At 42.7% G+C, this 144179-nt stretch overlaps 6 protein-coding genes and 1 non-coding gene across 13 annotated transcripts in view; 5 read left to right on the top strand and 2 right to left on the bottom strand.

Moving 5' to 3' along the window:
- Positions 1–17209, bottom strand: part of ccdc85ca (coiled-coil domain containing 85C, a) — a 57595-nt gene extending 40386 nt beyond the window's left edge. For 2 of the 3 annotated variants that reach the window (XM_029729682.1, XM_029729681.1), the window contains exon 1: positions 16026–17208. In XM_029729682.1, coding sequence (XP_029585542.1) covers positions 16026–16737 — 712 coding nt within the window. In that variant the 5' untranslated portion in view covers positions 16738–17208. Of the gene's footprint in view, positions 1–16025 lie in introns of all 3 variants that reach the window. The other variant, XM_029729683.1, reaches the window with a different exon arrangement.
- Positions 17210–28196: 10987 nt separating this feature from the next.
- On the top strand, positions 28197–36461 carry LOC115172327 (HHIP-like protein 1). Its single transcript, XM_029729684.1, has 11 exons — positions 28197–28823; positions 29242–29628; positions 29877–30136; positions 30620–30763; positions 30958–31104; positions 31306–31487; positions 31894–32020; positions 33767–33912; positions 34137–34218; positions 35080–35162; positions 35481–36461. The coding sequence occupies exons 1-11, from the start codon at positions 28533–28535 to the stop codon at positions 36098–36100; spliced, it is 2469 nt and encodes an 822-aa protein (XP_029585544.1). The 5' UTR covers positions 28197–28532; the 3' UTR covers positions 36101–36461.
- Positions 36462–40913: 4452 nt separating this feature from the next.
- haus2 (HAUS augmin like complex subunit 2) lies at positions 40914–51243 on the bottom strand. Of its 4 annotated transcripts, XM_029729686.1 has the most exons (8): positions 51098–51243; positions 50694–50818; positions 45626–45721; positions 45331–45400; positions 45022–45154; positions 44743–44851; positions 44301–44424; positions 40914–41236 (listed from the first exon to the last, which is right to left on the bottom strand). In XM_029729686.1, the coding sequence occupies exons 2-7, from the start codon at positions 50778–50780 to the stop codon at positions 44308–44310; spliced, it is 612 nt and encodes a 203-aa protein (XP_029585546.1). In that variant the 5' UTR covers positions 50781–50818; positions 51098–51243; the 3' UTR covers positions 40914–41236; positions 44301–44307. The 4 variants fall into 4 exon arrangements, with proteins under 4 accessions (XP_029585546.1, XP_029585545.1, XP_029585547.1 ...); XM_029729685.1 differs by lacking the exon at positions 40914–41236 and having other exon boundaries at positions 43913–44424; XM_029729687.1 differs by lacking the exon at positions 40914–41236 and having other exon boundaries at positions 43913–44424; positions 50694–50802; positions 51098–51192.
- Positions 41167–41238, top strand: trnat-ugu (transfer RNA threonine (anticodon UGU)). Its single transcript has one exon. It is a non-coding gene; the product is annotated as a tRNA-Thr (tRNA).
- Positions 51244–55901: 4658 nt separating the features above from the next.
- LOC115172329 (leucine-rich repeat-containing protein 57) lies at positions 55902–64846 on the top strand. Its single transcript, XM_029729690.1, has 6 exons — positions 55902–56288; positions 56625–56858; positions 57022–57157; positions 57360–57628; positions 63719–63904; positions 64410–64846. Exons 2-6 carry the CDS (start codon positions 56775–56777, stop codon positions 64449–64451), a joined length of 717 nt encoding a protein of 238 aa, XP_029585550.1. The 5' UTR covers positions 55902–56288; positions 56625–56774; the 3' UTR covers positions 64452–64846.
- Positions 64847–67976: 3130 nt separating this feature from the next.
- On the top strand, positions 67977–99379 carry LOC115172331 (tyrosine-protein kinase receptor TYRO3). Its single transcript, XM_029729693.1, has 19 exons — positions 67977–68454; positions 73292–73475; positions 77917–78017; positions 79123–79293; positions 87043–87129; positions 87340–87455; positions 87998–88178; positions 90805–90947; positions 93625–93763; positions 93911–94037; positions 94585–94679; positions 94814–94909; positions 95207–95287; positions 96147–96239; positions 96467–96588; positions 97424–97533; positions 97756–97915; positions 98292–98428; positions 98692–99379. The coding sequence occupies exons 1-19, from the start codon at positions 68397–68399 to the stop codon at positions 99110–99112; spliced, it is 2622 nt and encodes an 873-aa protein (XP_029585553.1). The 5' UTR covers positions 67977–68396; the 3' UTR covers positions 99113–99379.
- Positions 99380–105415: 6036 nt separating this feature from the next.
- Positions 105416–144179, top strand: part of mgaa (MAX dimerization protein MGA a) — a 40969-nt gene continuing 2205 nt past the window's right edge. The window contains exons 1-21 of one of the 2 annotated variants that reach the window (XM_029729692.1): positions 105416–105555; positions 111468–113605; positions 113690–115580; positions 116614–116701; positions 116780–116884; positions 117094–117219; positions 117365–117478; positions 119034–119782; positions 119992–120268; positions 120496–120647; positions 120758–120872; positions 121044–121606; positions 123757–124063; positions 133779–134078; positions 138945–139918; positions 140085–140213; positions 142009–142120; positions 142307–142683; positions 142791–142880; positions 142981–143106; positions 144133–144179. The exon at positions 144133–144179 is cut by the window's right edge and continues 65 nt beyond it. In XM_029729692.1, the coding sequence (XP_029585552.1) occupies positions 111540–113605; positions 113690–115580; positions 116614–116701; positions 116780–116884; positions 117094–117219; positions 117365–117478; positions 119034–119782; positions 119992–120268; positions 120496–120647; positions 120758–120872; positions 121044–121606; positions 123757–124063; positions 133779–134078; positions 138945–139918; positions 140085–140213; positions 142009–142120; positions 142307–142683; positions 142791–142880; positions 142981–143106; positions 144133–144179 (8708 nt within the window). In that variant the 5' untranslated portion in view covers positions 105416–105555; positions 111468–111539. Of the gene's footprint in view, positions 105654–111467; positions 113606–113689; positions 115581–116613; positions 116702–116779; positions 116885–117093; positions 117220–117364; positions 117479–119033; positions 119783–119991; positions 120269–120495; positions 120648–120757; positions 120873–121043; positions 121607–123756; positions 124064–133778; positions 134079–138944; positions 139919–140084; positions 140214–142008; positions 142121–142306; positions 142684–142790; positions 142881–142980; positions 143107–144132 lie in introns of both variants that reach the window. The other variant, XM_029729691.1, reaches the window with a different exon arrangement.

Consider the following 144179-nt stretch of genomic DNA (forward strand, 5'->3'; position numbering starts at 1 on the left):
GCTTCTCAATCACAGAAGCCAAAGAATGATGATTAGCTAACAGAACACAGATTCTCTAGACCGAATACTAGCATTTCTACATTTCTATTCGGATACCACACACACCTTTCAGGGAGGGTGTGACCGCGGCAGGTAGCCTTGCAGTTAAGAGCGTTGGGCAAGTTACCGAAAAGTCACTGGTTCGAATCACCGAGCCGACTAGGTGAAAATTCTGTGGATGTGCCCTTGAGCAAGGCACTTGCACCCTAAATGCTCCAGTAAATCTCTCATTCAGCAGACACTGGATAAGAGTGTCTGCTGAATGACTCAAATGTAAAATAGCTGGTCTTCAGGTGAGACAGCGAGAAAAGGGGAGGGAGCGATAGAGAAAGAGAGGATGAGACAGAGCCGGTGGGATTAAGAGATTGGTCAGATTAAACCAAGAGGCCAACTGCAGGCTCAGGAGGAGAAGCCAATCTGTTTTTTATTGCTTTTGACTTCCTTCATATTTCACACCAGACACATGGAATTATCCTAACAAAACTGGGGTTGACCCTAGGAAAACGGGGATTGACCCTAGCAAAACTGGGGTTGACCCTAGGAAAACGGGGATTGACCCTAGCAAAACTAGGGTTGACCCTAGCAAAACTGGGGTTGACCCTAGCAAAAGGTCACTTCTAGCCCCATATTTATGCCCTGCTATACCTGATTCATGAATGAATTGGTCCTCTTTTTCTCACTCTCTCAAAAACACGTCACTGTCTTCCATTAGCCACAAGTGGAATGCTTGGCAACTGATGTGAATCAGAATGACCTAAAACAAATATATAAATAATCCCGTAACAGACAGTCTGTCACATCTAAATGGAGGATTTGGCCCTGGTAACTGCATGGTGAGGTTATTCAACTCATTGACCCTGGCGAGGTTGCTCATCCATCCACATGCTTACATAACAGGCCCTGACATCCTGTCTGGCTGCAGCGTCTTGTGGAAAGGCCACTCTGAATCAGCCACACCCTCTGGGGTTAAAAGGCAGCAACGCCCTCTATAGTACGGTCTATACCATTCACACTTACAAACTCAAACATACACACATACCTCTCATTCATTCACCCTAGCCCTTACTCTCACCTCTCTTACCTCCTCTCTCCCTCTTTTGTTCTACCGGTCCTCTGGGATCAATCAACCGGCAGATAATCGTTGGTTGCTATGGCATTCCCACGACTACCACCTCCTGGCCGTGAGAGACCAGCCAATCCCAGCCTCCCGCTCCCCTTTGACCCCCTTTTCCCTCCAATGAGGTCACTCTCTCCCCATGAGAGAGAGAGAGAGAGAGAGAGAGAGAGAGAGAAATGATAGAATGGACGGGAGACCAAGGGAGAGAGAGAAAGAGATTTTGAATGTGGAAAAGAGGTAGAGAAAGAGAGGGATAGGGAAAGATGATGAAAACAAAATGTCCCCCATGAAATTCTATGCCTCCATATGACTAGCTAGCTAATTAATTCAATCTGAGCAGCCCACATTCTACTGCTAGAGAGTGGAAAGTTCCATAACATCCATATATTTCTTTACTTAACGCTGACTTCATATTTTCTATAGGCCCTCTACAGTGCTGTGGCTGCTCTAATAAAGTGAACTATTTCCTAGCTGCCTCACTCTACAGGTGTGTGTTCATGTCACGGAACGCTTGGGAATTTGAGAACACACACCGCTTCCTGTTGTAGTGTGACACTAATGAGCGCTGTTGAGAAGAGCCTATGTTGTCACAATGTTTTTTGTAGGGTTTCCTGGGTGTGTCCCGTTCACACAGTGACAGCCAGTGAAATCCAACTTCCTCTATGGTCTGCGGAGGAACGTGGTGGATCCTGACACGGCAGCGTTTTTTGAACACACACAGATCTAAGATCAGAATAGCACCGCGCCACTATCTGTTTCACCAACTTTCTGGTGTTATTACTCTGCTAAACTTTTCTTGTGGCTCCCACAATCAATAAAGCAACGTTTCCTGCCACAGACCAGAACGGTCTTACAAATAAAGTTGAAATTGTCCAACCTACAATTAGGAAAAACATTGCTATAAATGAGCCATCCTGAAAGTATAGAGCGCTCCTGAGAATTGCGATATGAAAAGCAATTGTGATATTCATATAGTTTCCATCTCAAGAGTCGTGTTTGGATTTAATGGGTTTCAAAATGATAAAAATCAATTTCAATATATTTATATTGCTCTCTCCACTTCCACTGTGAGACAGATGGAAATGAGAAGAGATTCAGTTTCCTGAGTTTGACAGCTCTGGGAAAATGCATGAAGCGATATTAAAACAATATTGAAGTCATCAAATAAATGATTGTGACTCCTGGCAAGGCTCTGATATGAATCTATTATGAAAGTCTTTCAAAACCAAATGTTGTTTAGCTTAGTAAAGGAAGAGTTCCTCTGGAATGGTCTCCAGCGATGCACACACACACGTGCACACATGCAGAGACTCACACACACACACACGTGTGTGGGTAGATAGAGAGGGAGGTGGGTCCGACCAACTAGCTACTTTACGAGCTGATCAGGTCCTGTTCTGTCAATAAGACAGTAAGTGATGACCACAACCCTAACAAGCCCTCAGCGTTACTGCACCGAATCATGGATCATGGAGAGAGATAGACAGTAGGAGTTTGAGGAAATAGAGACAGGGGCTTCCTGATCCTTTCTGCCATTTGCACGTCACGGTAAGTCTCACATTGAATGAAATTATCATTGCCAAGTCGCTTTTCTCTGATTCTTGATCAACACTCCTATTCTGAGATACTTTATGAATACAGATCCTGATGATCTATCACTGTCTCACTGAGCCTGCCCAAGTCTCAGTGTCTGGTCTGGGTCCACAAGACGCCAACTAAAGGCAAAAACACCCCAGTAATCTGCAACCCAAGCCTTCAGCCTCCCCGTTGGCTCTCACTCCATGTCCATCTGTCCAACCCAGACCTTCAACATACAGACACTGTGGGCTGAGACCAGCGTGTGTGTGTGTGTGTGTGTGTGTGTGTGTGTGTGTGTGTGTGTGTGTGTGTGTGTGTGTGTGTGTGTCCAATTACTGGCCTAGGGAAAACCATAGAGTGGCCCTCTACAATCAATCATTCAATATACACCTTGTTTTCTCAATCTGCATGGTTTAAATAAAAGAGGTTACTCACCCTTCAGAGGGTAAACATTCCTACCCTGTCTTTCATTGGCTCATACACTCCCACAAAGGTCTTCCTTATGCAGTGTCATTATCACAACAACAGAGACAAGCGCTTTCACTTCTCTCCCTGGGCTATAAATCATTCTAAGCCGACTGAGCACTAACCATGCTAACAGTAACAATAACACATGCATGCATGCACAGGGCCAAGAGGCAGTTCGTTCACATAAACAAGAAGTAGAATCTCGGGGGAGTAGAACTGAAACTGATCCCTTCATCCATCCATTCATCCATCCATCCATTCATCCATCCATCCACTGGGACGGGAAACCCAAGCTCCTCCGTCAACAAATACACAGCCTTCCTCAATGTAAACAAATAACCCCGCTTTGTCTGTGGAATAACAAGCTATATTTGGACCGGACAGACAAATAACATCCTTATCACACTTCAATTACCAAACTGAAAATAAACTAAATGAAACTTTTATTCAGATAGTCTTATATAGTAAATATATGTTGACAAATGTTGACAAACTCCCCCCCCCATCTAGGTCCTCTGCCCCAGAAAATGTTCTGGACATTGTCTTTCAATTGTTTACAAAACTCTCCAAGAAAACTCTATAACCATCTAAGATGTGTATGTCTCCCTCTACAAGTGTTCACAAGGTTGCAGTCCCCAGTCTATTGTTCGTGGCTGTCTGACCTGGGAATGGACAGGTCAATTACAGGCTGTTGTAGCAGTCAACACCAGACCAGCCAGGCTGTTTCTGCATCCCAAATGTCACCCTAGTCCCTTTATATTGCACTACTTTTAACCAGGGCTCATATGGCTCTGGTCAAAAGCAGTGCACTATCTAGGGAAGAAAGTGACATTTGGAATGGCCCACTGTGTGTGTGCGAGGGAGTGAAAACAGACAGTGTAAGGAGTGCGCTGAGAGTCGGGAAGCAAGTTCAGGAAGTGAGTGTTTTGATATATAAAATAAACAATAACCACGAAACAAAACGCACCGACATGAAACAGAGTCATTAACACCTGAGGAAAGAACCAAGGGGAGGGACAGATACAGGGAAGATAATCAAGTAGGTGATGGAGTCCAGGTGAGGGTCATGAGGCGCAGGTGCATGAGACGATGGTGACAGGTGTGCGGGATAATCAGCAGCCTGATGACCTAGAGGACGGAGAGGGAGTAGACGTGACAGACAGATTATTGTGTTCTTTATACGGCGAGGTCTGAACAGCAGGGAGTCAGCTAGAACTCTGAGAACCTCGGACTCAGCGAAAAACCCAAAACGAAACACTGAGGCAAAGCATGGCTACAATAAGACAGGGTTGGTTGACTCCTATTCTTCACTGCGTGTCTCTTCAACTAGAGCTTGTGAGGGTCTGCTGGTCTACAGTGCGTTACAATGAAAGAAAAATCATGTTGTTTTTTAAATGTTTGTTTCCATCGTCTTTTTCGCGTGCACATAGCAGCCATTATGGACACCTAGGACACGCATACTGTACCCGTAGATATAGAACTGTGTACCCACATTGCTACACTCAGGACAACCAGTTCACAACCTCAGCAGTTCTGATTAATTTATTCCGGAATCAGAATTCTGGGAAAACAACATCTGCTTTTGGTTTGTTCTGTTGGTTCCAGAAAGTTCCATAGATGTTTGGCAGCCGGATTAGCTTTGATCTCCGTCGCAGTTTCATGTTACTGACCCAAAAACGCATGACTAAACAGGTAGTGACATGGTGTATTATACAACACAGACAGACATAGCTGTGACCTGGGTACGGATGACCTGGTGAGTATTGGGGCATAAATTATCCCAGAAGGCCATTCTCTCACTGAGGCGTGGGGATTACATGGTCACACGAGATATATGGCTTCCTGAAAGAGGGACATGGGATTCAATGGAGGCATCCCAAATTACACCCTATTCAGCGCACTACTTTTGACCAGAGCTGGAGCACTATATAGGGAATAGGGTGCCATTTGGGACGCAGAGACAATGACTCCTCTAGATCTCATGGGGGATCTTAAAAGGACCCCAACAACCAGGAATGAGCAACATGACCAACAAACACTCTAAAGGCTTCATACTCATTTGAGATCTGTGCTCATACTTTTCGTGTGTAAATAATGCATTGATGTCAACGGGAGATTTGAATGAAAATGTCAGATATGTGCATGGTTCTTAAATAAGGATTCAGCCCGAAGACCCCAACTCCTGTACCAGTCAAAAGGCTGAGAAGCTAAGCCAAGCTAACAGTTTCCAGATCCTCAGCCTCTATAATAGTCATCTGGTTTAATGGCATGTTAGAAAATATCTTGTCTGGAGATGCTCTTTCTAAGCCCTCGAAGTGTGCCCTAACCCCTCGTAAACAGGGATCAAGTGGTCGGCGGGCTGGAGACCTGGACCTCTCTCTACCGCTGCTGGGGAATCCAGGACATCCCATACACAGGGCTGACGGGGCGGCCCTGTCCCGAGGGGCAACCCGACTCTCTCTCTCTCGCTCCCTCTCTCTCTCTAGCAATGGGGACAGGGGGCTGAAACGTAATCTGAAAGTTGAAATAGGACCCAAACCCCAATACGACCCCAAATTGGATGGCAGATTGAGCACCCTCCATCCCTAGGTGGGCTGGCTGGGAGGTCTGAATGTTCTCATTTCTAGCCACCTTTTTTCTGGAACGTTCTCCTGTTTGAAATGTTCATGCCTGTAACTGCCAATTCATTCCACAATGACTTACAAAAAAATTGACTGTCGTAAAACAATAACAGACACACCTTGGGCCTGCAGTGTGCACATAAACACAAACACACACACACATCAAAGAGGGCTGCCACTGTAATAGCATTTTTTACACTAGGCTGGCTGGGTGGATAGTGCGACAGATTTGAAAAGCTTTTAATTTTATTGCTGCGTCTGGATGTGTATTGACTTTCCCACTAAGCCTAATCGCTGTGGGTTTTCGAGTTATTTACGGTGCTAAGTGCTAAGGTGGGCTAAGTGAGTCCTGAGAAAAACACACTCAAATTCCAAAAATCAATAATTCTGTTCAGAACCAATAATGACATATACAGAAATAAATGTGTTAGATCAATCCACACATACTGTATGTAAGTTCTGCGCACACGTACCCACACACAAACACACACACACACTATTTTGAGTCTGCCATGTTAATCAGTGTGACCATGTTCACATAGAGGATCACAATTCAACATCACGATGAATATCATTTGGCTGGACAACAAAATCTGATTTAGGATAAATACTTCTACTGTAGATGAGGTCCATAAATAGACATCCATCCACATATGTTTCATAGAAATCCAAAAATGGTTTATTCTAAAGGATTGACAGGATTAGCAGTGCCATGTTTCACAAGAAAACATACAGTATTTACTGTTGATCGTTCAAGCCAGGACTTGGTCAAATACATTATGTACGAGAAAGGATTTGAGTTGCCATGGATTAAACCCTCTCCTTCGCCATCCCAGCCAGCCAGAGAGAGACAGTCACCACTCAGGCCTGAGTTACATCCAAGCCCCTCTCAATCAGGCCTTTTGCTCTCTCTCTCTCTCTCTCTCTCTCTCTCTCTCTCTCTCTCTCTCTCTCCAATTCTGCAGCGTCCAGGCTGTGGGAACCAAAGAAAGGGTGGGGGGAGAAGGGGAGGGGCACTGAGTGCAACAGGCAGAGAAAGGGGGTTCAGGGTTTGGACGGAGAGTGCGAACAAGTGCAACAGGAGGAGTGAGGAAAAGTAAAAGAGAAAGAGGGGGGGTGAGAGAGCGGGAGTGAGAGCCTGACAGGGAGTGAGAAGAAGAGCGCGAGAAGAGAGAGAATAAATGACAGTAAATAAATGAGTGAGTGAGTGAGTGAGAGAAAGAAAGAACCATTGATCAAAGTTTGGGGGTGGGGGGGTGGTGGTGGAGGAGGAGGAGGAGGGTAGCTGGGAAGCAGGACACAGAAGCTGAACACAACAGAGACGGCTGAACAAAGACCTCCACAGCCCCATACAGCCCCATCCACAGAACTACACACACAGCACCACACACAGCCCCCGAGCCTGCCTCTACACTACCTGATCAAACACTGTCATCATCCAGGGAGTGAGCCAAGGCCCGAGACAGGGTAAAACCAATCACACAGAGCCGTACCACAGAGCGCACAGCTTTGCACCACAAACTATTTAGACTGTCTAATCACCTCAAAGCAGTGTGAAGTATACAGAGTTATCCAGTTATCCATTAGTTGGACCGCACCCATTCCTGACAGGCATTCTTAAGTTTACTATACCTGATTATCATTATGAAATTATTAAAACAACTTGTATAGAACCTAAAATAAGTGTGTATATACCTTATAGCAACAATAGAACAAAAAAAAAGTGGATGAAGTGAATTTCCAATACTGTTGAGGCAACAAAAAAAGCAAGATGGTGGGAGAAAAAAACATTTTTCAGAGAGAACCTTGTTCAGTCTCACATGAGACTCCAGTGATATACTTAAATAAACATAGAAGCGGTGTCTTTGCTGATTGACTAGCACCTTGGGGCTGTACAGTAGATTGTAAATAATAGGTGGTGGGCCGTAGCAAGCTATCTACTTTAGTTCTCGAGAGGATCGATCTCTGTCGAGGGAGGAGCTGGTTTTTACATATTGTGTATATTTATTTATTCTTAACACATTTCTGTTTGTTGGAAATATCAATTCTTGCAACATTTTTGCAGAATACTTACTTTTATGTTCGCTAGCTGGACAGGCAAACACAACTTGTGTACTATCCATGGTACTATCTCTGCTGATCACGTCTGCCAATCCCGTTATCCGTATCTAAGGTAGTAGACAGCTGGTGACAGCTCGAGAGAGATCTCCGTCTGACAATCTGCTATTAGGTCAAGTATTATACATTTTTTTGTCATCTAACTATTTAGTTATACCATCAATGCAAGCTCCCAATTTAGAACACAGCAACCTCAGTAATGTAGCTAGCTTCTAGTTACAACAAGTTGATGTGTTACTAGCTAGCAGGAGCAGATAGCTTTATCGTTAGCTAGCATGTCTTTCCAGGACAAGGAGCGTTTTTAGCTAGCAGTTTATTCCAAGTCATAATTTAAAAGTATAAAAATCTATAGGACAGGTAGTGTAAAGCTAATATAGTCATCAAGGCAGGGCCCACTCATTTCAGTCATGCTGACGAAATGCCACATAATCCAGCTCACAAACTACATTATCGTGCTGTGATGATGTATTGTATTCATTCTTGTCTCTCGCTTTTGTCTCACATGATCTATTCGGCTCTCCTGTGTCCTGCTCCCAGAGATCAACCAAGTGCTATTCACCAAGCATGAGCTGATTCACTCACCTGTGATGAGAACCATGCTACTGCAGTTTGAACTAGCCCTGCCGTCACTATTCAGACATTAAGACAACATACGCATTTGCCTGTTTTCTTTGTGGGTTTTGTCTGACACAGTCTCATGCATTTTAGAGTTGAAGAACTCCCAACTACAGATACACGTGCTTGTTTGAGCATGTTGAAGACTAAATTCAACTAAATTCAATCTATTTCCCTGCATACTCTATTTCAGGTTGATTTGTCTTTCTTGTTTGTTTCAATATCTCTGTTTTTACATGTACATTGATTGATTAATTAATCTTATGCTACTCACATATTTAAAAAACCCTGATTTTTCTAAACTAATTCAATTTGTTACTTGGACATATTGCACCCGTTACTGAAATGGTTGTTCCAGTTTAGATAGTTTAGGTAATATCCTACTTTAGACTTCCCAGCCAGGCAGTCATTCTGAATACAAATTATAAGTGAATAAAAATTTGAAATGTTGGCTAGCCAACTCTGGCTGGATCCCAATAGGAATTACACATCACTTTGCAAGCCAGCATAATGTGACTTGCAGGTAAACCAAGAATCTCAAAATAAGGCCCTATTAAATAATTGTAATGTGTTTGAATAATTACATTTTAATGAAAGCTATTTGTTTAGGATCTCACTTGGAGATGGCTACAAGACAACAACAAAAAAGACGGCAACCATATATCTGTCACTGACAACTACAGTCATGGGTGGTAACTCTACAATTCACCAGAAAGGCAAAGCACTCTGGGAAATACAAAAATAAGGCTTTACACTAAAGCAGCGTGTTCATTTAACACTGAAAAGTGTGGATCTGTATAGACACAGGACCATAGTTCAATTTTATGAAAATGAATAATTTAAACCATCACATTCACTGAATATGTAGTATTTGAAACCCAAACATTCATTTCCCAACTGCTTTTTCTATAATCCTACAGGCTCTTTATCATTCTCCATACCTTTATATTCCAATGCATCCAACATTATGCATGCCCACCATGATATTGGGAAGCTGCTATTTGAGATCTCATCTGGTATTGGCTAATATGCATATGCAGCTGTCGCTTTTAAACCTCCATTCTAACGTACATGACACACAGCTTTTTATAGACATGCTTTTTTGGGGTGTTCTATGCAAATTATATGATCAAATGTTTCTTTAAACCTGCAGCTAGTTACTTGAAATGATACAATCTGTCACGCCCTGACTTTGGAGATCCTTCTTGTTCTCTATGTTTGGTAGGTCAAGGTGTGACTCGGGTGGGGAAGTCTATTTTGTCTGTTTCTTTGTTTTTGGGCCAGTGTGGTTCCCAATCAGAGGCAGTTGTCTATCGTTGTCTCTGATTGGGAATCATACTTAGGCAGCCGGTTTTCCACCTGTGTTTGTGGGATGTTATTTTCTGTTTAGTGTCTGCGCCTGATGGAACGGTTCGCTTTCGTTTTGTTATTTTTGGTTATTCTTGTTTGAGTGTTTCTTGAAATAAATTATCATGAACACTTACCACGCTGCGCTTTGGTCCACTTCTCCTTCTAATGACGAGCATTACACAATCATGCCAAAACATAATTCAAAATTTAATTCACTGACAGAGCGATGGCTCATGAAACACTAGCTTCATGAGCAGGCACAACGACATTTACAGTATTAGCTGGCTGGCTAGGCTAGTCAACTGTAACAGCAATGTTCCACATTAAAATGGAGTTGGACCCCCCTTTGCTGCTATAACAGCCACCACTCTTCTGGGAAGGCTTTCCACTAGATGTTGGAACATTGCTGCGGGGACTTGCTTCCATTCAGCCACAAGAGCATTACTGAGGTCTGGCACTGATGTTGGGTGATTAGGCCTGGCTTGCAGTCAGCGTTCCAATCATCCCAAAGGTGTTCGAAAGGATTGTGGTCAGGGCTCTGTGCAGGCCAGTCTAGTTCTTCCACACCGATCTCAACAAACTATTTCTGTAATGACCTCACTTTGTGCACGGGGGCATTGTCATGCTGAAACAGGAAAGGGCCATGGGAGCACAGAATCGTCTCAAATGTCATTGTATGTTGTAGCGTTAAGATTTCCCTTCACTGGAACTAAGGGGCCTAGCCCAAACCATGGAAAACAGCCCCAGACCATTATTCCTCATCCACCAAACTTTACAGTTGGCCCTATGCATTGGGGCAGATAGCGTCCTCCTGGCATCCGCCAAACACAGATTCGTCCGTCGGACTGCCAGATGGTGAAGCGTGATTCATCACTCCAGAGAACGCATTTCCACTGCTCCAGTCCAATGGCGGCAAGCTTTACACCACTCCAGCCGACACTTGGCATTGCACATAGTATTCTTAGGCTGCTCGGCCATGGAAACCATTTCATGAAGCTCCCGACTAACAGTTATTGTGCTGACGTTGTTTCCAGCGGCCGTTTGGAACTTGGTAGTGAGTGTTGCAACCGAGGACAGATCATTTTTACGCGGTACTCACTTTAGCACTCGGAGGTCCCCTTCTCTGAGCTTGTGTGGCCTACCACTGCGCGGCTGAGCCGTTGTTGCTCCTAGACGTTTCTACTTCACAATAACAGCACTTACAGTTGACTAGGGCAGCTCTAGCAGGGTAGAAATTTGACAAACTGACTTGTTGGAAAGGTGGCATCCTATGACGGTGCCACATTGAAATTCACTGAGCTCTTCAGTAAGGCCAGTCTACTACCAATTTTTGTCTATGGAGATTGCATGGCGGTGTGCTCGATGTTATACACCTGTCAGCAATGGGTGTGGCTGAAATAGCAGAATCCACTAATTTGAAGGGGTGTCCACATACTTTTGATTTATAATCTTATTTCAGTCTTTGGGAGAAAGCATTAATTCATCTTAACACACTGGCAGCAGATCAGAGGCTATTTTTACATCTTAGAAGCAGGCCATTGGCTGCCTTCATCACAAGGGGTATCTACAGAAGTTCTAATTGATTCCAAGTTTATTCAGTTTGCAAATTTGCCTGTGCAGACAGTGTTGAAATATACTTTTTCTGAGAAAAGGTGCATGAATTAAAGGTGCAACAAATTTGACAATAAACATAAGAATATTTCATTGTCATATGCAAAAAGATGACCGATTAGCTTCACTGTTTTCGGCATCTGCCCAGAGACCTATATTTAATCTTTATTTAACTAGGCAAGTCAGTTAAGAACAAATTCTTATTTACAATGACAGCCTAGGAACAGTGGGCTAACTGCCTTGTTCAGCGGCAGAACAATAGATTTGTACCTTGTCAGCTCAGGGATTCGAACTAGCAACCTTTCGGTTACCGGCCCAACACTCTAACCACTAGGCTACCTGCCACACCTATATGATAAACTCGCACATAGGCACACACACAAACACAAACGGCGTGCCAGATAAGTGGGATGTACATTATTTCACAGACACATACACAACTGTAAGAGGACCGGCTGCCACTTTAAGATGATAATGGTGTATATCACACACACACACAGCTGTGAGAAAGCATCTGTTGCCCGGGCCTTTTCCTCTGAGGCAGCGGTGGAATTATTCTTGGGAATTTACAGTCAGGACTAATCGCAACAAGTGGGCTCTCTCATCTTACATATCCCCACGCACGCACACGCACACACACACACACGCAAATAAGAGAGGCTAATATTGCAACTGAAACAGCCCTCCCACATGGTCCGGCTAGTAAATAAAAGCAGCGGGTAAAACTGACAGCGACACAGTAGCACCTCCTTCCCCTCAGCCTCAGCGGCTGATTTAATAGGCCAGAGAGCACAGGGAACCAATAAACAGGCTATAACTCTTTGATTGACAGCCACAGGCCATCCCACAAGGACCTCTGCATCACAGAGAGAGAATGCTGGAGGTGAAGCATCAGCTTTGGTCGGGATAGAAGGTCAACAGCATATGAGTGAGAAGGACTGACTGACGCTTGACCAGCAGAGAAAGAAAACAATTAGGTTAATACAAGTTATGACATGGTTAATTAAATATCTAACCATGTAATAACGCAATAATAACTAGGTAAATAGCTTAGTTGAACATTAAATGTTAATTACTGTCTATACATGTTTGACAGGTAGGGCGAGCCATACCAAATAGGTTTGGACTCTGTGACAATGAACCAATCAGAATTCACCAGCCAGCCAGGAGGTGAGCAGCTTGTGCCAAAACCAGACCACATTATTACTCACGCAACAGTGGCACTATGATCAATACAGTTTGTCCGTCAGAGTATTCAGTAGCAAAGGCCCCATGCAGGGCTGTATGCCCACACTAACAATTGCTTTGTCACAGCGACCACCAGCCATTTCACACATCGGATGCGTCCCAAATGGCACCCTATTCTCGATGGGAGCAGGCTGCCGTTTTGGACACATTGGGCTCTGGGCAAAAGTAGTGCACTATGTAGGGAATAGGGTGCTATTTGGGACGCCACACATTGATTAGCCTTAACCGCATGGACAAAAGAGCCACACATAAGGGCATACTGCTTCAGTATTGTCTGTACTGTAGCTGTATTGATGTGATGCATTGTCCAGCCAACTGTCCTCACTGTAGCATATGAGTTTATCATCTGGTGAAAAGGGGGGTTTTGAGGGAGTAGGGACTCGGGAGTAGGGACTCGGGAGTAGGAGTATTGGACAGATAGGATAGAGGTAGTTTAGGACGAGGGAGTGGAAGGTGAGTGGATAGTGTTAAGTGCATATCTAAGATAAGATAAAGACTTTAGCTGGTTGATAGGAAGGGTCCATTAGTAGACTGGGTCATTTCAACTCGTCAACAAAGAGCTAGATTTCTATGAAGTTTAACAGGGCTTGTCTAAAAGTTAAACACAGTTTGACTGCTTTGAGGCCTGGCCTGGGTCCTACTTAAAATGTCAGCAGATGGACAGTTTGCAGAGCTCAGTCAGTGGGTTCTGTATTGATTTGAACAAGGTGACTTACTGAGGCGACTTAGCACCCTGTCGCCCTTGCCGTGCTGCTCGCTGTGAGGAGGGCGTCAGTTAGAGCGCATCCCAAATGGCACCCTATTCTCTATATAGTGCATAACATTTGATCAGAGCCTTATGGATCCTGGTCAAAGGTAGTGCACTATAAAGGGAATAGGGTCCAACTTGAGACACAAACTTAGTTAAATAATCCTCATTAGGTCTGCCATACAGCACAGAGTTTAGGTAATTAGAGACGCCATCTGTCCAGGACAAGGACCGTTACCGTCAACACTGTCACCATCAACACTGTCAACATGACGGTGGCCATCTTAGTCTCGAGGAACCAAACACCATGGCTGTGTCCCTGATGGATACATTTGTGACACCATCTGTGACTCCTCTCAGTAACACCATCACGTGACCCCATAACCACAAAAGTCAATTGACAAAAACAATCAACCAAGTCCATATGGATACACTATGAAGTGTAGCTTCAGTGTAACTACCGGTTTCGTTATGAAACTACCTTCTTCAAATATGTATTATATATTGCAGGCATTAGTGTTTTATTGTATGTTTCCTGGTACCTACTCACTACTTAGCTAGCACGAATGTGTTCAAAATTTGTGTCTTCTGCTTATCTCTCTCTAGTGTGTAGGGCCCTCCAGACTGAAAAAGAGAGACAGCAGTGTGTGTGTGTGTGTGTGTGTGTGTGTGTGTGTGTGTGTGTGTGTGTGTGTGTGTGTGTGTGTGTGTGTGTGTGTGTGTGTGTGTGTATCTGGTAACCCACAGTACAGGAGAACTGCTATGCTGGCATTTCACACCGTGACCATGTGTTTAATGGTTTCCCTACAAACCGGAGAGCAAACATCCCCTCGAGCCGTGCAGCAAGGGGTGTGTGTGTGTGTGTGTGTGTGTGTGTGTGTGTGTGTGTGTGTGTGTGTGCGTGTGTGTGTGTGTGCTTGCGTGCGTGCGTGCGTGCGTGGGTGCGTGCGTGCGTGCGTGCGTGGGTGTGTGCGTGTGTGTTTCTTCGCTTCCTCAATGTGAACATGATGACTGAAGTATCAGTCTATTCTCAGTCTACTTTCAGGCTTTTCAGTCAATAATGTACTGACACCTCTAAACCAACTCTGCAGAGGTAGCTGAACCTGACCCATCATCCACCTATCCATCAACATCCATCACGTTCAACACACTCTCAAACACTCTTGTGAATACTAGCTGCAACTATGAAAGTGATGCTCCAGAGCTTTTATATAGTTTCAGCCAGTAGTTTTGAAAGTAGTGCTTACAAGCCAAAACGGGTCCTCGAAAATTGTGCACAATTGTGTACTACTACTATGTTAAGTCCTGCAAAGAATATATAGGCATATATATATAGAATTTACATTTTTTTGTGCAATTCGGATGATATGTTACGAATTCCAATGAATACAGTATGTTACGAATTTGGAAGTGCTTAAGATCCCGGAATGCATGTTTAACTTCTTCTAGTGAGTAAAATGATATAGGAACCTCAATAATACCCATTTTATTTCCGCTCTCTACTAATCATGACTTGTCAAGCATTTTCCTTGAAGTACCTTCGTGGACAGGATGTGTGGAAAGGTGTGAGGATGAGGAAATCCACAGGAATTACCCACATCCACATCCACATAGTTTTACATCCCTTATCTACCACTCATCACTATCAGCACTGTAAAATTCCTCTGGACCCGGTCAGACCAGTGTTATTACTATGTAACAGGGCATGACAGGCAGGCCTAGTTAACTTTTCAAGGAGATGTTTAAGTATAGTATACTAGCTGACAATGAACAGACAAAATAAGCATCTTACACATTTTACATTAGGTTGCACTGCACATGAGTGTATTGTGACAGAGGACACGGGGCAACATTTGGTTCGGGGTGCCTGCCGAGATTAGATTGAAATGCTAAGCACAATCAAAGGCGGGGAGGGACATTGTTTTAAAGACTTTTCGGGTTTTGTGTTGTTTTCTGACTCACAGGCCAGAAGGTCATGCATGGCCTGGGCGTGTCCCTGGCCTGACTCCTTTCTGAAAGGACTGCTATTATCATGTCACTGGAACACTGATGTCAGACAGCTGTGAGTGAAGGGCATCAGTATGACAAGTGGTGTGGTCAAATTATATTCCCTTATCCCTATATAGTGCACTACAAGGCTCTGGTCAAAAGTAGCCCCAATGTATCGTTTTTGGATAGGGCTTCAATTCACACCTCCAAGTAACTTGTGTTCTTGGCTATAGGCATAGTAAACTCTCATTCACTTTCTCTACTCACACACCCAGCTAGGGTAGATTCCTAATGGCTCATGTCTCATATGTAGGCTATACATTCAACAAATATATCATCTCAACCATTTATGCATGTATACCTATAACAAACTAAGGATGAAGCCTATGAAATGAAAATCCTCATCATCATCAATATTAAGGGGAACATTGGGGATCTTGTGGCACTCTGTAGATAGAATCACCCACAGATATCCTAGAATTCATAGGATTCTATATGTACAGTCATTATTCTATGGACTCACCATTCAGTCCATTACGGATGCGCAGGTGGATGTGTGACGCCAGCGATAGGTCGTCCATAGACCTCCGCAGGGATGCTATTTTTCCCTCGTTTGGCTTGTGTATGTGGTTGTGGTGGTGGTCAGGACTACCGGCGCTGCCGGTGCTGGAGGTACTGCTCCCGTCCCCGACGTCCCTAACGGTTCCCGTGCCCCCGTTCAGGTTGGTCAGGCTGGACTGGGAATCTATGGAGCTCCGTGACCCGGCTACGTTCCTCTCCTCATCCAGCATCAGAATGATCTCCTTCAGTTCCAGGTTCTCCCGCACCACAGAGTCCTGGTTGGCTTCCAGATCCTTCAGCTTCTGATGGTACACCCCGACATCCTTCCACATCGATCCAGAGGTGTAGCGGCCGAAGCGTTGCCACTCCCGGGACAGCTTCTTGCCCTTCTGTCGGTCGTCGTCCAGGAAACAGCAGAGCTCCCGGAGCTCGTGGTTATCATCCTGAAGCTTCTGGTTGATCTCTTTGAGGCTGCGGATCTCGTGGAGATGGACCTGTAGTCTCCGGTTCACATCTTTCATCATGTTCCCGTGCTCCACCATTAAGTACATTTTCTCGTTATCCGTTTTCCGTAGCCTCCTGATCAGCTCGTCTTTGCCGAGCCTGGAGAGCTCCTCGCCGGAGAGCTTGCTCAAGTCATCCCGCAACGGTCCGCCCGGGGCATTTTTGGCCATGTTCCCCTGCTGATGTTGCGCTATATGGGTGAGTTCGATGGTAGTTTACAGTGTTCGAATCTATAGGATGTCTAACCGAGCCTCAACGGTGACTTTGTAAAAGAAAATCAAATCCATGATAGATGAAATTATTCCAATGCGACATGAAGGCTAAAGATTGATTCAACACTGGGCAGGAATGTGGAGCCTAATAAAAGCGCCTTGGAGCTAAGCAGGTGACCCAAATTGGCAGGCAAGCAGGCAGGCAACAGAACAGTGGACAATCCCCTTGTAAAATTCAGCAAAATCGCAAAAAGCTGTTTTTCGTTTTCCTCCCGGTAACTCCTCTCTGAGACGCCTTACACGCTTTTACGCACTGGACAGACGCGGAGAGAGAGAGGCGGTCTTCTTGGACACCGTATTCACCAACCACAGAGTGACTGGGAAGGATCTCCCACAGCCTCGCTGATCGTCAACAAGCGCTGCGTAAATCCGTGATGTCAGAGGTTGTGTGTCCACAGCACTGTCTTGCTTCCAGCCAGGCAATATTCAAAAGAAAGTTCTAGAAATTTTCCAATTAAGCAGTCCTGCGGACGAGCTCGTATTTAAATTCCTCCTTTTCGAGTAAGCCGAAAGTGCACTATAGGGATATATTAAAGTATTCTCATTAAATGTTGTCCATTAAATGTTGTCCTCCATCATGGCAGTCAGGTTGGAATCTGATGGATTAAACTCGCCCTCTTCTCTCCTCATCCTGTAGCAGCTTCAAGCTTAACGCCTCGATCACACCGAGAGTGCACGACATTTCGGTACACCAGAAGGACATTCATTTCCAATGGAACGCTGCGTTTTCCTTGCAGCATTGCGTTGCAGAGGCAGTTGCATTGCGTTCTGTGAGGTGAACACATTACGCTTACCAATCAAACACACCGACAGCGTCATTGCGCAAAATAGTACTCTGCATCATCTAGATGCATGCAAAAAAAGTTCAACATTCACCTTCTGCTACCATTTCTGTCAAGCCTTTCTCATACAGTTTGACGCATATGTTCGATAAATCCTATTTATGTACCTCACTGAACGCAGTGCAAATGTCTCTGCAACGCAATGCTGCAAGGCAAACACAGCATTTCATTGGAAATTAATTTAATTCTGGTGTCCCAAATGCAATTTTGCTGTCGGTGTGTTCAAAGTGTTAGATTTATCAAATGTATGTGACAAACTGTATGCAAAGACAGCTTGACAGAAATGGTAGCAGAAGGTGAGTGTTGAATTTGTCTTGCACACATCTAGATGATGCTGAGAACTATCATTGCGATCAAGGCATAACGCCTAGATCACACCAACAGTTTCTTTGCACAAAATGGTATGCAGCATCATCTGGATATGTGTGCAACAAAAGTTCAACATTCACCTTCTGCTACCATTTCTATCAAGCCGTTTACTCATTCAGTTTGACTCATATGTTCTGTTTTATTTACTTAAAAAAATATATATGTTTTGGCCTAAAGTGAATTTTCTGGCCGCCTCTCTTTTTCAAATGATTGATCTGTGGAAATTCGCCATATGTCTAATCACATATAATTTATCAGTAAGGAGAAGTCTTTTGATTGGTATAGCTTAGTTGATGACAATAATTATTGTTGTATTTTCTCACAAGACTCCAATTTCACTCAAATGAATGATACAATATAACATTTCACTTCTTTACATCAAGTTTCTCAGTACAACTAAGATTATACTGTAGAAAAAGTAAAAGTCATACTTTTGAATGCTAATATAAAATATATACATTTTGTCAACTTTTTGTCAATTTTGTTTATTTTCATCCAAATATCAGTTTCAAATCATAACATTTTTCAATTGCCCTTCATTTTTACCACTGATGACAATGTTACATTTAACCCTTCAGCCTGTTAGAGTTAACCCTGCCTACGGGGTCAATTGTAACATTTCACTTCCAACACTCTCGGTTGAATTGTAAACGACTGGTATGTCCTATGAAGCTAGCGACTTCTAGCTATTCGCTGGTGCAGGTGAGGACACTTCAGGCTGAGGAGTAAGCTTCACGCATCCCCATGTGCTACACTTGTCCTGATTGTTATACAGTTGTCAGTGGGAGTTGGAATTCATCGTTTTTTATTTAAAAAACATAATTCTATGCATCCCTAGCCAAAATGATTAAATCTGCCATGCAATCTGCTCTTTCTCCATGAACAAACAACGGCTCCCTTGGCGGAGGTCACGTAAAATGCACATTTTACAAAAAACTGCGGATTGCGGCACCTAAAGAAAACAACACAGTTACAGAGGACAAACATATGTGCAAGGTACGCATTAAAGAATGGACATTTTTACAAGTAACAACTGATATCGAACTCTACCTACATGTACATACTACCTGAACTAACCGGTGCCCCCGCACATTGACTCTGTATCGGTACCCCCCCTGTTTATAGTCTCGCTACTGTTATTTTACTGCTGCTCTTTAATTACTTTTTACTTTTATCTCTTATTCTTATCCGTATTTTTTTTTAAACTGCATTGTTGGTTATCGGCTTGGAAGTAAGCATTTCGCTGTAAGGTTTTCACGTGACTAATAAAATTTGATTTTATATATATATATATATATATTTATATATATACTGCTCAAAAAAATAAAGGGAACACTTAAACAACACAATGTAACTCCAAGTCAATCACACTTCTGTGAAATCAAACTGTCCACTTAGGAAGCAACACTGATTGACAATACATTTCACATGCTGTTGTGCAAATGGAATAGACAACAGGTGGAAATTATAGGCAATTAGCAAGACACCCCCAATAAAGGAGTGGTTCTGCAGGTGGTAACCACAGACCACTTCTCAGTTCCTATGCTTCCTGGCTGATGTTTTGGTCACTTTTGAATGCTGGCGGTGCTTTCACTCTAGTGGTAGCATGAGACGGAGTCTACAACCCACACAAGTGGCTCAGGTAGTGCAGCTCATCCAGGATGGCACATCAATGCGAGCTGTGGCAAGAAGGTTTGCTGTCTCTGTCAGCGTAGTGTCCAGAGCATGGAGGCGCTACCAGGAGACAGCCCAGTACATCAGGAGACGTGGAGGAGGCCGTAGGAGGGCAACAACCCAGCAGCAGGACCGCTACCTCCGCCTTTGTGCAAGGAGGAGCAGGAGGAGCACTGCCAGAGCCCTGCAAAATGTGCTCCAGCAGGCCACAAATGTGCATGTGTCTGCTCAAACGGTCAGAAACAGACTCAATGAGGGTGGTATGAGGGCCCGACGTTCACAGGTGGGGGTTGTGCTTACAGCCCAACACCGGGCAGGACGTTTGGCATTTGCCAGAGAACACCAAGATTGGCAAATTCGCCACTGGCGCCCTGTGCTCTTCACAGATGAAAGCAGGTTCACACTGAGCACATGTGAAAGACGTGACAGTCTGGAGACGCCGTGGAGAACATTCTGCTGCCTGCAACATCCTCCAGCATGGCCGGTTTGGCGGTGGGTCAGTCATGGTGTGGGGTGGCATTTCTTTGGGGGGCCGCACAGCCCTCCATGTGCTCGCCAGAGGTAGCCTGACTGCCATTAGGTACCGAGATGAGATCCTCAGACCCCTTGTGAGACCATATGCTGGTGCGGTTGGCCCTGGGTTCCTCCTAATGCAAGACAATGCTAGACCTCATGTGGCTGGAGTGTGTCAGCAGTTCCTGCAAGAGGAAGGCATTGATGCTATGGACTGGTCCGCCCGTTCCCCAGACCTGAATCCAATTGAGCACATCTGGGACATCATGTCTCGCTCCATCCACCAACGCAACGTTGCACCACAGACTGTCCAGGAGTTGGCGGATGCTTTAGTCCAGGTCTGGGAGGAGATCCCTCAGGAGACCATCCGCAACCTCATCAGGAGCATGCCCAGGCGTTGTAGGGAGGTCATACAGGCACGTGGAGGCCACACACACTACTGAGCCTCATTTTGACGTGTTTTAAGGACATTACATCAAAGTTGGATCAGCCTGTAGTGTGGTTTTCCACTTTAATTTTGAGTGTGACTCCAAATCCAGACCTCCATGGGTTGATAAATTGGATTTCCATTGATTATTTTTGTGTGATTTTGTTGTCAGCACATTCAACTATGTAAAGATAAAAGTATTTAATAAGATTATTTCATTCATTCAGATCTAGGATGTGTTATTTTAGTGTTCCCTTTATTTTTTTGAGCATTGTATATAGTTGCCATTTATATATATATATATATATATATATATATATATATATATATATATAAACTCTGGCAACTCTTTAGGCTACTGGCTGGTAGGCCTAATATTAGAGTTATAACAGTAGGCCTAACTTTGATGCTGTGTATGGGAGTATTTTGTGGAATGTGACAAATAGGTGTGTAATGAGCAAATAAAACATATTCTAGTATAGCATAATTCATTATTGGCTATGACTGTAGATACAGATGTCGTGCTTGGTGGTCCTCTCATTATTTGCCTGGGAGTTTGATGCATGGTATTATGCATATAGGCCTATGATCAATATATTCTTCCTCCTTCACCCTGATCTAAATTAGCACAAGAGTTGACTGTCAGGCTTTGCAGGGGGGTGAGGCCATGGAGAACTATATGATATTGATTCTAAAGCTTAAAAGATGATAATCAAGATTATGATCAATAATAATATTATGATAACATTACTTGAAAGTGGTTGATAGTTTACTAAAGTTCAATAAATTGTGGGTCCATGGGATTGGGGCATGATGGGATCTTGTGCGACAAAACAATATTTCAAGAATATTGTGTGAACAGGTTGCCATCTAGTGGCAAAGGCAGCAATACACCAAAAACTGCAACACTGTTGCAACAAGGCAATTGTAGAAACGTTTCAATTCCATCATGCCACTATAGGATATATTGTTGCAAAACCCCATCATGCAATGCAGAAACAAAGACATTCCTAAGAATATCTAGACCAAAAACATATAATTATAGAAAAAAATTGTTCTGTCAAAGAACGAAGACTTTTATTTTTGTTGTGTGGAATTAGACATATCTATTATTTCCATTCATGTGGAACATAATAACATATTACCTCATTTATATATAAAAAACGAATTAATAAGAGTGTATTTATTTGACTGACAGATAATAATAATAATAGCTAGGGGGAATGACAACAGCCTTTATTAAGTCATATTTAGCTTGTCCTCGAGAGACAAGCAGACACCAATGGAAGTCCCTCACTAAAGTGTCAACTTCCCTTGTGTTTCTTTGCTTCTTCTTGCATTAGGCCTCTTCCCAATGTCATGATGCTTGTCTGAAAACACTGAACTACTACCATGACTTCCTCTCCTATTATTGTGTTTTGTGCGGGTCTTAAGGCATATACAGTATCAGTCAAAAGTTTGGACACACCTACTCATTCCAGGGTTTTTCTTTATTTTTACTATTTTCTATGTTGCCAAGAGTGTGCAAATCTGTCATCAACGTGAAGGGTGGCTACTTTGAAGAATCTCATCTTGTTTAACACTTTTTTGGTTACTACATGATTCCATATTTGTTTTTCATCGTTTGATGTCTTCACTAATATTCTACATTGTAGAAAATAGTACAAATAAAGAAAACCCCTTGAATGAGTAGGTGTGTCCAAACTTTTGACTGGTACTGTAGGGGATATGAATAGTGGTGAAAAGATGACTTAGTTACGTCTGTGGTCAAGCATAACTACATAACAGATGAAAGAGCAAAAGAAGCCATGGCATTTCTCCAGACGGGACAGGACAGGTACACAGCAAATTGGCCGGTGTTACCTAGTGTTGATTTTTCAGTGTAACATTTCTAGTGTTAATTCAGGTGTTAAATTCAATCTGTAAGTGTTAAATTAGCACTCATTGGTGTTTAAAAATATATTTTTTTAAATATATTTTTTTCGTGGGTAGATCAGCTTTAATACTGCTGATAGATTGTAGCTTCCATCAATGTAATTGTCTGCATAATTTCCAATCCCTCATATATTTTTTTGTAAATATATACATACACACCGCTCTGGAAAAAATTAAGAGACCACTACAAAATGATCAGTTTCTCTGGTTTAACTATTTATAGGTATGTGTTTGAGTAAAATTACATTTTTTGTTTTATTCGATAAACTACCGACAACATTTATCCCAAATTCCAAATCAAAATATTGTAATTTAGAGCATTTATTTGTAGAAAATGACAATTGGTCAAAATAACAAAAAAGATGCAGTGTTGTCAGACCTCGATTAATGCAAAGAAAATACGTTTCTATTCAACACAATACTAATGTTTTAAGTTAGGAAGAGTTCAGAAATCAATATTTGGTGGAGTAACCCTGATTTTCAATCACAGCTTTCATGCATCTTGGAATGCCCTCCACCAGTCTTTCACATTGATGTTTGGTGACTTTATGCCACTCCTGGCGCAAAAATTCAAGCAGCTCAGCTTTGTTTGATGGCTTGTGACCATCCATCTTCCTCTTGATCACATTCCAGAGGTTTTCAATGGGGTTCAGGTCTGGAGATTGGGCTGGCCATGACAGGGTCTTGATACGGTGGTCCTCCATCCACACCTTGACTGACCTGGCTGTGTGACATGGAGCATTGTCCTGTTGGAAAAACCAATCCTCAGAGTTGGGGAACGTTGTCAGAGCAGAAGGAAGCAAGTTTTCTTCCAGGACAACCTTGTACGTGGCTTGATTCATGCGTCCTTCACAAAGACAAATCTGCCCGATTCCAGCCTCTCTGAAGCACCCCCAGATCATCACCAATCCTCCACCAAATTTCAAAGTGAGTGCGAGACATTGTGGCTTGTAGGCCTCTCCAGGTCTCGCACCCACTGTGAAATTTGGTGGAGGATCGGTGATGATCTGGGGGTCGTCTTTAACCAATTTTGGTCTTTAAATGCAGGACCAACAGACAAGTTATTTACTTTTCCCCCCTTCCACTTGCCTCTTCCATTTTTGCGGTAATGCTGCAATTAGTTGGTTGTAATTTTGGGTAGAGCAGACATTTCCATATATTTTTGTTAGCTGCATGTGTGACATAACTCCACCAGTCCTATTTATGATATAATTTACTGTCACGTCCTGACCAGTAAAAGGGGTTGTTAGTTATTGTAGTTTGGTCAGGGCGTGGCAGGGGGTGTTTGTTTTATGTGTTTCGTTTTTTGGGGGTTAATGTTCTATGTTAGTATATTTCTATGTTCGTTCTAGTTTTTCTATTTCTATGCTTAGTTTATTGGGTTGACCTTCAATTGGAGGCAGCTGTTCCTCGTTGCCTCTAATTGAAGGTCCTATTTAGTAGGGGTGTTTTTCTATGGGTTTTTGTGGGTAGTTGTTCCGTATGTAAGCTGTGTGCCTTACAGGATTGTTTTTTCATCGTTGTTTTTGTTTAAGTGTTTATTTTGGTTTTCTTCACAATAAAGAAGATGAGTATACACATTCCCGCTGCGCCTTGGTCCCATCTTTACGACGAACGTGACATTTACAAAGATTATACTTATTTTTTTTCCATTTTTATAATGCTTTTTTTAATCAATTAGTATATTTGAGTTTAACCACAATATTTGTTGTATTATTTGTTTTGTCTTTTCTGGTGGATTAAACTGAAATTGCAACCAACTTTTTCTATGGCTTGTTTTACAATTATAGCGATATTTTGGAGATTATTTCATTTTCTAATAACTGAAAGTGAAAGGTTGTAATCTGAATATAGGGAAAAAGGCCCTTCTTGAACATGGGGTGAGACATTCTTACTAATCTGCTAGAGAACCAGTTCGGATATAAGAATAACTTTTGTATGACTGACGCCTTTATTGAGAAGTCTAATGCTTTAATATTTAATAATTTCTGCCTTCCCGAATTCATATTCATTATATAAATAGGCCTGTTTAATTTTGTCTGGCTTGCTGTTCCAAATAAAATTGAATATTTTTTTCTCATATAATTTAAACAGGACGCTAGGTGTAGGTAAGACCATAAGGAAATAGGTCAACTGGGATATGACTAAAGAGTTAATCAGGGTGATTTTTCCACGAATAGACAGGTATTTTCCTTTCCATGGTAGCAAAATTATATATATTTTTGCTAACTTTCTATTCAAATGTTTTGTAGTGAGATCATTTCTTTCTTTCGGGATATGTATACCGAGTATGTCCTCATCACGTCAGACCATTTTATTGGTAAATTACACAGTAATGTAAAAGTAAAAAAAATAATTGTGATCCAATACGTAATATAGTACACGTATAACAATTTGGTTTTAATCCAGAGAGGTTAGAAAAAGTATCTAGATCCTCCATGAGGCTGTGGAGGGATCCAAATTATGGATTTAAAAGAAAGTAGGAATCATCAGCATACAATGACACCTTTGTTTTTAAGCCCTTGATTTCTAACCACTTGATATTATTGTTCGATCTGACTTTAACAGCTAATATTTCGATGGCCATATTAAATAAATATGCCAATAGTGGACAACCTTGTTTTACTCTTCTTGACAGTTTAATACTTTCTGAGCAGTAGCCATTATTTACTATTTTACACCTAGGGCTACAATGCATAACTTTAACTCATTTTATAAGAGATTCTCCAAAATTGAAATATAAAGTCAGCTATGAATACCAGAACTGGTTTCCCAAATTTTTCATAGGGTTCTATTGTTTCCAGTTTATATTATCTGCAATGTATTGTCCATGTAAAAAACCTGTCTGATTAGGATGAATAATATCCGACATCACCTTTTTAAGCAATGCATTTTTTAAAAATTGTGGCATCCCTACACTGAAGTGTAAGGGTCTCAAATTTTTTAAATGCACCAGATCTTCATATTTACCACTTGGATCCTGTTTCAGTAATAATTAAATCAGACCTTCTTCTTGAGTATCTGATAATCTACCATTTTTGTAGGAGTGGTTAAAACATGCTAATAACGGTCCTCTGAGTATATCAAAAAAGGTTTGGTATACAGTGCATTCGGAAAGTATTCAGACCCCTTGATTTTTTCCACTTTGTTACGTTACAGCCTTGTTCTAAAATGGATTACATTCATTTTTTTCCTCATCAATCTACACACAATACCCCATAATGACAAAGCAAAAACAGGTTTTTAGAAATTTTTGCAACTTGATTGGAGTCCACCTGTGGTAAATTGAATTGATTGAACATGATTTGGAAAGGCACACACCTGCCTATAGTACCTCCACTGGTACGCCATCCAACCCTGGAGTTTTCGCAGACTTAAAGGCTTTAATTGCATGAAGATGTTCCTCCTCTGTAATTTGGCCTTCACATGAGTCTTTCTGTACAGCTGTTAATTTTACATTAATAATAGAAAAAAAAATACATATAATTATCAACGGTTAGTGGAGATGGAGGAGACTAAAATGAAAACATATGCTTAAAGTACTTTGCATTCTCTTTTTTTTTATTATAGTTTGGTGAATCATGGGGGACTCCATCATTTGTTACAAGTTTTAGTAAATTATTATTTTTGGTAGCATTTCTATGTCGAAGATTAAAAAATTATTTGGTGCATTTTCCCCCATTTTCCATCCAGTTCGCTTTATTTTTTATAATATATTACTCTTGATCTTTCTTGAAGAAGTTCCTCGATTTCTTTTTGTTTTTCCTCTTTGGTACAGTTTTTATTGCTATCTATCTGTACTATTAGTCTTTCCATTGTTAATATAGACTCTTTTGACCAAAATTGCTTTTGTTTTAGAGATAAGTACTGAATTGCATGGCCTCTAAAGGCATATTTAAAAGTGACCAATACAATAAAGGGATCTGCTGTACCTATGTTATGTCGGAAAATGTCTATTATAAATTCTTCTGTCCTAGTTAAAAACAAGTTATCATCCAATAGGCTTTGATTAAATGTCCAGTATCCTCGCCCACATGAAAATTCTGTAAGAGTAATATGCCAATTATTTGATGGTCCGACCGCGTTCTGTCCCCTATCAACAATTCTTACATTTTTGGTGCCAGTGAAAATGACATAAGATTGAGCCTCCACCATGTATATCTCACTAGGTCAGGATATTTAAGCCTCCATATATCCACTAGCTCCAATATATCCATGACATTTGTGATGGACATATTGGAACTAGTGGATAACCGAAAGGTTGCTGGATCAAATCCCCGAGCTGACAAGGTAAAAATCGGTCGTTCTGCCCCTGAGCAAGACAGTTAACCCACTGTTCCCCGGGTGCCAATGAGGTGGATGTCGATTAAAGGCAGTCCCAAGACACATTTCAGTTGAATGCATTCAATTGTACAACTGACTAGGTATCACCCTTTCCCTTTATATATATATATCACCAAGTGTTGATTTTTCAGTATAACATGACTAGTGTTGATTGTGTTAAATTAACAATCATTGGTGTAAAATAACCTGTGTTGGTGTTAATACAACCAGTGTTAAACCAAAACCACATCCACCATTATCATGTTTCCCAACATGCTCTATTGCAGGTAGATTTTTAAAAATTGTTTACTTCAATATCTATGTTTTGCATATACAATTATTGATTCATTAATCTTATTCTACTCAAATATAAATAACATACATTTTTCTAAACGAATCCAATCTGTTACACCCGTTACTGAAATGGTTGTTCCAGTTAAGATGGTTTAGGTAGTCTCATGAACTAGTCTTCCCAATTTGGCAGTCATTCTGAATGCAGGTGAATAAAAATAGGATAGCCCTATTCTGGCTGGATTCTGACAGGAATTAGATGTCATTTTCAAGCCATCATAGTGGTACTTTGCAGGCCTGATGTGGCCTGTAAACCATTAGTCTAAGTCTAAGCCCTATCTAAACTGGGGGAGGGGAGGGCCATTCTAAACTAACATATGGAATTGTTTTAAGATGGGCAAACCAAGGATCATTTAGCTGTTTGAATTTTAAGTCACCTTAAGGTATCAAAAAATATGTACATTTTTTTGGGGGGGATGAAACATTGAATTTGGCATTACTGCTATTAGACAATAGAAATTTATTGAATAACAGATTCACTACATGGTACAACAGATAGTCTAGCTTTGCCACCTTTTACCGCAGATGCGGGAAGGTGATATCTGCGAAGGCGATATCTGCGGATTGAGACGCAGCCCATGCAAAAAAAAAACACATATCTCTGTTTAAACAGACGGATTTTGATGGGGATTTTTAAAATTATTTTAATCAGAGTTCTGCGGGGGCGCAATCATTGTAGGCCAAGGGTTAACCAAGGCCCTCAAGGTAATGCCTTATGAAATATTTAGTGGATGTGTTAAATAGTTTTATTTGAAGAATAACATAGTTGGTTAGGATCTCACTTGGTGAAGACCAAAAAATGTAACTATGATGAATGCAACAACAATGTCTCTGTCACTACAACTACAGTAATGGGTGGTAACTCTACATTTCACTCGAAATACAAGGCACTCTGGGAAATATGCAAATAAGGCTTTAAACTGAGCAGTGTGTTAATTTAACACTGAAAAGTGTGGACCCATATAGATTCTGGACCAATTCTAAATGTAACTCTGTCAGTGTTGATTTAACACTGGATAATTTGCGGTGTAGCATGTGGACAACAAAGTAGCCTTTAAGACAGATATTTTGCGTGGTGTAATAGCAAATAAAACGGACTGCAACCCGTCGAACGTTGATGATTAAAGCTTCAGAGCAAAGTTCAGTGAACCAACCACACACGAGACAAAGCGTCCACAGGACAGTCGAACCGGAGGCTGTGTCGTTTTTCGCTGGTTTGCATAACTTTCTGATGGCACCGGGTGACCCATAACGGCAGAATGTGGTATTTCTGTGATATCCTCGGCCGTGTCAGGCATTCGCCGTTCATTGGGTTATATTTGTTGGGATTTTGGATAGCACCTGTGTCCTTACACCCACAATGCTTGGATTTCAAGCCCCCCTTCAAGCCTCAAGAGGACCTCCAGTTCTGCGCAATGTACAGGAACTTCGGGTGCTGCGACTCAGCGAAGGACCAGGAATTGATGGCAAAATTCTATAAGATTGTGGACAATTTCGACAATTATGCATACGCAAACTGTGCTGGGTACGTGCAGGACCTTCTCTGCCAGGTAAGCAAAGCGCGGGTAAAGGTCGATACATGGTTTTGTTTTCAGAATTACATCATCCAGCTATTATTGGCTAGCACAGGCATGTTTGTAAAGGCATATGCTTGTTATACACCCGCACATTCATCCAATGAGATAAAATAGTCCGATCTGACGTGCATTATTACAGTGCATAATTGCGTAATAGAATGCATAATAACAAATTAACAATGTATGTCCTGTAGCGCTGTTTGTCAATCACTGCATGATAAAAATGCATGTTGTCATAACAAGCGTATCTCCTCAAATCGAAAGTGTATGTTCTTCACAGAACAAGGCGATTGTCTAACAGGATATAGGGGCTGCACAAATGGAAGAGTTTGTTTGGTCCCTCACTCCTCACATTTCTCTCCTCCTTTTACTTCTTTCTCCCCTCCTTCAGGAATGCTCTCCATATGCAGCTCACCTCTTTGATGCAGAGGACCCCAGTACTCCCATTAGAACCCTCCCTGGCCTCTGCCCTGACTACTGCTCTCAGTTCTGGCTCAAATGCCGTTCCACCATCACCTTGCTCTCTGACGACCTGCAGCTAGCCCAAGCCAAGCCGGACCAGGTCCATTTCTGCCAGCACCTGGAGCTGGAGGACCCAGACTACTGCTACCCACACCTCCTCAGCAACCAGCAGCTGACGCAGAATCTGGGCCACGTTCGGGCCGACCCCGAGGGCTGCCTGCAGCTCTGTCTGGAGGAAGTAGCCAACGGGCTGCGGAACCCCCTGGCCATGGTGCACGCCAACGATGGCACGCACCGCTTCTTTATAGCCGAACAGGTGTGTTTGTGCTCACTTTCCAGAGTTGTTGTATTGCATTGTGGTATTATAGTGCCGGTTTCCCAGACACAGATTAAGTCTAGTCCTGGACTAAAAAGTTATTTCAATAGAGAATAGAGACTAGTCGTAATCTATGTTTGGGAAACCGGCCAATAGTGTATAGATTTTGGGCTTTTTTTTATGTGTATGCTGACCTCACAAAATGTATTTCCATGTAAATGGACAATAAAGGTATTATCATATCGTAGGTGGGCCTGGTGTGGACGTACCTGCCTGACCGCTCCAAGCTGGAGAAGCCCTTCCTGAACATCACCAAGGCTGTTCTGACGTCACCTTGGGAGGGGGACGAGAGGGGCTTCCTCGGCCTGACCTTTCACCCCAACTATAAGTACAATGGGAAGCTGTACGTGTACTACTCCGTGGAGATCGGCTTCGACGAGAGGATCAGGGTCAGCGAGTTCCGCGTCTCCCCCGGCGACATGAACGTGGTGGACCACGCATCTGAGAGGTACAGCTATCGATGACTCCCAAATGGCACCCTATTCCTTATATATGTAGAGCACTACTTTCGACCAAAGGCCGGCTCTGGTCAAAAGTAGTACACTATATAGGGGAAAAGGTGCCATTTGGGGTTGAAACCCGTGTTGTGCTCTTGCCCCATAATAGCTGCTGTGGTGTCCATCAAGGTAGTTGGGCTTTGCTGTTGTCATGACGACTCAAGGGGTGCGGAATGGATTTACAGTACAATAGGTTTTGCATACAGCTGGACATATATCTACACCAATGTGTAGTAGTAGGCCTAAAATGATTGCGGTTGTGCATAACACACGGTAGATATTACACATTAGAGGTGGATAAGATGAGTTCCCGCCACCCACTAAGTGCTTGGATAAGCAGTATTCTTTCCATAATTATTGTACCTCAGAGAGATGGGCGCTACCGTACTGAATTCCCTGTCTCGTATCTGTCTCTGTCTCAAACACCTTCTCAGAATCATTCTGGAGGTTGATGAGCCTGCTTCCAATCACAACGGAGGAATGGTGATGTTTGCTGATGATGGATACCTGTACATTTTCACTGGAGACGGGGGCATGGCTGGAGACCCCTTTGGGAAATATGGAAACGCTCAAAACAAGTGAGAAAAGGGGAAAAGATGTGGAACTCTGATTCATGCTGTCATCTTATGGCATCGACTCATATAACTTTTTAACAATTAGTTACAGCTGTTCCATTAACACAGTTGCTAATAATAAGTTACTAGGTCAACCGCAAAGACAATAATCATACTCACAGAAAGATGTTCCAAGTTTATACTCCTCTCTTCTGCAGGTCAGCCCTGTTAGGCAAAGTGCTCCGTATCAATGTTGATGACAATGATAGGGGTCCCCTGTACAGGATCCCTTCTGACAACCCGTTTGTGCGTGAGCACGGGGCGCGCCCTGAGGTCTACGCTTACGGGGTGCGCAACATGTGGAGGTGCCCCCTTTTTTTCGACATCTTCATGATATGCTTACTTCATGAAACATTACACTTCCTTGCACTTTATATACCTTGACAAAAAAGTGTGGTGAGACTTTACATTACTGCATTGAATAAAGGAGTAATTATGAAGTGTAATCTAGTTGTTGTTACTTAAGTAGTTTTGTTGGTCGACTTGTTCTTGTTTCTCCCATGGAGGTGTTCTGTGGACCGTGGGGACCCTCTGACGAAGGAGGGGAAGGGCCGTATCTTCTGCGGGGACGTGGGCCAGAATAAGTTTGAGGAGATCGACATCATAGAGAAGGGAAGGAACTACGGCTGGAGGGCCAAAGAGGGCTTCTCTTGTTATGACAAGAAGCTGTGCGCCAACAGCTCTCTAGGTGGGAATCCTGTAGCCTGATCCAAGATCAGTTTGTGCTGCATAACCAACTCCAATGCTCATTGTCATGCCTTCATCCTGTGGGTCACTGGGAGATGAAGGTCTCAGTGTGTTTTGTTCTGTGACTTCCTTCAGTTTTTTTCCCCCCCGTTTTTTTTTATCTTGAATACTGTACTTTATTTATCCTTAGACAGTGATGGAACCAGAGTGGGAAGAGATTGGAAGGGTGGATGTAGGGATTGAACGCCATTCTCCAGGGTCATAATGTGCTTAGAAGGGAAGTGCTCAGGAGGGAATAAGCAGGGAATCCGTGAATTTAACCAGGATTTCTGGAAAACCACAGGCTCAGCACAATTTCCTTCATTTTAAAAATACGTCTTTTATCTCTTCCTCCTGTTCTTTTCCAGATGATGTACTCCCCATTTATGCCTACCCTCACAAGATGGGCAAGTCTGTGACTGGCGGATATGTGTACAGAGGGTGTGAATACCCCAATCTGAACGGCATGTACATATTTGGAGACTTCATGAGCGGGTAAGGCTCCTTACTGTACGTGTTCACCGTTTTAAATCCAATCCTAAAAGTGTTTATAGATGTTTGAGTCCATATACAGTGCCTTCGGAAAGTATTCAGACCCCTTGTCTTTTTCCAAATTTTATTACGGTATAGCCTTATTCTAAAATAGATTACATTTTAAAAATCCTTAGCAATCTACACACAATACCCCATATTGACAAAGCGAAAACAGGTTTTTCGAAAATTTGGCACATTTATTACATCTAAAAACCTGAAATTATTTAAATACATTTTCAGACCCTTTACTATGAGACTTAAAATTGAGCTCAGGTGCTTCCTGTTTCCATTGATCATCCTTGAGCTGTTTCTACAAATTGATTGGAGTCCACCTGTGGTAAATTAAATTGATTGGACATGATTTTGAAAGGCACACCCGTCTATATAAGGTCCCACAGTTGACAGTGCATGTCAGAGCAAAAACCAAGCCATGAGGTTGAAGGAATTGTCCGTAGAGCTCTGAGACAGGATTGTGTCGAGGCACAGATCTGGGGAAGGGTACCAAAAAATGTGTGCAGCATTGTCCCCAAGAACACAGTGGCCTCCATCATTCTTAAATGGAAGAAGTTTGGAACCACCAAGACTCTTCCTAGACTCTTCCTAAACTGAGCAAATGGGGGAGAAGTGCCTTGGTTAGGTAGGTGACCAAGAACCCAATGGTCACTCTGACAGAGCTCTAGAGTTCCTCTGTGGAGATAGGAGAACCTTCCAGAAGGACAACCATCTCTGCAGCACTCCACCAATTAGGCTTTTATGGTAGAGTGGCCAGACGGAAGCCACTCCTCAGTAAAAGGCACATGACAGCCCACTTGGAGTTTGCAAAAAGGCACCTAAAGGACTCTCAGACCATGAGAAAGAAGATTCTCTGGTCTGATGAAACCAAGATTGAAATCTTTGGTCTGAATGCTAAGCATCACGTCTGGAGGAAACCTGGCAGCATCCCTACGGTAAAACATGGTGGTGGCAGCATCGTGCTATGGGGATGTTTTTAAGCAGCAGGGACTGTGAGACTAGTCAGGATCGAGGCAAAGATGAACGGAGCAAAGTACAGGAAGATCCTTAATGAAAACCTGCTCCAGAGCGCTTAGGACCTCAGACTGAGGGCGAAGGTTCACCTTCCAACAGGACAACGACCCAAAGCACACAGCCAAGATAATACAGGAGTGGCTTCGGGACAAGTCTCTGAATGTCCTTGAGTGGCCCAGCCAGAGCCCGGACTTGAACCCGATCAAACATCTCTGGAGAGACCTGAAAATAGCTGTGCAACAACACTCCCCATCCACCCTGACAGAGCTTGAGAGGATCTGCAGAGAAGAATGACGCTTTTAGCGTCATACCCAAGAAGACTCGAGGCTGTAATCGCTGCCAAAGGTGCTTCAACAGAGTACTGAGTTAAGAGTCTGAATAATGTTTTTTATACATTTGCAAAAATGGCTAAAAATCTGTTTTTGCTTTGTCATTATGGGGTATTGTGTGTAGATTGATGAGGGGGGAAAACTATTGAAGACATTTTAGAATAAGGCTGTAACATACCAAAATGTGGGAAAAGTCAAGGGGTCCGAATACTTTCCGGATGCACTGTAGCAGGTGTATTTTCTTATGTTTCGAAAGTTGTGTTTTATGTTTTGATATATAGGCTATAAGGAAAGCATACTGCAAATGAAAGAAATTCAAAATAACATTTAATGTAGTGTCTCCTCCCTATAGACGTATGATGAGCCTCCAGGAGAATAAGAACACGGGTCAGTGGAACTATCATGAGATCTGTATGGGCATTGGTCTGACCTGTGCCTTTCCTGGCCTCATAAACAACTACTACCAATACATTATCTCCTTCGCTGAGGACGAGGCAGGTAGGAGGAGTCACATTAAACCTCTTTTTGTTTGCCCATGGTCACACAGGCAATGGAAAAGGTTTTTTAAGCATCAGATCTCTAGGCTGCACACATTTAAGGCCAGTTTCCCAAACCAAGACTAAGTTTAGTCCTGAACTAAAAAGCAGGCTCAATGGAGAATCGCCACTGAAACCAGCTAGATTGCCAAATTATGTGAAATGTTCGTTTTTCTGTCTGAACAGGAGAACTGTACTTCATGTCGACTGGAGTGCCCAGTGCCACATCTCCCACCGGTGTTGTTTACAAACTGGTGGATCCCTCAAGGTAAGGATTTAAAGCCACAATCTGTATTTTCAACAGCCTGACCCTGCCACAATGTCTGGTAAGGTGAGGGTTAAACAAAGTGTCGTGGCCTTCTGCTTTTCTCTTGAAGATGGCAGAAGCCTAGCATTACCGTCATAGACACACTTTTAAAAAGAGATAAAGACAAAATCAGTAAAACATGTTAAGCATCTGTTCATGATTACTGATCTATTTTAAGTCAGAAGAATGTGCCGCATCATAATCTTTCTGTCGTAGTTCTTAATCTGGTTTACATTGTACATTCTGTTTCTCTGTGTGTTCTTTGTTCTTATAGCATAACTGCTGATGAACGGCATTCTATTTCTGTTTTGGTGATCATTGAGGTTTTCTTACCCTCTGTCGGGGTCAGCTCACTCTCCCTTTCTCCAGATTTCTAGGTGAAAGAAGAGAAAGAACGAACAGAAAAGAAAATAAAGGGTGTTGGAGCAGTGTGAATGCCCTTTTATCGAAATCTCTCTCTCACTGACTTAGGTCTAAACAGTCTTGGCCGCAAGATCTCTCTCTCTTTCTTGCATACCCTCTCTTTTGCTCTCTTGTTGGCTGCAGCACTATACTGTTGTGTCAAGTTATTTGTTTCTCACTCGCTCATGAAGCTGATTTTAATTACTCTCTACCACAGCAATGTTTGGAAAAATGGTAGAGAAGAGTAGGCCTTCAGCCTCATTCTGGGAGGGAGACCAGCTGAAAGCGAATCAAATACATCTAAAGAGCTCAAGTCTCAACAGAGGCTGATGAAACTGGGGTGAAACTTTGACTTCTCACCCTCTGATTTAGTTTTCTTCCCTGCTGAGCTGAGAACTTTTGGTATTGTCTCTGTTTTAGACGGGCACCGCCAAGAAAATGTCACTATGACCCACTGCCTGTCAGAGTGAAGAGCAAGCTCATCAAGTTCAGGCCAAAAGAAAGTGAGTATGCTGGCTTTCAATATTAATCTCAGTCTGTTTTTATTTTGTAAATATATTTGTAAATATATTAGCCCCTTTGCTCAATCAAACACTTACAGTATGTCACTAGATCTCGCTGCTTCGATTAGACTATTCACTTCATCATCAATTCCCAGATTATGTCATTTGAGAGACATTTTAGGCACAAGGCCTCTGAGATTGCCAGATTCATATTACACTGTGGATAGGCCTACATGCTAATTATAACCTCATCTCCCTGATCTATTCATTAGGACAGTCCATGTAGTTATCCTAAATCTGACCTGTTCTATTCCACAGCATTAACAGGAGTTGAACTACCGACAAAGCATCAAAAGCTCTCCCCGCCAGAAGAGCCCGTCAGACCCCATCCCACTGAGTCCGCAGTAAGCGAGTCCGACAAGGACTGGCTTCAGGAGCTCATGGACATACTGAAGGAGCAAGAGGCTGCCGTCGTCACCACCACACTGCCTCAAACTACAACCAAACCGCCCAGGCACACACGACGGAAAAACCGGCGAAAGAAGGGCAAGCACCGGTCGGAGAGCGGGTCGGCGCCAGCAGCCGTGCCTCAGAGCGGGGCGGTGAGACTGGCGGGGGATGAGCAGGGGCGGGACGACCGGGGGAGGGTGGAGATCTTCGCCAACGGTGAATGGGGTACGGTGTGCGACGACCTGTGGAATACGAAGAATGCGGCAGTGGTATGTCGGCAGCTGGGGTTCCGGTTCGCCCTGAAGGCATCCAAGCACTCTGAGTTTGGAGAAGGGAAGAGTCTCCGGATTCTTCTGGACGATGTGCAGTGTGAGGGCACAGAGGAGAGCCTGCTGGACTGTCAACACACAGACATTGGAATGCATAACTGTGCCCATTACGAGGACGCAGGGGTGATTTGCGGGAACTCAGACTACGTTGATGCCTAGAAATGAGAATGAGAGTCGATTGAGAGGTGATTGAATTTATTTGTGACTGTGGCCTAAGTGATTGTAACTAAAACCAAGGAATATTGCTGTCTCACTTTTGTCTAATTGTTGTCGATGTTGGCACTTATAGGTCTACCTCTTTTCATTAAGGTAATGTAATGCTGATTTAATTGCTGTTTTAAAGTCTTAAAGGTTTTATATTTCAAATGTAAGACTTTGCTAATGTAAGACAATGCTATCTCTAAAGGAAATTAATCTAAAACAGTAAATGAATTAATATACTGTATAAGGAGAATGAATACCAGGTTATTTAATATTCTCTCATGATCACATACTGAAATAAATGCTCCATACAGACTCACAAGTCATGTGCTCATTTGACATTGTAACGGGTTTCGTCTGAATGAGTAGGGGACCAAAGCACAGCGTGGTAAGTGTTCATGATAATATTTATTTATCACCGAAACTAACAAAGGGAAACCCAAACACGCACAGTTCTGTCATGCAAAGAAAGCTAAACAGAAAATAACTACCCACAAACACAGGTGGGAAAAGGCTGCCTAAGTATGATTCCTAATCAGAGACAACGATAGACAGCTGCCTCTGATTAGGAACCACACCCGGCCAAAACAAAGAAACACATGACATAGAATGCCCACCCCACACCCAACCAAAAAGAGAAATAACACAGCTCTCTAAGGTCAGGGTGTGACAGACATGGAAAGAACATACTGAGAAAGGGGAAGAGGGAATAGGGTGGAATGACAGGAGAGGATTAACAGGGAAAGTCACATGCAAAGGAAATACTGCCAATTTGAAGCCTGGAATCCAAACGGAATATCGCTCCATTTCTCTATTCGGTGTGGACTGGCTCCACACTTCAGGCTAGCCTATTTGTCCAAGTCACCTGGCTTGGATCTGGTGTTTGAAACATTGAGGACTGATGTCATGACTAGGCAGGAAATATGTCTGAATTAATTAGATGACTGGGATAAAAATATGCTCATAACGACATTTGTCCAACAACATCATCATAACCTATTGGCAGTGCTTGACTTGGACTGAAATAGGTGCCGGTACTCATTTTGGGATGCAGTAATCTCGGTTACCCAGAAGTAAGCATGAATCTGTCCACAAAAGATTATGGGTGCAGGGACTGTTTATATTTAGGTGCAGGAACTCCACAATACTTTTGAGATAATATTCTATAAGAGGTGCAGGAACTCAAGCAGTTGAAAATTCGAGGTGCTCGTACTCAGCTTTGGTGAACTCCTGCCAAAGTCAAGCACTGTGTCACGACTTCTGCCGAAGTTGGTGCCTCTCCTTGTTCGGCGGTCGACGTCACCGGCTTTCTAGTGTAACAGTGTAGGTTCCGTCCCTCTCTTCGCCCCAACCCGGGCTCGAACCAGGGACCCTTGCACACATCAACAACTGACACCCCACGAAGCAACGTTACCCATCGCGCCACAAAAGCCGCGGCCCTTGCGACGCAAGGGGAAACCCTACTTCAAGTCTCAGAGCGAGTGACGTCACCGATTGAAACGCTATTAGCGCGCACCACCGCTAACTAACTAGCCATTTCACATCGGTTACACTAGCTACCACCGATCTATGTTTCTTTTTCCATTTGTTTTGTCTTGATTGTACACACCTGGTTCCCATTACGTTATAATTTATTCCTATTTAACCCTCTGGTTCCCACATGGTTTTGTGCGTGTTTGTTCTTTGTTTAGTGTTCTAGACTTCTGTGCGCTGGTGTGTTTTTCCCTGCGTGGAAATTCTTGTTTCTTTTCGAGTAAAGTACGTCTTTTAAATTTACATTTTACTCAGTTCTGTGTCCTGCGCCTGACTCCGTCCTACCGCTGCACACTGACACCTGACAGGTGCCTCTTGGCAAAGCTAGGGCAAAATCACACTTCATCACACGCTTTGCAAACCATCAAACCAAGTTCTCTTTTTATTGTCTGGATATTTGGTTTGCCAACTACCATGAGCACATTCAATGATGGGACTCCCTAAAAACACACCCCTCGATAGAGGTTAGGTGAGCATTTCTGCTAAGCCTAACCCTTTACTTAACCTAATTCTCCTAACCTACCACGTTAATTCTTCTAACCTGCTACGGAAAAGTCACAGCTGTATCGAAGTGGCGTGTTTTTAGGGAATCTCTTAAAGGAAAGTTTTATCCCACTTTGTATACAGAGAAGACTGAAGTGAGAGTGGGCGCGTTCGAGCTGATCACTTTTGTCAAGTAAATAACCACCATTGGTCACTGCCTTTCAAAGTGTGTGGCATTATGGAGATAAAGATTGTCAGACTTGCACCGACAAGTAGACTGCATAAACGTTCATAAATCATGTGATCTTGTTTCTGCAGTTGCGCTTCACCAACTTCATCCTGCAGCCATCACCTGCATTGTGGGAGGCTCTATAGTCAACCAATCATTAAGGTGTTTTTGTTTGACCCATGTGAACGTGACCAAAGACGTGACTAAAACAGGAACAAACTTTTCTGGGATTCATGTATACAGTGGATATGAGGCTCTCTCTCTCACTCTCTAAATTGATTGTACAATGTACACCAGTGGTGGTCGGTGCCGTTTAAAATGAAGGAGGACGACTATTGTTTTTATGAGCATGGCCTTATTTCTATTACACCATATTGGATGACTGCCATTCATATTTCATTCACTCAGCTCAATGTAGGATCGATAGGTTTAGGCTACTACGTGATACTCTAATTTTCCCTTACCCATCATAAGGTTGCTACAACCTGGCTTATGAATGAACGTCTACAACATAGGTGCCAGGTCGAGAGACATTTTAGTAATAAAGGTGACAGACATTGACACATTCAAGACCGCCTTTCACAATCTTGCCTGCATCTAGCTGATCTAGGATGTAATCATTAGTCCAACAGTTAAAAACAGGATTTTCTATTGGACAAATTTAGGTATGTTTATCCCTGTTTCGTTCTGTTTGCTTCTGTTTAAGAAATGTTTTTCAACAGAATCGGCAGAATGAATACACCATTGATCACACCCAAACACAGTTCACTTTGAAAAGCAGCCACATACAAACAGCATGAGCCCTTAGATCATTGGATAATTATTTCTCGCATCTACGCGCTCACCTCCTCTCACCTTTTCCCTTCGCTTGTGGACTTCAGTGCACAACACACAGCTGTCTGTGACCTGGAGAAAAAAACTTTACAAGCCAAATCTTCATATCATAACCACTAACTGCTACACACAGCCTACACTGTTGTCACCATATTAGCTAACATCTAGGCAACATAGCTACTAGAACTAACACTTTGGTAAACTCGCTACAATCACACAGTACAGTGTACAGTTAGCAAGCAGATTAGCAGTTACACCGGTAGGCCCCGGTGGAAATAAATTAATAAAACCAAAAGCTTACCTTGACTTGGAAGAGTTGCACTGTTGGAGAGCCATAGCCAGTTAGGTAACATAGCATCCCTCTCTGTTTGAGCCGGGTGTTTGAGTAGGCTAAACAAGCTAGCTGCATTCACTAGCTAAGTAAGTGAAATCATTTGTATTTTTTTTAAGAAATCTCTCTCTCGCTCCTCAATTTTTGAAGAAATGAATTTGTAAAAATACATTTCAACTATTGTCTTTCTCTCTCTTTGAGTCAACTACTCACCACATTTTATGCACTGCAGTGCTAGCTAGCTGTAGCTTATGTTTCAGTACTAGATTCATTCTCTGATCCTTTAATTCGGTGGACAAGAGCTCTGATAGGTTGGAGGACATCCCTCAGAAGTTGTCAGAATTACTGTGTAAGTCTATGGAAGAGGGGGAGAACCACGAGCCTCCTAGGTTTTGTATTTAAGTCAATGTACCCAGAGGAGGACAGAAACTAGCTGTCCTCCGGCTACACCATGGTGCTACCCTAGAGTGCTGCGAAGCTACTGTGTTTTAATAAATTATTTGGTGACGTGAATATATTTAGTATAGTTTTATCTAAAAAGTATAACTTTAATGTTTATGAAATTCACTGAGAATGGTCCTCCCCTTCCACCTCTGAGGAGCCTCCACTGATGTACACACAATTATGATTCAAGTACATGAGTGTGTGATATATTATGAATATTATTTGACATTATAAAGAAAAACTTTCATAAACAATGGCATGTTGCAGAGAAATACACTTTGGATGCACCTCCTGAGTAGCACAGCATCTCAGTGCTAGGGGAACCATTGCAGACCTTGGTTCAATTCCAGGCTGTATCACAACCAGCCATTATTGGAAGTCCCATAGGGTAGTGCACAATTGGTCCAGTGTCATCTGGGTTTTATTTATTTAACTTGGCAAGTCAGTTAAGAACAAATTCTTATTTACAATGACGGCATACACCAACCAAACCTGGACAACACTGGGAAAATTATGCACCACCCTATGGGACTCACAATCACAGCCAGATGTGATACAGACTGGATTTGAACCTGATACTCTTGCGACACCTCTTACATTGACGTGCAGCGCCTTAGACCTCTGCACCACTCGGGTTAGAGATATGGCAGGTCATCATTGTAGATAAGAATATGTTTTTTACTGACTTGCCTAGTTAAATTAAAATAACAGTCGGTTGCTTTAGCGCGGTAAATGTAGAAAAACTAGTGGATTGGCTCTCCCATTGCAAATTTGCATAGCATTCTACAGCAAGTTAACAACAACCTCTGAACCATATGGTTGTACACATGGCAATAAGATGGCTGCTACGTGATTTTAGAATAAAATATAGAGGGAAATGTTTGCAAATTATGTCTTAAAATGAGACAAATATTAGATTTTTTTTTATATATAAACATTTGTAATTAGTTTGCTAGCCAATACACGACGGAGGTGGCAAAATTGGACTGAACAGCGACAGTGTCCGACGCTGGCACGCAGCTTTCGTTTCCACAATATAGCCTTGCTAGCTGAATATGTGCGGGGAAGTTAGACAGGAAGTGTTGGTTATTTTGAATTTGAAGTAAATTAACTCGAATGGCGCTATTACATCACGTGATCAAATGCCAATACATTCTTACCTCAACAACCGGCTCCATAGCTCAGTGGTAGAGCACTGGTCTTGTAAACCAGGGGTCGCGAGTTCGAACCTCGCTGGGGCCTGAAAGGAAATTATAGCTTTTAGGTATGGGTCAAGAAAGGTTTTCTAGCCATCCACCCTTATCGCGAATTTGTTGTTCACTGCATGTTATGTTTCAAAGTTGCCACATTTGATCTGCCATTTGCAACAGTTTCCAAAATTGCAGTTTGGGGAACAGTCCCCCGACATAGCTCAAAGCTGACAACTTGTGGTATGCAGCAGAATAACACATGCGTGAACGCCAACCTCCGTTTTTACCATAACCACACGTTAAATAAGTTGTAGGTCTAAGTACTGTAAAATGCTAAATTACACAATAAACACAGTTCAATCATAATTTCAGACTGCACAGAGTTTTTCCTAACCACCGTGCTTCTACATCTGCATTGCTTGCTGTTTGGGGTTTTAGGCTGGGTTTCTGCACAGCACTTTGTGACAGCAGGTGATGTAAAAAGGGCTTTATAAATACATTTGATTGAATTACAACACCAATACTAACAATGCTATATTTTATTTAACTAGGCAAGTCGGTTACGAACAAATCCTTACACATAGCAAAAGCTGTGGTTATTGTACAGAATTCAATTATGCTAAAGAAAAGTCTAAAATAGCCCAAGTGTCCCACTTTTCAAATTCTTCAGTCGATGACACCCTGCTCATATGAATCAGCCTGTCTTTGTGAGAAGGAGCCCTCAACTGCTTTGACCAGGTTCATTGATATGCCAAGCATTAAATCACATCTAGTGCCAGGCCAATGGTGTGTGTGTGCATATATTATATATACATGCATACACACACAGTGCCTTCAGAAAGTCTTCAGACCCTTGACTTTTCCCACATTTTGTTACAACCTCATTCTAAAATGTAACGTATTAAGTTTTTCTACACACAATACCAGATAATGACAAAGCAAAAATTGTTTATTTTTTTTCTCTCAAATATATAAAAAATAAAATAAATGAAATATCACATTTACAAAAATATTCAGACCCTTTTCTCAGTACTTTGTTGAAGCACCTTTGGCAGCAATTACAGCATTGAGTCTTCTTGAGTATGACGCTAAAAGCTTAGCACACCTGTAGTTGAGGAGTTTCTCACACTCTTCTCTGCAGAACCTCTCAAGCTCTGTCAGGTTGGATGGGGAGCATGGCTGCACATCTATTTTCAGGTCTCTCCAGAGATGTTCGATCGGGTTGAAGTCCGGGCTCTGGCTGGGCCACTCAAGGACATTCAGAGACTTGTCTCGAAGCCACTCCTGCATTGTCTTGGCTGTGTGCTTCGGGTCATTGTCCTGTTGGGAGGGGGAAAACTTCACCCCAGTCTGAGGTCCTGAGCAGGATTTCATTAAGGATCTCGCTGTACTTTGCTCCGTTCATCTTTGCCTCGATGCTGACTGGTCTCCCAGTCCCTGCCGCTGAAAAACATCCCCACAGCATGCTGCCACCACCATGCTTCATTGTAGGGATGGTGCCAGGTTTCTTCCAGAATTGACGCTTGGTATTCAAGCCAAAAAGTTACATCTTGGTTTCATTAGACCAGAGAATCTTGTTTCTCATAGTCTGAGTCTTTTAGGCAAACTCCAAGCAGGCTGTCATATGCCTTTTACTGAGGAGTGGCTTCCGTCTGGCCAATCTACCATAGAGGCCTGGTTGGTGGAGTGCTGCGGAGATGGTTGTCCATCTCCACAGAGGTGGTCTCCCTTGTTCGCTCAGTTTGGCCAGCTCTAGGAAGAGCCTTGGTGGTTTCAAACTTGGTGGAGGCCACGGTGTTCTTGGGGACCTTCAATGCTGCGCCTCGACACAATCCTGTCTCGGAGCTCTACAGACATCTCCATTGACTTCATGGCTTGGTTTTTGCTCCGACATGCATGGTCAACTGTGGGACAGTTGAGGAAAAAGTCAAGGGGTCTGAAAACTTTCCGAAGGCACTGTACATAGTGAACAGCAAGGAAACAGATTGTTACATTCACTTTTTTGCTTTTGGCCCTTACTCTACAGCTCTCACAGTCACAGACTGTAGTCATGTTATGATAGATGGGAAGTTTAAATAATGTTTTGATGTGCATTGTACAAGTGTGTCTGTCTGAATTTATGGATATTTTTCCAACTCTGCTTTAGTCTATTTGTGTGTTACAGTTGTGTCTACAAAGTCTTGGCATTAAAGTAGGCTCTTCACCAGTATTTTCCCTCTTTTGTCCTCATTCTCATCTCATAAACACCCATCAACAATGGAATTGTGTGTGTGTTTGATAGTTAGAGAGAGTAAAGTGTAATTCAGTGTCCACAGATGAGATAGCCCCATAGTGATTTTTGTTGTTGTTGTACTTTTACCCCTCTTTCTCCCCAATTTTGTGATATCCAATCGGTAGTTACAGTCTTGTCCCATCGCTGCAATTCCCCTAAGTACCAACGTCAGCTTGCAGACACCTGGCCCACAACAAGGAGTCGCTAGAGCGCGATGGGACAAGGAAATCCCGGCCAGCCAAACCCTCCCCTAACCCAGATGACGCTGAACCAATTGTGTGCCGCCTCATGGGTCTCCCGGTCACGGCCGGCTGTGACACAGCCTGGGATCAAACACGGGTCTGTGACGCCTCAAGCAAAGCGATACAGTGCCTTAGATCGCTGCGCCAATCAGGAGGTCTCATTGTGACATAGCTACTCGGCTCCATCGTCCGCAGGGTACGCACAGTCCAAATATTAACAAGATAGATTTATTTACAAAGATACCATTAGTTAGAATCAAAACTAACAAAGATTTTAAAAAAGCACATTAAGGGGAATGTTGTAAAGTAACACAACACCCATTCTCTCTGAATGAGACATTTGTCAAACATTTTCAGAAAACATAATCCTCATCATGTATAAATGACAAAATGTCCATTGAAGGGTTCTGAAAGGTTTGACTTGGGTTGCGCCCCGATTTTCCACCCTTCTCCCAAAGTGTTTACTTGCACACAATTTAAAATAATGGATTTGAAAGCGGTGGATTCGTGTAAACATTGGCTGTAGGGAGTTTCCACCCTTGTTGAATCCATGACAGGCAAGTGCACACTTCAGGAAAAAGGTGGAGAATTGGGACTCACCTTGCTCTCAGGCAGTGATGTCATTGATGGAAGTGCTGCTGTTTTGTCTTCTCCACTGTAGAATCTGTTTGGAGAGTCTTTCCACCTCTGTCACCTGGGCTAGGAGCTGAGCTACGCCATTGTTCTGAGAAAGAGAGTACAACGCATAAAATTAACATGAACAATCACAGTACAGTATTAACAATAATATGGGCCATTCTGGCTCAGACAATGCTTACTACCATTAGCTACGATAAATTCAACAACCTGAAAAGTGTGTTATTATTCTAGGGTAAGGGGTAGGCTTGTAAAATAGAGGATAAAAAGGGGTCAAGAGGAAGATAATAGGTTTTCGACTGTACAAAACGTAGCTACATGTATTCTACTGAACACAAGCCATGGCAGAGTTTAGGACTTGCAATACATCTGGCCTGGGGATAGGGTTTTGACTGAAAGAACTCACCAGATTGCTCATGGAATCATCAATGGTGGGAATAGAACGAACAGTGCTTATCTTTGCCTCCAAGTTCTCAATGAAGTCCACCACCATCCTCATGACCTCCACCACATATCTATAAAACAGGACCATCATTCCTCTCAGTTAACTGGGAGAATACAATTCAAAAAGGTATACTCAGCAATAAACATCATCGTACAAATCAGGACATCTTCCTGTATACAGAATTCAAGAATATTGTAAACACAGTGTTGTCAGTGCATGCAAAAATAAAAGGTAGCTCACCTGTGAAGATCTGCCTCTACGGGCAGGTTAGTCTGACACAGTGGTTTCATCAGTCTTCGGCGCAGGCTTGCCTGTTCTCTCAGCACATCTTGCAGATGGGAGGTGAATTGCTGCAATGATGTAAACCTTTGACCTATAAGAAACAAATTAAATTATTAATTTATGACCAGAAAATTACATCCAAGTCTGGCTGTGTCCCTCTAAATAGAGTACGCATTAAACATGTTTGTATCTGACAATGTTGCTACATACTACCTACCTTTTGAATCTCAACAAGCCACAATGCAAAAGTACAACATCCCCACTTACTCAAATAAAAATTGTGAGTGACATCTGCGCTTTCTTTTTCCAACTTCAACAACTCCATTTCTAGATTGATCTAAAACAAATAGAACTAAGTTAGGTAAATGCATATCTCTGCATCAAACAGGACAGGTGTCTGGCACCAAACCAGGATTGTAGTCACTAGGCAACAAATGGAAGAAAACGGACTGGAACAGGGAGGTACTACCTGAACATGTCCAATAAAAATATATATTTTCTTGTTAAACGTTTTGCTATTATGTGCACTAATTAATACAAGAATACCTGTTTGTAACGTTACCTTGTCAAGCTCCCGTTCCATAGTGATGAGCTGTTGAGCTTCCAGGAGATGTGGAGAAAAGACATGGGGTTCTCTAGGGACAGAATCAACATCCTCCTGTAAGGAAAGAGACTCTGCTTAGTGTGGTGGTCTAGGATATCAGTAGAAAAGCAACTACAGTGCATTCGGAAAGTATTCAGACCCCTTCACATTTTCCACATTTTGTTGCGTGGATTACATTGATGAGGGGGAAAAAACAATCTACACGCAATACCCCACCCATGACAAAGCATTACGTTTTTTTTTCGTACAAATATATTTACATGAATATTCAGACCCTTTACTCAGTACTTTGTTGAAGCACCTTTGGTAGCGATTACAGCCTTGAGTCTTCTTGGGTATGACGCTACAAGCTTGGTACACCTGTATTTGGGGAGTTTTTCCCCATTCTTCTCTGCAGATCCTCTCAAGCTCTGTCAGGTTAGATGGGGAATGTCGCTGCACAGCTATTTTCAGGTCTCTCCAGAGATGTTTGATCGAGTTCAAGTCCGGGCTCTGACGGGGCCACTTAAGGGCATTCAGAGACTTGTCCCGAAGCCACTCCTGTATTGTCTTGGCTGTGTGCTTCGGGTCATTGTCCTGTTGGAAAGTGAACCTTCGCCCCCAGTCTGAGGTCCTGAGCGCTCTGGAGCAGGTTTTCATCAAGTAGCGCTCTGTACTTTGCTCCATTCATCTCGATCCTGACTAGTCTCTCAGTCCTTGCCGCTGAAAAACATCCCCACAGCATGATGCTGCCACCACCATGCTTCACCTTAGGGATGATATTGGCCAGGTGATGAGCGGTGCCTGGTTTCCTCCAGATGTGAGGCTTGGCATTCAGGCCAAAGAGTCTTAGTTTCATTAGACCAGAGAATCTTGTTTCTCAAATCAAACTTTATTTGTCACATGTGCCGAACACAACTTTACTGTGAAAATGGTCTGAGAGTGCTTTAGGTGTCTTTTGGCAAACTCCAAGTGGGCTGTCATGGGCCTTTTACTGAGGAGTGGCTTCCATCTGGCAATTCTACCATAAAGGCTTGATTGGTGGAGTGCTGCAGAGATGGTTGTCTGGAAGGTTCTCCCTTCTCCACAGAGGAACTCTGGAGCTCTGTCAGAGTGACCATACCCAGATCTGTGCCTCGACACCATCCTGTCTCAGAGCTCTACGGGCAATTTTTGCTCTGTCATGCACTGTCAACTGTGGGACCTTATATAGACAGGAGTGTGCCTTTCCTAATCATGTCCAATCAATTGAATTTACCACAGCTGCACTCCAATCAAGTTGTAGAAACATCTCAAGGATAATAAATGAAAACAGGATGCACTTGAGCTCAATATCGAGTCTCATAGCAAAGGGTCTGAATACTTCTATAAATAAGGTAATAAAATGTGAGGAAAAAAAAATCTACAAACCATTTTCGCTTTGTCATTATGGCGTAGTGTGTGTAGATTGATGAGGAAAAATAAGGCTGTTACGTAACAAAATGTGGAAAAAGTGAAGAGGTCTGAATACTTTCCAAATGCACTGCATACACTCTTCAAGGGTACCCAAACAACCCTCCTAGAGATGGCAACCTTCTTGCATACTTCTGCTCCAAAAATATTATCTAATTAAGTTACAGTGAGCACCATAATTCATTGGACAGTGACCATTTTTTTGTTATTTTGGTTCTGTACTCTAGCACTGAGTTTGAAAGGATCCAGTGCCAACGAGGGTGAAGTGCAGACTGTCAGCTTTAATTTGAGGGTATTTTCATACATATCAGATAAACCGTTTAGAAATTATAGAAGCTTTTGTACATAGTCCCCCCATTTTCGGGCATCAAAAAACACAGTTTAACATAATGTAGAATAAAGTAATCATTGTTAATATTTGGTCGCATATCCTTTGCATGCAATGACTGCTTGAAGTCAGACGCTGTGTATCTTCCCTGGTGATGCTCTGCCAGGCCTGTACTGCAGCCATCTTCAGTTCCTGCTTGTTTCGGGGACTTATTGCCTTCAGTCTCCTCTTCAGCATGTAAAATGCATGTTCAATTGGATTCAGATCCGGTGATTGACTCGGCCAGTCAAGGATTTTCCACTTTTTGGGCATCAAAAACCCCTTCGTTGCTCTAGCAGTATGTTTAGGGTCATTGTCTTGTTGCATGATGAAATGCCGTCCAATGAGTTGAGGCATTTGGTTTTATCTGAGCAGATAAAATATTTCTGTAGACTTCAGAATTCATTGTTCTACTTCTGTCTGCAGTCACATCATCGATGAAGACAAGTGAGCCTGTTCCACTGGCAGCTATACAGGCCCAAGCCATAACACCCCCTCCACCATGTTTCACGGATGAGGTGGTATGCTTTGGATCATGGGCATGTCTTTCTGTTCTCCACACTTTCCATCACTCTGGTACATGTTAATCTTGGTCTCATCTGTCCACAATACTTTTTTCCCAGAACTCTTCGGGCTCTTTTAGGTGCTTTTTAGTGAACTGTAATCTCACCTTTCTGTTCTTCAGGCTTATCAGTGGTTTGCATCTTGTAGTGTACCCTCTGTAGTCCTGCTGGTGTAGTCTTATACGTATGGTAGACTTTGACACATCGACACCTGCATCCAGGAGAGTGTTTTTGATCTGTTGGGCTGTTGTCAGGGGGGGTTTTCTTCACCATAGAGAGTATTCTCCGGTCATCCACTACAGTGGTCTTCCTCAGTCTACCGGGTCTTTTGACATAATTGAGTTCACCGGTTGTTTTTTTCTTGTTAATGATGAACCAAACTGTTGACTTGGGCATGCCCAGGGTTTTTGCAATGTTCCTGATTGATTGATTGATTGATTGATTGATTTATTTTCATTTCTGAGCCTTATGACGGCCAGCTTCATTTGCATCGACACTGCTGTCTTCCTCATGTTGTCACACCCCAACAACAACCTCCAAAGGCAATAGCAAAGTCTAGAATCAATACTATTCATCAACAGCTCTCCTGCATTCACTAACGATACAAATGAATACACCTGCATAATGACACACATCTATGAAGCCAATTCAACAAATACTTGTAGTATCTTAAAATGGGGGGAACATGTACAAAAGGTGCTGTCATTTCTAAACGGTTCATCCGACATGTATGAAAATACCCTCAAATTAAAGCTGACAGTCTGCACTTCACCCTCATTGTCATTGTATCCTTTCAAACTCAGTGCTAGAGTACAGACCCAACATTTTTAAAAATGGTCACTGTCCAATGAATTACGATGCTCACTGTATAAGGCCCGAGGTGGTGTTGGTCTATGGCCAATATACCACAGCCAAGGGCTGTTCTTATGTATGATGCAACGCGGAGTGCCTGGATACAGCCCTTAGCCATGGTATATTGGCCATATACCACAAAACCCTGAGGTGCCTTATCACTATTATAAACTGGTTACCAACACAATATGAACAGTAAACAAGTAGTTTTGTGTCATATCCGTGGTATATTTAGGCAATAAGGCAAGAGGTGTGGTATATGGCCAAAATACCACGGCTAAGGGCTGTTCTTATGTACGACAACACGGAATGCCTGGATCCAGCCCTCAGGGGTTTGTGGTATATGGCCAATATACCCCGGCTGAGGGCTGTTCTTAGGCAAGACTCATCGCGGAGTGCCTGGACACAACCCTTAGCCATGGTATATTGGCCATATACCACAAAACCCTGAGGTGCCTTAACACTACTATAAACTGATTACCAACTTAGAGCAGTAAAAATAAAATGTGTCATACACGTGGTATACGGTCTGATATACCACTGCTGTCAGCCAATCAGCATTCAGGGCTCGAACCACCCAGTTTATAATCTTTGTTATACCACGGAGTAGGTGTGTTTTGCACCAGGTGAAAGTTGATTGCATTAATTTTGGAACCGGGCTGCTTTCCGGGCGTGAGCCAAGTGACCTGTTCAAAGACCACGGCGAAGTCAGCTCAAAACAAAAGTGACTTTGGAGCACGTGGAGTAATGAGTAGGATTCTGTGGGCGGAGCATGCATACTTTTGCTCCAGCCCTGTTGAAACTCAAACTGAATCAGTTAATCAAGGTCCTGGTGAGCTACTGTACTAGCTAGTTGAAGGATGTTTTCGATTATAAACCCCGGTAGTTTGGGTCCTGGTAGTACGTGATGGGAAGTTCGGATCTTTTCTCCTGACTCTGATCTTTTCGACTCATTCAGTCAAAAGAACAAATCTTTAGACTAATTTCGTTCATTTGAGTCAGTTATGCCCAGAGCACGCATGACCCCCTGCCCATGAACGATGAACTTAAAACTCAAGAGGCATGATTCTACAAGCCTCTCGTTTACGTCTGTCAACAAAGGTGTCTTACTGGAGCTGTCATTTGTGACAGACTTGTAAACGTGTTTAAATAATGCGCATTTGTTGATTGCTAGGCATACAAATAAGATTATCTTGATACATTTGAAACGAGGTCTAGTTGGGAGTGGGTATAATTTGTGGAACGTTCTAACAGGAATCTGTTCCAAAAACGTAAAGTACAAGGTTGCCAACAAACAACGCATACAAAGTAGCATGATCAATTCACCTAGCTAACTAGCTGCCAAATAGGCATCAACTCACCACGTAGCTTATTCTTAATGTCTGTCCATAGGCAACCAGAGTGAGGACACACATTTTTCGGAATAAACGTGGTGAGTGAAACACTTTGAAATAGCACACTTCCTACCCGGTATTTTATTCTGCCGCTATACAACTTTGTATGCGTTGTTTGTTGGCAACCTTGTTATTTACGAAGTTTTTGGAACAGATTCCTCTTGGAACGTTTCACAAATTATACCCATCTGTCTAGCTGTGGCCGCAACCAGACTAGATTGTGAACGACTTTGCGGAATGCATTTGTTGACTGCAGTGAGGATAAGCAGCGCAATGTCTTTCGCGAACTGCAGGCCACCAACGATTAGTTCTCGAGTTTGAAGCTGTGTCCATAACATTCAATAATAAATTAATTGCATTCACTCTTGCACCATGCCCGATCAATTAGTTAAAAACACTCCTGCTCGGCATCCACTCACCTGGGAAAGAACACCCGAGGCGACACACCTGGTCAAAAGACTTGCAACTGGTGTCACTGAATATTGAGCAAAGTCCCACGGATTCATTCGTAAGAGTGGTGGGGTCAACCTTGGAAAATATGTAGCTGTAAAAACGCAAAGACTTGTACTCAATATAACAAGCGAATCTTAGTATAACGTTAGCTAGCTAACTATCTAGTTAGTGTCCATTAACGTTACACACTCGGATTCGCAGAGGCTAACAATGTTGTGCTAGCTAACGTTACTGTTAGCTAACTGAGAAAGCAACGTTTGTCTACGTTAAGATAGAAAACTTATTTTTACCACATTCCCACAACTACTAGTTTATTATATAGCTACCCATATACAACAACATTTTACAGTGTAAGTCAATTTTGTCTTACCAATTTTCGACAAATAATCTTTTCAAATTTAGCCCGCCGATGTTGTTCCTTTGAAGAAATGACTTCCGGACTTCCCGCTCTAACGTTGCTGTGATGATGTGCAGTTCACAAACGATTCGTTATTTTTGAACGACTCCTTTTACTGACTCGGATCATGATTCATTTTCCTGAGTGACTCGTTCATTTTAGTCGTTCGTTTGACCTGAGTTTGCTAGATGATACGCTCCTCCGGCAGTGGCTACAGAGATGGTCTCCGACTCTGTCATTTGCGCGCAGGAAAATGGATCATGAGCATAGAAAATAAAAATGCATGTTTTGAACTAATTGATCAGGCATGATCCAAGAGTGAATGTAATTAATGTATTATTGAATGTTATGGACACAGCCTCGAACTCGAGAACTAATCGTTGTGGGCCTGCAGTTCGCGAAAGCCATTACGCTGCTCATCACCCTCACCACGGTCAAGCAATGCTTTCCGCCAAGAGTCGTTCACAATCTAGTCTGGTTGCGGCCTCAACTAGACGTTTCAAATGTATGAAGACAATCTTATCTGTATGCCTAGCAATCAAAAATATGCATTACTTAAACACGTTTACAAGTCTCAGTCACAAATGACAGCGCCACCTATGCTGAAAGACGTAAACGAGAGGTTTGTAGAAGCATGCCTCTCGAGTTTTAAGTTCATCGTTCGCGGACAGGGGGTCATGCGTGCTATGGGCATAACTGACTCATATGAACGAAATTAGTCGAAAGATTAATTATTTTTGACTGAATGAGTCGAAAAGATACGAACTTCCCATCACATTACTGCCAATACACACAGCCGGCAAATGTGGGTCCGTTCGCGTAAAAGAGCCGGCTCATTTGGCTCCCAAAAGGCTCTTTGTTCAAAATGCTTAACAATTAGTGTTGAGCGATTAACCAATATTTCGCTTTTTTAGGTTATTAAACAACTCATTTACCGACTTCGGTTCAATTACTTGAATTCCATTTAGTTTGTGATATGTGAACTTGAATTCCATTAAGTTTGTGATATGTGATCCCGACGTGCCGTTTCTCTAAAGAGAAATCAAGTCAAGAACTATGTGGGACGCTGGACTGAAGGGAGTTCCAGTGTCCATTAAACAAATATTCAACCTATTTCAGCGCAGAAATCTGGTAATTAAGCACTATGACATAATCCATTGCGCCATTTTTTTCCAGAGGTTTTACTCTTGCCAAAATAAGCCCAATGCGTTTCTATGGGTTTATTTTGGACCTGAGCTTGTCGCCTGCCTTCCGCTTTTGGGACACCGACTCCCATTGTTAGACATGATCGTCTCGTCATTGTTCACAGATCTCTGGACGGATACACATTTACGCCTGCTAAATTCTGTAAAATACACACAGACCACATGAGAGGTGAATTTAGCCTACACAACACAACGACGAAAGGGACAGACAGTTCGTGAAAGTATACCTTATCTACTTTGAAGAACTAGTACAATTATTTCGTCAGACAGCTCTGCAGTACAATAGGCAGGCTAGCTAAATAAGATGACTAAAGACAGTATTTCTATGTTTTATTTAACAGTTTAACTAGGCAAGTCAATTAAGAACAAATTCTTATTTACAATGACGGCCTATCAAAAGGCCTCCTGTGGGGATGGGGGCTGGAATTAAAATATATATATGACAAAACGCACATCAAGACAAGAGACAACACTACATAAAGAGAGACCTAAGACAACACTACATAAATAAAGACCTAAGACAACATTACATAAAGAGAGATCTGAGACAACACTACAGAGACCTAAGACAACAACATAGCAAGGCAGCAACACATAACACAACATGGCAGCAGCACAACATGGTAGCAGCACAAAACATGGTACAAACATTATTGGGCACAGACAACAGCAAGAAGGTAGAGACAACAATACATCACGCAAAGCAGCCAAAACTGTCAGTAAGAGTGTCCATGATTGAGTCTTTGAATGAAAAGACTGTCCAGTTTGAGTGTTTGTTGCAGCTCATTCCAGTTGCTAGCTGCAGCAAACTGAAAAGACAAGTGACCCAGGGATGTGTGTGCTTTGGGGACCTTTAACAGAATGTGACTGGCAGAACGGGTGTTGTATGTGGAGGATGAGGGCTGCAGTAGATATCTCAGATAGGGGGGAGTGAGGCCATAAGAGGGTTTTTATAAATAAGCATCAACCAGTGGGTTTTGCGACGTGTATACAGAGATGACCAGTTTACAGAGGAGTATAGTGCAGTGATGTGTCCTATAAGAAGCATTGGTGGCAAATCTGATGGCCAAATGGTAAAGAACATCTAGCCGCTCGAGAGCACCCTTACCTGCCAATCTATAAATGACATCTACGTAATCTAGCATGGGTAGGATGGTCATCTGAATCAGGGTTAGTTTGTCTGAATCAGGGTTCGTTTTGCAGCTGGGGTGAAAGAGTAGCGATTACGATAGAGGAAACCAAGTCTAGATTTAACTTTAGCCTGCACTTTGATATGTGCTGAGAGAAGGACAGTGTACCGTCTAGCCATACTCCAAAGTACTTTTATGAAGTGACTACCTCAAGCTCTAAACCTTCAGAGGTAGTATTCACACCTGTAGGGAGAGGGGCATTCTTCTTACCAAACCACATGACCTTTCTTTTGGAGGTGTTCAGAACAAGGTTAATGGCAGAGATAGCTTGTTGGACACTAAGAAAGCTTTGTTGTAGAGCGTTTAACACAAAATCCAGGGAGGGGCCAACTGAGTATAAGACTATCATCTGCATATAAATGGATGAGAGAGCTTCCTACTGCCTGAGCTATGTTGTTGATGTAAATTGAGAAGAGCGTGGGGCCTAGGATTGAGCCTTGGGGTACTCCCTTGGTGACAGGCAGTGGCTGAGACAGCAGATGTTCTGACTTTATCAGGGATGCAAACTAGTCACCTTTCGGCGAAATTCGCCATTTTGAATCGAAAATAAGTTACCTACATGAGAATCAGGTGAAAATGAGGCATTGCTTGTTAAACAAGTGGATTCAGGGATGAAATGTAACGTTAGCTGGAACTGGGCCTAGTTTAAACTGAATGCCGCTACAAGCATTTCACTACACTCACAATAACATCTGCTAACTATGTGTTTTTGACCAATACAATTTTTATTTGAGGTGAAAGGAACACCACACACTTTTCCTCTTTCTCACTTTTTCAATACAGTGGATAAAATGGGGTATGCCTGGTGTACTCTGCCTGAAAGAGATCAATTATGCCAACAACGGGTCTCATGCTCTGCTGCTGACACATTGTAGAACAGATGTCCACAGGCAGAAAGTGTACAATGTAATAAGACATTGCTTTTGTTGTGTTGAACTTGACATAGAGTAACACTTGTGTGTGAGTGAGGGAGATTACATTTTTTACTCAGTGAGCATAATTTTTTTTGGTTCACTTGATCGATGTCTACTATAGTGGCCACTATAATAGGGCACAAATAGAATGCCTGTTTCATTCTATTTCTACTTTAAGATGTTTTTATCCCAAGTGTAATATTTAGATGTGTGTGGTCACAAGCGTTCTATTATATTTTCATTTAACCAAGTCAGTTAAGAACAAATTCTTATTTACAATGACAGCCTTGTTCAGGAGCAGAACGACAGATTTTTACCTTGTCAGCTCCGGGATTTGATCCATGGCAGCTCAGGGATTCGATCCAGCAAACTTTCGGTTACTGGCCCAATGCTCTAACCACTAGCCTACTTGACGCCCCTATTATAAAGGCTGTCATGGCTAACTGTAATATTAGTGTATTGTTTTTTCTCTGGACTTGTGCCATTTGCAGTAAAGTCTAGGCACCAAATAACATTGGATTGCTTTCCTTATATTTTTTAGCTGCGAGCTAGGTTCACATGAACCACTTTCTATTTTACACACAGACTGATCATGTAGATCATATTCTTTGTTATTTAATTAGTTAAAACCTGCATTTCAAGAAAGGATCCAGCCTAAGTCATAAGAAATTAGCATTTTAAAGCTGATATTTTTTTATTTTTTTTAATCCACCATAGCAGGGATATTTTTTGCATGTTTCAGTGTAAAAAAGTATCACCTTTTTGGGCCCTCACCAGTTTGAATCCATGCTTTATACACTGCACTCTTTGAGAGAGGTAGTTAGCAAACCAGGCCAAAGACTCCTTCAGAGACACCAATACTCTGCCGGCCCACAAGAATGGAATGGTTTGCCGTATCAAAAGCTTTGGCTAGTCAATAAAAATAGCATCACAACATTGCTTAGAATCAAGGGCAATAGCGACATAATTGAGGACCTTTAAGGTTACAGTGACACATCCATAACCTGAGTATTGGGTATTACAGTATGGGGAGCATATAACGTTAGATTGCCTGGCTGGCTGACTGCTACTGCCTGAGCAGAGATGATTACTTTAAGGAATTAAAAATAATTAATCAAATATAAGTAATATACCCAACTGATATTTTAATTATTTCATATTTTTCTATTGATGTCTACCCAATATGTACCTGACAGAGACAATGGAATATTTTCAATGCTTTGGCAATGAATGTTCACTATTTCTAGTTTAGGAATTCCTATTAAAAAAGCTATAAAATCATTGTAACGTCATTATTTCATTAAATAATCAAACTGAAATCGGATTATTTTTTAATAGTCAAATACAAACCGACATCAAAAAACAATAATCCCTCTGCAATATTAAACATCGACCTAGAAGTTCTAGACCCATGAAGAAAATGCAAATATCCAATGTAAAGCCCAAAAGGTAGGCTACCATTATGTCAAATCGTGAAATTCGCGTTCAAATACTTTTTTTACTGACCAAATTATTCGATTTTTTTTACGCAATACAACAACAACAAAAAATCTGCATAAACCAGATGGACGCTCAAAAAGCAGTAGTACCAGTATGCAAATCTGAGAGCCAAATGAACGGCTTTTTTACTGATGCATCCAAAAGATCCGTTCGCCAACGACCCATCACTACAAGCTTCCCAGCGACATGTTTGTTGTTGTTCGAGAAGCAGGATTAGCTACAGTACGTCCTAGGCGACTAGCTAATTGTTTAGCTTTGACAAGTCCAACAATCCCCATAGTTATATGTTCCTAATATGTTAGTTACCATTTGCAGACACGTATTGCACGAGAAGGACTTCAAATCAGCTCGCAAGGTAAGTGACGTTAACAGTTAGCAAACTACTGTAAACAAATCCCAGTTGGTCTTACTCGCTAGCTATGCTAACATTATCCTCTTAATATTTATCATAATTTGGGAAAATTGTATTTGAAAGTACAGACCTATATATTACCCTTTGCTGCTAATAGACAGAGCACTTCTAAAGTCAATCATTTGCATGAATGTCTCAAAGTTTGCCTCAGACAGTAGTAAGATAGCTAGCAGCCGTGGCTAACCAACTTCGGACCTCATGATCCTTCTCTCCTTGCTTGTCAGCTAATGCCTAGAGGCCTACAGCCGTGATTGATTTTGTATTAATGGTCTCTTTCAGAGGCTACACTGAAAACCAAGTAGCAGGCAGACCCACATTATCTGGCACCACCATCATAATAATAGGCTAGATAATTACAAGTTTGTGACTTACTGTCGAGTTGAAGACCATCACTTAGGAGGACTGCATCACCGGGTAACTACAACAAAGATGGGGAACAATGCAATCAAAGCCCATCTGGAGAATTCACGGAAAACTGGGATCTTTCAGCTGACAGGGAAAGGTCTTCCCGAGGTAACAGTCATACACACACACACACACAGTGCCCATCCTATAGTCTGCCTGTTAAAATGTCCACACAACTGGTGCTTTGTTTATTTAGCTGAATTCCATTCAGTTGTGGTTTTTGTCTTGGACGGTTTGAATGTATGTATTTTTTGCCACTAATGTATTTCAGTTCCCCGAGGAGCTCCAGAGGTTGACTGGAAACCTACGGACTGTAGATCTGTCCTCCAACAAGATCGAAGTGCTACCTGCTGCCATAGGAAACTTCCTTCAGATGAAGAGTCTGACTTTAAACTGTAATAAACTCAGTAAGTGGTTGTTGCATCCTCAATGTTACCGTCTGTCATACGACAGCATCCGTTGACAAATTTTCTAAACTTTGCTTTCACTGAATAATGAATGACCATTATGCACATTGATTATTGTGTGTTCATCTGCTTCAATCAATCTCTTTAGCTAGGCTATATATTAAGTGTGTGTGTGTGTGTTGTGTGTTTTGTGTATACACAGCAAGTCTCCCAGATGAAATTGGAAAGCTGAAGAAACTAGAGACTCTTTTGCTGAACGGGAACCACCTGACGCAGCTCCCTAGCACTGTAGGACAGTTGAAAGCGTTGCGCACCCTCAGCCTGTCAGGGAACAAATTCCGGGAGTTTCCTGCTGGCCTTGGCTCCCTACGACACCTGGACGTTCTGGACCTGTCCAAGAACCACATCCAGGCGGTGCCTGCTGAGGTGGCGGCCTTGCAGGCCATTGAGATCAATCTCAACCAGAACCAGGTAATCAGGTGTTTATTGGTGCATCTCAAATGGCACCATATTTATTCAATCAATCAAATGTATTTATAAAGCCCTTTTTACATCAGCCGATGTCACAAAGTGCTGTACAGAAACCCAGCCTAAAACCCCAAACAGCAAGCAATGCAGATGTAGAAGCACAGTGGCTAGGAAAAACTCCCTAGAAAGTCCAGAACCTAGGAAGAAACCAAGAGAGGAACCAGGCTCTGAGGGGTGGCCAGTGCTCTTCTGGCTGTGCCGGGTGGAGATTATAACAGAAATGGCCAAGATGTTCAAACGTTCATAGATGACCAGCCGGGTCAGATAATAATAATCACAGTGGTTGTAGAGGGTGCAACTGGTCAGAACCTCAGAAGTAAATGTCAGTTGGCTTTTCATAGCCGGTCATTCAGAGTTAGAGACAGCAGGTGCGGTAGAGAGAGAGTCCAAAACAGCAGGTCCGGGACAAGGTAGCATGTCCAGTGAACAGGTCAGGGTTCCATAGCCGCAGGCAGAACAGTTGAAACTGGAGAAGCAGCATGACCAGGTGGACTGGGGACAGCAAGGAGTCATCAGGCCAGGTAGTCCTGAGGCATGGTCCTAGGGCTTAGGTCCTCAGAGAGAGAGAGAGAATTAGAGGGAGCATACTTAAATTCACACAGGACACCGGATGAGACCGGAGAAATACTCCAGATATAACAGACTGACCCTAGCCCCCCAACAAACTATTGCAGCGTAAATACTGGAGGCTGAGACAGGAGGGGTCGGGAGACACTGTGGCCCTGTCCAACGATACCCCCGGACCAGGCCAAACAGGCAACATATAACCCCACCCACTCTGCCAAAGCACAGCCCCCACACCACTAGAGGGATATCTTCAACCACCAACCTTACTACCCTGAGACAAGGCAGAGTGTAGCCCATGAAGATCTCCCCCACGGCATGAACCCGAGGGGGGCGCCAACCCAGACAGGAAGATCACTTCAGTGGCTCAACCCACTCAAGTGATGCACCCCTCCTAGGGACAGCATGGAAGAGCACCAGTAAGCCAGTGACTCAGCCCCCGTAATAGGGTTAGAGGCAGAGAATCCCAGTGGAGAGAGGGGAACCGGCCAGGCAGAGACAGCAAGGGCAGTTCGTCGCTCCAGTGCCTTTCCGTTCACCTTCACACCCCTGGGCCAGACTACACTCAAATCATACTGAAGAGATGAGTCTTCAATAAAGACTTAAAGGTCAAGACTGAGTCCGCATCTCTCACATGGATAGGCAGACCATTCCGTAAAAATGGAGCTCTATAGGAGAAAGCCCTGCCTCCAGCTGTTTGCTTAGAAATTCTAGGGACAGTAAGGAGGCCTGCATCTTGTGACTGTAGCGTACGTGTAGGTATGTACGGCAGGACCAAATCGGACAGATAGGTAGGAGCCCATGTAATGCTTTGTAGGTTAGCAGTAAAACCTTGAAATCAGCCCTTGCCTTAACAGGAAGCCAGTGTAGAGGCTAGCACTGGAGTAATATGATCACATTTTTTCGTTCTAGTCAAGATTCTAGCAGCCGTATTTAGCACTAACTGAAGTTTATTTTGTGCTTTATCCGGGTAGCCGGAAAGTAGAGCATTGCAGTAGTCTAATCTAGAAGTGACAAAAGCATGGATTAATCTTTCTTCATCATTTTTGGATAGAAAGTTTCTGATTTTTTTTTGCTATGTTACAAAGATGGAAAAAAGCTTTACTTGAAATATTCTTGATATGTTCGTCTAAAGAGAGATCAGGGTCCAGAGTAATGCCGAGGTCTTAAACAGTTTTATTTGAGATGACTGTACAACCATCAAGATTAATTGTCAGATTTAACTGAAGATCTTTGTTTCTTGGGACCTAGAACTAGCATCTCTGTTTTTTCCGAGTTTAAAAAAATCCGCCATCCACTTCCTTATGTCTGAAACACAGGCTTCCAAGGAGGGCAATTTTGGGGCTTCACCATGTTTCATCGAAATGTAGAGCTGTGTATTCCCTACATTTACATTTTAGTCATTTATCAGACACTCTTATCCAGAGCGTCTTATAGTTAGTGTATTTATCTTAAGACAACCAAATATCCCAGTCATAGTAAGTACATTTTTCCTCAATTAACTAGCTATCAGCAAAGTCAGTGCTAGTACGGGGGGAAAAAGTCAGGTGCGAGTGTAAGTTCACAAAAGGAGATGAGGGGTGCTGTGAGATTATTTAAGGCAGTCTTTGAAGAGGTAGGGTTTCACATGTTTTCAGAAGATGGGCAGTGACTCTGCTGTCCTAGCTTCCGGAAGTTGGTTCCACCATTGGTGTGCCAGGACAGTGAAGAGCTTTGGCTGAGCAGGAGCTGCCCTCCCGTAGGGGTTGTGGGGCCAAGGTATCGGAGGTGGCAGAACGGAGTACTCTGGTTGGGGTATAGGGTTTGAGCATAGCCTGAAGGTAGGGAGGGGCTGTTCCTCTTGCTGCTCCTTAGGCAATTAACATGGTCTTGTAGTGGATGTGCGCTTCGACTGGAAGCCAGTGGAGTATGCGGAGGAGCGGGGTGATATGGGAGAACTTGGGAAGGTTGAACACCAGGTGGGTTGCGGCGTTCTGGATAAGTTGCAGGGCTTAGATGGCACAAGCAGGGAGCCCAGCCAACAGCGAGTTGCCGTAGTCCAGACGGGAGATAACAAGTGCCTGGAATAGGACCTGCACGACTTCCTGTGTGAGGTAGGGTTATACTCTATGGATGTTGTAGAGCATGAACCTGCAGATACGATTTACTGCTTTGATGTTTGCAGAGAATGACAGGGTGTTGTCCAGGGTCACGCCAAGGTTCTTTGCATTCTGGGAGGGGGACAGCGTGGAGTTGTCAACCGTGATGGTGAAATCTTGGGCAGGCCTTCCACCGGGGGGAAGAGCAGCAGCTCTGTCTTGTTGGGGTGGAAGGGCCAACATCCAAGCTAAAATATCTGCCAGGCACGCAGAGATGCGTGTCACCACTTGGGTGTCAGAAGGGGGAAGGAGAAAAGTAGTTGAGTGTCATCTGCATAGCAATGATAAGAAGGACCATGTGAGGATTTGACGGAGCCGACTGACTTGGTGTATAGAGAGAAGAGGAGAGTGCCTAGAACCGAGCCCTGGGGGATACCAGTAGTGAGAGTACGTTGTGCAGACACAGCTCCTCTCCATGTCATCTGGTAGAAGCGGCCTGCCAGGTAGGATGCAATCCGAGAGTGTGCAGAGCCTGAGACGCCCAGCCCTGAGAGGGTGGAGATGAGGATCTGATAGTTCAGTGTTAAAGGCACTGTGAACCATCAGACAGAGAGAGTCCACTTTGGCAGTGTGGAGAGCCTCTGTGACCTGGAGAAGAGCAGTCTTGGTTGATTTACCCATTTTGAAGCCTGACTGGTTAAGGTCAAGAAGATCGTTCTGAGAGAGATAACGAGAGAGTTTATCAGAGATGGCACGCTCAAGTTTTTTTGAAAAATAAGAAAGTGATTCCGGTCTGTAGTATTTGATGTCAGAGGGGTCGAGTGTTAGTTTCTTGAGGAAGGGAGGGATTTTGAAGTCAGAGGGGACGCAGCCAGTAGTCAGGGATGAGGAATGGGAGAAGGTCTCTAGAGATGGTCTGGAGGAGGGGATAGGGCCAAGTGGGCAGGTTGTCAGGCTGCCAGACTTCACTAGTTGCAGGATTTCATCTGGAGAGAGGGGAGAGAGATCAAGGTATAAGGTTCTGTGTGAGTGGGACCGGTGGACTCAATAGGCTGAGTGAATGAGGAGCGGATGTCGCCTACCTACTTTTCAAAGTGGTTGACAAAGTTGTCCGCAGAGAAGGAGGGGGTGGATGATTAAGGAGTGGGGAGAAGGTGGAAAAAAGTTTCCTAGGGTTAGGCAGAAGCTTGACATTTTGAGTGATATAAAGTGGCTTTAGCAGCTAATAGATATAGTGCGCCAATTTTAACCAGGTACCTAATCTAATCTACAGTACCAGTCAAAAGTTTGGACATACCTACTCATTCCAGGGTTTTTCTTAATTTGTACTATTTTCTACATTGTGGAATTTGTCGGATGTGGCAGGTCCTGCAAACTATTACAGACTGCAAAGGGAAGCACAGCCGTGAGCTGCCCAGTGACACGAGCCTACCAGACAAGCTGAAATCACTTCTATGCTCGCTTCAAGGCAAGAAACACTGAGGCATGCATGAAAGCATCAGCTGTTCCGGACGACTGTGTGATCAGCCGGCGTGAGTAAGACCTTTAAACAGGTAAACATTCACAAGGCCGCTGGGCCAGACGGATTACCAGGACGTGTGCTCCGGGCATGTGCTGACCAACTGGCAGGTGTCTTTACTGACATTTTCAACGTGTCCCTGATTGAGTCTGTAACACCAACATGCTTCAAGCAGACCACCATAGTCCCTGTGCCCAAGAGCACTAAGGTAACCTGCCTAAATGACTACAGACCCGTAGCACTCTCGTCTGTAGCCATAAAGTGTTTTGAAAGGCTGGTAATGGCTCACATCAACACCATTATCCCAGAAACGCTAGACCCACTCTAATTTGCATACAGCTCAAACAGATCCACAGATGATGCAATCTCTATTGCACTCCACACTGCCCTTTCCCACCTGGACAAAAGGAACACCTACGTGAGAATGCTATTCATTGGCTACAGCTCAGCTTTCAACACCATAGTGCCCTCAAAGCTCATCACTAAGCTAAGGATCCTGGGACTGAACACCTCCCTCTGCAACTGGATCCTGGACTTCCTGATGGGCTGCCCCCAGGTGGTAAGGGTAGGTAACAACACATCTGCCACTCTGATCCTCAACACGTGGGCACCTCGGGTGCGTGCTCAGTCCCTGTTCACCCAGGACTACATGGCCAGGCACGACTCCAACACCATCATTAAGTTTGCAGAAGACACAACAGTGGTAGGCCTGATCACCGACAACGACGAGACAGCCTATAGGGAGGAGGTCAGAGACCTGGCCGGGTGGTGCCAGGGCAATAACTTATCTCTCAACGCAATCAAGACAAAGGAGTTGATTGTGGACTACAGGAAAAGGAGGACCGAGCTCGCCCCAATGCTCATCGACGGGGCTATAGTGGAGCAGGTTGAGAGCTTCAAATTCCTTGGTGTCCACATCACCAACAAACTAGAATGGTCCAAACACACCAAGACAGTCGAAGAGGGCACGACAAAACCTATCCTCCCTCGGGAGACTGAAGAGATTTGGCATGGGTCCTCAGATCCTCAAAAGGTTCTACAGCTGCACGATAGAGAGCATCCTGACTGGTTGCATCACTGCCTGGTACGGCAACTGCTCGGCCTCTGACCGCAAGGCACTACAGGGGATTGTGCGAACGGCCCAGCACATTACTGGGGCTAAGCTGCCCGCCATCCAGGACCTCTACACCAGGTGGTGTCAGAGGAAGGCCCTAAAAATTGTTAAAGACTCCAGCCACCCCAGTCATAGTCTGCTACCGCATGGCAAGCGGTACCGGAGCACCATGTCGAGGACCAAAACGCTTTCCAACAGCTTTTACCCTCAAGCCATAAAACTCCTGAACAGATAATCAATTGGCTACCCGGACTATTTGCATTGTGTCCCGCCCCCCTCGCCAACTCCTCTTTTAGGCTGCTGCTACTCTCTGTTTATCATCTATGCTTAGTCACTTTAAGTATACATTCACATACATATTACCTCAATTAGCCTGACTAATCGGTGCCCCCGCAAATTGACTCTGTACCTGTACCACCTGTTTATAGCCTCACTACTGTTATTGTCACTGTCATTTTACTTTTATTTTTATTTTGTATTTCTTTACTTATCTATTGTTTACCTAATACCTATTTTTTTACTTAAAAATTGCACTGTTGGTTAGGGCTTGTAAGTATGCATTTCACTGTAAGATCTAAACCGGTTGTATTCGGCGCACGTGACAAACTTTGATTTGATTTGTAAACCAAATTTGAGAGAAGTAAGCTTTTTGTGCATATGGAACATTTCTGCAATCTTTTATTTCAACTCATGAAACATGGGGCCAACACATGTTGCGTTTTATGTTTTTGTTCTGTGTATATAAATGATGATCCCAGATTTCAGTGGTGTCTGCAGAGGTGTCCACCTGCCAGAGGCTGAAGGTGCTGAGACTGGAGGAGAATTGTCTGGAGCTCACCTCCATCCCTGTGTCCATCCTCACCACCTCCCAGGTGTCCCTGCTCTCTGTGGAGGGCAACCTGTTTGAGGTGAAGAATATGCGTGACCTGGAAGGGTATGAGAAGGTGAGTCGTGAAACAGATGCTTGTTTCTTTGACATTCAGCCCGCTGCTAAATGAATGATCAAGGTTAAAGCAAGAAACAGTCAAGCTACTGCTCTATGCTGTCATTAATATCTATTGTAAACAAAACAGCTCATGCGTTTTCAAACTTGACTGTTTTAAATATCTTTCCTCCCCATGGTTGACGTAATGTTGACGTACTGTTTCTGAAGAGTGGTGGTCTAGCTAAACAATAATGTGATTTCCTGTTCAGTGTTGAGGAGGATCAACTGAAGAAAGTTGTGGTTCAGACTGCTATTCTTTTTCAGTCATAATCCCTGCACTTGACATAATCTGTAGTCAAATATAGCCCCAACCATTAAATATGACCACCTGCCTATTATCATACTCAAATTAGACCACCATTCAGTTCTTACTCAAAGGGTGTATCTCATAGTTCTCATTTTATCCGTGGTGTCGCAGCCTCAGATGTGCCTATTGTTAATCTAATTTGTTGTTTACCCCACAGTACATGGAGCGCTTCACTGCAACCAAAAAGAAATTTGCCTGAACAATAGAAAGAGGGCATCCCCCTGAGTCCAGCTTGTGATCTACCTTCAAGCACCCTCTCTAAATGGTTGTGGCGTACTACAGTAAATATGGCTTCTGCACTGCTGCGGCAACAGGTTACAACGGAGAAGGACCACTGTAGAGAAGGACTGATCGAGAGCATGCTACAGGACTGCGTATGAAAACAACAGGTCACCATTGATGGTTACAGAGAACTATGTGAACGATGGACAGTGCACTCACTTTAATGATATTCATACATTGCATATTGAATACTTAGCTACTAATTTCTGACTGAAATGTTGTCTTTAGTTATTTAACCAAAGCAGGTTATGCTTATAGTACAGTCGTGGCCAAATTTTTGAGAATGACACAAATATAAATTTTTACAAAGTCTGCTGCCTCAGTGTCTTTAGATATTTTTGTCAGATGTTACTGTGGAATACTGAAGTATAATTGCAAGCATTTCATAAGTGTCAAAGGCTTCTATTGACAATTACATGAAGTTGATGCAAAGAGTCAATATTTGCAGTGTTGACACTTCTGTTTCAAGACCTCTGCAATCCGCCCTGGCATGCTGTCAATTAACTTCTGGGCCACATCCTGACTGATGACAGCCCATTCTTGCATAATCAATGCTTGGAGTTTGTCAGAATTTGTGGGTTTTTGTTTGTCCACCTGCCTCTTGAGGATTGACCACAAGTTCTCAGTGGGATTAAGGTCTGGGGAGTTTCCTGGCCATGGAGCCAAAATATCAATGTTTTGTTCCCCGAGCCACTTAGTTTTCACTTTTGCCTTATGGCAAGGTGCTCCATCATGCTGGAAAAGGCATTGTTCGTCAACAAACTGTTCCTGGATGGTTGGGAGAAGTTGCTCTCGGAGGATGTGTTGGTGCCATTCTTTATTCATGGCTGTGTTCTTAGGCAAAATTGAGTGAGCTGATGGTAGCGCTCACCTTGTCTTCTCCGGACAAGCTTTTTTCCGGATGCCCCAAACAATCGGAAAGGGGATTCATCAGAGAAAATGACTTTACCCCAGTCCTCAGCAGTCTAATCCCTTTACCTTTTGCAGAATATCAGTCTGTCCCTGATGTTTTTCCTGGAGAGAAGTGGCTTCTTTGCCGCCCTTCTTGACACCAGGCCATCCTCCAAAAGTATTTGCCTCACTGTGCGTGCAGATGCACTCACACCTGCCTGTTGCCATTCCTGAGCAAGCTCTGTACTGGTGGTGCCCCGATCCTGCATCTGAATCAACTTTAGGAGACGGTCCTGGCGCTTGCTGGACTTTCTTGGGCACCCTGAAGCCTTCTTCACAACAATTGAACTGCTCTTCTTGATGATCTGATAAATGGTTGATTTAGGTGCAATCTTACTGGCAGAAATATCCTTGCCTGTGAAGCTCTTTTTGTGCAAAGCAATGATGACGGCACGTGTTTCCTTCCAGGTAACCGTGGTTGACAGAGGAAGAACAATGATTCCAAGCACCACCCTCCTTTTGAAGCTTCCAGTCTGTTATTTGAACTCAATCAGCACGTCAGAGTGATCTCCAGGCTTGTCCTCGTCAACACTCACACCTGTGTTAACGAGAGAATCACTGACAGGATGTCAGCTGGTCCTTTTGTGGCAGGGCTGAAATGCAGTGGAAATGTTTTTTGGGGATTCAGTTCATTTGCATGGCAAAGAGGGACTTTGCAATTAATTGCAATTCATCTGATCACTCTACATAACATTCTGGAGTATATGCAAATTGCTAACATACAAACTGAGGCAGCAGACTTTGTGAAAATTAATATTTGTGTCATTCTCAAATTTTGGCCACGACTGTACATTGGGCTAAAATGGTCTCTACTGGCGCAGCGGTCTAAGGCACTGCATCTCAATACTAGAGGTGTTCCTACAGACCCTGGTTCGAACACGGGCTGTTATCACAACCGGCCATGATCGGGAGTACAATAGGGCGGTGCACAATTGGTCCAGCGTCGTCCGGGTTCGTCCGGGTTAAGGGGAGGGTTTGGCTGGGGTAAATTGCAGTGTAGATTGCCTAAGTGTTACTTTTTTGCCTGTAAGAGATAGTACCCGTGGCGGTGGGCAGCAAGTGAATGAAAGCTGTAGTACAGAGTAACAGAATGTCAAACTAGTGCACTACATAGACCCAGAATGAGAGAACTCCTTTATGCACAGAGGCTTGCTTATTCTGTGGATCTGGAATGGGCAGTCCAATTCTTCTGGTGCTAGGGTCCTGGTCATTTATTTTCCGTTGAAGAAGGTTCCGCATTTGCAAGCCGCACATAACACGCGGGACCAGAGCTTATTTTTTGCGATGCTGGGAAAGAATGAAGAAAAGCACAGCGTTAATGTAAACCAATCCATTCGACTCTTAGCAAGCAAACTCTTATATTATTATGAAATTATTGGTAGTCTTATTATTTGGACTTGATTTGTATTTATTATCTTCAGTTGATCTGTTGAACACATCCTCACAATTTTCCTAATTTAACTCTTAACTCGTTTGTCAAAATTGTTTTTTGAAAGTGTGATTATATCAGATAAACAGAAAATATTACCACCTCCACTTTTCTCATTTTGACCCGCAAACATGTGTTAATGGGTCCTCTTCATTTCATCTGGCTAAGGCCTCTGCATCTCAACCTGTATTACTAGATTGACGACAACCTCACAGAGGACCATATCCGTTTCCTAATCAGTGTTGCTGATCAGAGCTGCAACCGGCTGTCATTAACAAGAAATATAACTTCACATCAAGTGTATGTATGTAAGTGAATTGTAACAGAATACTCTCCATGAGTTATGTCAATATACAGTACTAACAAATGTATGTACAATTACCCAACTTTAATGTTTTATTTTACTGCGTTTATTATTTAATGTTTCTATTTAATGTTTCAATTGAGTTTTTTTCTCCCTTAAATCGGATCCGATTTTGTTGCCATCCTAGCTTTGTGTGAGTGTACAGTATTCAGACCACTTCACATCAGATTGTCACAACCTTATTTTTGTGTACAACATGCAGTAACCTAATATACCCTGCAACTCATTACAAATTCTCCCATGAAATATAATAAATGCAAATGCCTATACAATTGCCTGTGTCGCTGTAGGTTCAATAGGTGTTACACGAACAGATTTTGATACTTTGTTTAATCCATTCGACTCTTAGCAAGCATACTCTTTTATATTATTATGAAATTATTGGTAGTCTTATTATTTCGACTTGATTTGTATTATTTATTATCTTCAGTTGATCTGTTGAACACATCCTCACCATTTTCCTAATTTAACTCAAACTCATTTGTGAAAATGTTTTTTGAAAGTGTGATTATATCACATTACTGAGAATCGTATTTCTCGAGCTCTCTCCCTAGGCGGCGGTCATGCACGTTGACATTCCTCAGGACATTGAGCGTTTTGTCCAGAGGCTTATTCACTACGATAATTCTGTTGCAAAACGTTTTTTCTAACGGAAGCAAACGGGGGACCTAACTCAATTTGTCCAATGGAAACTCGTTTTCGTTAAACGTTTTCCGTTTGGAGTAAAGGATTTATGTTGCAATTCAACCGACGTAATGAATACACCCCTGATGTGGTAGGAGGCTAGAAAAACAACGTGTAAATCACCCTAGACGGAGTCCACGTCAACGTATCGAAAGAAGTGTGGTCGGTTACTTAATGAGGGGAAAGAAAACAACATATACTTTGTTTATCATCCCGGACAGGAATTTACTGGTATTTCGGTCTTGGTGAATTGTATCATCGCGCCTGGGTGAATTGTTCCCTATAAATCTCAAAGTAGTGACTTTCTGGTGCGGAAACCTACTTTGGAGCCACTGCCCGAAGGGACATGTAGCGCAGGGCTTCGACTGTTCAAAACTTCGGAATTCGTATATTTGTGAAAAAGAGGCTCAAACTGTGAACCAGATGTTGAAAAGATGACCATTTATCTTTGGATCATACTCTTCTTGGCACAAAGTAGTAGAGCAATCCATGGTAAGTTTGAATAATTATCCCTTGACTGCACGACTACTTCTCAGGAATTTCTAATTAGGTTATACTTTGATTAGTCTGTTGAACTCGGTTTAGCGTGTTTGTCAACAACGATCGATGTTATTTCATGGGTTGATAGTCCAAAACAAGGGACCAAGTCCACCGCTTAGTTGTTCTGCACACAATTGAGTGCTAGTGTGGGGTTTTCGCTCTCCAAAAGTTACAGTATGACTTGTAACAACGTTTTTTAATAGGGCATAATGACAAGGGAAGAGTGATCATAGCCAGGGATGGGCACACATTTCTTCCTAAAATTAGGTAATTTGCTTATTCCCCATCCAGACCTGGGTCCAAAACATTCGGAGAAATACTCAAGTATTTCAGATGTTTAATTGATTTTTCGGCTTTGCTGTTTTGGGACTATTACATTGGCTCCAAATATTTAAAAGGGGACTATTTTTACATAGGCCTTGTAGGGATCATCAACTAGACTCAGTCGCGGTGTCGATTTGATTTCTGGAGTGGATGGTCGACACAATTACAAATAATTTGTAGACTGCAAAAAGCCCAAACAGATATAATGTTTGACTAAAACATAATCATTTCAAACCTTGCTTACGTTTGTATAAGATCACGTGTCTATCTATTATGAGTGGGAATACTTGGTAACAGATTACTTAATCACTTGTAGTTGATTTCCTGGTGTTTTTACAGTCTTATGTCCCCCCCCAATTGTTTTTTAAAAATGTGTATATATATTTTTTTTTTACATGGGGGGGGGGGGGGGCAAATGCGGGCTGCCAGTTGGGGAGCCCTGGCCTACAGTATGCATTTGACCCAAGTATTTTCCATAGGCCTATGTAGGCTATTTGACCCACGTCTTTCCCCACCCCCCTTTTAAAGCAATATGGTAGTAAAATCAGTGGACTGGAGATTCACTATAATGATAACTTTCACTCTGCTTGTAGAATTTAAGGTAGGGCTTCATTTACCTGCTTTTAGCAACACAAATGTATTGCTCCAAATTGTATAGGGTTGCACAAAAAAAACAGTCAGCGGGAAGCCAGAAATGAAACACAATTCAATTTCAACTCACTGTGCAGGTGGGCAGGACGCTTGGTCATTATGATGGGGGGAATTTTGAGACAAAATATCTAAAAGATCATATTATTAAACAGACTTTCCAAACATGGTGTCTGATGTAGACCAACTTCCTCTCTGCTTACCTCGTGTCAAAATAAAAGTCCTGCACGTGTGCCATTTTTGGACACACATTGAATAATTTGTGGGGATTTTTAGTTTGTGGGGGACTTTTAAAGCAAAGGCTTAGATTTTTTTTTTTGTCAATCAGATGGAAAAGGAGTCTTAGAAAACATCTACCAGATAAAGTCTTCAAATGCATTAGAAATACATCAAAACACATTAATGTTGAGGTAAAAGACCCCTGCCAACTAATATCTACACTTGGGCCTATATTTACTTTAGGATAACATATCTGCCTTCTGTATGTTTAAGAAACATTGCCTTCTGTCTTGTAATTAGATTACCAAAAACCCACATATCTGTAAGATATTTTATAATTTCTCTCACTGAGGAGGAGGGAGGATAATGAAAGTTCACAGAAGTAACAAGTAAAGTTATATATATACCAACAGTGAAGAGGCGATTGTGGGATGCTGGCCTTCTAGGCAGAGTTGCAAAGAAAAAGCCATATCTCAGACCGGCCAATAAAAAGAAAAGATTATGATGGGAAAAATAACACAGAAGGCCAGCATCCCGGAGTCGTCTCTCCACTGTTGATGTTGAGACTGGTGTTTTGCGGGTACTATTTAATGAAGCTGCCAGTTGAGGACCAGGTGAGGCATCTGTTTCTCAAACTAGACACTCTAATGTACTTGTCCTCTTGCTCAGTTCTGCACCGGGTCCTCCCACTCCTCTTTCTAATTTGGTTAGAGCCAGTTTGCGCTGTTCTGTGAAGATCTCGTACACAGCGTTGTACGAGATCTTCAGTTTCTTGGCAATTTCTCACATGAAATAGCCTTCAATCCTCAGAACAAGAATAGACTGATGAGTTTCAGAAGAAAGGTATATGTTTCTAGCCATTTTGAGCCTGTAATCAAACCCACAAATGCTGATGCTCCAGATACTCAACTAGCCTAAAGAAGGACAGTTTTACTGATTCTTTAATCAGAACAACAGTCTTCAGCTGTGCTAACATAATTGCAAAAGGGTTTTCTAATGATCAATTAGCCTTTTAAAATGATAAACTTGTGCGTCTCTCCTTTTATTTATTTAAGTGTTCCACTCCGCTAGCCAGCACCTCGCCTAAATAGGTGTGCGTTTCTTTCTCCTCTAAACTTGGATTAGCTAACACAACGTGCCATTGGAAGACAGGAGTGATGGCTGATGATAATGGGCCTCTGTACGCCTATGTAGATATTCCATAAATAATCAGCTGTTTCCAGCTACAATAGTCATTAACAACATTAACAATGTCTACGCTGTATTTCAGATCAATTTGGTGCTATTTTAATGGACAAAAAATGTGCTTTTCTTTCAAAAACCAGGACATTTATAAGTGACCCCAAACATTTGAATGGTGGTGTACATGTTTTTGCTGTTTGTTCTTTTGTTATAGAGCTGAAAAGATTTGAGAAGTGGTTTATCTCCATTTTGGATATGTAGCTTTTGTGTTGTTCAGTGTGTGCCAATTTTCCCAGAAGTGGTTGGATTCTTCAATTACACTGAGCTGATTTATTTATTTATCTTTTTTCTCAGTGGTGGAAAAAGTACCCAATTGTCATACTTGAGTAAAAGTAAAGATGCCTTAATAGAAAATGACTCAAGTAAAAGTGTGTCACCCAATAAAATACTGCTTGAGTATAAGTCTAAAAGTATTTGGTTTTAAATATACTTAAGTATCAAAAGTATATGTAATTGCTGAAATATACTTAAGTATTAAAAGTAAAAGTATAAATAATTTCAAATTCCTTATTAAGGAAACCAGATGGCACCTTTTTCTTTTTATCTATGGCTAGCCAGGGGCACTCTCCAACACTCAGACATTATTTACAAACAAAGCATGTGTTTAGTGAGTCCGCCAGATCAGAGGCAGTAGGGATGACCAGGGTTGTTCTCTTGATAAGTGTGTGAATTAGACAATCCCTGGTAGGCCGTCATTGTAAATAAGAATTTGTTCTTAACTGACTTGCCTAGTTAAATAAAGGTTACATTTGAACTTTTTTACATTTTAAATTCAAAATGTAACAAGTACTTTTGGGTGTCAGGGAAAATGTATGGAGTAAAAAGTACATAACTTTCTTTAGGAATGTAGTGAAGTAAAAGTAGTCAAAACTATAAATAATACAGATACCCCAAAATATAACTTAAGTAGTACTTTCAAGTATTTTTACTTAAATACTTTACACCACTGTTTTTTTCTTAGTGTATTTCTTTGTTTTAGTTTTTCACCATAGTGAAGGCACAGGCCCAGGTTTTCTGTGTTTTTGGTTGGATCTGTTTCTCAATTTGTTTCTTAGGGTTTTGTATTCTTCATCAAACCATTTGTCATTGTTAATTTTCTTAGGTTGTCTGCTTGACATTTTTAGATTTGATAGGGAAGCTGAAAGGTCAAATATACAGTTTAGACTTTCTACTAACAAGTTTACACATTCGCTATTGCAGTAAAACGTTTTGTCCAGGAAGTTGTCTAAAAGGGATTGGATTTGTTGTTGCCCAATAGTTTTTTTTGGTAGGTTTCTACACTACTTTCATTCTATCTATAGTGTTTCTTAATACGACGTCTATGTTTCATAAGTTTGGACAGCACAGTACAGTACAACAAAGTTTAGTATGGTTCAGTAGAGTAAATAAAAGTAGATTATAGTCCTGTACAGTAGAGAAGAATGGAATGGTTGTACAGTACACAGTAGAGCACACTACAGAATACTATAGTGTACTGTACTGAACTCTACTGTGCTGTACTTTTATGTAAAAACATGTGAAACATTAACATCTATGATTGGTTCAGATTTGGTCCGGACCAACCGAATTTGGTCTTGTTTGATGGCGGAGCACATTAAAATAATAGCCAGTGTATAGAATAATTCCCAAATATGCAAAAGAGGATATTGTATATTTCTACCTTTTGTGTGCGTATTTAGAATACATCACCATGAAGAAAATGAAATTCATATCCATAATTATGCATTTCTGTGTAGTAAAGATCAGGGACCCAAGATGAAATTTCATTACGGCAATTCTGTTACCGGGTGTAAATCCACGTCACTTACTGTAGTTCAATAACCAAAATATATTTTTACAACTCAAGCTTTCATGCCATACCTGACTCTCCATTATTTTTGCCGACATCTTTGAATCAGAGCAGATATTTAAGAGTTTTTGGAAAATGTGGTCACATAAAAAAAGGATTTTACAGAAATTCTGTGACCAAACTTTTACATCTGCACAGTTCTTCCAGTAAATGTGGTTTTGTAAAATGTTCAGTTGTGTGGTTTCTTAAACTTTGAAATCAATGGTTTTTGTTTGGCATACATTTTAAGTGAAAAGTCAGTTGCAGCAATTGTTACCATGCAATTGCCCTTTACCATTTTGTAGGCTACCTTTTCAGGGGTATCCAGCTAGTTTTCCTGTAATGCTGACTAATGCTTGTGTGTTGGAGTTTGACGTAGCCTTAGATCCCATCCATTATCTTGTCTTCCACATCACGCCATTTTAAAGTAGTGAAGGACCCCTAGTGAAGAAGAAACAACCACAATGAACTTAGGCTAATAATCAGTGACTCATTGAACTCTGGTGTGACCTGACCTTTGACTTCTAGGACTCCTGTTCACCAAGAACCCCACCAACCTCACAGTAACCCAAGGCAACATGGCTCGCCTGGGTTGTTGCATCGAGGGCCTGAGTGAGCCGGAGATCGTGTGGATGAAGGACGGGGAGAAGCTGTACAGCACGGACCAGATGTACATCCCCATCGAGCAACACCACTGGGAGACCTTCCACAGGTCAGCGCTTTGGTTCAGTCTCCTACTTTATTGTGAGAACATAATGTTGGACTTTTATCTTGTTATCTGTCACTCTGGCTCTTGTGGGAAGAGCAAGGATTGGTGAGTAATGCTTCAGTTTAGATTTCTAATCATTGTTTAGGCTGGTAAGACGGGTACAGATAGTTCTACCAGATGGAGTAGAGTACCTAAGCACAGAGAGAAATTGGATTTGACATTTCACCAGAAATCATTTGGAGGCTGTTTTTGCAAAGCATCATCATTATCGTAAGCAAACTAACCTTTACTTGGGGTGTTGCAAAGCACTGAGCTCACCATCACCAGATCAGCTTTTCAGGAGATTAGTAGCTGTCCAGTTAGTTGAAAAGTCAGAGAAAGTGCTTCTAAGTTTAATCATAAAGCTGGTCAAATAACATGAATTGTAACTTAAAGCATTGTTTTTTTTTTAATCCTTCAAAAGTCTTTGCTCTTGTGTGAATTCAATAACGTTGTCAGTCTGCCTTAAATACTGGATTTAATGTTGTCAGTCTGCCTTAAATACTGGATTTAATGTTGTCAGTCTGCCTTAAATACTGGATTTAATGTTGTTGTCAGTCTGCCTTAAATACTGGATTTAATGTTGTTGTCAGTCTGCCTTAAATACTGGATTTAATGTTGTTGTCAGTCTGCCTTAAATACTGGATTTAATGTTGTCAGTCTGCCTTAAATACTGGATTTAATGTTGTTGTCAGTCTGCCTTAAATACTGGATTTAATGTTGTTGTCAGTCTGCCTTAAATACTGGATTTAATGTTGTCAGTCTGCCTTAAAAACTGGATTTAAGGCAGACTGACAATGTAACTGAATTTACACGAGCAGACTTCATCCCTCTCTGACTCAAATCAAATTATATTAGTCACATGCGCCGAATACAACAGGTGTAGACCTTACAGTGAAATGCTTACTTACAAGCCCCTAATCAACGATGTTTTTTAAAAATACGGATAAGAAATAAAAGTAACAAATAATTAAAGAGCAGCAGTAAAATAACAAGTGAGGCTATATACAGGGGCTACCAGTACAGAGTCAATGTGCAGGGGCACCGGTTAATTGATGGAAATTGAGGTAATATGTACATGTAGGTAGAGTTATTAAAGTGACTATGCATAGATGATAACAACAGAGAGTAGCAGCGGCGTAAAGGGGGGGGGGGGGGGGGGCAATGCAAATAGTCAAATGGGTAACCATTTGATTCGGTGTTCAGGAGTCTTATGGCTTGGGGGTAGAAGCTGTTTAGAAGCCTCTTAGACCTAGACTTGGCACTCCGGTACCGCTTGCCACGCAGCAGCAGAAACAGTCTGACTAGGGTGGCTAGAGTTTTTGACAATTTTTTGGGGGCCTTCCTCTGACACCACCTGGTATGGAGGTCCTGGATAGCAGGACGCTTTTCCCCAGTAATGTACTGGGCCGTCCGCACTACCCTCTGTAGTGCCTTGCGGTCGGAGGCCGAGCAGTTGCCATACCAGGCAGTGATGCAACCGTGCCGTCATGAGTGAACAGGGAGTACAGGAGGGGACTGAGCACGCATCCCTGAGGGGCCCCTGTGTTGAGGATCAGCGTGGTGGATGTGTTGTTACCTACCCTTACCACCAAGAGGCTCAACATCAGACCTGGGTTTAAATACTATTTTAAATCTTTCAAATACTTAGTGTTTGCTTTAGCCTGCCTGGAATGCCATGTAGGTGGGGTTTGCACTTCTGGGAATTTCTATTGGTTCAAATTGCAATGGGTAAGCTTATTCAAGCGAATTATTTCAGATTGTTTTTTAACGCAGGTCTGCTAAATATGGCAGAGTAGAACTTACAGGATTTCAGCAGGTTTTGGGTGGTGTTGGGTGGAGGTTTAATAATTGGCTTGGGGAGGCTTTATCCCTTTCAGAAAAAGAAAAAAACTGTAAATAACATGGCTGGAGTGGAGACAGCAAGGGGTCTACCCTTACCGTAAACCAGACCCTGAAGAGGGGCAGGGTGGATTGTAATGCAGTCAGCTGCATGCGTCTGTGTAACGTAAAGCTCGAGGCAGACTGCTGGACCTGCTGGTAAAGTGAACTTGCATCGCCAGTGGTAGCCGTTTCTGTTCATCTCATGCACTGAAGCGCAAAGGTCTTCAGTTTTAACTCTCTAAAGTCTGAAACATTTTTCCTGTTTCCTGCTCATCACACAGACACGAATGTCCTAGATACCAGGGACATTCACCATATGCTGTATCTAGTCTAAAGAACTAGAATGATGTGATAGATATAAATCATTCTACATTTCTATCATATTTCTATGGTCTAGTGACTAGTCCTTCATTGGTTGGAGTGGTGAGTTTAGTGACGATTGGTGTCAGAAGTGGGCAGGGTGGGGAGGAACGGATTACAAAAAAAGGTAACTGTAATCCGTTACCAGCAAAAATAATGTAATCAGATTACAGATACTTTTGAAAAACTAGATTACTTTTTAAATTCAGAAAGGATGTTTGTGGGAAATCTTTGACGCTTCTCTGTTTTCTCAATGACATTCAAATCAGCATTGGAAAAAGGGCGCACATCTTACATTTCTTCCACCTGAGTGAGTTTGACCACAAGTCAGAGACCACTATGATGACACCCCAAATGTGTTCGATGGATCGTGGGAAAAGAACAGGAATAGGCTTTTGTAGGCTACAGTCCATGCTATGTCTTCCAATGGTGCGACTGCTGTCGGCATCCAAAGAGTATCCAACTTGAATAAACGCTTGGAGGTAAGGATGACAGGAGTGGTGTAGTCTACAGCGATACGGATATCACTTATTATTGATATCTACATAGCGCATTGATGTGAATCACAACGCAGCTATTTGCGCCTTACGTATTGTGGTTGTTGTGGGTGGCTGTTCACAAATCTAAACGTGTATTTGAACCCAATAATGGTTGAATTCAAGAAGTTTAAACTGCCTATCAATCATTGTTTTTTTTAAACCAGTGGACAGCCAGTGAAAAATGCACTCTTGCAACAGCTGCATAGTGCAGATCCAAGCCTATGGAATAAAATGGGGCTTTTATTGCTCAACAAATTCACCCTGATAATAAAAAAATAAGAATCCATAGGCCTAATGAACACATGCTCAAACTCACACACTTTTGATAGGATTAAAAAGGGGCAATTTGTAGTTGCTACATCCATTTTTGGATTTATAACTTATATATCCTTTGATTCTTGAATAATATAACTTAGAAATGCCTCATGAGCTTAGTTCAACTGTCACATCAGAACCCAAAATATAAGCTTGTTTTACTCCAATGTTTGTAAACATTGTAAATGTCAACAAACACTGTATAGCCTCATAACATGGTTAAAACAGTCCTTGCATCCATAGCGCTGTCTATTAATCTGAGAGTGGTTACATTTCTCCAGGCCCATCCCTCATCTTTTTACCAAAACAGAGGCGGGGCATCCATTTTGTTATGGTTTCCTCTGGGGATTTGCTCTTTAAACAGCTGCATGTTATCAAGATATTAAAGTGTCACCAACAAAAAGGTAACAATAGGCCGATAGCAAATGCAAATAGCACTTTTCAGTAGTGCTCAAAGCATGCCATTCCATGAGGCAGCATCTATTTTTCAACTCAAATCAATGAGCCCAATCAGTCCTCCATGACAACAAAAATCCTAAACAACAGAGTAGCGCTGGCTAATAAGTCCTTAGTTTTGAGGTCATGCTCAGGTAAAACAATTTGGCTTATCTATACTACCATATTTCTAAGTCCTATTCTTGAAGATCAAGGGGTAAAACATTATTGGAATGACTGGAATTCTGAGACTTTTTTTTAAATGTAAAGATATAATTTAATCGTATTATTATATGTAGTAGAAAGCGATGGGTTAGAAGAAGCCTACATAACCAACTCATAAAGTAAAATGTAACATCCATATATGGCCAGCTATGTAAACTTTAACATTGAACAACATATATTGCAGGATAAATCAATCTGTAACACACATTTTTGTCTTCTTCTAATTCCTCTAAAGGGGAAAGCAATCTAAAAGTAACTGAATGTAATCAGATTACGTTACTGATTACAATTGGACAGGTAACTGTAACGGATTACGTTTAGAAAGTAATGTACCAAACCTATGCGTGAATATGGCCTGTCAATGGTTTCCTGAGTGACTTCTAACACAAATGCACAGTGTACTCCTGCCCCAAGCTAGTTCATTGATCCAATTAGTTAGTGTCCTACTCCATCTTTCAACATATCCTCGAGGTTATTTATCTTTGTTTTATTGTCCTTTTTCTTCTCCTACACAATTATGTGATGGGCTTTTACCTAAATGTTGCCTAATGGGTCTCCCCTCTATCATTTTGAAATGTGCATTATTTAGCATCTCATGTAAAGTACTAGGGGAATCACTGAGTGTCTGTCTGTCCGGGTGGTTTCAGTGTGAAGTCTGTCCAGCAGCAGGATGCAGGGAAGTACTGGTGTGAGGTAGAGTTCCATGGCTTGACCATCTCCTCTGAGCCCGCCTGGATAACAGTCGAGGGTAAATCAATCAATACTTTTAGCCCTCTGTCTGTATGCCTGTGTCTTGGTAAATCCATTTGAATTCACTCAATTTTTGACAACTTCCCTTTTGATTTAAACAAAACTTTCCATATATGTTTGCCTATGGAAGAAGTGGTCAGAAAGTGACTTTTTGGACCTGAACGCCGAACAATTCAGGAGATAAAGGTCCTCAAAGTTGAGCCGTTTTTCATACCATGAGACATCCAAGTCTTCATCACTGGAAAACATAAACGGTTGAATTTGATATAATTTAAAAGCTTCAAACAGGGTTGTGAAACTATTTTATGACTTCTTAAAGTTTGTTAACTAAAAATTCAGATTTTAGTTATTTTTTTTTCTTGATATTTGAATATGTTGTAGCTTAGACCCTACTTTACATCTGAGGTTTTTGTGTTGTGCCCACCATCGGTTGAGACACAACAAGCTCTTGAATACAGGGTGGGTGACATTTTAATCCTAGAAATAGGTCCATTCTACGAATTCTATCCCTGCAATTTATCTGGTACACCATTGAAATTGTAACTTTTTTAATTACTACCTCAAAGATGGCCGCTGGTCCACCCACTGTCTGTCAACTTAAATGGTCATGTGTATTCGTTCTATATTTCTATGATTTCAATGGGTTTCCTATGGGGGGTTGACAGTATAATTTAAAACAACAGATATTCCCATTCAAGTCAATATTCTCTGATGTGCGGACCTCCAACCGTCTTTGTGGTACCATTTTGAAAGTTGACATTTAAATCTATTAAAATGGGAATAGAATTTATCAGCCAAAACATGACAACAACCCTGTATTCGACCGATGGCGGGCACAACACAAAAACCTCAGATTATGTCAATTAGGGTCGGTCTAATCTACAACATATGCAAATGCACTTTTTTGTTTGTTGATAATTGACAAACTTTAAGCACCTTCTATCTCTTGAATGTTTTGGCATTCCGGTCCAAAAAGTCACTTTCTGAGCACTTCTACAATGGGCAAATATGTATGGAAGGTTTCGCTCAAATCAAAAGGGGTGCTGTCAAAAAGTAATTGAATTCAAATGGATTTACTCCTCTCTCTTCCCATCCATCTCTAGGTGTCCCCAACTTTATACTTGAGCCCCAAGATGTAGCCACGTTCCCTGGGGTGCCCTTTAACCTGACGTGTGCTGCTGTGGGCCCCCCGGACCCTGTGGAGGTGCTCTGGTGGCTGGGGGGAGTACAGAAGGGTGATGCCACCTCCTCGCCATCTGTACTCCATGTTAACGGTAAGTCTCTACCGGGCTGTTTCTCATTGGTCTTTACTCAGTCTCTTTAGTCTTTCCACAAATCCGTGCATCCTGTATCCTCGCCTTCTTCTCAAAACACATTGGAGGAGAAGATCTGAGATGCCTCCCCTCAGACACTCAAATCAAATTTTATTGGTCACATACACATGGTTAGCAGATGTTATTGCGAGTGTAGCGAAATGCTTATGTCTCTAGATGCGACAATGCAGCAGTATCTAATGGGTAATATCTAACAATTCCACAACAAAACCTAATGCATACAATCTAGTAAAGGAATGGGATGGGAATGTATAAAATATATGGATGAGCAGTGACAGAGCGGCTAAGATGCAATAGATAGTAAAGATTAGATAGTGAAGGATACAGTGTATATATATATATATATATATATACAGTTGAAGTCGGAAGTTTACATACACCTTTTCACAATTCCTGACATTTAATCCAAGTAAAAATTCCCTGTCTTAGGTCAGTTAGGATCACCACTTTATTTTAAGAATGTGAAATGTCAGAATAATAGAGCGAATTATTTCAGCTTTCATTTCTTTCATCACATTCCCAGTGGGTCAGACGTTTACATACACTCAATTAGTATTTGGTAGCATTGCCTTTAAATTGTTTAACTTGGGTCAAACGTTTTGGGTAGCCTTCCACAAGCTTCCCACAATAAGTTGGGTGAATTTTGGCCCATTCCTCCTGACAGAGCTGGTGTAACTGAGTCAGGTTTGTAGGCCTCTTTGCTCGCATATGTTTTTTCAGTTCTGCCCACAAATCTTCTATTGGATTGAGGTCAGGGCTTTGTGATGGCCACTCCAATACCTTGACTTTGTTGTCCTTAAGCCATTTTGCCACAACGTTGGAAGTATGCTTGGGGTCATTGTCCATTTGGAAGACCCATTTGCAACTAAGCTTTAACTTCCTGACTGATGTCTTGAGATGCTGCTTCAATATATCCACATCATTTTCTTTCTTCATGATGCCATCTATTTTGTGAAGTGCACCAGTCCCTCCTGCAGCAAAGAACCCCCACAACATGATGCTGCCACCCTTGTGCTTCACGGTTGGGATGGTGTTCTTCGGCTTGCAAGCTTCCCCCTTTTTCCTCCAAACATAACAATGGTCATTATGGCCAAACAGTTCTATTTTTGTTTCATCAGGCCAGAGCACATTTCTCCGATAAGTACGATGTTTGTCCCCATGTGCAGTTGCAAACCGTAGTCTGGCTTTTTTTAATGGCGGTTTTGGAGCAGTGGCTTCTTCCTTGCTGAGTGGCCTTTCAGGTTATGTCGATATAGGAATTGTTTTACTGTGGATAATATAGATACTTTTGTACCTGTTTCCTCCAGCATCTTCACAAGGTCCTTTGCTGTTGTTCTGGGATTGATTTGTACTTTTTGCACCAAAGTATGTTCATCTCTAGGAGACAGAACGCATCTCCTTCCTGAGCTCTATGACGGCTGCGTGGTCCCATGGTGTTTATACTTGCGTACTATTGTTTGTACAAATGAACGTGGTACCTTCAGGCATTTGGAAATTGCTCCCAAGGATGAACCAGACTTTGGAGGTCTACAATTGTTTTCTGAGGTCTTGGCAGATTTCTTTTGATTTTCCCATGATGTCAAGCAAAGAGGCACTGAGTTTGAAGGTAGGCCTTGAAATACATCCACAGGTACACCTCCAATTGACTCAAATGATGTCAATTAGCCTATCAGAAGCTTCTAAAGCCAACCTAAGTGTATGTAAACTTCTGATTTCAACTGTACATATGAGATGAGTAATGCAAGATATGTAAACATTCTAAAGTGGCATTATTAAAGTGACTAGTGTTCCATTTATTAAAGTGGCCAATGATATCAAGTCTGTAGGTAGGCAGCCACCTCTCTGTGCTCGTGATGGCTGTTTAACAGTCTAGCCTTGAGATGGAAGCTGTTTTTCAGTCTCACGGTCCCAGCTTTGCACCTGTACTGATCTCGCCTTCTGGATGGAAGCGGGGTGAGCAGGTAGTGGCTCGGCTGGTTATTGTGATTGCTGATTTTTATTTTTATTTTTCCTGTGACATCAGGTGTTGTAGGTGTCCTGGAGGGCAGGTATTTTGCCCCCGGTGATGTGTTGTGCAGACCGCACCACCCTCTGGAGAGACCTGCGGTTGTGGGCGGTGCAGTTGCCATACCAGGCGGTGATACAGCCCAACAGGATGCTCTCAATTGTGCACCTGTAGAAGTTAGTGAGGGTTTTTGGTGACAAGCCACCTTTTTTCAGCCTCCTGAGGTTCAAGAGGCGCTATTGCGCCTTCTTCACCACACTGTCTGTGTGCGCGGACCATTTCACTTTGTCGGTGATATGTACAACGAGGAACTTAAAACTTTCTACCTTCTCCACTTCTGTCCCGTCTCTGTGGATTTTTTATTTATTTATTTTATTTCACCTTTATTTAACCAGATTCAAAAGGCACTCGCACATCTGAGCAGTCTTGTTGCAGGTGCATGGCAACAATTAAAGCAATTAAAACAGGATGAAAGAAACCGCACACTGCTCTTGATAGTATCACTGGTATTTAATAAGCTTACGTATCGGCCCAACGGCCTTCGTCAGAGCTTTTGTGAATTTTCTAAAACAGCACCTCTATGTAGACCTAGCCCCACCCACATCCGTTCCACATATGGAAAGGAGTTGGAGGCTAAGGAAAAATAAAAAAGTGCTACCAAACATAACAATATGCATTTCACAAATATTGCAAGTGTATAGACAAGACGCACCTAACACGTCCATAAAATCACAACGAGGACATAGCAAGTTTTCATTAATCATTGGGTACATCATACGAAAAGAACTAAGTAATCTTAAATAATCTTAAATAGGAACATTTTTAAATTCACAACATAACATACATAGGCATTTCATCATTAAGTCCTTTAGGAAATAATGTCTGGAGGGTGAAAATCCAAAAACATTCTCTTTTGCTCAGAGTATTATTAATATCACCTCCCCTGTCTGATATCTTGACTTTCTCTATGCCACAAAATCTAAAGGTAGAAATGTCATGCTTTAGGTCATTAAAATGTACTGCGACTGGATAATCCCTGTCGTTTCTCCTGATTGAACTTTTGTGTTCACTAATTCTCTGTTTGAGAGAGCGGGAGGTTTTACCGACATAGCACAGCCCACATGGACATTTAATAATGTAAATAACATGGGTGGTGGTACACGTAATGATATCATTTATTTGAAACCGTTTACCTGTGTGGGGGTGGCAGAAATATTCACACTTCATCATATTGTTGCACTGTGCGCATCCTCTGCATTTATAGCTACCATTTGGTAGAGGGCGTAGAAGAGCCTGGCTGATTTTCTTTCGTGGCTGGCAGTTGGCATGAACCAGTTTATCGCGTAAATTGCGACCTCTCCTATACACAATGAGTGGTGGATTCTTAAATTCAGCCGGCAAAGCTGGGTCCGATGATAAAATATGCCAGTGTTTCTTAACCACACCTCCCACTTTTCGCGAATTTAAAGTATATGTGGTTGTGAACATAACGGAGTGTTCTTTTGCTTTAGCGGGTCTTTTTTGTAACAATTCATCTCGTGTTTTACCCAATGCCAAATGAAGAGCTTCATCCACACATTGTGGCGAATAGCCTCTTCTTAGAAACCTAATGCGCATCTCCGCTGCTTTTTCTAGATAATCATCATTGGAGTAGCATATACGGCGCAGTCTGAAAAACTGGCTTCTAGGAAGTCCTCTTTTTAATGGCTCAGGATGGAAGCTGTCCCCCTGTAATAGAGTATTTCTGTCTGTTTCTTTTCGATACAGAGTTGTAAACAGGGTTCCATTTGATTTCTCAATCCACATATCGAGGTAATGAACGCGTTGAGTGTCACTTTCAATAGTAAATTTGAGATTGGGATCCATGTCATTGAGTAGTGCCATAAAATCTGACAGCTCTTGTTCAGTTCCTTCCCATATGCAAAAAATGTCGTCAATATATCGATACCACTTCAGGATTTTGTTCAAAAATGGATTTTCGTTTATGTTAGTGACAAAACGTTCTTCAAATAGACCCACATAAAGGTTAGCATAGCTCGGAGCGAATGTGGAACCCATCGCCGTTCCATTCGTTTGGAGGTAGTATTCATCATCAAACCTAAAATAGTTATACTTCAAAACGTATTCTGCCAGCTCTAAAATAAAGTTTGTTGGTGGATATTCGTTAGTGTCTCTGTCTCCCAAATAGTGAGCTAGTGCTGCCAGCCCCCCCGCATGGGGAATGCTGGTATATAGACTCTCGACATCTAATGTGACCAGAATACAGTCTTCTTTCAAACCCGTTATTGGTGAGATCTTGTTTATGAAGTCTATAGAGTCTTTAACATATGATGGCAATGCTTGCACATGAGTTTTAATAAAAGCGTCTACAAAGTTCGACAATGGCTCTAACATTGAGCCTATTCCTGCAACCACTGGTCTGCCTGGATAATTGCCTTGTTGTGTTTTAGGTTTGTGTAATTTCGGTAAAATGTAAAGGCATGGACGTATGGCACAATCGCAGCAAAGATATTCATATTCAGGTTTTGAGATAAGGTGGTTTAATAGGCCTTGCTCCAAACTAGAGCATATATCCCTTTGGAACACCTGTGTGGGATCAACACTTAGTTTTCTATAGAAACGTTCATTACTGAGTTGTCTCTGAATTTCTTCTTTATATTTTTCATAGTCTAGAACTACCACAGCACCCCCCTTGTCTGCAGGTTTAATAACCAACGATGAATCTTTCATTAATTCATTAAGTGCCTGTTCTTCTGTTCTAGTGAGATTTTTTTGAATGTGGTTTGTTTGTCTCGTATACACTGACATGGCTTCTTGTTCGACTAACCTACAATAGGTATTAATCGAAGAGTTGTTAACTATGGGACAGAATTTGCTTTTGGGCTTAAAATGTGTGCCAGATCGTTGATGTGTTTCTTGGCCCGAAACAGTGTTTTGTGAAAACACATGCTTAAGTTTAATCTTACGGAAGAATTTGAACAGATCTACTTTCGTATCAAAAGGTTTATCTGTACATGTAGGTACAAAAGAGAGACCCTTAGATAAGACTGAGACTTGAGCGTCAGTAAGGTCTTTTTTGGAGAGGTTAATTACCGCGTCCTGTTGTAGCTCCGTGTCCACGGCCTGTGATCCTGGTCTCCTCTTCGACCGCTTGCCTCTCCTGCATCGTTTCTTTTCTTTCCTAGAGCCTTGTGTTGCTTCCGGGCTAGAAAAACCGGCTGTGTGCCATGGTAGCTGGAGTCACTGTCTGTGGGGAATTCGCTCTCGGTGGATGCCTCTGTGTCCAAATTTCCTTGTCCTCCTGCTGCTGCGTCTCTGCGTCCCTCAATCAGTGGTGCGTCCCTACGTCGGCCTCTCCGTGCTCCTGTCCTTGGGCCTTCCCATGCATACACCTGGTTAAGCTGGTAATCCTCTGTGTCACGCTGATATTTCTTAATCTTATTTGCTTGTAGAGAGTCTCTGTATTTCCCAATGGACCTTTATTTAACCAGGATAGGGGCACATCCTGAAGTCCACGATCATCTCTTTTGTTTTGCTGACATTGAGTGAGAGGTTATTTTCCTGACACCACACTCCGAGGACCCAAGGATCTCGTCGTTGTTGGTCATCAAGCCTACCATTGTAGTGTCGTCTGCAATCTTGATGATTGAGTTGGAGGCGTGCATGGGCACGTAGTCGTGGGTGAACAGGGAGTACAGGAGAGGGCCGCGAACACACCCTTGTGGGGCCCCAGTGTTGAGGATTAGCAGAGTGGAGATGTTGTTTCCTACCTTCACCACCCGGGGGTGGACCGTCAGGAACTCCAGTGCATTTTGTGACAATGACAGATGATTTCAGGAACTGATGAAAGACGATTGAGAAATATCCTCTATTGATTTAACAAGCCAGAAAATGACATATGAATCACAAGAATGTCAGATCAGACTGTTAGTGCTGTTAGTTCAATAAGGTGGCCTGCCATCCGTCTGTTGTAAAAGCAAATCAGACATTAGTCATACATTGCAAGGAAGGGATCATGGTTTTATGGCTTTTAAGCTGCTAGAGATTTGTGCGTGAGTTGGAACTGTTTTAATGGTAGAACGAAGCCAAAGGTTATTCTCAGTGGGTGGAACGCTACTGGAGGGCTTTCTTGCTCTTTCCTCTGAGGGTTTACACTCAGATGTTATGTCTATGCTATGCTGATGTCTACCAGTAAATACACAGTGCTTTTTTTCTATGGGCACAGCACTGTATGACGTGTTTTCTTCTTGGCTATAGATAAGGAAACCTGTAATGATTCCCCTTATCAGAAAGAACAAATGTTGTGACTTAAGAGTGGAAATGCGCTGTAATTGGTTGAGAACGCGTACAAGTGTAAATGTTTGTTTGATAAGTGTAGACACCAGCCAGTCAACACGAGTGGATTGACTGGATTGTTCATTAGAAGTCTGATTCATTCCCTTCTCGTGATATGTAAGCCTTTCGCCTTAGTGGCTCTCCTCCTTCATTTCCTACTTATGTTTAGCTGGTTTAGTTCCTCTGTCCTATTTAACTGGCCCACAGGGCTCTGGTCAATAGTAGTGCACTAAATAGGGAAGTGGGTGCCATTTGGGATGGATACAAAGACTTTGCTGCTGAGTTCTAACTCTGAGTCAGGAATGAAGTAGCCAGATACTCCACTTGACAGGTGCTGATGTTTTCCTATCTGGCTACCAGAGACTGATGTTTCCTTGGAATGTGAGAGTAACCAGATGCGTTTCAGTCCAGCTGATGGTTCCCTGTTATGACCCTGGCATGTTTTTCTGTGAATGTCAGTTAGTGGATGACTAACCAGGAAGTGGCCCTTAATGCCTGGTATTGTTCAGTGTACTGTACACACACACACACGTTTGTTTTACTAACAATTGATTCTCATTCAAAATTCTATTTCCCTTAACCTAACCTTAACCCGAATTGTAACCCTAACCCCTAAGCTTTAAATAACATTTTCCTTGTGGGGACCGGTGAAATGTCCCCACTTATCCACATTTTCCTTGTTTTACTATCCTTGTGAGGACTTCTGGTCCCGAAAAGGATAGTAAAACGCGCGCACACACACACACACACACACACGCGCAACACATGCCTTCCTGTAACTGTATTTGTCATGAAGGATTAGCTCAAGGAAAGTGATTTCATGGACTAATACAAGACTTAACAAGTCAGTCTAGGTTAGGAGTTATTCCTTGTGCAGTCCTTGTGTTTCTGTGCTGTAGTTTCAGTAGCTGGTTTGTGCAAATTGGTGGTTTCAGAAACCCTTAGATCCTTATCCACGTTAGGCATGAATAAAATACAGGTTTTTCAGTGCAAAAGATGTCTAGGAAGTCTGGAGATGTGGCAATTTCACCATCTGTTGCCGCTGAGGTTGTGGAAATCCAGATGATACATTCCAGTGTTTACTTTATGGTCTGCAACAGCACCAGAATGAAGGTACAAACGCTCACAGGACTTTATATATATAGTACTCCACTGTGGTATGCATTTCATACTGTTCAGTGAAATTTACTCATTTACATGGGAGAAACAAACTGTTGGTCAGGCATAGTAGCAGGGGACTGGTTTAATTCACTCTTTTAGCATCGACTGAACCCCTACCTTTTTTTAAAGGGCTCTGGTTTGCGTACCTCACTTAACATGTCTCCCACCTCTGTTCCCTTTCCCTGTAGGTGTGAATAACAGCATCAAGTTCTACTGCGAAGCCAGGAATGCCAGAGGTATCTCAGTATCGCGAACAGGCACTGTGCACATTAAAGGTGACTAATTCATGAATTATCAGTGCTCTCATCAGTGTGACTAAGGCATTTGTTTTTCAAATTGAATATGCTGCCTGATGAAGACCGGTTAGTCAATCCACATTGCAGTACGCTGCTGTTACTTAGCTATTCTTGTCTGCTCCTCGTCCAGCTTCTGTACAGAGTTGGATGTTGGTAAATCTAAAACCCAGTCTTTTTCTTTGACTGCAGTCCTCCCAGCAGCCCCTAAAGGTGTGCAGGTGGTCCACATGGTGGAGAACAATGTCACGCTGGCCTGGAGCCCTGGCTTCACCGGACACTCTGACCTGTCGGCCTGCACCATCCAGGTAAAGATTTGTATTCTATTCTAATACTCCAGTCCCACAGATAAAAATGAACCAAACCGGCACAACTGAGATGGCCGGCCAGTGCTGTGGATTTGGCTAAATTCCTTAACCAAATAATCCTGTGACTGAATTCTTATATGTGGATGTTCAATAAAGCAGTCATGGAATATGCAAGCAAACTGACACTCTCAGTCAGCAGTTAAATGTTTTTACAGATTTTTAAGAGATGTGGTTGTTGTTGTTGAAAGTTGTCTGTCAGTGCAATTTAGGATGGGAGTGACCACCATCAAAATTGAGATTCATGCCTTGGATCAATGTTTAGTCAAGACTGAGCTAATGAAAATAATTATTTATTTTTTGGGGGGCAGCGCCTTGAGTATTATTATTTTTCATTCTTTGAATGAAGGAATTTGCCAATGAAAACATGAGAATTTCACCTCAAAGATAGATGACATGTCACGCATTTGTTTTTCACATGCTCTCACATTTGTCCTTGAACGTAACCCTTATGGAATGTTTTCCTTCCTTCAATCCTCTTGCAGATGTCTAAGAACTCTGGGAGGAAGGTGGACCTTCTGGACCAGCGTGTAAAGGTTCCACCATTCCAACAGTTCCTCAGTGGGCTGAGCTGCTACTCCAACTACAGCGTTAGAGTGTGCTGTGACAATGAGGTGGGGACCTCCCTATTCTCTGGCTGGCTGGACTTTCAGACACCAGAAGCAGGTGGGCATCCAGCCAATAGAATACATAATGACATTTCAGCTCTCTTGTTCATCAACTGTTTTTTGCCATTGGATGCGCCCCAAATGTCACCCTATTCACCTATGCATTGCACTATTTATGGGCCCCGGTCAAAAGTAGTGCACTACATAGGGAATAGGGTGCCATTTGGTATACACACATTGTCAACCAACCACTTCACCAGCTGGACATCAAAAGCACATGATGATTCATGCAACAATATGGCGAGTGGCAACCTTATCACAATGGGAATATAACGTCAAAGTTGTTACACTGTCAAAGTACTAGAACATGAACTAAATCCTATATAGGATGCAGCCTCATTTGATAGGTTTTAAATAAGGTTTGTTGTTGAGATAAGGTGTACATACATGCAGCAGAGTTTAGGATGTGGTCATGGGAGGGAGTCTGATGAGGGGAGCAGTACAGTTGGGGTTTCTGGGGGTGACCTTGTTTGAAAAACTGGCAGTGCTGGACACAGGCCAGTTGATTCCAGTACTGTTGGTACAATGAACCACTGTGCATGCCCTCAATCCAAATTAATGTGTTGCAGTGCTGAACTAACACCTGTTGCCTCAGTGTGTCCACACGCTGGTCAGGAATACCACTACAGGGAGACCATGGGCTCTCATTTGGGGGTGAACTCACTCTTAGATATCAACCAATTTTTAGTGAGTGCTGTTAGGTCAAAGACACTGATTGATTAGGGATTTCCCTCTCCCTGCAAATCTCTCCTGAGTTTTAGAGCAGATGGTATTTAAAAAAATGAACTGCTTGATGGCAGTAGCACAAGTTTACAATGACAGCATTGACATACAGTACCAGTCAAAAGTTTGGACACATACTCATTCAAGGGTTTTTCTTTTTTTATACTATTTTCTACATTGTAGAATAATAGTGAAGACATCAAAACTATGAAATAACATATATGGAATCATGTAGTGAACAAAAAAGTGTTAAATAAATCAAAATATATTTTAGGCTCTTCAAAGTAGCCACACTTTGCCTTGACAGCTTTGCACACTCTTGGCATTCTCTCAACCAGCTTCACCTGGAAGGCTTTTACAACAGTCTTGAAGGAGTTCCCACATATGCAGAGCACTTGTTGGCTGCTTTCCCTTCACTCTGCGGTCCAACTCATCCCAAACCATCTCATTTGGGTTGTGGTCGGGTGATTGTGGAGGCTAGATCATCTGATGCAGCACTCTCCTTCCTGGTCAAATAGCCCTTACACAGCCTGGAGGTGTGTTGGGCCATTGTCCTGTTGAATAACAGCCAGGTGGGATGGCGTATCGCTGCAGAATGCTGTGGTAGCCATGCTGGTTAAGTGTGCCTTAAATTCTAAATAAATCACAGACCGTGTCACCAGCAAAGCACCCCCACACCACCTCCTCCATGCTTCACAGCGTGAACCACACATGCGAGATCATCTGTTCACCAACCATGCGTCTCACAAAGACATGGCAGTTGGGACCAAAAATCTCACATTTGGACTCATGAGACCGGACAGATTTCCACCATTCTATTGTTCATTGCTCGTGTTTCTTGGCCCAAGTAAATCTCTTCTTCATATTGGTGTCCTTTAGTAGTGGTTTCTTTGCAGCAATTCAACCATGAAGGCCTGATTCACAGTCTCCTCTGAACAGTTGATGTTGAGATGTGTCTGTTACATGAACTCTGAAGCATTTATTTGAGCTGCAATCTGAAGTGCAGTTAACTCTAATGAACTTATCCTCTGCAGCAGAGGTAACTCGGGGTCTTCCTTCCCTGTGGCTCAGTTGGTAAAGCATGGTGTTTGCAACGCCAGGGTTGTGGGTTCGATTCCCACGGGGGGCTAGTACGAAGAAAAAAAAAATGAAATGTATGCATTCAATACTGTAAGTCGCTCTGGATAAGAGCTTCTGTTAAATGACTAAAATGTAAATGTCTGTGGCGGTCCTCATGAGAGCCAGTTTCATCATAGCGCTTGATGGTTTTTGCGACTGCACTTGAAGAAACTTTCAAAGTTCTTAATTTTGCACATTGACTGACTTTCATGTCTTAAAGTAATGATGGACTGTTGTTTCTCTTTACTTATTTGAGCTGTTCTTGCCATAATATGGACTTGATCTTTTACCAAATAGGGCTATCTTCTGTATACCAACCCTACCTTGTCACAACACAACTGATTGGCTCAAACGCATTAAGAAGGAAAGATTTCACAGATTAACTTTTAACAAGGCACACCTGTTAATTGAAATGCATTCCAGGTGACTTCCTCATGAAGCTGGTTGAGAGAATACCAAGAGTGTGCAAAGCTGTCATTAAGGCAAAGAGTGGCTACTTTGAAGAATCTCAAATGTAAAATATATTTTGATTTGTTTAACACTTTTGGTTACTACTGGATTCCATATGTGTTATTTCATAGTTTTGATGTCTTCACTATTATTCTACAATGTAGAAAATTGTAAAAATAAAGAAAAAACGTTGAATGAGTAGGTGTGTCCAAACTTTTGACTGGTATTGTATACCAAACTACCTTTTTATAATGTTCTTTATGATCAAATGTAAGGTGTTAAATGTAGGGGTTTTCATTGACACTATGTCCCTGTATGTTATTCCTCCCCAGTGCCCTCTGCTGCCCCCCGGAACCTGACCTTTGACCTAACAGAGCAGCAGCTGTCCATGAACTGGGCGACCTTGGAGGACGATGAGCTGCAGGGGAAACTGATGGCCTACAAAGTCCAGTGGAACCTGGGAGGAGAAGGACAGGTAGGATACAGCCTCATACAACTGTATGTACACACTGGAGAGACAGTCTCATACACCTGTACACGCTGGAGAAATCTATCACACACCGGAGAAGGTAGCTAAGGTGCAGGCAGGGCTGCAGACAAGTCTCTGGCTGCACACTTAGGTCTTTTCTCCATTGGGTTTGCTCAACTCCTCTGTCCTCTCTCGCCTCCGTTTGAAAAAGGTCAAAGGTAATCGAGGAGAGGCGGCGAGGAGAAGGAACGTGGACGAAAATGTGCTTGTATGAAATGAGTCTCTGATAAACAAATTGAGTTGTGCAAAAATATAAACGCAACATGCAACAATTTCGAAGATCTTACTGAGTTACAGTTCATATAAGGAAATCAGTCAATAGAAATAAATTCATTAGGCCCTAATCTATGGATTTCACATGACTGGGCAGGGGCACAGCCATGAGTGGGCCTGGGAGAGCATAGGCCCACCCACTGGGGTGGGCCTATGCCCAACTATTCAGAATAAGTTTTTCCCCACAAAATGGCTTTATTACAGACAGAAATACTCATCACCCCTTCAGACGATCCCGCATGTGAAGAAGTTGGATGTGGAAGTCCTGGGCTGGCGTGGTTAAACGTAGTCTGCGGTTGTGAGGCCAGTTGGACGTACTGCCAAATTCTCTAAAACGACGTTTGAGTCGATTTATGGTAGAGAAACGAACATTCAATTCTCTGGCAACAGCTCTGGTGGATATTCCTGCAGTAAGCATGCCAATTGCACGCTCCCTCAAAACTTGAGACATCTGTGGCATTGGGTTGTGTGACAAAACTGCACATTTTAGAGTGGTCTTTGTCCCCAGCACAAGGTGCACCTGTTTTAATGATCATGTTTTTTTAATCAGATTCTTGATATGCCACACCTGTCAGGTGGATGGATTATCTTGGAAAAGGAGAATTTCTCACTTACAGAAATGTAACCAAATATGTCTACCAAATTTGAGAGAAATAAGCTTTTTGTGCATATGGAACATTTTGGGAACTTTTATTTCTGCTGCTGAAACATGGGACCAACACTTTACATGTTGTGTTTTATATTTTTGTTCAGTATAGATAAAGAAATATATGCTACTTATCCTTTCATGTTTGCATACTTTTCTCCTTCGAAATAACAACCGCTTCAAGGGGGGGTGGCAGATATCAAAACGTTTAATCTTCTCTCATGTGAGTTCTTTACAAAATCTTCTTAAATCAAATAACATTTTATTGGTCACATACACATGGTTAGCAGATGTTATTGCGAGTGTAGCGAAATGCTTGTGCTTCTAGTTCCGACAGTGCAGCAATATCTAACAAGTAATATCTAACAATTCCACAACAAATACCTAATATACACAAATCTAAGTAAAGGAATGGAATAAGAATATATAACTATATGGATGAGCAATGACAGAGCGGCATAGGCTAAGATGCAATAGATAATATAGTATATGCATATAAGATGAGTAATGCAAGATATGTAAACATTATTAAAGTGACTAGTGTTCCATTTATTAAAGTGGCCAATGTTTCAAGCCTCTCTGTGCTAGTGATGGCTGTTTAACAGTCTGATGGCCTTGAGATAGAAGCTGTTTTTCAGTCTCACGGTCCCAGCTTTGCACCTGTACTGACCTCGCCTTCTGGATGGTAGCGGGGTGAACAGGCAGTGGCTCGGGTGGTTGTTGTCCTTGATGATCTTTTTTGCCTTCCTGTGACATCGGGTGCTGTAGGTGTCCTGGGGGGCAGGTAGTTTGACCCCGGTGATGCGTTGTGCAGACCGCACCACCCTCTGGAGAGACCTGCGGTTGTGGGCGGTGCAGTTGCCGTACCAGGCGGTGATACAGCCTGACAGGATGCTCTCGATTGTGCATCTGTAAAAGTTTTAGGTGACAAGACAAATTTCTTCAGCCTCCTGAGTTTGAAGAGGTGCTGTTGTGTCTTCATCACACTGTCTGTGTGGGTGGACCGTTTCAGTTTGTCAGTGACATGTACGCAGAGGAACTTAAAAATGTCCACCTTCTCCACTACTGTCCCATCGATGTGGATAGGGGTTGCTCCCTCTGCTGTTTCCTGAAGTCCATGATCATCTCCTTTGTTTTGTTGACGTTGAGTGAGAGGTTATTTTCCTGGCACCACTCTCCCAGGGCCCTCACCTCCTACCTGTAGGCTGTCTCGTCGTTGTTGGTACTCAAGCCTACTACTGTTGTGTCATCTGCTAACTTGATGATTGAGTTGGAGGCGTGCATGGCCACACAGTCATGGGGGAACAGGGAGTACAGGAGGGGGCTGAGCACACAACCTTGTGGGGCCACCATGTCAAGGATCAGCGAAGTAGAGATTTTGTTTCTTACCTTCACCACCTGGGGGCGGCCTGTCAGGTGGTCCGAGACCCAATTGCACTGGGCGGGATTGAGACCCAGGGCCTCAAGCATAGAAAGGCCACATTCGTATTGTGTTCCTGTGGTGCCAAAGAAAAGTATCCAACTGATTTTTTTCCCTTATTTTTCTCAGTATTCAGCAGTTCCAAAGCATAATGTGTGTTGTGTAAAAAAATGTAAAAGGCCAGCATTCCCTTGCGATGGAAGCTTTGTTTTTAAGTTTCTAAAACTCAAAGCATGTCTTATATAGACCATACACACTGACATACTTTGGTTGTTGTGTTCCAGGAGGCTCTGTTCTTTAAAGAGAATGTGGCCCACCTGTCTGGTGGAGGTCGTTTCTTTAACGCCACCTTCCAGGTGTCAGCGTGTACAGTGGCTGGTTGTGGGCCCTGGAGCCAGCCTGTACTGGTCATGCCCGCCTCAGGTCAGTGAGCCCCTCTCACTCTCCATTATAAGCCCTGTCACTCTAGTTGTTTTAAAACTTATGTTCCAAATTTGAAGGTGACAGGGTGTTGTGCTGTTTGTAAAGCCAGTTTGTAATGGTGTGTGTGTGTGTGTGTGTTCCACACAGCATTGGCAGCCCAGATGCAGAGAGGCCATATGTGGGTGGGTCTTCTGTTGGGCCTGCTGGTGGCCACCATGGTGGGGCTTCTCTTGACAGTCCTAGTGCACCGCAGAGGGAAGGAGACACAGTTTGGGTATGCTACCATTGCTCTCTTACTAGACCAGGCCAAAGCCTTTCAAATAAACATTATTTTCTGTTTAAATTAATTTGCATGGGCTGAAAGCAGTATTTTAATGAATTGACTGACCTACTGTAAACAGCTGCCAGGTTCCCCCCCAAGTACACTGACTTTACATATAGGCCTACGGTCTGCAGTATTTACCAGAATCAGAGGCATTGTTTGAATACTTTATGACTGCAACTTACCTTCCTTTCATCCCTTCCTTAAAGTTATCACTGAGCTGACATGATTGGATGAGGGAAAGCAAGGTTTACACTACATTCCGTTCACCAATGTCTTTGTCAGATCAGTAGATTACCCCAAGGAAGGAAGGATGCATTTTAGAAGTATTCAAACAGGAGCGACTTTACTGCAAGGTTACTAAACCAAGGCAAAGCAGGAATAACAGTGCAGTCATAAAGTATTCAACCAAGGCCTCTGATTCTGGTAGATACTGCAGACAGTCGGCCTGCCGGCGCCCATACAGTATGTGAATGAAGGACTCCGCTTGTCATTGCAGGTCTGTCTTCAAGCCCCCAGGGAATGAGCGCTTGGTGTCCTTCACTGCAGCCAGGTCATTCAACAGGACCTGCCCCGAGCTCCCAGAATCCAGCTGTAAGTAAAGGCAGTCGTGTTTGGCTTGCGTCCTCCACAAATAAAGGTGCCACCCTCTGTTGACACGTACTGTAGTGCTTGTAGTCAGTGGAGCTTGGTGGTGAATAATGAATTCAATCGGTGTCTCCCACCAGTGGACAGCTTGGGTATCAGTAACGATCTAAAGGCCAAACTGCAAGACGTCCTGATCCCAGAAAGACTACTGACCCTCGGACACATGCTGGGAAAAGGTTAGTGAGGGCTTCCTTGTGTACTGTTTCTATACACACTAGCTCACACCCTTAAAAGTGTTGACTGAAAGTAGACATGTTGAAAAAATGTGGTAGATGCTGGCGACTGCAAAGGAAAACATTTACTAACGTCTGGCATGGCCTATAATCATGACTGTGTATTGCTAAATAAGGCAGACCTCATGTCTGTGTTGTGATGTTTTGGAATATGTTGAATTGTAACCAAAGTGTTTATTGTCCCAGGATTAATGTGCCAGTGATTTTTTTTTTTTGTCTTTTTTTTCTGTGTTTGAGTAGGTGAGTTTGGCTCAGTGCGTGAGGCCTTCCTAAAGATGGAGGACAGTACTGTACAGAAAGTTGCAGTGAAGGTGCTCAAAAGTGAGTGAGCGACTATAGACTGTACATTTTAACTGCCTTTTTATATGAATGTGTACGGTCAGTGGATATTATATGGATACAGTTGAAGGTAGGGGTGAAAGTAGATTTCTTCCCATTATGGAACTTCCTTTGTGTGTGCACACGCTTGGGCCTAATCATAGAATTACAGAATCCCTATTCATTTCAAAGGTACGCTGTGGGTCTAATAGTAAACGTATGTTGTTTCACTTAAAATGCATTACCTTTTTTAAAATGTGGCATAAACACAACCAGTCATGATGTTTTCATCTGATTGTCAAAAAATCACGTCAAACGGCTTCAATAAGCCTGGGTACCTGCGCACGTTCATCCACTCTAAATAAATATATATATTCCAGCATCCACACTGTGCACCCACCAGTTGATGAATGGAAAGAGACAGCTGTTACAAAACACCAAAAAGTGGAATGAATGACATTTGGCGATTTTTGTCAGAAAGGCTTAAACTTGTGTAACCTCTTGATGCATCCACTGCTGTTTGCGTGCGTCTCGGTCACTCCGCTCTGCCGTGGCAAAATGTCACTATGTTGTCCAACCACACCGCATTTTGGAACATACTTCCACACGTTTTCAAGTCCATTCTCACATTTTTAATGACACTGACATGTGGTAGGCTAATGACAAATGGTGTAATAACCTACAGTTCTTCTTGGCATCTTTTTAATTATTGTGATAAACTCATGTTTTACCGGTAGGCCAAGGCGTGCCCCCACTATTTATTTTGCCAGAACTCCATACCGGCTTACTTTCACCCTGATCTGAACTAATACGTCCTTGAAAGTAGTGATAACTTTGTTTTCTGTCATTTTTGTTCCATCAGCGGATATCAACTCATCATGTGATATTGAACAGTGCCTGAAGGAGGCTTCTTATATGAAGGACTTCGATCATCCCAATGTCATCCAGCTCATTGGTTAGTAGTGAATAAAGAAACACATGACTTGAGCTAACTTTTATTTCAATTAAATTCATTACAACTTTACTAACGAAAGGCATTGCCAGATTACAAATAATACTATATTCTACAAACGAGTACAACAAGTAGGCTACTTAGGTTCAGAGAAAGAGTTGTAACTGTGTCATTACAGCAACTCAATGCAGTGAGTTGTTGATTATATTGAATATATTTTGGTCCTCCAGGAGTGAGTTTGCACAGTCGGCCTCAGCAACGGTTGCCCATCCCCATGGTTATCCTGCCATTCATGAAGCACGGGGACCTTCACACATTTCTGCTCTTGTCCCGCCTTGGAGACGAGCCCTTTGTGAGTGCCCCCTAAACATTTTATACACACTTGTATGCATCCTAAAGTAGATACACTGAGTGTACAAAACATTAGCAGCACTTTCCTAATATTGAGTTGCACCCCCTTTTGCCTTCAGAACAGCCTCAATTCGTCGGGGCATGGACTCCACAAGGTGTTGAAAGCGTTCCACAGGGATGCTGGCCCATGTTGACTCCAATGCTTCCCACAGTTGTGTCCAGTTGGCTGGATGTCCTTTGCGTGGTGGACCATTCTTGATACACACGGTAAACCGTTGAGCGTGAAAAACCCAGCAGTGTTGCAGTTCTTCTCACACTCAAACCGGTGTGCCTGACACCTACTACCATACCCCGTTCAAAGGCTCTTAAAGCTTTTGTCTTGACCATTCACCCTCTGAATGGCACACACACACAATCCATGTCTTAATTGTCTCAAGGCTTACAAATCCTTCTTTAACCGGTCTCCTCCCCTTCATCTACACTGAATGAAGTGGATTTAACAGGTAACATCAATAAGGGATCATAGCTTTCAGCTGGATTCACCTGGACAGTCTGTCATGGAAAGAGCAGATGTTACTAATGTTTTGTACACTAACCCTATAACACCATCTATAATACATTTCTGCCCAATGTGTTTCCAGAGAACTCAAGGTCTTCTACTGTTACATTTGACAGTTTACATACAGAATGTTTTAAATAATGTATTTATTTCCTGTTATGGACTAGAGGAAAGACCAGGTTGACCTGTTGGCCCAAATTATTTATTTTCATAGTAGACTTTTTGTATAGCTTCAAATCATGTTTTAACAAAATGTTGCTGTCTCTCCCTTACACAGACCGTGTCACTGCAGATGCTCATACAGTTCATGTTGGACATCGCTCGTGGAATGGCGTACCTCAGCAACAAAAGCATCATACACAGAGATCTGGCTGCACGCAACTGCATGTGAGACTCTACGAGCACAGTAGACTGTGGCTTTGTCCCAAGTGGCACCATACTCCCTGTAGGGCCCTGGTCAAATCTAGTGCACTAAATGGGGAATATGGCAACCCATCACTTTACTCTTTCCTAACTGGGACTCCCTCTAATATGGTTTACACTGAATTTACTAGAGCGTTATCTTGCCTGTGGGTTAGATTGTGACCATCTCCTCTCCTTTGTTCATAGGCTTAGTGAAAACTTGACAGTCTGTGTGGCAGACTTTGGGCTGTCAAAGAAAATCTACAGTGGCGACTACTACAGACAGGGATCTGTCTCAAAGCTGCCTGTCAAGTGGATAGCACTGGAGAGCCTTGCTGACAATGTCTACACTACTCAGAGTGATGTGGTATATACAAAGATGGACGCACCCTCATAGTGGTCACAGTACACACAAACTCATATCTTCACTTTCTAAATGATGGTGACACTATAGGGTGGGAATATTTCAGTTCGGGATCCCCATCTTGAAATCCTCTTTGTGAATAGGATTACATTTGTGTTTTGTAATGCAATTCAATGCATCGTGGATAAGATGTTGATTTTGTTTCCAGACCAATCAATTTCATGTTTGAATTTTTAAACCATGTAGTGGCCACAGAAGTTCAGACTTGAGTCCCTGTTTAATAGATAATATGTTGATTATGTTTTTGGAACTGTCAATTCCTTATTTTTGCCTTTTTAGTGGCCCCAGAAGTTAATTGACTGACTCGGTTTTCCCACAGTGGGCGTTTGGAGTCACCATGTGGGAGATCATGGCACGGGGTCAGACCCCTTACCCTGGCGTGGAGAACTCCGAAATCTACGAGTACCTCATCAAGGGAGAGCGGCTCAAACAGCCACCTGACTGCCGAGACGACATGTGAGTGGTCCACTGGGTCTGATAGAAAATTCTCCGGCGTTGAAAATCAGCCTGCAAGGCCTTCATCAGAACTGATGGGATCGGTGCTATACTTTTCAAATGACTAAAACAATCTAATTATCATCATTGGTGCCAGATGAATGAAAATGATTTAATCATGAGTTTGTATATTTTACTGCCTATTTAACCAGGTAACTCATTGAGAACACATTACTTTACAATAACGACCTGACAGTTCGAATCGTCTTCCTTTCTTTTCCCAGTTACGAGATCATGCATAGCTGCTGGAGCCCTGTTCCCAAGTGCCGCCCCAGTTTCCTGCACCTGATTGACCAGCTGGAGGGGCTGTGGGCCAGCCTATCCCCAGGGCCTAGCTGCATTAAGGAGGCCCTTCTCTACGTTAACCTGGAGAATGACAAGGGGGAGCAGGGGGCAGGGGCACTGGGCCCAAGGAAGGACCCCTCGTGGTCAGGAATGCCCTGGCAGTCTGTGGGGGTGGAGGAAGATGAGAGAGACTGGCTAGCGGTGTCTTCTGGGGCAGCTCTGGTTATCGGTGGAGACTATCGCTACATCATTGGCCCTACCTGTAATGGCACTGAAGAGGAGGACGGTGGGAGGCAGGGGGACTCGATGGATACCTTGCAGCAAGAAGTTAGGGATGAGGACGCGTTCATTAATGTGTGATTTTTATATTTCGACCACCATGCTGTCTCTCCTGCCCTGTCCTTGTGTACAGATTTCACAGACTGGCAAGTTGGTTGTGGAGGGTTGGTCACTCACTACTGTCCTCTAGTGAAGTTTCTGAAAACGAACGGACGCTTACTAGCATGACTTAATGGAGCAGAATTGGATTGAAGTTCATATCTCAATTAACTTTTCTACCCATTTTTATTTCCAGTTATTCTGTCTTTTTGTACATTAAACTATGACTTTACACCAAGACACACACAATCAGCCTTACTATTACATTGACAAAAAGCACAGTATATTTTAGATCTTGACTGATACACAGTTAACTTTTCAATGGAAAACTCCTTGACCGGCATTATTTAGACTGTAGATATGTACCTTTTGATGTTTTAGGGACTGAGTTTATTAACAAATGCTGCCTACGTCCTTAGTGTGCACTGTACTGTAGGTATTGAACATTGGTATTTGCTGCTTTGCAAACTTACTCCCTTTCATACCCTAAACTCAATATAATAAGCAGCTCCAGCCCAAAAGCCTCTATTACACTCGTTCTTATTTAACCTTATAACATTTTAATGGGACCACAACTGTTATAATCCTTTAAAGCAGTGGTGGTCAATCTGAGTTGAGATCACTTTGAGTCCAAAAGCAAGACGAGATCTAACGCTCAGATTTTTTTTGTTTTATGTAACCTTACGCAATATTAACCTATTTAAAAACAGTACTGTAGCAATGAGGTCTGTGCAATAGGCTATAGGCATATTGTATTTGCTTCAATTGCCCTGCCAATGTTCCACAATTTTACAGAATTACAGTTCATATAAGGAAATCAGTCAATGGAAAAATGAATTATGCCCTAATCTCTGATTTCACATGACTGGGGAGGCGTGCAGCCATGGATGGGCCTAGGCCTGCCCACTTGGGAGCCAGGCCCAGTCAATCAGAATGAGTTTTTCCCCACAAAAGGGTTTTATTACAGACAGAAATACTCCTCAGTGTATCTGCTGTCTAGGTAGCTGGTCTCGGATGATTCCGCAGGTGAAGAAGCTGGAAGTGGAGGTCCTGGGCTGGTGTGGTTACACGTGGTCTGCATTTGTGAGGCCTGGCAACAGCTCTGGTGGACATTCCTGCAATCAGCATACCAATTTCACACTCCCTCAAAACTGTGACATTATGTGACAACTGCAGCACAAGGTGCACTTGTGTAATGATCATGCTGTTTAATCAGCTTCTTGATATGCAACACCTGTCAGGTGGATGGATTATCTTGGCTTAAAGAGAAATGCTCAATAACAGGGATGTCAACAAATGTGTGCACAAAATTTGAGAGAAGCTTTGTGCATATGGGACATGTCTGGGATTTTTTTTTCAGCTCATGAAACATGGGACCAACACTTTACATGTGGTGTTTTTATTTTTGTTCCGTGTATATTTCAAAATGTGAGGTAGGCTATATGATCACACCAGCAATAGATCAGTTGTATTACTTGTAAGGCACAACTGAGTGAGCATATATTTGAACTAATTCAATTTAAAAAAATATATATAATCTGGGCTGATGGTGCCTGCATCTGATGGTCCGTCTCAGCGGAGGGAGAGAGCAGCAGACTGAGGGTCCGCCTCTCAACATCCCCCTTCTCTCCCTTTCCTCCACTGACACTGACCAAATAGGGACACAGTCTTCCAGCTGATGGCAAAACTCGAGTCGCACCGCATAATTTCCGCCTCATGCACAAATTCATGTTGTTACTCCTATGAACTATTTTAACAGCATATAAAAAGTGTTGACAGTGTTGAGTAAGAACTTAAACTCACTTAAAAACAGCTCTTTGCTGTATTTGTTGACATTCTCTCTAGTCATGGTTTTAAATGGTTTGAAGTCTCACAGTATCAACTTTGCTGTAATATATTTTTTTACACGTGCTACTTTACTGCAGACACTTATCTGAGCCATCAGATTAGCCTATAAAGCACTTGATTTGCTCTCCAGGCCCACTGGGAAAGCAAAGTTAGTACCTTCAGACACATGAAATGGTTCAAAATGGGAACGCTTCACCTTCCCGGCGCGCAGGGCAGCTGAATCGGGTGCACCTACCGTCTCACTACTAAAATATGAAATAGGAACGCAAGGCTTTACCGCTGTTTTTTTTTTTTACATAAATGTTTGGCGATCGACAAGGAATGCCTTGGAGATGGAACAGTCCATGGCGATGACTGGTTGGTGACCACTGCCATAAAGGGATACTTCGGGATTTTTGCAATGAGGCCTTTTTTTAATCTAAACTCAGCAAAAAAAGAAAGTCCCTTTTTCCAGGACCCTGTCTTTCAAAGATAATTCATAAAAATCCAAATAACTTCACAGATCTTCATTTTAAAGGGTTTAAACACTGTTTCCCATGCTTGTTCAATGAACCATAAACAATTAATGAACATGCACCTGTGGAACGGTCGTTACAACACTAACAGCTTACAGACGGTAGGCAATTAAGGTCACAGTTATGAAAACTTAGGACACTAAAGAGGCCTTTCTACGGACTCTGAAAAACACCAAAAGAAAGATGCCCAGGGTCTCTGCTGATCTGCGTGAACGTGTCTTAGGCATCCTACAAGGAGGCATGAGGACTGCAGATGTGGCCAGGGCAATAAATTGCAATGTCTGTACTGTAAGACGCCTAAGACAGCGCTACAGGGAAACAGGACGGACAGCTGATCGTCCTCGCAGTGGCAGACCACGTGTAACAACACCTGCACAGGATCGGTACATCCGAACATCATACCTGCGGGACAGGTACAGGATGGCAACAACTACCCGAGTTACACTAGGAACGCACAATCCCTCCATCAGTGCTCAGACTGTCCGCAATAGGCTGAGCGAGGCTGGACTGAGGGCTTGTAGGCCTGTTGTAAGGCAGGTCCTCACCAGACATCACCGGCAACAATGTCACCTATGGGAACAAACTCACCGTCGCTGGACCAGACAGGACTGGCAAAAAGTGCTCTTCACTGACGAGTTGTGGTTTGGTCCCACCAGGGGTGATGGTCGGATTCACGTTTATTGTCGAAGGAATGAGCGTTACACCGAGGCCTGTACTCTGGAGCGGGAACGATTTGGAGGTGGAGGGTCCATCACGGTCTGGGGCGGTGTGTCACAGCATCATCGGACTGAGCGTGTTGTCATTGCAGGAAATCTCAACGCTGTGCGTAACAGGGAAGACATTCTCCACTCTCATGTGGTACCCTTCTTGCAGGCTCATCCTGACATGACCCTCCAGCATGACAATGCCACCAGCCATACTGCTCATTCTGTGCGTGATTTCCTGCAAGACAGGAATGTCAGTGTTCTGCTATGGCCAGGGAAGAGCCCGGATCTCAATCCCATTGAGCACATCTGGGACCTGTTGGATCGGAGGGTGAGGGTTAGGGCCATTCCCCCCAGAAATGTCCGGAAACTTGCAGGTTCCTTGGTGGAAGAGTGGGGTAACATCTCACAGCAAAAACTGGCAAATCTGGTGCAGTCCATGAGGAGGAGATGCAGTGCAGTACTTAATGCAGCTGGTGGCCACACCAGATACTGACTGTTACTTTTGATTTTGACCCCCCTTTGTTCAGGGACACTATTACATTTCTGTTAGTCACATGTCTGTGGAACTTGTTCAGTTTATGTCTCAGTTGTTGAATCTTGTTATGTTCATACAAATATTTACACATGTTAAGTTTGCTGCAAATTAACGCAGTTGACAGTGAGAGGACGTTTTTTTTTTTGCTTAGTTTACTTCCCCAGAGTCCGATGAAATCATGGATACCATTTTTATGTTTATATGTCGGTGCATGCCGTTTGAAGGAAGTTTCTAACTGGCGTTAGAGCAATGACTTGAAGTCATAGGAGATACCCATAGACTTCCAGTCATTGCGCTAATGCTAGTTAGCATTGGCTCACAAAACTGCCTCCAACTTCCTTCATACTGGACACATACTGGACAACCTTCCTCTGACTCTGGAAAGTAGATAAAGACCTCATTGCCAAAATCTCAAAGTATCCCTTTAAATTTTTTGTGAAGGAGTTATTTTGAAGAGTACCATTGAGTATTTATGAAACAGGATAATATGCAGAACATTATGTATTCAAGAACTCATTTTACCAGTGTGAATATGGATATTATGATCTGTTAAGACATTAGCCTGATTAAAAACGGGGGTCTGTCGTTCACTGATGTTCAAAATGCTTACAGAAGACACCTTTGATTTTGCTTATAGGCTATGGGATATCAAGGGACATGTTTTAATATGTATATTTTCTATGTAGTTTTTGTATATTGTTATAAAAAGAATTTCCATAGATACAACCCAGATCATTAAAAACAGAGACTTATGAAGCTGATGCTTTGTGATACTCTGACCAGTCCATCCTTACCAGCCTGTGCCTAGTTGTTTTGAGATTTGTACATAAAGCTACAATGTAATTCTCACCAAGTGTAAGTAAATAAAAAGTATTGGTTGTTTCATCATCGTATGGTATATTTAAGCAATAAGGCTGAGGGGGTGTGGTATATGGTCACTATACCACGGCTAAGGGCTGTTTTTACGCACGACACAGCCCTTAGCTGGACACAGCCCTTAGCCTTGGTGTATTGGCCATATATCACAAACCCCGAGGTGCCTTATTGCTATTATAAACTGATTACCAACAATTAGAGAAGTAAAAATGTTTTGTCATACCCATGGTATAAGGTCTTATATCAGAATCACTCAGTGAATGCCTTGTTCTTATACTATGACAAAATGTGTAGAATCCCAGAAAACAACCTTTAAAACCGTAAAATGTTCTCTCAGCCCCATGGCAAAATGTGTAGAATTGCAGAAAACAACCTTCAAAACTGTAAAATGTCCTCTTAGCCCCGTGACAAAACATGTAGAATTGCAGCTTGTCCCCCACGCTAACATTACTACCGCTGCTGAAAAGAATCCTAGGGGAAACACTGCATTTCAACTGCCTCGAATTTAGTATAACTGTCTTTTAGGTGCAGTTTGATTGCCATCTTAAGTGGCGGTCCAATTCACAAACGTTGCCCCCTAGGCCCTCAATTTAGCTCGAGGGAGCACGTGAAGAACTTTGGCTGCATTCCAAACACTTAAAAGACACACCAGTTTAATGCAAACTGTACTAGTATCAAACACCGGTGGCAGCGAAGTGTCAAACGTAATCAACAGGGGCTGCATTTTCGGCATGTGAGACATAATGACGCTAGCTTGCTAAAACATATATATAGATTACATTGATTTTAGCGTTGGCAAATTGGAATGACGCTCAAATTGGCTTAGTCTCGTGGTGAGGAGCCTATACAACATACATAGCTAGCTTCATAAACATTTATTGGAATTGTATTGGAATAAGTGACAAACTATACATCTAGCTAGATGGGTAACTGTAGCTAGCTACATTAGCTTGCTAGGTACATTAATAGCTTGAGGTTGGTTGCTTTTAAGCCGAACTTCAAGATTTCCACCAAGGACGTTTCCACCAAGGACGTTGCCTCTTCGATCATCACTCTCCCTCGTTTGGGCAAGGTACATTTGAGGTCGCTACACTCGTATGTGATGTAAAACGTCATTCAAGGGCTGAAGGTTTAGGACCGAGGGCTGTCTGATTTGCGTTTGGACCGCAACCAAGTGTTCTTACATCGTCTGACTAGTTATGGCTGACTAGCTACGGATTAGTACCCTAACTATCCGGCTACCACCCGGTTACTCAACCCTGCACCTTAGAGGATGCTTCCCTATATACATAGACATGGAATCACTAGTCACTAATGTTTACATACGGCATTCTATTCTACTGTATTTAGTCCATGCCCCCGACATTGCTCGTCCTAATATTTATATTTTTCTTAATTCCATTATTTTACTTTTAGATGTGTGTATTGTTGTGAATTGTTAGATACTAACGTTGCTGCACTGTTGGAGCTAGGAACACACGCATTTCGCTACACCCGCAATAACATACACATATTTAGCGGATGTGACCAATAACATGTGATTTGTAAACACCGAGTTGAGATGCAATTACAGCGAAGTCGCAGGTAAATTCTTGCATTGGCTGTTTCAATCTGGTTAGAGCTGGTTGGCTAGCACGTCTCCCCCGAATAAGCATGCCCACGGGCTTTGTCTGTCGTTACGTGTACAGTCGACATGATCAAACTTGGATTATATTTACACCCCAACCATTCTGTCTTTGTTGGAAGGCCACCTACCAAAAAGCGGGGAGTTTCAAATCTCCACATGGCGGCGTTCCGTACCACTTCAGCATGCATTTTCTCCCTCGGGTTTGAATCATGTGATAACAAAGGCGCTGAGTCTGCGCAGAAAGACCCGAACGTGCATCCGCGGAGCTGTGACGTCTTTCTTCAGCACGCATGATTCCTCCAGATGGGAGATGCGAGGTACTGTATATTATGCTTTCAACTGAGGAAAAGGAAGGGATTACACAAGGAATCGACGACTGCCATCGCATATTTTGATCCATTAAAATGTGCAAAAGGTAATCCATGTGTTTAGTGAAGCACATGATCCCGTCGAGAAAGACTAAGTTGATATTGCAAGCTCCAAGTCTTCTCTTTCTAGTCTGAGGATGTGGCCACCATGTTGAGTTGGGAATCAGGCGCCATTGAATTCGATCGTGTTGTTGGCAAGGCTTTAGTGCTTAGGCCTTGCAGGCCCAAGCCACGTTTTTAGTCGCCGCAGTGCATGGCATTGAGGCCATTTGCAGAGGATGATTTCCATCTACTTATAAGTAAAGTATAGAGGACATACCATTCGTGCCACAACTTGGTGTTGTCAACAAACACCATAGTGTATGCGATTACCGTGCGCCGGCAATACAGTATGTCCGCCAGGATCATGTTTGTTTACCTGGGTTGTCTCGTATGGTAATACAAAATGGCCGCCGTGAGTTTTTTGATTTCACGATATTATCGCTGTCTTTTAGAAATGGACACGCTTTGTGTCCGTAGCATACGTATACGGTAGTCATTCGAGATGTCCTCTCAAACGTTTTCTCTATAACAGTAGAAGGTACAAGTACCCTACAGTAGGCTGCTATTTCATAACTTGACCCTGAAACGAATTATTCAAGTAAGTCGACGACATGTTTGTTAGTGTGTCCATTTTCGATAAAAACATTGATGTCAGCATCACATTTCCTGTGAACAATATGATTTTCTCTTATTTTTCAGGCCACGTGAGGGAGGCTAAATTATCTTCAATTATATAGCCGAGGCAGCCATGCTGGGCGCTGGAGCTGCACTATGGTCTAGGATTCCTCGTACATAAAGCATCCTCCATTCATATGTGCACTGTCTTAATAAAACACTGGTTTCCAACACCATTTTAGGATTTTCAGACGTTCAGCCAAGGTTGTGCAACATAAGATGTCTGAAAATGGTGATGCAAAATTATGTTTTATTAAAGATGTACTCCGGTACTTTGGCAACTAAAGGTATTTTTTTAAACCTCCCGCTTTGGGCTGGATGTGTCAGTGTAGTTCATACATGCATAATCTATTAACCAAATTACTGTTTTACCTCAGTAAGCAATGAAATCCATAGTTTGAAAGTGACTGTTTTCTTGAAGCGGTACCACGCCATTTCCCTCAATTTCCCGCATTTGAGTGACTGCTAGTAAGAGGCCTACCCAGTGTTATCCAATGAGGTTGCAGGGCGGACACAGCAGAGCGAGAGCTCAATGACGTGGTGCACAAATCTGCGTATATGTGATGATGTATGCAATTTATGGGGACCACTTTTGTCTCGTGAGTGCTACGTTCAGAACTACTGGCTTAAAAGTATTTAAAAAAGTACCGGAGAATCTCTTTTTAGACGGTACCACAGAGATGGATAGAGGGGTACTTCTAGTGGCCAAAAGGTCGTTTTAGCATGGGCATCGCAATTGAATGCTTCCACCATTTTAATGTATTCAACTGCTTGGGATTTCCAACTTAGTTTGCACTACTTTGCACCCTGAATCGAGGATGCTTTATGTGTGAGCTGGTACACGAGTGTATTACGGGCTGGGCGCATCAATCCTAGGTGATAGATCTGCACTATTGGCTGCCTAGGCTACTTCAATAATAGGCCTACATTTAGGCCTATAACCAATCAATTTCCTTAGCTATCAGTAGTAAACTGGGAGATTAATTAAATGCATGTTCATGTGTTATCGTTTTGATGATTAAATTACAAGACTGATCTACAGTTCTTCGATGTGCTTCTTTTTTTGTGTTTTAACTTTATTGCTTATTATCTATTGATACATTTTGGTTTGTATTTATTCGTAGTTGCATAATGTCCAAATATCTATGACTCATACATTTTTACACTATGTTGCAATTTAGCTTAGTAGTCATCATTTGTAATTAATTTCTCATATTTCCAAAGTAAGCAAGTGTTTTGAGAAATGCATGTAAAGGTGTGATTTCTCAATGGTTCGAAATGTACATTTTTTTGCAAATTTTTTGCCAATAGTTTACCTAAATAGCCTTCACACCGTTAAGGGCCGATAGGGCTGGGCGATATAGCGAATTAATGTTTTTGTGCGAGAATAAAGGTTTTTGTAATTTTTGGTTTTTATGAGAGTTCATGTCCACTTGTTCTCTTGTATTTTTAATCTCGTCTCCGTCCTAACAATGGGGGTCGTTGTCCCAAAGACGGGAAGGCAGGCTCATAGAAACGCATTGGCCTTCTTTTGGACAGATTTTTGTTTCTTTCTCTATGGTTTAAACACACCAAGCCCCTCCCCCTGCCTCTCACACCAACAAAGTTGAAAGATCACATCTTCCTCTCTGGCAAGCGGTTTCACCTCGCTGTTTGAGTTTTGGCATGCTGAGGTTCTGTATGGTAGTCTATGTCAGCCATGGACAGGGAGATGTTATGCATAGCAAATGTGAAACTAGGTAATGCAAATGTGTATTGTGTACACATTTGCATCACCGTTTCACATTTGTTATGCATAACATAACATCCCCTGCCACTGTCCCTCTAACTGTCCTGAGTTGTTCCCTTAACATGGCTTACATAGATTACTATACAGAACCTCAGCGTGCCTCAACTACCCAAATTGCGTGCAGATCATACATTACTAAAACGAGAGTGTCAACGAACATTGGTTCTGTACCACGTACCGTTAGCTGTATTTTAGTCAGACTTATACTGGCTGTCTAGTCTGTTTTTATAAATGTGCAATAAGCATAAAACACAATTATATAAGTAATTGGCAACTCTAATTTCTGAGAAATAAGGTAGGACTCTTGATTTCAACATCTGGAAATAGTGGGCAGGCTAACATGCTTTTCAAATAGTTGGAGACAGACACAAGGGTGTTCATAACAATTAAACAGTTCAACCTTCTTAGCTAGCAAATGGACCCTTTTTGGCTAAATTTGAAATATAAAGGTTAGCTGGCTAATCGCTGGCTAATCATTAGCATGTGGGCTTGAGAGGTTGTTGAGACCCGTGTTCATTTTCTAAAGCCTAATGCCTGCTACAAGAAGTTAGTCATTATTAGTGAATGTGCATTATGCATGGTTCGAGTTCAATTTGTAACAAAAAAGGGCTTTTCCATAGACTTGAAAACCAGATCAGTTATTGCAAAAAAGGAAGTTAATCTATTTTGCTGAAATAATTATATGATTAGGTGGTCTGGTGGTTGTGGAAGGCTTATATTTATCCTATGTATTACAATCCCTGGATTAATTGATGTGGTGCACATATATGCGATGTAGTGGGGATCACGTTTGGCTCGTGAGTGCTATGTTTAGAACTGCTGGCTAAAAAGTACCGGAGAATCTCTTTTTAGACGGTACCACAGAGATGGATAGAGTTGAACTTCTAGTGTCCAACAGGCCGAATAGCATAGGCAGCACCATTGAAGGCTTCCACCATTTTAATGTAGTCAACTGGGTGGGACTTACAACTTCATTGGCTGATCCCTCAGTCATGTCGAACCGGGTCCAAGGCTTATATTTATCCTAGGTTTAACTTCACAAACCCTGGATTCATTAGATTATTGCTGTCTGTTTGTACTGCAGTGTATTTGATCTTTAATTGTACAACAACGCTTATTATTTAGAGAGAACATTTAAAAAATCGAGATATACAGTGCCTTCTGAAAGTATTCAGATCCCATGACTTTTTCCTTTATTTTGTTAGGTTACAGCCTTATTCTAAAATGTATTAAATTGTTTTCCCCTCATCAATCTACACACAATAACCCATAATGACAAAGCAAAAACAGGTTTATATACATTTTTTGTTAATGGGGGAAATAAAATTGAAATATGACATTTTCATAAGTATTAAGACCCTTTACTCAGTACTTTGTTGATGTACCTTTTGGCAGCAATTACAGCCTCGAGTCTTCTTTGTTATGACGCTACAAGCTTGGCACACCTGTATTTGGTCAGTTTCTCACATTCTTCTCTGCAGATCCTCTCAAGCGCTGTCAGGTTGGATGGGGAGCGTTGCTACACAGTAATTTTAAGGTCTCTTCAGAAATGTTCGATCGGGTTCAAGTCCAGGCTCTGGCTGGGCCACTCAAGGTCATTGAGACTTGTCCCGAAGCCACTCCTGCATTGTCTTGGTTGTCTGCTTAGGGTCATGTCCTGTTGGAAGGTGAGCCTTCGCCCCAGTCTGAGGTCCTGAACTCTCTGGAGCAGGTTTTCATCAAGGATCTCTCTGTGCTTTGCTCCGTTCATCTTTGTCTTGATCCTGACTAGTCTCCCAGTCCCTGCCACTGAAAAATATCCCCACAGCATGATGCTGCCACCACCATGTTTCACCGTAGGTATGGTGCCAGGTTTCCTCCAGACGTGACGTTTGGCATTCAGACCAAAGAGTTCAATCTTGGTTTCATCAGACCAGAGAATCTTGTTTTAGGTGCCTTTTGGCAAACCCCAAGTGGGCTGTGCCTTTTTACTGAGGAGTGGCTTCCGTCTGGCCACTCTACCATAAAGGCCTGATTGGTGGTGCAGAGATGGTTGTTCTTCTGGAAGGTTCTCCCATCTCCACAGAGGAACTCTAGAGCTTTGTCAGAGTGACCATCGGGTTCTTGGTCACCTCCCTGCCCAAGGCCCTTCTCCCAAGACTACTCAGTTTGGCTGGGCGGCCAGCTTTAGAGTCTTGGTAGTTCAAAACTTCTTCCATTTAAGAATGATGGAGGCCACTGTGTTCTTGCGGACCTTCAATGCTGCACACATGTTTTTGGTACCCTTCCCCAGATCTGTGCTTTGACACAGTCCTGTTCCGGAGTTCTATGGACAATTCCTTTAACCTCATGGCTTGGTTTTTGCTCTGACATGCACTGTCAAATGTGGGACCTTATATAGACAGATGTGCGTGCCTTTCTGAATTATGTCCAATAATTTAATTTACCAAAGATGGACTCCAATCAAGTTGTAGAAACATCTCAAGGGTGATCAATAGAAACAGGATGCACCTGAGCTCAATTTCGAGGCTCATTGCAAAGGGTTAGAATACTTATGTTTTTAGTTTTTAATATATTTGCTAAAATTTCTAAACCTGTTTTTGTTTTGTCATTATGGGGTATTGTGTGTAGATTGCTGGGGATTTTAATTTTATTCAATCCATTTTAGAATACGTAACAATATGTGGAAAAAGTCAAGGGGTCTGAATACTTTCCGAAGGCACTGTACATCTTACTTTCTGCCCTGGGGAGTGTTATAGTTCCTCACAAAGCTTAAAGGGATACTTTGTGATTTTGGCAATGAAGCCGTTTATCAGGTGGACTCATATGTAACAGTGTAGGTTCCGTCCCTCTCTTCGCCCCAACCCGGGCTTGAACCAGGGACCCTTGCACACATCAACAACTGACACCCACCGAAGCATCGTTACCCATCGCGCCACAAAAGCCGCGGCCCTTTCAACGCAAGGGGAAACCCTACTTCAAGTCTCAGAGCGAGTGACGTCACCGATTGAAACGCTATTATGGCGCACCACCGCTAACTAACTAGCCATTTCACATCGGTTACACATAGATACCATTTTTATGTCTCTGCCTCCATTATGAAGGAAGTTTCAGGTAGTTTTGCCAGCCAGCTCTAACTAGCATTAGCTCATTGACTGGACATCTATGATAACAGCTAGCATGCCAGAATACTCTAGAGATCTGTCAATGTAAGGTAGCAGTATGAGGTGATTTGGCTGGCTAGAGAAATGGTAATAGCCTGGTAACTCATTTGCTAATTTGTTTCCTCTTTTAATTTTAATGTGGATTCGCCTTTTGATGTCAGATATTCATGATTATATCTTTATCATGCTAAATCGCTTTATTTTTGTTTTAGGATGCAGAATGAAGATATGCACAGACAGATGTAAGAGGGCGTCCTGCCCTCGAAAAAGACCGTGACAAGTTCATGGCCGCCAACAAGAAGAAGAGAATAATGGTTCTTAATGAGGAGGGGGCAGCTGCGCCCATGGCACTGCACTCGACTGCCTCTCCCCCTGACCTAGTTGGTGCCCTAAAAACAGGGCAAGCAAGTGCAGTTGTAGCCAATGAGGAAGCAAATATTGCAGCAACATCCACTCCAGGCTCTGCAATGGGTGTTGCTCTTACATTGAACTCGACTGTCATTTCTAATAACCAACCAGAGAATTTACCACCAGAGAGCACCCGCAGAGGTATCAAGGTGATGTTGGAGAGCAACAACATGTGGAATGAGTTCTTCAGATGCAAAACCGAGATGATACTAACCAAACAAGGCCGGAGAATGTTCCCTTATTGCCGCTTTCGCATCTCTGGTTTGGATCCCTTCCAGAAGTACAATCTGCTCATGGATATCAACCCTGTGGACAACAAACGTTACAAGTGGACTGGGCAAAACTGGCAAATGAGTGGAAAGGCAGAAGCCCATATGCTGAGACGGATCTTCATCCACCCAGACTCTCCATCTTCTGGTCACCAATGGATGCAGAACCCAGTTTCATTCTACAAGCTTAAGCTCACTGACAACACCATGGACCAGGAGGGTAATATCATTTTGCACCCAATGCACCGGTACTTACCGCACCTCCATGTGGTCTCAGCTGAAATGGCTACGGAGAATATTCAGCTCAATGGGCATGATGTAATAACCTTCACCTTTCCCCAGACTGAGTTCTTTGCTGTAACAGCCTACCAGAACTTACGCATGTCTCAGTTTAAAGCAGACTTCAACCCTTTTGCAAGTGGACCCTCTTGGGCTCTAAAGCTGAAAACGAGTCACTCCAATGATTCAAAGAAGAATGAAACCAGCTCTCCCAATGAACTCAAGCCTGTGAAAGGATTGAATGGCCTGAAATCTTTGATGGCAGCAAAACACAGCTCTAAAGACACTTCAGCAGTAGATAAAGGACTCCCCAGCGCGGATGCTCAAAATGTTACACCTACAGGCAGTGAAACCCGATCTCCCAGTGAGCTCAAGCCTGTGAAAGGCCTCAGTGGCTTGAAGGCTTTGATGGCAAAACGCAACTCTAAAGACACTTCAGCAGTAGATCAAGGACTCCTCAATCCAAATGCTCAAAATGTCACCCTTACATTTGGTGACAAATCTGAGGTCAACAGTCATCGACCCAGCTCCATGCTAAAATCAAGTCCCTCCAATGAGATGAAGAAAGACCCCAGTATATCTCCCAATGAGCTCAAGTCTGCGAAAAGCCTGAATAATCTTAAGTCTTTGATGGGGAAACGCGCTTCTAAAGATACTTCTGTAGCAGGTCAAGGACTTCTCACTTCCGATACTCAAAATGTTATGCTTGCAGAAAGTGACAAGTCCGGGGTCAAAATAAGTCCCTCAAATGAGTCGAAAAAAGACCACACCAGATCTCACAATGAACTCAAGCCTGTGAAAAGCCTAAATAACCTGAAGTTTTTGATGGCAAAACACAACTTTAAAGACACGTCCCCACTAGATCAAAGAGTCCTCAGCGCAGATACTCAAAATGTTTTACTTGCTGACAGTGACAAGTCCTGGGTCAACTCTATTGGGCCCAGCTCCTGCACTCCAAAGTTGATATCAAGTCCCTCCAATGAGTTGAAAAAAGTAGAAACCACATCTCAGAAGGAATTCAACCCTCTTAGAAGTAATCTGAGGTCTTTGATGGCAAAGCACAACTTTAAAGACACTTCAGCGGTAGATCAAGGACTCCTCAGCTTTCATGCTCAAAATGTTACACTTGGAGAATCTGACAAGTCAAGTGTTAATGATCATGCACCCAGCTCTTGCAAGAAATCAAGTCCCTCCAAGATGAAGAAAGAGGAAATCATATCTCCCAAGGTGCGCAAGCCTGTGAAAAATACCCGAAAGTCTTTGCGCGGAAAACGCAACTTCCTGAAGACTTCAGTAGCAGATCAAGGACTCACTAGCTCCGATGCTCAAACTGCTACAGTTGCAGACAGTGAAAAGTCAGTCTGCAAGAAAGAGTCCACTGATCAAAGTTCCTGGTAAGTTCTCAAGTTCAGTAAGCTGCATGTTAGCTCTTTACTTTAAAATGCACTTCTAATCTTTTGCATTTATCTTTTGAACAGTACAATAGGTCCTCCCCAAAGTAACTTCACTGAGCTGATTCGGGAGTGTCATCTGAAAATAAGAAGGTGCAATGTGGAGATAACCAACACAGCTTGCAATGTTGAGCAAACAGACACTAAGGGCATGGTTGCCAAAGGAAAAGTTGTGGAAGTAGCTGTGAATTACAATTTTTCCCAGATTCCTGACGTGTTGTCGAAAACTATAAAAAATGTGGGAACCCAGGATAATGGGAATACGATTGACAGTGAAAAGGACCACCTCAGTTCATCTCAGTCCCAGGAACCTGTGAAGACCCCTGTGTCTATCAATGACCATTCAGCAGATGAAGTTGAAAGCAGTCAAAAGGCTTCTCAAAGCTCCTCAATGAGCTCTGAAGCAAAAAGGACAGGTTCTGATGAACAGCAGCAGGGGAAGGCTAAACCACACAAACGACCTGAACCTGTGCCTTTGCCCCTGCTTGCACTCTACCTTCAACGGTTGAAGTCGAAATCCAGACCTTTTAGGACCAAACCAAAATCTCCTTTGCCTTCTACTTCATCCCCATCTTCTGCTGTTCTAACTACTGACCCTACTGGCCCAGCCACCGACCCTACTGGTCCAGCAATGGTCCCCACTGGATATGCTGTTCTTCCAGCCAGTGATTCTGTAGTTCGAGCCACTGACCCCACTGGGCAAACCACAGACTATGCTGGTGTACCCACCAATATTTCAGTCCCGAACACAGATTTTTTGGTTCCTGCCACAGACTCATTGTTACCAGAACCTGACCCAGTATTACTTACTACTGATCAGTCGTTACTTGTCGCTGAACCTACCTTATCCATTACACTATCATCCCCCACTCCACCCCTCATGTCGCCATTCCCTGACCCATTGTTACCAGCCCCCGACTCATTAATACCAGCCCCTGCCTTGTCATCCCCAGCCCAAGAACTGCCATCCCCTGTACCTGTCACATTGAACCTAGCGGCTGATCTATCATCACTTACCTCTGACCATCCCTCAAATGCCCCTGCGCTGTCATCAACAGCTAGTGTTGCCACTTTGAAACCTGAGTGTACCCCATCGTTACTATCTCCTGGCCCTTCACTAGGTGGCTTTGAGCCATCATCACCTGCATCATTACCAGATCTTGAACCCCCTTTACCTTCCCCTGTTCAATTGAAACTGGTCCCAGCCACATCCTTACCTGTACCTGCCTTGTCATTCCCAGCCCTTGAACAATTACCAGCCCCAAACCTTTTTGTACTCTCCTCTGAACTTTCATCACATGCATCACTGTTAGCACTACCTGCCCCTGATCCTTTTTTAACAACACCCTTTATCCCATTGTTGCCTTCCGCTCACCTTAACCCATTACCCTTTGAGGCAGCCTCATTTTCATCTAACTCTCACCCTGGCTCACTTGCTCTGGACCCAGGCTTATCCTCACCTCCCCTGGACCCCGCCTCATCGTTTCAAGTTAATTATGAACCATTAACCCGCCCTTCTACACCGTCTCCACTCCCATTCCAGTTATCTCCTTTTTCATCGTTAGGTCCCGACCCATTGTCACCAACCCCTTCACTTGCCGACCTCACTCACTTTTTCTCAATCTCTGATGAACTTGAGATGACTGAAGACTTTCCAAGCAGTGAGGCGGCTCCTGTCCCATGTCCTCATGTCCCAACTTTAATTACCCCTAGTGTACCAGTTGGTTCTACTCTACCGGTTGGTTCTAGTCAGCCAACCCAGAGCATTAAACCCCAGAGATCTAAGAAGAGATCTAGGACAGGAGTGAAATCTGCCAAGGGTGATCCACTCCCAGTGATTGGTGGACCTACAGATGTCGCCATGCAGCCCAACCTGGAGGAAGTAGAGGAGCAGCTGTTTGTCTCTTTCACCTCCAAGGTAATGCATAGATTGTTAAATGTACTTCCATCTGTCAGCATTTTTGGTAACACTTTACTTGCATTCACAACACCTGTTTGAAACGGTTTACAACCCCTTTGAGTGTTACAGGTCATTCATAACAACCTTCTTACCACAATTATACGCAAGTGTTACCCTAAGAACACATGTTTTTGGTTTATCTTGGCAGAGAACAATATGTAAGTCTTAACATGACAATTACAATTGGTGCTTTGGCCAGAACTTGATCCAGGTCAGGTACACTCTTTACACCAGATCCACCTTCTCCCGGATATTGTCAAAGAAAAGTTCATAATTAAATTAGATAATTCCAAGGGCTGTTTACTCAGTGGCATCCTGCCAAATTGAGAGATCACAAGAGAAGATGCACAACGCTCAATGCACACTGTCACTAACTGTTGACCCTTTGCTACTCCAAACCTGTTATGTGAAAGGTGTTATGAATGCCTTATGTATACCCCCTTCAAGTAAAGTGTTACCGTTATGTCATGTTGTGCCACCTGTGTTTCCTCGGTTCTTGTTTAAGAGGCAAGTAGGTCTTTAACAAGGAAATCCTTGCTTTGGTTATATTTGTTATAAAGTGAATAAAGGTACGTTTTATTTGTTTTCAGCAGTCCACACTTGATCAACAGTCCACACTTTATAAAAAAAAAAATGCAATACAGTACAATATAATACAGCATACAATTGAATACAGCATATTATAAGCTGTACAGTAAGACATAAGGGCTTATACATGCTCATAACAAGTAACAAAGCATTCACTATATCCATTGGTTTTAAGTAAAGTGTCACATGTTTAAGTATTTGCGCACACTGTATATAGATTTTTCTATTGTGTTATTGACTACGTTTGTCTATCCCATGTGTAACTCTGTGTTTTTGTCACACTGCTTTGCTTTATCTTGTCCAGGTCGCAGTTGTAAATGAGAACTTGATCTCAACTGGCCTACCTGGTTAAATAAAGGTGAATTAAAATTACGTAAAAAAAGTTCATTGTTCTAAATTACAGGAAGCACTTGAAGTCCACCTAGGAGAGCCTGCATTTCGTGAGACGACAACCGCACAACCTGAGAGAACCCCCGAGGCGAAAGAGAATGGTACAGAAAACAACAATTTGATCCATCATGTTCCCAAGCTGCTGTAGGGTGACATCTAATAAACGATGTATCTTTCAGGATCTGAAAGCACAGAGGAAAGAATAGCTGCTTTCGAGAAGGTTCTTTTGGACGATCTGAGGGTTATGAAGCATCGGCAGGTCATTCATCCTGTGCTGCAAGAAGGTAACACCAAAATAAATGGCAGTGAATGACAGAGTATTTACTATTTATTTTCGACAACTTACTTGCACACTGGCATGGGTGATGTCCCACTTTGCTTTTCATGACAGTGTTCCCGTCATCTTTAATCCTACTCATGATGGTAGAATGCTTTTTTGTGATGCATAGTCTACGCTTGAAGATCGCTTATCTGTCATCTGTCTTCCTTGAAGTTGGACTGAAGATGAGTTTACTGGATCCCACTCTGGTCATCGACCTGCAGTACTTAGGTGTCCATCTACCTCTACCGCCACCCATGCTATGTCCAGGACCAAGCACTGCAGGATTGTCATCTCCAAGTTAGTAGTCGTTTGTTATTAGAGTTTCTGTTTTGGCCAAATGGTTGAGAGTATTTGTTCAGTAACTCGTGTAGGCTTTTATGAGGAGAAGTTAATACATATTAAAAGGAGACATTGTTAATTGTTTTACCTTTTTTTTCTTCAGGTGGTTCAGTTCCCTTTGTTTCCAGGACGGGCAAGACAACAGACTTCACCCAAATCAAAGGCTGGAGAGATAAGATTGTCCCTTCAGACTCCGCAGCATCCTCCAAGCCTGACGGTAGTATTTACATAAGAATCCTTATTTTCTGATTTGGTTAGCTACTCTTTTGTCGGAAATATTGCATGGTGCTTTAATGGTGACAAAACAAGAAGAGGGGATACAGTTGAGACTGTTTATTCTTGACGTTTTAGCTCTGAGCGGAGAATGTGAGCGGAGTTGAGCGGCTCCATGTCCTTTCTTACCGCTCTGCTAAAAACCGCTCCACACTCTCCGAAAAAAACAGTTTAACCAAGACCCATATATTTTTTGTGACAACATGGAACTACCAATTGGTTTTTAACTATTGAAACCAAACTATATGGATTTGAATGAAAAGTATTTGAATAAACATGAAAAGGTGAATGTAAGAAGCTAACATTATTTTCAAATAGGCTACATGTCATATTAAACAGCATGTAAACACTCTAAATCGGTCGGGAGCCAGACAGGGACCCTAAGAAGGAATGTAAATGAATTATTAAGGCTATGTTATTACAATTATTTCAAGACTATAACCTACAAAGAAATACATTGTGAAGCATTTGCGAGTGTGACACAATAGGCTGGTATGGACATAAAGTGCTCAGCATTTAAACAACATTTTGTTGTATTAAATCATTATAGTCTATAAATTGCGCATATAGACTGTGACTTACTTAGAATTAAATACAAATTAAAATGAAAAGTGACGTATTAGTGCCTTTTGAATTCATTTTTAGAAACATGAGTTTGGCCAGTCTGTGGGTTCAGGCTCATGTGATGGTGCCTGGAGAGCCGGCCAGCAGCAGAGAATATCCTCTCAGCACTGGCAGAGCCACTGGGGATGCTAAACACCCTTTTGGCCATTCTTGCCTGGCTGGGCAGAGATGCGGAGTTTTATTTAACATTTTTCTATAGGTATGCCTAAAGGTTTTTAGGCAAAATAACCCAATCAAAACGGAAAGCTCCTTGAACGTGGAAACATGCCAGACCTGTTGGGCCAAAATCAATTATTGCCTATTGTATAGATAATAAAACCAAAATGAATGAAACGTTTAAGAGATCTGATTTTAGTTTATAATGACTTTGCTACAATGACACACTTAGTTATCTACCCACCTCGTTCCTTTCTTTTAGCATGTGCACGTAGTAAGTACACCATCATACTTTTGGGATAAGTGTCTTTTCAGATTCCACAATAATTCTTTATATGTGGATGTTTGATGTAGCCAGCGTGTAACAACTATCATATTCCGCGCGTAGAACAATGGCATCCGGTCTGTAACCTAACGGTTTAGCAGGTGGCATTTTATCAGTTTCTTTGTGAAAATATTTAACTCCATGATGGTAGCTAAAGCAAGGGGCTTTTAGCCGCACACAAGTAGCCTACAAATGCATGCTGGGGCGGGCATGCTCGAGCTTGTGAAGTGAGCGCCACTCGAGTGAAATTGGAATGGGCGAGAAGGCTGACGCTCCAGTCAAATTGGGCACGCTCCGTTTCTCGCTTCATTCACGTACTCTGGCTCTGATGTCTTGAGAAAGGCCTTAAATTAACCAGTGTCTGCAATATCCCATCTTCTTGTTTTTACTATAGTATGTAGCCCAATAGGCTTTAAAGATGGCCCGAGTTCAGATGTGGTCCCGAAGAACCTGTCGGCCTTCTGCAGTGACATGTTGGATGAGTATCTGGCTAGCGAAGGCAAACTCATCGACGAGCGGGCTGCCAGTTTCACCCAGACCACCGTCGTCACCCCTGTGACCTACCAGCTGCCCACCAAGAGCACCAGCTACGTCCGAACCCTGGACAGTGTGCTGAAGAAACAGGCACCGGCACCTTCTACCACCTTTGTCCCCCCATCCCAAAAAAACAGACTGCCCCTCGCATCCAAAGGACCTAAAAAATCGGAAAAATCGGAAAAAAGGCAACAAAAACAACGCTCAAAGCAGAGCAGAACTAAACCAACTTCTGCACCAACACCATTACAAATTGCGCCACCGCCATTGATCGATCACGCTACCCCGGCCATCACCCACGACGACACAATTAAAACTGTGAAAAGGACTAAGAGGAAGCCGAGGGTCAAGACTCCTCCACCAGCCCAAGACTCTGTTGTGTCGAGGCCAGAGGTAGAAGAGCCACCTCCCCCTGACCTGGCTCCTGTGGAGGGCGACTCAGATCCAGAGTCTGCTGCTGCTGAGACCAGGGTCGTTGTTCCTGGGTTGACCAAGGCCTTTCTCAGACAGAGGGATCTGGAGGACGGGGTTATCTGGGAGGGCAAGCATCGGACCTGTATCACAGAGGACAGGGCAACGGTCGCCCTCACCTCGCTCTTCACTTCAACGGTAAGATCAGTTACACCCATACACCATTACATCTGCTCTTTGACTGATTTGTTGGGGTTTGACATGATGGAGCATATACATTTTGGGGTACATTAATAGCTTCAATCTTATTTTTGTGAGTGTTTTAAACCAGCTCTACAATGGTATCCCTGAGAAATGAGCCATACTAGCACTAATTGTCTGCATTTACTTTCCTCTTTTCTCTTCAGGGCTTTGTTTGTGAGAATCCTACAGCTCCCATTAAGATTGTAAAGCGCAGTGCTCCTCCCTGCCTCAATGCATTCTGCCGGCTGGGCTGTGTGTGTGCCAGCCTGGCACAGGACCGTCGTATTACCCACTGTGGAAAGATTGAGTGTATATTTGGCTGCAGCTGCCTCAGGCAGAAAGTGGTTGTGCTCAAAAACTTAAAAGGGACAGATTCCAGTGCGTCAGAAGAGGGCCCGTCCAGGAAGAGCAAGAAGAGAAAGCGGATGAGGATGGCATATAGTGAGTGTCCTCCTAGTTTAAAAAACGACCGAATTATGAAGCTCTATGACTGGTTCAAATAAATAAAGTAAAAAAAATAGTTTCCATACAAAAACAACTTTTCTATACTACCTTAGATGAAAAACTTTGATGCATATGCCGCAAAGTGTGTCCATCCTAATGTTGCAGTTAAATGACATATTTTGTATTAATTTCTGCTCATTTACCGGAATCTTCTCTAACTTCAGCTCTGAGAGAGGCGGAGACAGTATCAGAACCAGCTCGGCGTGTGAAAACGTTGTGGAAGCAGACTGATGGAGAGATGGACCCGGAGCCCCTCCTCGCCCCAACACCAGTCTGTCTTCCATGGCTTCCATTACAGGAAGAGTCTTCAGCAGTGGTGCGTTGTAGAAGGGTGTCTATCTATCCATAAGTGTTAGATATACCACTGTAAAAGTGTTATGTATATTTTTACCCCCCTGCCTTTTCTAAAGGTGTATTTTTTTGCAGGTGAGAGCGGAGGAAGGGACCATGACATGTGCCAGAGTGCGTGCGTTTAAAAGCAAGAGCACAAACCGACCTGAGGACATTGACAACCACTGCAAACCAATAGACTCCGCACCAGGTAAGTTCAATGAATCAAATTTGTCGTCATTTTCTTAAGTCGCAGACAGATGTTTGGAATTATCAGTCAATAATCAGTCAATAAACCACATCAATAATTAGTTGCATCCAACAATCATAGCCTGCCCTGAAATGCATTTCTAATGGCTGTTGACTTTGTCTATTGATGTAGTGAGCCCTTCCAGGAAGTCAGAGAAGTCGTCCTCCCACGGTCCCCAGTACACGGAGCCCTCCAAGCGTCTGGAGATCATGTCTGAGTGTAAGTGGAGGAGCCTGGCGGACAGGAACTTGGTGCTGAGGATTGTTTGTGAGCACATGGCCCAGGACCACCTCACCAACCCCTTCTGGGTCAAAGGTTACCTCATCAAACCCATGTCTCAGACCCTGAGGAACGACGGCGAGAGCTGCTCTGTCCACTACAAGGTACATATCTCTCAGGTCTCGCGACCGGACGGAGTGGAGGAGGCGAACAGTGAGGCGGAATGGATGAGAGAAGAAGATGAAGAAACGATGGAGGAAGAGGAGGGGGAGATGGAGGAGCTGAGAGGGGAAGATAAGGAGGTGGAAGAAGGACAAAGTGTGGAGGAGAAGCAAAGAGAGCAAGTGAACAAGGCTGTGGGGAAGAAAAAGGGGCTGAAATGGAAGGGCCTGCCTTTCTTAATAGGAATTTCTCCTGCTGGCCTCCTTACTGCCAACCTAAAGCAGACAGAAATCTCAGACAAGGAACTGGTCACGGTAAGCATTATAAACACCTAGAGTTCCCCCCAAAACACGTCTGATGATCAGTTCATTTTCCTACTTTATTGATGAGGAACGGCACCCTATTCCCTGTAGTGCACTTCCCTATCTAGTGCATAGGGTGCTGGTCAGAATTAGTGCACTACAGTGCCTTCAAAAAGTATTCCTACCCCTTGACTTATTCCCAATTTTGTTGTGTTATAGCCTGAATTCAAAATGGATTAAATATATATTTTTCCCTCCCGTCTACACACAATCCCCCATAATTAAAAAGTGAAAAAATGTTTTTAGAAATTGTAGCAAATTTATTGAAAATAAAATACATATCGCATTTACGTAAGTATTCACACCCCTGAGTCAATTTGTAGAAGCACCTTTGTCAGCGATTACAGCTGTGAGTCTTTCTGGATAAGTATAATAGCTTTCTACACCTGGATTGTTCAATATTTGCCCATTTATTCTTTTCAAATTTCTTCAAGCTCTGTCAAATGGGTTGTTGATGATTGCTAGACAACCATTTCCAGGTCTTTCGATATATTTTCAATTAGATTTAAGGCAAAACTGTAAGTCGGCCACTCAGGAACATTCACTGTCTTCTTGGTAAGCAACTGGCCATGTGTTTTAGGTTATTGTCTTGCTGAGAGGTGAATTAATCTCCCAGTGTCTGGTGGAAAGCACACAGAACCAGGTTTTCCTCTAGGATTTTGCCTGGGCTTAGCACCATTTCGTTTCTTTTTTATCCTGAAAAACTCACCAAGTCCTTAACGATTACAGGCATACCCATAACATGATGCAGACACCACTATGCTTGAAAATATGGAGAGTGGCACTCAGTAACGTGTTGTATGTTTGGCAAATCCTATAACACTTTGCATTCAGGACAAAAAGTTAATTGTTCAGCCGCAGTATTACTTTAGTGCCTTGTTGCTAACAGGATGCATGTTTTGGAATATATTTTTTTGGTCTGTATAGGCTTCCTTCTTTTCACTCTGTCAATTAGGTTAGTATTCACTACCATTCAACTCTAACTGTTTTAAAGTCACCATTGGCCCCCATCTACCAATAGGTGCCCTTCTTCGGGAAGCATTGGAAAACCTTCCTGGTCTTTGTGGTTAAATCTGTGTTTGAAATCCACTGCTTGACTGAGGGACCTTACAGATCATTTTATTTCAGCTTTTCATTATTTATTATACTGAACAAAAATATAAACGCAACATGAAATAAATTCATTAGGCCCTAATCTATGGATTTCACATGACTGGGGAAATGGGTTGGCCTGGGAGGGCATAGGCCCACCCACTTGGGAGCCAGGTTCACCCACTGGGAGGCCAGGCCCAGCCAATCAGAATGAGTTTTTCCCCACAAAATGGCTTTATTACAGACAGAAATACTTCTCCGCATTCCCGTCCTCAGACGATCCCGCAGGTGAAGAAGCCGGATGTGGAGGTCCTGGGCTGACGTCGTTACACGTGGTCTGCAGTTGTGAGGCCGGTTGGATGTATTGCCAAATTCTCTAAAGTGATGGTAGAGAAATTAACATTCAATTCTCTGGCACCAGCTCTGTTGGACATTCATGCAGTCAGCATACCAATTGCATGCTCCCATCAAAACTTGAGACATCTTTGGCATTGTGTTGTGACAAAACTGCACATTTTAGAGTGGTCTTTTATTGTCCCCAGCACAAGGTGCATCTCTGTAATGATCATGCTGTTTAAGCAGCTTCTTGATATGCCACACCTGTCAGGTGGATGGATTATTTTGGAAAAGGAGAAATGCTCACTAACAGGGATGTAAAAGAAATTTGTGCACAAAATTTGAGCAGATTTTATGCATGTGGAACATTTCTGGGATCTTTTATTTCAGCTCATGGAACATGGCACCAACACTTTACATGTTTGGTTTTATATTTCTCCCACACTTTGACATAATGGGTTATTTGTGTGTAGGCCAGTAAAAAAAAAATCTACATTTAATCAATTTTAAATTCAGGCTGTAACACAACAAAATGTGTAAAAAGTCAAAGGGTGTGAATACTTTCTGAAGGCACTGTAGGGAATAGGCTGCCATTTGGGACGCACACAATATCTAGCTCGGAGGAGAATACACATGGTCCATTGGTACTCACACTTTCCCCTATGTATCTGTAGGTGAATGGCAGGTCCTACCCCCATGCCAAGCTACAACTGGGCATGATGGGAGCCATGCACCCAGCCAACCGACTTGCTGCTTACCTCACAGGCAAGTTACGGAGGCCTACTGGTCCAGAGCCGTCTATGGCGTCCTCCGTCTCATCACAACACCCCCCCTCAGAAACCCCTGAAGATGCAAGGTCCTCCACGGGACAACCGGCCCAGTTCACAGCCACTCCTACCACCAGTCTTACCATGGTTACCACCACCACCACCACCAGTGTTCCCTCTGTCGCTTCAGTTGCTGCAGGCCCCAAGTCCATTGGTGAGAACTACTTTTTGTTGTTAATCGTACCTGGAATAATAGTGCTATTTAAGCATTAACCTGTTATGGCTTGAATCCCGTTAGCGGGATCGATATGACAACAGCCAGTGAAAGTGCACGGCGGCAAATTCAAAACAACAAAGATCTCATAATTAACATTTCTCAAACATATACAAGTATTATACACCATTTTAAAGATAAGATTCTCCTTAATCTAACCACAGTGTCCGATTTCAAAAAGGCTTTACGGCGAAAGCAAAACATTAGATTATGTTAGGACAGCACCAAAACAAGAAAAATCACACAGCCATTTTCCAAGCAAGCAGAGGCATCACAAAAACCAGAAAGTCAGCTAAAATCAATTACTAACCTTTGATGATCTTCATCAGATGACACTCCAAGGACTCAATGTTACAAAATCCATGTATGTTTTGTTCGATAAAGTTCATATTTATATCCATAAACCCCATTTTACCTTGGTGCGTGATGTTCAGAAAATTTATTCCCACCAAAACCCCTGGTGAATGAGCACATCAATTTACAAAAATACTCATCATAAACGTTGATTAAATTTACAACAGTTATTGAAAGAATTATAGATATACTACTCCTTAATGTTACCGCTGTGTCAGATTTTAAAATAGCTTTTTGGCGAAAGCACATTTTGTCAATATTCTGAGTACAGAGCTCAACCATCAAAGCAAGCTATACAGATACCAGCAAAGTTCTGGAGTCAACAAAACTCAAAATTAGTATTATAAATATTCCCTTACCTTTGCTGATCTTGGTCGGAATGCACTACCAGGACTCCTACTTCCACAAGAAATGTTATTTTTGTTCGAAATACTCCATATTTATGTCCAAATACCTCCGTTTTGTTCGTGCGTTCAGATCACTATCCAAAGGCATAACGCGTGAGCGTAAAATAAGAGACAAAAAGTCAAATAGTTCCATTACCGTTCGTAGAAACATGTCAAACGATGTTTACAATCAATCCTTAGGGTCTTTTTAAAATAAAACGTAGATAATATTCCAACCGGACAATGGCGTATTCATTACAGAAGAAAAAGAATGAGCGGCGTGCCAGCGTGAACGTGCAGTAAACAACTCACTGCTCCCAGGCAGTCCACTGATAGACTGAGCTCCTATTCTCTGCCCAGTAACAGGAGACGCATGAAACACGTTTCTAAAGGCTGTTGACAGCCAATGGAAGCCTTAGGAAGTGCAAAATGACCCCACAGACACTGTAGTTTGAACAGGGATTAGATAGAACTACAAATCACTTCCTGGTTGGATTTTTTTCTCAGGTTTTTGCCTGCCATATGAGTTCTGTTATACTCACAGACATCATTCAAACAGTTTTAGAAACTTCAGAGTGTTTTCTATCCAAATCTACTAATAATATGCATATCTTAGTTTCTGGGAGTGAGCAGGAGGCAGATTACTCTGGGCACGTCAGTCATCCAAGCGACTCAATACTGCCACCATCCATAAGAAGTTAAGGTCCAAAGAGGTGTGATATAATTAAGCAATAAGGCCCGAGGGGGTGTGGTATATGGCCAATATACCACCGCTAAGGGTTGTTCTTATGCATGACTGGCACCCACATAGATATCATCCTAACAAACTTACCCTCTAAATACACCTCTGCTGTTTTCAACCAAGATCTCAGCGATCACTGCCTCATTGCCTGCATCCGTAATGGGTCAGCGGTCAAACGACCTCCACTCATCACTGTCAAACGCTCCCTGAAACATTTCAGCGAGCAAGCCTTTCTAATCGACCTGGCCCTGGTATCCTGGAAGGATATTGACCTCATCCCGTCAGTAGAGGATGCCTGGTTATTTTTTTTAAATGTCTTCCTCACCATCTTAAATAAGCATGCCCCATTCAAGAAATTTAGAACCAGGAACAGATATAGCCCTTGGTTCTCCCCAGACCTGACTGCCCTTAACCAACATAAAAACATCCTGTGGCGTTCTGCATTAGCATCGAACAGCCCCCGTGATATGCAACTTTTCAGGGACGTTAGAAACCAATATACACAGGCAGTTAGAAAAGGCAGTTAGAAAAATGTCTGCTTTTTCAAGCAGAAATTTTCTTCCTGCAACACAAATTCAAAAAGGTTCTGGGACATTGTATAGTCCATGGAGAATAAGAACACCTCCTCCCAACTGCCCACTGCACTGAGGATAGGAAACTCTGTCACCACCGATAAACCCACTATAATTGAGAATTTCAATAAGCATTTTTCTACGGCTGGCCATGCTTTCCACCTGGCTACCCCTACTGCAGTCAACAGCACTGCACCCCCCACAGCTACTCGCCCAAATCAAAATCAAATCAAATTTATTTATATAGCCCTTCGTATATCAGCTGAAATCTCAAAGTGCTGTACAGAAACCCAGCCTAAAACCCCAAACAGCAAGCAATGCATGTGAAAGAGGCACGGTGGCTAGGAAAAACTCCCTAGGAAAAACTCCCTAGAAAGGCCAAAAACCTAGGAAGAAACCTAGAGAGGAACCAGGCTATGAGGGGTGGCCAGTCCTCTTCTGGCTGTGCCGGGTGGATATTGTAACAGAACATGGTCAAGATGTTAAAATGTTCATAAATGACCAGCATGGTCAAATAATAATAATCATTGTAGTTGTCGAGGGTGCAACAAGCACGTCCGGTGAACAGGTCAGGGTTCCGTAGCCGCAGGCAGAACAGTTGAAACTGGAGCAGCAGCATGGCCAGGTGGACTGGGGACAGCAAGGAGTCATCATGCCAGGTAGTCCCGAGGCATGGTCCTAGGGCTCAGGTCCTCCGAGAGAAAGAAAGAAAGAGAGAGAGAGAATTAGAGAGAGCATATTTAAATTCACACAGGACACCGGATAAGACAAGAGAATACTCCAGATGAAACAGACTGACCCTAGCCCCCCGGCACATAAACTACTGCAGCATTAATACTGGAGGCTGAGACAGGAGGGATCAGAAGACACTGTGGCCCCATCCGATGATACCCCCGGACAGGGCCAAACAGGCAGGATATAACCCCACCTACTTTGCCAAAGCACAGCCCCCACACCACTAGAGGGATGTCTACAACCACCAACTTACCGTCCGAAGACAAGGCCGAGTATAGCCCACAAAAATCTCCGCCATGGCACAACCCAAGGGGGGGGCGCCAACCCAGACAGGAAGACCACGTCAGTGACTCAACCCACTCAAGTGACGCACCCCTCCCATGGACGGCATGGAAGAACACCAGTAAGTCAGTGACTCAGCCCCTGTAATAGGGTTAGAGGCAGAGAATCCCAGTGGAAAAAGGGGAACCGGCAAGGCAGAGACAGCAAGGGCGGTTCGTTGCTCCAGCCTTTCCGTTCACCTTCACACTACTGGGCCAGACTACACTTAATCATAGGACCTACTGAAGAGATAAGTCTTCAGTAAAGACTTAAAGGTTGAGACTGAGTCTGCGTCTCTCACATGGGTAGGCAGACCATTCCATAAAAATGGAGCTCTATAGGAGAAAGCCCTACCTCCAGCCGTTTGCTTAGAAATTCTAGGGACAATTAGGAGGCCTGCGTCTTGTGACCGTAGCGTACGTGTAGGTATGTACGGCAGGACCAAATCGGAAAGATAGGTAGGAGCAAGCCCATGTAATGCTTTGAAGGTTAGCAGTAAAACCTTGAAATCAGCCCTTGCCTTAACAGGAAGCCAGTGTAGGGAGGCTAGCACTGGAGTAATATGATCAAATTTTTTGGTTCTAGTCAGGATTCTAGCAGCCGTATTTAGCACTAACTGAAGTTTGTTTAGTGCTTTATCCGGGTAGCCGGAAAGTAGAGCATTGCAGTAGTCCAGCCTAGAAGTAACAAAAGCATGGATTAATTTTTCTGTGTCATTTTTGGACAGAAAGTTTCTGATTTTTGCAATGTTACGTAGATGGAAAAAAGCTGTCCTTGAAACAGTCTTGATATGTTCTTCAAAAGAGAGATCACGGTCCAGAGTAACACCGAGGTCCTTCACAGTTTTATTTGAGACGACTGTACAACCATCCAGATTAATTGTCAGATTGAACAGAAGATCTCTTTGTTTCTTGGGACCTAGAACAAGCATCTCTGTTTTGTCCGAGTTTAAAAGTAGAAAGTTTGCAGCCATCCACTTCCTTATGTCTGAAACACAGGCTTCTAGCGAGGGCAATTTTGGAGCTTCACCATGTTTCATTGAAATGTACAGCTGTGTGTCGTCCGCATAGCAGTGAAATTTAACATTATGTTTTCGAATGACATCCCCAAGAGGTAAAATATATAGTGAAAACAATAGTGGTCCTAAAACGGAACCTTGAGGAACACCGAAATTTACAATTGATTTGTCAGGACAAACCATTCACAGAGACAAACTGATATCTTTCCGACAGATAAGATCTAAACCAGGCCAGAACTTGTCCATGTAGACCAATTTGGGTTTCCAATCTCTCCAAAAGAATGTGGTGATCGATGGTATCAAAAGCGGCACTAAGATCTAGGAGCACGAGGACAGATGCAGAGCCTCGGTCTGACGCCATTAAAAGGTCATTTACCACCTTCACAAGTGCAGTCTCAGTGCTATGATGGGGTCTAAAACCAGACTGAAGCGTTTCGTATACGTTGTTTGTCTTCAGAAAGGCAGTGAGTTGCTGTGCAACAGCTTTTTCAAAATTTTTTGAGAGGAATGGAAGATTCGATATAGGCCGATTAGTTTTTTTATAATTTCTGGGTCAAGATTCGACTTTTTCAAGAGAGGCTTTATTACTGCCACTTTTAGTGAGCTTGGTACACATCCGGTGGATAGAGAGCAATTTATTATGTTCAACATAGGAGGGCCAAGCACAGGAAGCAGCTCTTTCAGTAGTTTAGTTGGAATAGGGTCCAGTATGCAGCTTGAGGGTTTGGAGGCCATGATTATTTTCATCATTGTGTCAAGAGATATAGTACTAAAACACTTTAGTATCTCCCTTGAGCCAAGGTCCTGGCAGAGTTGTGCAGACTCAGGACAATGGAGCTTTGGAGGAATACCCAGATTTAAAGAGGAGTCCGTAATTTGCTTTCTAATGATCATGATCTTTTCCTCAAAGAAGTTCATAAATGTATTACTGCTGAAGTGAAAGCCATCCTCCATTTGCGAATGCTGCTTTTTAGTTAGCTTTGCGACAGTATCAAAAATAAATTTCGGATTGTTCTTATTTTCCTCAATTAAGTTGGAAAAATAGGATGATCGAGCAGCAGTGAGGGCTCTTCGATACTGCACGGTACTGTCTTTCCAAGCTAGTCGGAAGACTTCCAGTTTGGTGTGGCGCCATTTCCGTTCCAATTTTCTGGAAGCTTGCTTCAGAGCTCGTGTATTTTCTGTATACCAGGGAGCTAGTTTCTTATGACAGATGTTTTTAATTTTTATGGGTGCAACTGCATCTAGGGTATTGCGCAAGGTTAAATTGAGTTCCTCGGTTAGGTGGTTAACTGATTTTTGTCCTCTGACGTCCTTGGGTAGGCAGAGGGAGTCTGGAAGGGCATCAAGGAATCTTTGGGTTGTCTGAGAATTTATAGCACGACTTTTAATGCTCCTTGGTTGGGGTCTGAGCAGATTATTTGTTGCAATTGTAAACACAATAAAATGGTGGTCCGATAATCCAGGATTATGAGGAAAAACATTAAGATCCACAACATTTATTCCATGGGACAAAACTAGGTCCAGAGTATGACTGTGGCAGTGAGTAGGTCCAGAGACATGTTGGACAAAACCCACTGAGTCGATGATGGCTCCGAAAGCCTTTTGGAGTGGGTCTGTGGACTTTTCCATGTGAATGTTAAAGTCACCAAAAATTTGAATATTATCTGCTATGACTACAAGATCCAATAGGAATTCAGGGAACTCAGTGAGGAACACTGCATATGGCCCAGGAGGCCTGTAAACAGTAGCTATAAAAAGTGAGTGAGTAGGCTGCATAGATTTCATGACTAGAAGCTCAAAAGACGAAAACGTCATTTTTTTTTTTTTTGTGAATTGAAATTTGCTATCGTAGATGTTAGCAACACCTCCGCCTTTGCCCGATGCACAGGGGGTATGGTCACTAGTGTAACCAGGGGGTGAGGCCTCATTTAACACAGTAAATTCATCAGGCTTAAGCCATGTTTCAGTCAGGCCAATCACATCAAGATTATGATCAGTGATTAGTTCATTGACTATAACTGCCTTGGAAGTGAGGGATCTAACATTAAGTAACCCAATTTTGAGATGTGAAGTATCACAATCTCTTTCAATAATGGCAGGAATGGAGGAGGTCTTTATACTAGTGAGATTACTAAAGCGAACATCGCCATTTTTAATTTTGCCCAACCTAGATCGAGGCACAGACACGGTCTCAATGGGGAAAGCTGAGCTGACTACGCTGACTGTGCTAATGGCAGACTCCACTAAGCTGGCAGGCTGGCTAACATCCTGCTGCCTGGCCTGCACCCTATCTCATTCTGGAGCTAGAGGAGTTAGAGCCCTGTCTATGTTCGTAGATAAGAACATAGACAGCCTGCCCCATTTCTCCTTCTCCCAAATCCATTCAGCTGATGTTCTGAAAGAGCTGCAAAATCTGGACCCCTACAAATCAGCCGGGCTAGACAATCTGGACCCTTTCTTTCTAAAATGATCTGCCAAAATTATTGCAACCCTTATTACTAGCCTGTTCAACCTCTCTTTCGTGTCGTCTGAGATTCCCATAGATTGGAAAGCAGCTGCTGTCATCCCCCTCTTCAAAGGAGGGGACACTCTTGACCCAAATTGCTACAGACCTATATCCATCCTACCCTGCCTTTCTAAGGTCTTCGAAAGCCAAGTCAACAAACAGATTACCGACCATTTCGAATCCCACCGCACCTTCTCCGCTATGCAATCTGGTTTCAGAGCTGGTCATGGGTGCACCTCAGCCACGCTCAAGGTACTAAACGATATCGTTACCGCCATCGATAAGAAACAATACTGTGCTGCCGTATTCATTGACCTGGCCAAAGCTTTTGACTCTGTCAATCACCACATTCTCATCGGCAGACTCAATAGCCTTGGTTTCTCAAATGATTGCATCGCCTGGTTCACCAACTACATCTCTGATAGAGTTCAGTCTGTCAAATCGGAGGGCCTGTTATCCGGACCTCTGGCAGTCTCTATGGGGGTGCCACAGGGTTCAATTCTTGGGCCAACTCTTTTCTCTGTATACATCAATGATGTCGGTCTTGCTGCTGGTGAGTCTCTGATCCACCTCTACGCAGACGACACCATTCTGTATACTTCTGGCCCTTTTTTGGACACTGTGTTAACAACCCTCCAGACGAGCTTCAATGCCATACAACTCTCCTTCCGTGGCCTTCAACTGCTCCTAAATACAAGTAAAACTAAGTGCATGCTCTTCAACCGATCGCTGCCTGCACCTGCCCGCCTGTCCAGCATCACTACTCTGGACGGTTCTGACTTAGAATATGTGGACAACTACAAATACCTAGGTGTCTGGTTAGACTGTAAACTCTCCTTCCAGACTCACATCAAACATCTCCAATCCAAAGTTAAATCTAGAATTGGCTTCCTATTTCGCAACAAAGCATCCTTCACTCATGCTGCCAAACATACCCTTGTAAAACTGACCATCCTACCGATCCTCGACTTCGGCGATGTCATTTACAAAATAGCCTCCAATATCCTACTCAACAAACTGGATGCAGTCTATCACAGTGCCATCCGTTTTGTCACCAAAGCCCCATATACTACCCACCACTGCGACCTGTACGCTCTCGTTGGCTGGCCTTCGCTTCATAATCGTCGCCAAACCCACTGGCTTCAGGTCATCTACAAGACCCTGCTAGGTAAAGTCCCCCCTTATCTCCGCTCACTGGTCACCATAGCAGCACCCACCTGTAGCACGCGCTCTAGCAGGTATATCTCTCTGGTCACCCCCAAAGCCAATTCCTCCTTCGGCCACCTCTCCTTCCAGTTCTCTGCTGCCAATGACTGGAACGAACTACAAAAATCTCTGAAGCTGGAAACACTTATCTCCCTCGCTAGCTTTAAGCACCAGCTGTCAGAGCAGCTCACAGATCACTGCACCTGTACATAGCCCATCTATAATTTTGCCCAAACAACTACCTCTTCCCCTACTGTATTTATTTATTTTATTTTGCTCCTTTGCACCCCATTATTTATTTCTACTTTGCACTTTCCTCTACTACAAATCTACCATTCCAGTGTTTTACTTGCTATATTGTATTTACTTTGCCACCATGGCCTTTTTTTGCCTTTACCTCCCTTATCTCACCTCATTTGCTCACATTGTATATAGACTTATTTTTCTACTGTATTATTGACTGTATGTTTGTTTTTCTCCATGTGTAACTCTGTGTTGTTGTATGTTGTCGAACTGCTTTGCTTTATCTTGGCCAGGTCGCAATTGTAAATGAGAACTTGTTCTCAACTTGCCTACCTGGTTAAATAAAGGTGAAATAAAAATAAATAAAATAAAAATGACGCAATGCAGAGTGCCTGGACACAGCCCTTGGCCGTGGTATATTGGCATTATACCACATACCCCCGAGGTGCCTTATTGCAATTATAAACAGGTTACCAATCTAATTTGTGCAGTAAAAATAAATATTTTGTCATACCCGTGGTATACGGCTGAAAGCCATGGTATATCAGACTGTATACCACGGGTATGACAAAACATTTATTTTTACTGCTCTAATTACGAGCAGGTGTCCATATATTTTGAGGTGTATATTGGCCATATACCTGACCTCCTCAGGCCTTATTGCTTAGATATACCACTGCTAAGGGCTGTTCTTAGGCACGACACAAAGCAGTGGATTATTGGCCATATACCATAAACCCCAGAGGTGCCTTTTTGCTTTTATAAACCAGTTACCAACAGAGAACAGTAAACAAGTATTTTTTGCATTATATATTGTCTGATAAACACGTCTGGAATGTTGTTTCAGCCAATCGGCATCCGTCCTGTATAGAACATTTTAGAAGTTCAATTACAATTCATTTTTTAGTCTGATGCAGGAAGCTGTTTTCCCTCAGAGCAATTTAATATTGTTTGTCCATAGCAGTATCCGATTCATGACAGATTCACACACGTACACAAGCGTGGGACACTGACCCTCTACCTCCATCTCTGCTCCACGGTGACTAACCTGCCCCCAGCGGGAAAGGTCTTCACACGGCTTGTGGTCAACCAAATCAGCTCCTCACAGCAGAGGCTGCTCCTCACTAGTGACCCACCACAGTCGTTGAGCAGTATTCAGCAGCTTACCGTGCCCTCTACCTCTCTGGTAGAGGTAGCATCAGGTAGCTCTTGTGCCAGTTCCTCCACTGGCACACCCAGTCCTGCCACCATTTTTAGAAAGCCCCTCTAATCTATTTGTGCTGCTATCTTGACTCCCCAACCTCCCACAGGCTAACCGTTGGTCCCATGGCCTGCCACTTTCATATTGTCTGTTTGTGGTCGTGACACACGCATAGTGCTAGCATAGCTCTGTTTATGACCTTCATCCTTTTTTCCCATATCCCAAGTCTGTGCTTGAGCCCTTCCCATCTCATCCTGGGGAGCTCTGATGTGGTGATTGTTCTGTGCGGTGCGTGGTTGTTTGTGGTGCGTCTTTTTATCCATCCTGTTTTCTATCGTTGTTGAGAAACAGAATGCTTCGTTTTTCAGGTGATGCGTCTCTTCCAAAGACCTCCCCAAGCAGTGGTGTGGTTACTAGTCCCCCCGTGCTGGTGCTCCCTGACCCAGGGACCAGTAACTCTGTCAGAATGGCGTGTCCTCCTACCTCCCAGACCCCAACCCCTCTCATCCCCCTGACCCCTCTCGCAGCAGGGCGGAGAATGGTTCTGCAGCCGGTGCGGAGTGCCTCAGGGACCACCCTATACCGGAACCCCAACGGACAGCTAATCCAGCTGGTTCCTCTCAGCCAGCTGCAGGCCCTCAACCCCAACCTCGTCATGCGCAACAAGGGTGAGTGTCTGACCGTTGATGATATTAATGCCAAGGCACTGCTGCTCTGTCACATGCAAGACTGAGTATGTTAACCCCTTAGCCTCGTGGGAATTGGCTTATATGGATAGGGCAAAATAATGTGTCTTGCAGAAGAAATATGGAAAGCATATGCATAACCATGGTTGCAGCCCCGTCTTTACAGAATTACTGTTTACTTTATGCAATCCAAAAACGGTCCATTTATAAATTGCTATCTGCGTCAGGTGGGTATAATTTGAAAGCTTGTTTTATTGTCGACATGACTGGCTCAATGATAAAATACGATCTTGCAGTGTTATGCTTTCACAAGGCAATTCAGAGAAGCATATCTAAATTTTGGTGCACATAGAATGGACTCGAGTGCATTCCGATGCATGGTCCGCGACAAATCTTCAGAATATAACAGACATAGGCACATTCTGTTCAGAACAACCCAGGGTATAACGTCATTTTGTACATCAAACATAGTGATCATAAACCAGGGTTCGTCAACTAGGTTTGGCCTCGGGCCCAATTTTTTACGAGCTAATAGCCAGCGGTACCTAACATACAGTTGAAGTTGGAAGTTTACATACACCTTAGCCAAATACATTTAAACTCAGTTTTTCACAATTCCTCACATTTAATCCTAGTAAAAATTCCCTGTCTTAGGTCAGTTAGGATCACCACTTTATTTTAACATTTTGTTTTTTACATTTTAGTCATTTAGCAGACGCTCTTATCCAGAGCGACTTACAGTAGTGAATGCATACATTTCATATATTTTTTCTTCTTCCGTACTGGTCCCCTGTGGGAATCGAACCCACAACCCTGGCGTTGCAAACACCATGCTCTACCAACTAATAGTAGAGAGTGATTTATTTCAGCTTTTATTTCTTTCATCACATTCCCAGTGAGTCAGAGGTTTACATACATACACTCAGTTAGTATTTGGTAGCATTGCCTTTAAATTGTTTAACTTGGGTCAAACTTGGGAGACTTTTGGCCTATTCCTCCTGACAGAGCTGGTGTAACTGAGTCAAGTTTGTAGGCCTTTTGCTCGCACACGCTTTTTCATTTCTGCACACATATTTTCTATAGGATTGAGATCAGGGCTTTGTGATGGCCACTCCAATACCTTGACTTTGTTGTCCTTAAGCCATTTTTCCACAACTTTGGAAGTATGCTTGGTGTCATTGTCCATTTGGAAGACTCATTTGCGACCAAGCTTTAACTTCCTGACTGACGTCTTGAGATGTTGCTTCAATATGTCCACAATTTTCCTTTCTCATGATGCCATCTATTTTGTGAAGTGCACCTGTCCCTCCTGCAGCAAAGCACCCCCACAACATGATGCTGCCACCCCCGTGCTTCACGGTTGGGATGGTGTTCTTCGGCTTGCAAGAGTTCCCCTTTTTCCTCCAAACATAATGATGGTCATTATGGCCAAACAGTTCTATTTTTGTTTAGTCAGACCAGAGGACATTACTCCAAAACGTACGATCTTTGTCCCCATGTGCAGTTGCAAACCGTAGTCTGGCTTTTTTATGGTGGTTTTGGAGCAGTGGCTTCTTCCTTGCTGAGCGGCCTTTCTGGTTATGCCGATATAGGACTTGTTTTACTGTGGATATAGATACTTTTGTACCCGTTTTCTCCAGCATCCTCACAAGGTCCTTTGCTGTTTTTCTGGGATTGATTTGCACTTTTCGCACCAAAGTACGTTCATCTCTAGGAGACAGAATGCGTCACCTTCCTGAGCGGTATGACAGCTGCGTGGTCCCATGGTGTTTATACTTGCGTACTATTGTTTGTACATATGAATGTGGTACCTTCAGGCATTTGGAAATTGCTCCCAAGGATGAACCAGAATTGTGGAGGTCTACAATCTTTTTTCTGAGGTCTTGTCTGATTTCTTTTGATTTTCCCATGATGTCAAGCGAAGAGGCACTGAGTTTGAAGGTAGGCCTTGAAATACATCCACAGGTACACCTCCAATTGACTCAAATGATGTCAAATAGCCTATCAGACGCTTCTAAAGCCATGACATCATTTTCTGGAATTTTCCAAGCTGTTTAAAGGCACAGTCAACTTCTGACCCACTGGAATTGTGCTACAGTGAATTATAAGTGAAATTGTCTGTCTGTAAACAATTGTTGGAAAAATGACTTGTCATGCACAAAGTAGAGGTCCTAACTGCCTTGCCAAAACTATAGTTTGTTAACAAGAAATTTGTGGAGTGGTTGAAAAAGGAGTTTTTATGACTCCAACCTAAGTGTATGTAAACTTCAGACTTCAACTGTAATTAGTATATTATAATAATAGCACAATGAATTGGCCTACACTAGAAATTCAACAACATTTTTAACACATCTGATTTGTACATAATAAATTCAGTGACAATAACATAATAATTTTGATCTGATCACACTCTTAAAATCACCATGTCTCTATTTAATTATTTTGTCTATTTCGCTGTGCGTTGATTGGTGGGGAAAAACGGGTCTACTTAGCCTACTGTACTTAGTTTAACGGCAACATTCGTTCAGAACAGTTAGCTTGATAGCAAGAGAAAATGTCGCTCTCAATAAGAGTAGAAAGGTGGATAATGAAAATGTTTCAGGGAAGATTGGACAGAGATGCGTTCATCTCACAAACTTTTCCCAATGCCAAGCCAGTGTCTTATTTGCAATGAAAATGTCGCCGTTTGCAAAGAATTCAATCTCAGATGTCATTATGAATCTAAGCATGGAGCTTTCAAAGTGGCCTTCCCTCTCCAGACATAGGCCCGACGCAGAAACATTGAAGCGTTAACCGCAAGCTACCAACACAGCTTTTTGGGCTGACATGTTCTGTCACTTAAACAGGTTAAATCTGCACTTACAAGGAAGAGGGAAAATAATCGTAGACATAGTGGAAAAAGGTGAGGCCTTTACTAGGAAGCTTGAGTTGTTTGATTTGGACTTGTCATCTGGAAGGCTACTGCAACTCAGCACACTGAAGAAACGACAGGCAGAAGGAGCAGGCCGCAGCGTTGTCAGAGGTGATGGAAGATTTCATCAACTTCTCCATCAGATTTGAAGACTGCAGCATGCCCAAGGATATCATTGCGTTTGTAGGTGATCCTCTAACAGTCCGCCCCAGGTGGAGAATTCTCCTCCCTTGCTAAGAAAACAATATCCTCACTGGATGAGTCCGCAATTCAGACTTAGTTGATTGAATTCCAGGCATCGAGCCAAATCAGGGATGTGCTCAGGAGTGCGGAATCCTTGTGTGCGTTTTGGGTGGCATGCTCAGAGGAATACAGCACAATAAAGAAACGTTTTATGTGCTAACAGTGTTCGGATCGACTTACATCTGCGAGTTTTCATTTTCCTCTATGAACGTAATATGGACTCGCGACAGGAACCGGCTTTCACATAAGTCAATCGAGGACTGCCTCCGCATCAAAATCACATCCATCTCACCTGACATCCACAAGATCGTGTCTGAGGGGAAATTCAACTTTCCCATTAGTAAGTAACTTAGTGGCCTATATGACTATATTTGGTAAATACTAACGTTATTGTGAGTGATTATCCAGGGATATTTAGGTCTCAAGCTGAAAGAAGCAGGCTATCCATGTACAGACATTCAGAGACAAACATCGCCTTTTTTTCTTTAAATGATTTGTTTTATGTAGGATGTTACATTTTTGGACAGTTGCAATTGTAAGTAGGCCTAATAAATAAAAAAATCCCCCTTCTATTAGGCCATATATTGTTTTTATTGTGAAAAATGCTGTTAAGTCTCATAGCCTACCTCAGCCAGTTAAGTTATTTCATATAGGCCTAGGCTCAGAAGAAATATACTACAATTAAGCCCTCTTCTTGTTTTAAAGTCAAATTAAAATGAAGATTATTGTTGAAATGAGTTCCTTGACTGGTGTATGTTTTCTCCATCTGTTGCTGTGCAACACTTGCGTAACTAGTTAGCTATATTCTCAGCACTAGGTGCTGTTCACCTATTTTGAACTTGCGCTGCAGTTGCAGCTTTACGTTTCAGCACCACAAAATGGTCCGCTGCCTGCTTTATTAGTTGACCGTCTCCTTGCATTCTCTCTCTTCATGAATGAAGTTACATTTTAACGTTTGCATTATTTAGGTAGGGTAACTTCCTTCTTGGGACATCGCATTTGGGAGTTTTTGGATCTCGGAACTGAGATTTTTGTATTTATTTTAGAAAAATTTTGTGAAAAAATTTTGGGGCTGTGGGGGGCAAAATGCTATTGCTGATTGGCCAGATTTGGACGCGGGCTGCCAATTGGGATACCCTGTCATAAACGATGACACTGTATATTACATTAGTTAAATGAATAGAAATGTGAAGTGCACATTTAGACTGTTTGGCTTGGTTGTATAACATCAAAGCGGTATTTATTATAATCCTCAATGTCTCATCTGTCAAAAATGGAGTCCTCTTAATGTACCGCATTTCCCACACTCAGACAATTCTTTTTTTCGAGTTGCCCAATTAGCGGGAGGCATGGGGGCATCTTCTTCTCGCTCGCGGTGCTAAAGTTCAGAATTGGTTGTCAGTCAAAACCCACACAGAGCTGTGAAGAGGAGACCCTGAGCTCTGACATCATGTATAGCATGTTAATGTACAGCCACTCCGTTCCAATTTGGGCGCTTATCAATGTAAAGGGTTAATTAATAACCATTTTATGGAACAATGATTTGAACATTTTAGACGGATCAGGGAGTTCTATAGTAGTCTATGTATAATGTGAACTTATTATCTCCACTGAATGAGTGCTGTGTGAATATTTTTTTTTTTGTGTGTATTATAATTGGAAAGTTGCAGAACTTTTTCTCCTTTTCTTTTCAGGGGGTTTGATCAGCTTAACCACACCTGCGTGCATGGCCTCGGGATCGACAGCCACCCTTAACAGCTCCCCCTCCACCACCTCTCTCACCACATGGCAGAACACCATCACTACCATCCCCCTGGTCCCTTTCACTGTCCCAAAGTCTCCAGGTAGCACCACCGCCACTAAAACCACACCTCCCGAAGTCACTTCCTCCATATCAGGCTCCAAGTCTTTCAACATCAGTAACGCTAATCTCTCACCCACTGAGACAAATAGCGGGACGTACACTTTGAAGATTGTTCCTCAGACGGGTAACAAGGAGCCCATCATCATCAAGTGTCCCAAGGTGCCAGCCCAGCCAGCCCAGGGCTCCTCCAAGGTCATGCCTATAGTAGGGGGCTTTACTGTGCTGCAGCCTTCCCCGAAAACCACAGTAATTACTGTCAAATTCCCCACAAAGACTGATAGGGAAACAGGTGTCAAAGTTGCCACCACCACCACCACAGTGGACTCCCATCTAGACTGTAAGGTCACGTCTGAGCTGTATAGTTGGATGCTGCCTTGCCAGAAAAGCACAAAACCCCCTGTAAGCCACAAGTTTAAATTTATTAAAGCTGACACTATCCCCACAACGGACTCCAATACAGATCCTAAGATCCAGCCTGAGATGGGACGAGTGCCCCCCAAAATCCTCAGACCCCCTATAACCCCGGTTCCAAAGACAGATGCAACTTCGACACCTATCTCGTCAGCGGACTCCAATGTAGACCCCAAGCTCCTTCCTAGGATGGCTTGTGTCAATCAACCCTACCAGACCTGGACAGGACGACCAAAGAAGAAGAAGAGGAGGAAGGAGGTTGAGGTTGTGGATCTGATGGAGGATGAGGACGACTCTGACGACATGGACGAGGGGACGGATGAGGAGACGGACAACTCATCTGACGACACTGTTAATTCCTGTGTTAATAAAGAGGATCTCATCGTCATCCGTGTAAGAACTCTTTAAGCTTTATACAAGACAAGTCTGTTTTCATATTCCGTCATCTAAACCGTAGTCTCTTTCTTGGTTTGTCTTATTTGTGTGGGTAGGCCCGGGCTAATTTGGATGTAAACAGTTTGCACTCCATGATTGCGCTTCTTTCTGTTGTGTCCTGTAGAAGCAGCTGAAGCACAAACACAACGTGCTGGAGAGGCATCGGCGCTCCGAGCTCCAGGGACGCTTCCAGCAGCTGAGAGAAACACTGGAACTTGACGAGAAAGCTGCTAAAATTAAAATCCTCAACGACGTAAGCACCAATAAGTCAATAGAATCCCTTGAATTAAAGGGCGCATCCCAAATCGCACCATATTCCCTATATAGTGCACTACTTTTGACTAGTGATTGGGGGGGGATTGATACAGTTGCATGTCGCAATGTTGTTTTGGACGATATTATACTGAACAAAACTATAAATGCAACAATTTCAACCATTTTACTGAGTTAGCGTTCATATAAGTAAATCAGTCAGTTGAAATAAATTCATTAGGTCCTAATCTGGATTTCACATGACTGGGCAGGGGAGCAGCCATGGGTGGGCCTAGGAGAGCATAGCTCCACCGACTTGGGATCCAGGTCCACCTACTGGGGAGCCAAGCCCAGCCAATCAGAACAAGTTTTTCCCGTCAAAAGGGCTTTATTACAGACAGAAATACTCCACAGTTTCATCAGCTGTCCGGGTGGCTTGTCTCAGACAATCCCGCAGGTGAAGAAGCCGGATGTGGAGGTCCTGGGCTGGCATGGTTACATGTGGTCTGCGGTTTTGAGGCCGGTTGGACATACTGACAAATTCTGTAAAATGACAACGGAGGTGGCTTATGGTAGAGAAATGAACATTACATTCTCTGGTAACAGTTCTGGTGGATATTCCTGCAGTCAGCATGTCAACTGCACACTCCCTCAACTTGAGACATCAGTGGCATTGTATTGTGTGACAAACTGCACATTTTAGTGGCCTTTTATTGTCCCCAGCACAAGGTGCACCTGTGTAATGATAATGCTGTTTAATCAGCTTCTTGATATGCCACACCTGTCAGGTGGATGAATTATCTTGGGGATGGAGAAATGCTCACTAACAGGGATGTGAACATAGTGCACAACATTTGAAAGAAATTAGCTTTTTGTGCGACTGGAACATTACTGGGATCTTTTTTTCAGCTCATGAAACATGGGACAAGTATATATTGATACTTTGACCCCAAGTATCGATTTGTTGGGTTACCTGGCGATAGTCGGCAGTACCGTTATTTTTCATCTTATAGCTTGTTCTCCATCTTATTTTTAAAAAGTGAGCCAACGTGTTTTCAGCACTTTTATTTCCATGACTCATCAAAACTAATTTTCAGATGGCTCTCTCTTGTCTCTCTGCAGCAGACATATAGTGAGCAATATGTTTGGAACATCAAATCATTATAAAATCCAAGTATCAAATCGCAATACATATAGAATAGTTAGAATCACAATACATATAGAATAGTTAGAATCACAATACATATAGAATAGTTAGAATCACAATACATATAGAATAGTTAGAATCACAATACATATAGAATAGTTAGAATCACAATACATATAGAATAGTTAGAATCACAATACATATAGAATAGTTAGAATCACAATAAATATAGAATAGTTAGAATCACAATACATATAGAATAGTTAGAATCACAATACATATAGAATAGTTAGAATCACAATACATATCGAATAGTTAGAATCACAATACATATCGAATAGTTAGAATCACAATACATATAGAATAGTTAGAATCACAATACATATAGAATAGTTAGAATCACAATACATATAGTATCAGCACCTAAGTACTGTGATAATGTCATATTGTGAGGTCCCTAACAATTACCAGCTTTACTTTTGACCAGAGCCCTATGGCACTATATATGGAATAGGTTGCGATTTGGGACTCATAAAAGGTCATATTTGTGTATTTTGTTATTGTGGCCAATCAGAGCGGCGCTCTAGTTTTTGTTTCGTTGAAGCAACCATCCTCAATAGATGACACGTTAACTCTGTTATTTAACCAGGCGAAGGAGGAGATCCAGGTCTTGACAAAGAAAAGCACCAACGTGGAGAAGCTGAGGAGTTCACTGACCCTGGAGAGAGCAGTTCATGTCAAGAAGATGTCCCAGTTAACTGGTAATAATGGACATTTGACCCCCCCACCTCTCCATTTCCTCTTATGTACTTCCTCTCTCCTCCTGTAACATGTCAACATTCTGTATTCTGTGGGTTTGCGACAACTAATGTAAAAAAGGTCTTTGTAGATGAATGCATTTGACTGACTGATTGATTGTACATTCAACCAACGTGTTTCCTCCACAGGAGAGTCTGAGGAACAGATACTGACGAACATCAAGTACATCGGTTCCCAGCAGAAGATCGAGAAGCTGCACGCCAACTGGAAGAAAGAAGGGAAAGTCTCCTCTGCTCTCTCGTCTTCCTCAGTTGTCTCCACCTGCGGTGAGTCTGAGCAGAGACCAAGGCCTGGTCCCCTCTCAAAGAGGACCACAGAAGAGGCTCAAGGGGGTAAGAGCATGGGAGGAGTGACAGCAGAAACGGAGGAGGACAGGGATGAGGTGGTGGACCTTCTGGAGGACACGGAGGACGAGAAAACCGACAACTCCTCGGATGAGACTGAGGATTCTGACGTTGACGACAAAAACTACAACGCTAAAGGGCACGTCATTAATACCACCAGTGTAAGAAATAATTGATTATTCGGTTTCTGTTCATTAAATCTCTTCTCTTGAGAATTGTGGTTTTTACTGGGGTTTTTTTCTCTCGTTACGACTCATCTGTCTTTCAGGATGAGGAGGAGCTTGTTGACATTGAGAGTGTGGAGGACAATGCAGTGAAGATCACCACTCCACAATTGAAGGCAAAATGCACTAAAGAGGTGGAACAACCTTTTATTCCTTCCTTCAAATATGGTTATGCTGTGATTTCAGTGTCCATGGTTGTAATTTGTGGTGTTTTTGGTTCAATGTTACCATTAGCACTGGGACTTGCATAACAAATATGAGAGACAACGCTGTGCTGAGTTTCGGAAGAGCTTTAAAGCCCTGATAGAGACTTTGGACCTTGGCAACCCGGCACCTACTAATGTTTTCATCCTTGGGCAGGTAAGACTAAGGATGCATCCCAAATGGCGCCCTGTTCCCTATATAGTGCACTACTTTTGACCAGGGCCCATAGGACCCATAACACCTCAGAGCTCTCCAGAGTAGCTCATGTATCACGTGATTTACCATGTCATACAGTACATTTCAGTAGGTGGTGTAGGCATCCACATTACATGGATGCCATTACATTACTCCCAAGTGACACAGCGGTCTAAGGCACTACATCTCAGTGCTAGAGGCGTCACTCCAGACTGGTTCGATCCCGGGCTGTACCACAACTGGCCGTGATTTGGAGTCCCATAGGGCGGCGCACAATTGGCCCAGCGTCGTCCGGGTTAGGGGAGGGTTTAGCCGGTGTAGGCCGTCATTGTAAACAAGAATTTGTTCTTAACTGACTTGCCTAGTTAAATAAAAAATAAATAAACATGGTACAACTTTAAACTTATATGTCCTCCAGCAATTATTATTATTATTATTTTAAAAAAAATTTTAAATAAATGTTTTACTTTTTTAAACTTTTACTGTTGAAAAAACATATCCCAGGTATAGTACTACACGCACTAAAGGGTAAAAAAAAAATGCTTTGCACCAAATTATATATTTTTGGGGGACACGACTGCAAACTTCAAGGAGGTGATGTCATCGGCCTCCCTCCTTGCTTGAGGAACAGCAGAGAACAAAAGAGGAAAAGCTCACCCCTTCTTCTGCCATGTCATGATGATACCTGGACCACTTATTAAGATGTGCCTTTTGTTAAGTACATTAGGTGATCAATGAGCTGGAAAGGAGACTGGAGTGAGACTTTCGATATTGATTGTTGGGAGTGTTAAGTAAAATAAGCTATGGCCATTTCGATTTTTCTTGATGATTCGTTTAGGAAACAATTGGCATATTCAGGGAAGTTAGCAGACTAATTAATTGACGCTGCCTTGTGACATACAGTACCTCCCAGAACTGCATCGAGTTTTTTTTAGTAAGTAACCTTTTCACTAAATGATACCAAGTATTGTTTCTGTTATTTAACAGGCCCGAAAACAAGTCATTGACCTGAGAGACAAATGCGAACGCCTGGA

The sequence above is a fragment of the Salmo trutta genome, chromosome 33, assembly GCF_901001165.1.
Source record: "Salmo trutta chromosome 33, fSalTru1.1, whole genome shotgun sequence".
Classification (NCBI taxonomy): Eukaryota; Metazoa; Chordata; class Actinopteri; order Salmoniformes; family Salmonidae; genus Salmo; species Salmo trutta.

Bases quoted from the DNA above. Each gene is read 5' to 3' on its own strand.
- haus2 (XM_029729686.1), bottom strand. From the start codon at position 50,780: ATGAATCCGTGGGACTTTGCTCAATATTCAGTGACACCAGTTGCAAGT. The intron at 45,401-45,625 runs GTAACGTTACAA...TATTTGTTTTAG, and splicing joins TGGAACGGGAGCTTGACAAG to ATCAATCTAGAAATGGAGTT. The intron at 45,155-45,330 runs GTAAGTGGGGAT...TGTTTCTTATAG, and splicing joins CACTCACAATTTTTATTTGA to GTCAAAGGTTTACATCATTG.
- LOC115172327 (XM_029729684.1), top strand. From the start codon at position 28,533: ATGTGGTATTTCTGTGATATCCTCGGCCGTGTCAGGCATTCGCCGTTC. The intron at 31,105-31,305 runs GTGCCCCCTTTT...TCTCCCATGGAG, and splicing joins GGGGTGCGCAACATGTGGAG to GTGTTCTGTGGACCGTGGGG. The intron at 35,163-35,480 runs GTGAGTATGCTG...TCTATTCCACAG, and splicing joins CAAGTTCAGGCCAAAAGAAA to CATTAACAGGAGTTGAACTA.
- LOC115172331 (XM_029729693.1), top strand. From the start codon at position 68,397: ATGACCATTTATCTTTGGATCATACTCTTCTTGGCACAAAGTAGTAGA. The intron at 93,764-93,910 runs GTCAGTGAGCCC...TGTTCCACACAG, and splicing joins ACTGGTCATGCCCGCCTCAG to CATTGGCAGCCCAGATGCAG. The intron at 95,288-96,146 runs GTGAGTGAGCGA...TTGTTCCATCAG, and splicing joins TGCAGTGAAGGTGCTCAAAA to CGGATATCAACTCATCATGT.
- LOC115172329 (XM_029729690.1), top strand. From the start codon at position 56,775: ATGGGGAACAATGCAATCAAAGCCCATCTGGAGAATTCACGGAAAACT. The intron at 56,859-57,021 runs GTAACAGTCATA...AATGTATTTCAG, and splicing joins CAGGGAAAGGTCTTCCCGAG to TTCCCCGAGGAGCTCCAGAG. The intron at 63,905-64,409 runs GTGAGTCGTGAA...TTTACCCCACAG, and splicing joins ACCTGGAAGGGTATGAGAAG to TACATGGAGCGCTTCACTGC.